General features: G+C 42.8%; 1 protein-coding gene across 2 annotated transcripts; it reads right to left on the bottom strand.

The window, feature by feature from the left end:
* Nucleotides 1-861: 861 nt before the first annotated feature.
* Nucleotides 862-108,981, bottom strand: REL (REL proto-oncogene, NF-kB subunit). Of its 2 annotated transcripts, none has more exons than XM_029593719.1 (11): nucleotides 108,906-108,981; nucleotides 88,558-88,599; nucleotides 88,318-88,460; nucleotides 76,931-77,079; nucleotides 65,358-65,449; nucleotides 30,966-31,106; nucleotides 19,695-19,799; nucleotides 18,308-18,520; nucleotides 6,313-6,381; nucleotides 5,698-5,760; nucleotides 862-4,904 (listed from the first exon to the last, which is right to left on the bottom strand). In XM_029593719.1, exons 3-11 carry the CDS (start codon nucleotides 88,408-88,410, stop codon nucleotides 4,051-4,053), a joined length of 1,779 nt encoding a protein of 592 aa, XP_029449579.1. In that variant the 5' UTR covers nucleotides 88,411-88,460; nucleotides 88,558-88,599; nucleotides 108,906-108,981; the 3' UTR covers nucleotides 862-4,050. The 2 variants fall into 2 exon arrangements, with proteins under 2 accessions (XP_029449579.1, XP_029449578.1); XM_029593718.1 differs by lacking the exon at nucleotides 108,906-108,981 and adding an exon at nucleotides 108,502-108,626.
* Between the last annotated feature and the right edge of the window lie 13,562 nt (nucleotides 108,982-122,543).

Consider the following 122,543-nt stretch of genomic DNA (forward strand, 5'->3'; position numbering starts at 1 on the left):
GTTATTTGGCGCGACGCCGGCAGCGATCGCACCTCTGCGGTGCAATCACTGCTGGCTATCGCAGGACCACCCCCCGTTACCACGGGATTCAGAGAGCCCGGCGGTGTTAGTGAATCCAGGCCTTAGTTTTAAATGCTAATGAAATTAACTGATCTATTCAGCTTTAAAACTATTCCAGAGAACTAGCTCTATCAGGTTCTAGCTGGAGTTTCTCTCAATGGCATGAATAGACCATTTTTTACTTTGCTAAATTCTGGCTATCTACTGCATGTTATTAATCTGTTTGTGTTTCATGCAATAGGAGATGAAGCCAGAAGACAGAAAGTGCATTCCAAATAGCAATTTTGATTGCATACTCAAACATGAAATTGTTCACCTGTTATAAGTAGCCTGTAACCTATCAATTGAAACAGCCACACCTGAAGATTGGAGAGTGGCCAATGTAATGCCAATGTTTAAAAAGGGCTTCAGGAGTGATCCAGGAAACTATAGACAGATGAGCCTGATGTCAGTGCCAGGAAAATGGTAGAAGCTATTCTTAAAAACAAATCACTGGCTAGATAGACAGACATGGCTTAATGGGGAAGAATCCACATGATTTTAGCAAAGGGATGTCTTGCTATACTAATCTTTTTGATTATTTAGAAGGCGTAAAACATGTAGATAAAGGTGAGCCAATTGATATAGTGTATTTGGATTTTCAGGAGGCATCTGACCAAGTACACCATGTGAGCTCCTCAGGAAATTACAAAGTCATGAGGTACGGGGCAGTGTCCTTTTGTGGATTAGTAGCTGGTTAAAAGACAGAAAATAGAGGGTAAGACTACATGGTCAGTTTTTCAAATGGAGAAAGGTCATTAGTAGTGTACCACAGGGATTGGTACTGACACCTGTGCAATTTAAAATATTCATAAATGATGTGGAAAAAGAAACAAGTAAGGTGTTCAAATTTGCAGATGGCACAAAATTATTCAAAATTGTTAAAATAGCAGCGGATTGCAAGGAACTACAAAAAGACCTTGTGATACTAACATACTGGACATCTCAATGGTAGATGAAGTTTAATATGGAAAAATAATCCCAACTACAGGTAGACAATGCCATGTGCGGCAGTGGTCAAAAAAGCAAATAGAATGTTAAGAATGATCCAAAAAGGAATGAAGAATGAAACGGAAAATATCATATTGCCTCTATAGAGCGCCATGATGTAACTGCACCTTGATTACTGGGTGCAGTTCTGATCACTCCATCTCAAAAAAGACATAAGAGAAAAAGAAAAGGCGTAGAGGAAGGTGATAAAAATGAAAAAGGGAATGGAAGGGTTCTCCTATGAGGAGAGGCTACACAGGTTAAGATTCTTCAGCTTGGAAAAGAGATGGCTAAGAAGGAACATGATAGAAGTTTATAAAATTATGAGTGGGTTGGAAAGGGTAAATAAAAGGACAATTATTTAACCTTGCATGTAACTAATAACCAGCAGATTTAAAACAAATCATAGAAAGTACTTTTTCACTCAGTGAGCAATCAAGCAGTGGAAGCTGTTGCTGGAGGATGTGGTCAAGGCGACTAGCACAGCAAGGCTTGGACAAGTTCCTGGAGGAAAAGTTCAAACAGTTATTACCCAGATAGACTAAGGAAAGCTATTGCTATTCCTGAGAGTGAGTAACAAGAAATAGATCTATTTTGAGATCTGCCAGATACTTGTGACCCAGACAGGATGCTGGATTCTACGGCATCTTGGTCTGAACTAGCACAGCATTTCCTATGTTCTAGCTGGTTGAGCTATTCCATAGGACCAGATAATAAGAAATGTAATGACTATAAATAATAGTGGAAGGTAATCGCTGCGAACCAAGCTGCCAAGTGACTCAGTTTCTGCAGGGAGACTTGGGGATTCATAGTTTTTGCACTTTAACAGGCAGACGTTAGGGCCACAAATTTTCAAAGGGAAAAAGTGTGGGTGGTTTCCCTTAGAAGGTTAATTGCAAAGTACGTGGGCTAAATGCACCTGGCATGTGTTACAAACAATACAGGTTACTCAAACATCTTCCCCTGTGAGTGGGGTAAAAAAGCCAGGATTAGATCCTTCCTTTAGTTTTTGGATCACCTGGTTGCTCAGCTCAAGGGAATCAGTGGCTTGGAAGAAGCTGGATAGTCAAAGGAGGAGTTCTACCATTGCCCTATTAAATTTAGTAGCCCCCGTGAGAAAGCATGACTGGTACGGAACTTAAGATCATGACTTTCCTTTGGATGCATTAGTCATTGAAATACAGATATATGTATGTAGAGAACATTTGCAGAAAAGTGACTTGTGTGTCTGGCTTTTAGGATTTTCCAACAATGATAATCTATGTATTTAACATGAAATGGTACCATCAAGCCTTCTAGGATTAAAAACTGATACAGTTGCCAAAATAGATAACAGCTGTAGTAAAAATTATTTTTTGTATTGTTTTGTAATTACATTTCTATTGCGTGCAATGTTTGGAACAGTACAAGTGCCTGAACAATACCATTTTAGCTGAAGACGAATTTTACCCATAAGATTTGTTTCCAGTGCTAATGGATCCTGCAGAGCAGGCACAAAATGATCTGGTTTTCCCATCCTGGATTTGCACTCTGCATTGCATCTTGAATGGGTGAGGGTGAGGGGAGGGCAAAGGGATAAAAAGCCATGGGAACACCTTCTATATGAGTTTCTAAATGTGTGGAAAAGAGGAGGCTAGACATGTGCGGCAAAGCAGAATGGAAGAAGGGAGAATGCGTCCCGCCAAAAGCTGAAGACAGGTAACAAGCTAATCAGGAAGAAGCCAAAACAAAAGAGCAACCTGTGGAAAAGTACAGAGTAAACTGGGTTTTGTCTTATTAAGAATGCTAATAAAAAGAGACTGTTGATGATAATTTGTAGAACGCAGAAACACATTGTTTGGTTACTAAAGGCCCAGTTTACTAGGGTTTTTCTCCCATTCTGTGTCTATAGGAAAATAGTTTATTTATTTATTTATTTATTTATTTTTAATTTTTATATACCGGAATTCCTGTATGCAATACAAATCAATCCGGTTTACAAGTAACGAAAGGTTGCCCTGGTCTGGGAGGTTAGACTGGGGTTTTTTACATAGAACATTGAACAATAACAATCAACCATTGAACATAATTACAAGGAATGAATAGTTAATGAATCAGATCTAAATACATTCCATTTATACAGTTTAGCTAGAAAAATCCAGAAATATGATTACTGCTTTTGCATCATAAACTGTACATAAGGTGAGTTTTTAATAATTTTTAAACATTATTTATTCAATTTGGGGATTGAGTACACAGTCCATTCCAGTGAACCTTTTCTTTTTAAAGCAAATATCAAATAGGCTTTACAATGACATAGTCATTATAGTTTATATGGGTAAATTTGCTAGAAAGCAAATATTAGATAATTCATAGAAAAGTGAATAACAAATACAAAACAAGGCTATCAGCTCATTTTAGAAATAAAATAAACATATAAAAGTAAACTTTATAATTACCTTAAAATAAATGCTCTATAAAAGAAAAACCTAAAACAAACCCCCAGAATATTATGTCAAAACTTGCAGCGGAAACCTACAAACCATTCTTATTAAAATGCAGGATTCTAGACATGTGTTCTTTCTATAGCCTGCTTCTTCCCAGATACTGCCCTTATGTTCCCTTCAAAGATAAGCAATGGGCAGCCCAGACACCATTTAAAGACAAGAAGAATGCATAAACTGCTGTTTAAGGGTTTAGCATTTGCTAGCAGTATTTACTTTATTATTGTTAAATGACACCTAGGTACCCCTGCCCTTGATGCCTTAAGGGAGAAGATAGGGATCCTTGGAAGAAGTGAAGTTTAAATCAGACCATTTTCGTTTCTGTAGGAAATTGCTCATTAAGAAGGAATGCCCAAGTTAACCACGTCACAACCTGATCTTTGTTGAGCTTCATTTCTACATATCTAGGTGAACAAAGACAGCAACCAAAATACAGCCTGCTTGAAAGCTAACAGTTCTAGGATTTCAGCATTTTCCTTTACTGAGTCAAGCCCTGCAGAAAAGATTCTATGTCCATATTAAGGCTGGCTTCCAGGGAGTGGTAATGCTCCTCAATTGGAGTCCCATCCATGCCATAATAATGATTATCCTGCATGCAGGTTTGACCAGTTTGACTCTGGTTGCCTGCTGATCTTACTGCATTAAGGGCATTGCTGTTCTGGAGACCGAAGACTACTGGATCGAACACTCCAGTTTGTGAGTTAAGGGAAGCTGCGTTAGAGTCAGTGGTTGCTGCCAGCATACTAGCAGACGACAGTGCAGATACCGGTTTCTTGTGCTGTCTTGTCTCAGTTTTCAGCACACTGTGAAACGTATTCTCCAGGCTCATGCTTGGGAGCCTCATCTTGTAAGTCTCTGCAGTGCTAGTGCAGGGTGTGGTGACATTCGGGGGATGCTTCTGATGGTTTAGGCTGCCAGTAGTCGCATGAAACATATTTGTTTGTGGAGAAGGAGATGGCCCGGCACCATTTGTGCTCCTGTAATCCATGTACATAGGCTGAGGAGAAAGGGCTAAACGGTGCAGAACCTCTTCAGTGATTGCAGAGAGTGAGCTGGTGCTTTCCAATCTAGAGCTGAGTGCATCTGTCGAAAAGTTGTTTGGCTGCTGGGCATTAATAGAGTTTATTGGTGTGGCTGAACTCAGCAAAGGCCAGCTAGATGGAAGGGTTATTTGCTGGCTCTGTGGCCCTGCTGGTTGTGCATTTGTAGCACTGAATGCGACTCTACTGGGATCAGCCGCAGTATAAAAAGAATTCATTGAAGTGGTGGTTACAGGAGGTGCTCCCATTTGTGATTCCCCACATAATCGCTGAGGAAACAAGAAAGCAGGCTCTAAGGGATGCACAGAAACAAAACAAACAAACAAAAAAAAAAACAACAGAAGAATAAAGATGTTAAAGCAAAACTAAAACACAGTAATTGCCACAAGATCAGAAGCAAACATGAAATATTTTATTACACTCAAAATTACTCAGAATTTAGATTATTTTATCGAACAAGAGACGTCCAAGCCTTACAGTACTTGCCATATTAAGTACTTGCAATGAACACAGAAATTTATGGAAGAAAAAAATACAGTAGACCTTAGCATTACAAAATTCTGCAAGCGTTAACATAAAGGATCCTTTTTAATACCCAGCATCTCCTGTTACATGTGCATGCACATTTATTTATTGCCTGCCCCTCCAAATAGTCCAGGGCGGGGTACAAAAACCCCCCCAAATAATATCATAAAAATAAATAGAAACATGGTATGTTCAGCTGTGTGCAAGAACGACAAACACTGTGCCCGGCCAGAGAAAAGAGGAGTGGGAGGAGGCCCCCAGTCCCAATGGGATGCAAGGAGGAGAAGGTGGCATCACCCACAGGGGTCGGAAGATGGAGGTGTGGGCCTGGACAGATGGCAGGGAGCTAACAGTAACTTTGGCCTGTATGAAAGGAAGGATGTGGGGGTCAGCCTGAAGGCAACAGTTACAGCTTTAGAGATGGGAAAGTTAAGAGACTACTGGCCAGGCTAGTGGGACATGGCTGGGGTGAAAGGGTTGGTGGAGTGGAGGGTAGGTTTAATGGAGCAAATGTGTGTGCGCTTTTGCTAGTATATCTATATTTTTCAGAGGACATATACCTTTCTTAATTGATATTCCTTCCCCATTAAATCTGTGTGGAGTTGCTTTCGCCTGTTCAGGAGCTACAATAATAATTAAAAAATATATATCAGTAAACAACATTGTATAGGGAGATATTTTCAGCTTTGACTGGTGTTCAGAAACAGAAACTAATTGAAAAAAAGGAAGTTAGGCATATAAATCATGTGATCCTGGATGCCAGGCTAATAAAAGTACCAATTAAGGGTCATCCTTGTTGCTTGCTAAACAATTGGGCCGATACAGTAGAGTGCGCTTCGACGGAGCGCACTGTTAACCCGCCATTGGACGCGCGTTTTTGACGAGCTAGCGTTACCCCTTATTCAGTAAGGGGCCGAAAACGCGCATCCAATCCCCCGAACCTAATAGCGCCCGCAACATGCAAATGCATGTTGCGGGCGCTATTAGGTATTCCCTGCTTTTCTTGCTGGAAAGAAGTGGAAATAAAGTGCAGGCATGGAGAAAACTTTTGTTCAGCCCTTGGCTAACAAGGGACTTGAATGGACTATTTTCTGGAAGGAGATGAGAAGAAAAATGACAAAAATCTATCTATGAGCAGAGTAATTATGAAAAAAAAAAGTGTTCCTTAAACTCACCATAGTTCTGTATGAGCTTCTGAAAAGTTTCCGTTGTCCTTTGCCTTTTTGCTTGATTGCCGTAAGGATCTAAAAGGGAAAAATATAAAAAAAGTTATTGATAATATGTATCCCTTATAGGAAAGATGTAAGCATAATTGATCTTCAACACCCAAGAACATAAGAATGAGTCAGACTGAGGGGTCCATCAAACCCAGTATCGCATTTCCAACAGCAGCCAATCCAGATCACAAATACAGTAAATAGATCCCACACCACTATCACACAGTAATAAATAGTGATTATTCCCTAAGTGTATTTAGTTAATAAAAGTTTGACTTCTCCTCCAGGAACTTGTCCAAACCTTTTTTAAACCAGCTACACTGACTGCCTTAACCAAATCCTCCAGCAATGAATTCCAAAGGAGACCATGACGGCGGTCTTCATTGGCTCTGTGGGGATCCTGTATCGGCATATTAAGTCTTTCTGGGCACAAATACAAAAAACAAGCCAGAGGTCAGGGCAGAAAACAAACAAGGTGAGGTCAGTTCCAAAGCAGAAGCTAGGCTCAGATGGCAATCCAGAAGGTTCAAGTTCCAAGCAGGGATCAAATCCAAAAAGGCAAGTCAGGGAGGCCAAGATGAAGACCAGGTCCAGGCAAGACAAAGATTCCGGCAAGGCAGGACAAGATGAACAAGGACTGAATGAGGCAAGGACACAGGAACACTGAAAGACAAGGACAGGAGCAGGAACATGGGAACAGGATCAGAAACACAGGAACACCAGAACAAGGCACAGGCAAGGCAACATGCACTGAAGATGAAAGAATTCCAAAGGGCCTGATGTTGAGGCACCATGGAATTGTTTGGGCCAGCCTTTAAGGTGAAAGCCAGCGACTTCATAAAAGAGTGATGCGGGGGCTTTTACCGCCACAGACACTTTAAGTCTCAGAGCATGTCATATGCTTGTGCCTAAGCAGGCCTGGGCCAGAATGAGGAAGATGGCGATGTTCTGGCGCAGTGTGCTGCACTTCCCAGAGGTCCCACACTGATGGCATTCATGCCACAGGAGGTGGCCTGTCAAGCCCAGGATGAGTGTGGCGGCTCATGGGAATGTTCTGTGGGCCGCCAAACATAACCCCAGCAACATCTCCATTTTGACGAAGTTAGTATTTTTGAAATTGAAAATGCGGGTCTTCATGTGACTTCTCTGTAATTTATTTGTGATATCAAACCATACCATCTGATGATCACTGGTGCTCAGGTGGGCACCTACCCAGACATTTTACCCATTTGCAAGTACTAGATTGAATATCACACCTTCCCTTGTGGGCTCCATTACCATTTGTTTAAGCAGAGCCCCTTGAAAGCCATCCACTATCTATTTCTTGCAGATTCCACAGAAGGGATACTCCAATCCACATCCAGCAGATTAAAATCTCCAATGAGCAGCACATATCTGTTCTCTCTCATCTCTTGGATGTCTTCAACCAGATCGCTGTCCAGTTCTTCTGTCTGAGTTGGAGGTGGGTAGACCATACTGATGTAAATGGAAGTACCATCCTCTTCTTTTAGAACAGTCCATAATGTTTCTTCCCTACCCAACATCCCTTGCATTTCAGTTGCTTGGATATTGTTTTTGATATAAAGAGCTTCTCCTCCACCTTTTCTGTCCTCGCTATCCTTCCTTATCAAGTTACAGCCAGGGGTGACTGTATCCCAATCATGAGACTCACCAACTATGTCCAAGTCCGCTTCCCCCATTAATCTGCAGGTCTGAGATTTTATTGCCCAGACTACGAGCATTTGTGGTCATAGCTTTCCAACTTTTCTCCCTCGGTTTGCTGTTCTTCTTTAGTCATCTTTTCTATTTTGAGCTGATTGATTTTATTGTTTTCTTCTCCCAATTCCTGTATTTCTTGGGGGGTGACATGGCAATTTCATTGGCCACCTCTTGCCACCCCCGCCTTCTAGTTTAAACGCTTGATAATGTATGCTCTGAATTTCTTGCTTAGCATCCCCTTTCTGGCCAAGGATAAATGTAGACCTTCCTTACAGTATAACCTTTTACTGCTCCATACATGGCCGCAACCACCAACGTAATCAAAACCACTTGCTTTACACCATGTTTTGAGCCAGACATTGAAGTTGTCTATATGGCAGAGCCTCTCCTTCCCTTTTCCATGAACAGGTAATACTTCTGAAAAGGCAATGGTCTTTGTCATGTATCTAATCTTCTTCCCTAGATTTTGGAAATCTTTCTGAACTGCAAGGATAACATGTGTAGCAAGGTCATTGATCCCCAGGTGGATCATATTGATACTGTGACCCCCATAAAAATAATTTTCCAAATTGGTTCCTCTGATGACTGAGTCTCCCAGCAGAATCAGCTTCCTTTTATGATCTTTGATAATGTTTAAGGGTTTCTGGGTACACAGGGTGACTACGTCCCTTTCGCACATCACCTCATTTTCCATTCCTGGAGCTTCTTCGTTATCCAGTGAGAAAGGGTATTATAAGGGTAACAGTGGGGAGAGTGAGTGTCTTTTCATCACAGGCCTTATTCTGCCAGAGCCCACTGTAATCCTGGGTTTTCGAATCCTGGATGTCCGACTTCTCTGTGGCAGTGACGGTGGATATTCACGATGCTGCACAGTTGGAGAAATTGAGTGTCATATAGTCATGTCTTGTTCTAGTAGGAAGCAGGTTTTATGAGCACAAAATATGATTTATGTACACAAAAATGCTTTCAGCGCAAAAAACCCCCAAACATTTTTGTGTGCACATAAATCGTATTTATGCTAAGAAAACATGCTTTGTGTACACAAAGCATGTTTTCTGTGCATAAATCCCGACTAGAGGTCCCAGAACTCCAGCTTCCTCCCACAGGTTAACACTAGCATTGGAAGCTTTATTCTGCCTCTGACCAAGAGTAAAATTTCCAGCACTAAAAAAACATGAGTTAAGCCAGTGCACTTCTCTGCGTTGGGGGAAGGGTAATAGCTAATGCCTTCATTAGCATATGATTTCCATGTGAGGACACGAAGCGATATGCAGTGTATACAAAAAGCAAATTTTCTTACCTTAGATGGTGTTCTCTGTAAACAGAAGGATGAATTAGCCATGACATGTGGTCAATATCATCCGATGGCACCAAACGGATCCTTCTGTCTAAGTTTATAGAGCTTTTGCTCTCTTGAGCATTTGCAGGAATTCCCTCATGAGCTCCCTCAGTCGCTTTTAGAGCAAAGCCTAGCTAAGCAGTTGACTCTCCAGAGAAGAAAGTGTGTATTTAGCATTGCTAAGTCATCCTGCTGTCTACAGAGATCACTTTTTACGGTAAGCAAATTTGCTTTCTCCATTGACAAGCATGGCTGAATTAGCTTTGACACGTGAGGAGACCCAAATTGAAAGCATCAGCAGAGCATTTACTGATTAAGTAGTCCAGACCCCATTATGGAAAGCAGACCACTGGATGAATAGGCTACGCAAAACTGCTTGCCCGAATTTACTGTCTCTCTTTGAAAGATTGTCCAGATAGTTGCTGCATGTAAAAATAAGCGCTACCAACCAAGTTGCAGCTTTGCAGATGTCTTCAAGAGGAACAGCCATACACATGGCTCTAACTTGATGAGTCTTGATTGAGTCTGTAATCTGTAGGCCTGCTAGTGTATAACAATGTCTGATCCAGTCTGCTAGCCAACTGGACAATGTTCATTTGGCAACTGCTATGCCCAGTCGGTTAGGGTCATAAGAGATGAATAGTTGCAAGCTCTAACAATGTGGCTGAATTCTTTCCTATAGTAAGCCAAGACTCTTTTACAGTCTAAGAAAAGAAGGGCCTTTTCACCTTTATGTGCGTATGGCCTCAAAAAAGATACCATGATGGCTTGATTAACATGGAAAATTGAGAGTACCTTTGGTAGAAAAACTTTGGATGTGTGTGGAGCACCATTCTGTTATGGACGAACTGCATATAAAGAGAATAATGAACTAAAGCCTGGTGCTCACTGACTCTTTTGGCTGACGTGACTGCAACAAGGAATACTAATTTCCATGTGAGAAATCTGAAAGATGCCATCTCCAGTGGTTCAAAGGGTGGCTTCATAAATTGTGCTAGAACTATGTTCAGGTCCCATGAAATGGGTGGTTTGAGAACAGGAGGTTTGGTATGCCATTAGCCTTTCATGTACATGGATACCAGTGGATAAGTGGAGATTGGTCTATTCTCAGTTTGAATATAGTAGGCCGCTGTGGCACTGAGATGTACTCTCCCTAACAAGGTAATGAGACCTGAGGAAGAAATGAGGTGCAAATAGTTAAAATAGCTCTTTTGGTTTACATATGAATGGGTCCAGTGAACTCTGTCACCATCATGAAGAGAACCATTTCCATTTAAATCCATAAGCTCTCCTAGTTGAGGGTTCCTAGTGGAAACTATTATGTTCCCCACTATTTTGAGTAAGGGAAATGGGGAAATCAGCAAGTGCTCAACATCCAGGCTGTCAAATTGAGGGAAGGAAGATTCAGATGATACAGACATCCCTCTTCTTGAATTAATGAGAACTGCATTCCTGTTGAGCAGGAAAGCATCCTGAGCACATCTGAGTTCACTGGGAAAAATGGTGCAAAATCTTTCCACCTTTCTATTTTCCTCCGATGCAAAGAGGTTGATTAATGGATATCCCCACTGACAAGTCTTTTGGCCATTGACTATTGCAGGGACCATTCATGACAATGAAATACTCTGTTGAGGTAGTCCACTAAAGTGTTAGTGATCCCTGGAAGGTAGATTGCTTGCAGGCCAGTTTGATGTTTGCATGCACATTACCATATTTTTAACTGCTTCTTTGCAGAGAATCCATGAGTCTGCCACCTTGTTTGTTCACTTATAATATGGTTACTTGATTGTCGGTTTGAATGAGAATGCTTGTCCCCTCGAGAAGATGCATCAAGATTGATAAAGCATATATGATCACTCACAGTTCTAAAGATTAATCTGAAATTATCTTTCTCCCAATGACAAAATCCCTTGAGTTCAGAAGGGTCTGTTGCTAATGCCACTTGATAAGGAAGATGATGGAGGTGTGCCCCCCTCTTGAAGGATGAAGGGGTCTAGCCACCAGCAAATCTCCTGTTTCATTTCCTGTGAGACATTCACCATTGTAGTCAAGGGTAGAGTTATCTGGTCCCAATGGGAGTGGAGATCCCACTTAGAAGTTACATATGAAGGCAGGTTAGTGAAACTACATGAATTGTAGCCACCATGTGCCCCAGAACAACAGAACTTGTAAACCGTTGTGATGGTTCCTCCAAATGAAGGTATATAAAATCAATCAATCAATCAACAATAAAGAACTTCCCTGTTTTCAGATTTGTGTTTAGCAGTCGATATACAAAGGATTCTGAGAGTGTCTACTTGATCTGATGGAAGGAAAGCTGTTACTTGTAGAGAGTCTATGCCCCATAGAACTTGATATTCTGAGACAGAATTAGAGTGGATTTTAAAAAATTCACTAGGATTACTAATGTCTGCAGGAACTGAATTGACTTCTGTAGAGAGGTCAGTACACCTTCCTAGGAAGCTGTGATGACCAGCCAGTTGTTCAGATAAGGGAAGAGACAGATACTCTGATGATGGAGAAGGAGGGCTACTACAGCTAGGTATTTGGTAAAGACTCTCAGTGTTGCTGATAAACCAAAGAGGGGTACTTGGTACTGATAGTGAGGAGTTCACCACAAAGAGGAGATAGTTCCAGTGGGAGGGAGGGATAGGTATGTGAGCATAGGAGTCCTTCAGATCCAGAGATATATCCATTCCCCTACCTGAATGAAGGGGGGATGGATATGTGTTCTGGCTTGTTCAGGCTTTTAAAATCCAGAATGGGTCTCAATCCCTCAGTTTTCTAAGGGATAAGGAAATAGCTGGAATAGAACACCTGGTCATGCTGATTGGGCAAAACTGGTTCTATTGTTGCTAACTGAAGAGTGACTCCATTTCTTGATGGGGTTGCTCAGAAATAGACAAATCCAGATTGAAGGCTGAGCAATGAGGAAGCATGGGAAAATGGAAGAAATATAAGCAGTATCCAGATTCCACAATCTTGAGAACCCAGCAGCCTTTGGTAATCTTGTGCCATTCCTCCAGTTACAGACAAATTCTCATGCCTATTGAAGAGGATGAACGGTAGGCTTGAGACTGGGCTGGGCCTGTTTTACTGTTTTGGGTTGGCAACGTAAACGCTGCTAACTTTGAGTTGGAGATTCCTGCTGCTGTGGAAGTAGAGGTGGGATTCAGTACCACTGAAATTGCTGGAATTGATGTCTCTAGATGTACAACCTTTTAAAAGCGTAGTAAGGCCACAGTGAAGTGGACTGATCTGAGCTGGTTGAGAGGGACTAAACAACCCACATGTTGCACCTTGATTTGAGCAACAGTTTCTCTGAGTTTGTCTCTGAAGAGATGATCTCCCAGGTAGTGGTCATCCATTAACTTATCTTGGACATCACTGAGCAAAAAACTACTGGCTCTCAACCAAGCCTTCTGGCGAGCTCCAGTGGAGGCTGATGAGGAGCAGACAATTGTATCAAATGCCTCATAAATTGATCGATAAGATGGCATATGCACTCTTCTGCATCTAGGAATAGAAAAGTGCACATTGTAAAACTGGTGAGCAGAAATATGTGCATTGAGCATGGACTTCTGGAACATTTTTTTTACAAAAATTGTCCAGGAGACTGGGCTCCTTCCCTGGTGGAATATTCTAAAATAGTCTTGTTTTCTTCGCTCTTTTAAGAGCTGACTATACTACAGCTGATTGATGAGGTAGTTATACTACTCCAAAAGCCTGGAGTTTTCTGAACTTCATATGTGATGTTTTTAATTTCCTTGCTACAGAGGCTCAGGAAATCATTCTCTCCCACATTCTCGTTTGTAACTGTTGCAGAATAGCATGGATTAGACTGGCTGATGGTTCTGCCAGGTTATCTAAAGTTTGGAGAAGGATGAAGACCTCTTTCTTTGTCCTTACAAACATGAATTCTAAGCGCTTTAGCCAACTTGTCCAGAAACCTAGAATAAGATAGGTCCTCAGGTGGAGATGAGTGTTCCAGAGTTTCAGAAAGGAGGAAGGAGGATATTCCCTTGGAACCTGCCTCATATCCTAGAGGGGAGGAAACACTAATCTAGGATGCCAATAAAATAGGTGACCAAGGAGAGGTCTTTGGTTGCCTCTGAAGGATGTATTCTTGGTGTACATCCGTTGCAAATGAATGTCAGGGACCAGAACCACCTCGCGGGGGTTCCGATAGAGCACAGGTCCAGTCAGGGGTTACTGGGACTCCCTCTGATATCCTGGCAAGGAGAGGTTGAAGAGTACTCTCCTTGTCTTTAGCCACCAGAGAGATAAATAAAGTCTTCACCAACTCTGCCACTTGGTCCAAGGGCTGATATGCCTTTGGCCAGGCACTTGAAGTGGAACATCTACATCAGCTACCAGGACAGAATCTCCTTGCATGCAAAATTTGCATCAAGATAGATATCTAGGGCACCACAGAACAAGTGGGATTTGACATACAGTATCTAGGCTTAAGCGTTGCTCCAGTAACCTCAATGGTGACATTGCTATAGAAATTGGCAGGATAAGTGAATCATATCTCCTCCTGCCCCTGAAAAACTTCTTACAAATATGAAAGTAACTGGTGACCTAGTGAACAGCTGCACTGGAAGCACTGCAGTCTGGTGCATTGACGATGGAGCAGCTTGTCCAATGCTTGAGGAGTTGAGGGAGGAAGCATTAACGACATTGAGGCTTGATGTGTGGTGTACTCTGGGGCTCGATGCGTCAAATGTTTTGAGGCTTTATGCATCGACGGTGCCAGTGCACCATACAACGACAGCACTGGAGCCATATTTGCAAACAGCACAAGAGTCATATGTGCCAGAGAGTGGCACATTGGCTGTAATAATGGCATCGAAATGCAATGCTTTTTTGGCACTGGTTGCGCCACCTGCTCTAAAGAGTGATGCTTCTTATTAGCATCTGTTTGTGGCTTTTTTTGTTTGCCCGACCTCAAGGATTTGGCTTACTCCACCGAAGGGGGAAGACTTCTTTGAGGAGTTCCAGCTCAACTTGCCTTCTGGGGACCAAGATGAGGCTCCGCTTCAGGAGGACAGACTGTGGCTCTGTTCCTCTATTTTCCAGGCCCTGAACTTCTGGGAACATGGAGACATCCAGTCACAAAAGCAGCAATCAGCCTGGTTATAGTTAGGTTCGAGGCAGCGGTAACAGATGTTATGTCCATCCATAATGGACATTCTCCTATTGCATACAGAGTCTTTCCTGGACTTCTTGTAGCTAGATGTCTTATAAAGAAATTTTTTCTTTAATTTTTTAAAATAGCACTAAGAAGTGCTGTTTGGAAGGAGGGGGGCTGCTGAAGCAGCAGAGCAACTTTCTAATTAAAAAAATTAAAAGAACAAATGTACTGAAAGATATCAATCAAGAAAAAAAAACCAAAGAGAGGGTACATGCCCTTGCTGATACTCAGATGGGAAAAGACTGAAGGAGCTCAGGAAGCAACACCCAGGCAGAAATTCCCACACATGCTCAGTACAGCACAAGTTCTATGAGCTTAGATAGAAGGATCCATTTGGCACCGTTAGATGACATCACCCACATGTCATGGCTAATTCAGCCTTGCTGGTCGACGGAGAACTCCTTGCTGCATTGGGAATACAGTTTGCACACAAAAAATATGTGCATAACTATGTTAAAACTGTGTGCTTTGCTGAGCACATCTTATTACAGTGGGACTCAGGAAAGAGCAACATAAATGCCATGCTGGGTCAAACCAGTGGTCCATCAAGCCCAGCATTCTGTCACTGACAGAGGTCAGTCTGGGTCGCCTGGAAGTATGCAGCAAATCCCAGTTTGAAAGTCTGATTCATGTTTCTCTCCACAAGAACTTAGAGGTGGAGAAACCAAAGTCCATCTGGCTAATAATTTACAGCACCCTGCTGCTGTTATTCAGGTTTTTCCTATTCACCTTACAAAGGCCAAACAGATTTGAGTCGTTTTATGTGCAGAGTGCATGCTGAGATGTATATGCCAAATCCTGCATACATGGTGATTCGGCAATGCACATGGTGATTAGAAAACATCTCTCAGTCTCTGACACTAATTTCCTGGTCGCGATCCCAAAAGGAGCAAAACAGCAAAGAAAAAAGCATTTGCCATTTGTTCTCACTTGTTAACCATAATTATTATTTTTGTTTTTGCATTCAGTCTGATTAGTCATATGCCATCATAAGGAAACAGTACTATGAAAATCAAAGCCAGTTTTAGACTGCTAGGCATTTTAAATCTAATTAGTGCACTACAACTTAAGATACTATTTATAGTCCTAAGGTATTCCACACAACTATTTAGTTTGACATACTTGGAGGCAGTGATAATAATCTAATGTTATGCCATTTGTTAGATTTAAACTTAGCCTGTGTAGTTGCTATCATTTTTCTTCCTCTTTCTTCTCTGAACCATGACCAAAACAGATTTACAAAGATAGCTCTTAGTTCACTATTCAAATTCTCTCTCACTTGTTCTCCTGTGGCCATGCACATCTTGTAAGTTTTGTAAGTTATGCCACCCAGCTCAGGCATCTGATCAGACTCTTGCCATGTGTCTAAAGTAACTTCTATTTGCCTGAATTATCTCATGTATATGGCATGTTTAGATCCTTTACAAATACAACCTGAAAAAGAGATATCAGTTTTTGACCAATCAAGCATGTTAATCTCATATATTCCAAAGTGTAATGATTGTGAGCCCCTGTGCTGTGGCAAGATCGATGCAGCTTAGTAGGTGAACCTACTAAGCCACTGCCAACAACTGGCGAACACACCCTGGTCTGAGACAAGCTGGAACTTTGCCTAAACTGGTCCCGTTCCATGCAGGTTGAGCCCTTAGGTTCCAGGGGCTGGCAGGACTTAGGTTGGTCTCGAGGGTAGTGCAAGAGAGAGTCCAGAGGCAGGCCAAAGGTCAGGGCAGACGGTGGGCATAGTCAGGCTTTCTGGCAAGGTCAGATCCAGGCAGCAGGCAATGGAGTCCTTAGCAGTGGTCAGATCCAGATTAGTGGTCAGAAGGGCTGGAAGGGTATGGAATAAGGACGAGGCAAAGCTGGACAGGCTGAACGAGGCAAGGCTGGACAAGGCAAGGCTGGACAGGGCAAGGACAAGGCAGGCATGGACAAGGCAAGGATGAGGAAGGCTTGAATGCGGCAAGGCTGAGGCAAGCTTGGACGAAGCAAAGACAAGACAGGCTTGGCCGAGGCAAGCTGGCATGAGGCAACATGTACTGCGGAAGACCCGCTGCTGTGGTGTCAGTGAAGGTGCGGTGAAAGTTTAAATATCCCCGCCATGTGACATCATCAGGAGGCGCCAGTCAGGCCTTTCCCACCGCGGGGCCTACTTACAGGGGACCCTGGCATACACACACACCCTAGGAGGAAGAGTGGCCTGACCGTTTAGTGGCAGCATTCCTTTCTCGATGAGGGACTGGCAGTGATTCCTGCCGTCGAAGAACTTGTGCCATGCGGCATTAAGTTTGGCCAGTTGCGGTGCCATCCCGTGACCGGCCATTATTACACAAAGAAGCTAGAGAAGACAGACTTGATTATCCAAATGATACCTTAGTAGATTAGGATTTTATCTAAATTCTTTTCCTATTTAAAGCAATATATTTACATACTGCAATTAAACCTTCTTTCTCTGTTAGTATTACATAAGCAGGTGCCTAAATCTAAACTGAAACTAGTAAATGAAATGCTTAATTCATCATACTTTGCCCATTTTATTTCTAAATTGTGTCAATCATCTTTCTTTTCTCATGGTCTCATTTGTGAATTCTAACTTTTACTATGCCACTGCCAATGGGGCAAAACTGGCCCCCAAGATCTGAATCCATTCAAATTAGGGGTCTTGGATGCTTTCAAATTCAGCCAAAATGGGAACCAGTTTGGTCTAGAAAACCTGAATCCAAAAGAACTAGCCATTTCAGTCTGGCACTTGAGTTCAAGTTTTCCAAAATGGCTGAAATCCCCAACAATTCTTGTGGCATTTCAGCCATTTTGCTTTTTGTTCCCACTTACTTCTGCCTGTGCATAGCAGCAATGTGAAGTTGGGGGAAGTAGAAAGGAGGCAGAAGCTGCTGTTGATTACAGAGCTTCAGGCAGCTGGACACCATGCTGCTGTTGGCTGCTGCTCAGCAGGAATTAGTGGGAAGAGGAGAGCCCAGGGAGGTGGACTAGTCAAGTAGTATAAGAAAAAATGAGAAGTGTGCCAAGGTGGGTAGGAAGAGAGAAGTCAAAAGAGAAAGTGATAAGGGGGAGACCAAGAGATAGACAAGTAAACGGGGAAGGAAAGAGGAAGAAAGAAGCAAAGGGGAGGGGATAGAGAGAGAAGAGCTCCGAATCCTATGAAGTAAAAATGAGTAATAATAGACTTTGGAGCTTTACTGTGATTGGAACTAGAGGGTTGCAGGTTCAGATTCTGAGGTTCCCCAGTCAGAGAAATTGGCTGAGGTGCTACAGAATGGGTACAACTCTCCAACTATTCTTGCAGGATTGAAACTGGGGCATCGGAATGCCAGGAATGATTATGGGGCGGAGGGTGGCATAACTGTATGTTTTCTAGCTTTGATAAAATGACAGATGTTTAATTAATTTTGAATCCTATGCCTTCAAAAAATCCTAAACTAAAGCCTGGCAATTTGACCCATATCTATTACTGATATTGATATTATGCTCTCTGTGACATATTTACATTTCTGCAAATAGGTGGGAAGTGGGTTATAGTTTTTCAAAAAATACAGTCAATATTTTAAAATAAACTGTATAATAAATGCAATATATGTTGAACTTAAACAAAACTACACTTAAGAAATTCAAATTTACTGTGTCGCTGTGCCACGACCTCATCTTGCAGAAAATTTGAATTAGGTGGTTTGTAATAGCTGTACCTTTTTCATCTGGCAGGTATCTGAAGTCCATTGGCTCGCTGACTTCCTGGTCGGAGGGCCTTCGAAGCTGCATTTTTACCGTAACAGCTTCTGTGATGGGTTTGAAATAGGCTGGCGTCCTGAACACAATGGCAACCTGCCGGTGCACGTCTGCTTGCGAGAAAACACCTTTCGCTTCCCAGGTACTGGAGAAAAATCGGACCTCAATATCATCTGGTGAAGAATTAGAAGAAATGGCACTATGACAAAAGCATGTTTAAAACAAACTAAAAATTGAGCTTTTCTGAGGTACACAGACTTTTTGCTCCCTAGTAAAAGGTGTTCTTTATGTAAGTTTGAAATCTTAAATCTTTTAAATTTTTGCAGTCACAATCTTGAAATCATTAAAACAGCATTTAACTGCTGCACCATTGCACTGTACTTTGTGTTTGACTCTTAGGGCTTCAGCTACGGCCTTTGCTGATAAACCAATGTGCAATCACAATAACACAAAAGAGAGGAGGCGTTTACAAAAGTGCGAGGGGGGGGGGAGAGACACCAAAAGATAACTGAGCTCTTTCTAGGCTGTGGTTTAAACAGGTCCAGGCCTGAAAATCTGGTTGGGAGGGAAAAGGTGGGGAAATGGAGGAAAATCAGCATGTTTGGGGCAAGTTTATCAATCATTCATTCCAGTGCAAAAATTGCTCCCAATATAGCAATGGAAATATTCTGGTACTTGCAAAAGAAAAAAGCATGTGAAAAAGGAAGCCTTTTTTTTGACAAATCCAAAGTATGATGAATTAGCACCTCTAAATTATTCACAACTCACTGATACACAACTGTGCACATCAGCTCTGTTCACTGGAAAAAGGTAGCATAGACAAGTCTGAGCAATGCATGATATCCAGCCAATAAACAGATGGACTCGTTGTCAGTCAGTCAATGTAGAAACTGCTTCTGGCGATTGCCATTTTATCCACCTTACTCTCCTACTACTGCTTCCCTGGAATCGGATGCAGCAACTGCTACCAAATCCAGCAGGCAGGCATCCTCCAACTTATTCTTCTGTCATGAAGAATTAAACTGCAATAATTAAGCATTTTTCTGTTTTTCCTCCAGTCTTGTTTGGTTCACCTGCAACTGGACTTTCGAGCACAAGATACATGGAGGCACTGACCAAGCTGACAACTTTTGGGGGCACCACTCTGGGTTTGTTTTTTTTTTAAACATTTCTAACATTTCACTTTCGAAAGGAACATATGAGATGATTGCTCAGTGAATCTTTGCTATCCTCTGTCCTCCTATAGAACCGATGACACAGCGATGGACTTATTCCAATAGATGATGCTGAGGATTCTGATTGCTCACTCAGATATAAAGGTAACACATACAGGCTAACCCCAAGTACCTTTCTGAACTTTGTCACATAGCAGAAATATTTCATCGCCTCCTCTTATGCTTCCACAATTCTTGTTAACACGGCAAATCCTTAATTCTGCTGTATTGGGAGCTCCTAAAAGAAATGGGTTGTTATGAGATAATACACAATCGGTTAATTTATCACATTAAAATAACAATAAGCAATCCACAAACAGAATATGTAAAAAAAAACAAAAAACAAAAAAAAAAGGCGATGCTGCAGAAAAATGCCGCTTGTGTCTCTGGTGCCAGAGTGGATGCTGTGCTTTGCTGTGTGCAGTACCTGGCTTCTGACTGCAGAACTGACCTTTACTGATCTCCAGTGACTGAGATAAGGTAAGCAGATTACATGGGCCAAGATTAGAGGCAAGATGACAAGTTATCTTTCCCATTGACTATCCAAAGCGGGGAACCTTCATGTTGTCACTTAAGTCTGCCTTACTCCAAGAGAATTTTACAAATTTTTTGGTTTTGTTTTGAAGAATGAACTAAATGAACAGGATCACTGAATGGGTATTTCTATTTAAAAGCCCACACTTTTGATAATTCACCTTTAAAAATACTGAGGTCCATATACAAAAGCCATTTAGACGGATAAAGTAAAAGTTATCCATCTAAAATGGCTTACCAGGCTATATTAAGCCCTTATCCAGCTAAATTCCATCTGGGTAACTACTTACCTGACTAGAATTTAGCCGGATAAGAAGGGGGCATTCTGTGGGCAGACAAGTCGTATTGCGAGAAGAAGCAGAGATAGGCGCATAAGTTAAGCGGCTAACTCTGGTCAGGACACAGGGCTGTCCTAAAGTTAGCTGGTTAGACATAACCGGCTAATTTTAAGATAGTCAGGCATATTTAGTGGCATGACTGCACCACTGAATGAACCCTGCTAGTTAGGCGGAAATGTTTATCCAGCTACGAGCTGAGCCTCACAGCAGCTAAAATTGGACCCATTATATATGTGTGTGTATGAATATATATACAAGCATGGTATTCAGAAGCAAAAAATGTGAATGCAGGTGTCCTCACCTCATATAATGAAAAACAATAATAATAATGGTGTAACACCCAATGCTTAAAATAGATGAAAAAGGCAGTTTATAGCCTCATTGCATTGTCAAGCTGCAAGAAAGCTTAATAGACAAGTTAAAAACTTTTAATTATTACTGGAGAAAAATCATCCACTTATTGGGGCGGATTTTCAGAGCCCTGCTCGCGTAAATCCGCCCAAAACCGGGCGGATTTACGCGAGCAGGGCCCTGCGCGCCGGGAAGCCTATTTTACATAGGCCTCCCGGCGCGCGCAGAGCCCCGGGACTCGCGTAAGTCCCGGGGTCCTCGGAGGGGGGCGTGTCGGGGGGGCGGGCCCGGTCGTCGCGGCGTTCCGGGGGCGTGTCGGCAGCGTTTTGGGGGCGGGTACGGGGGCGTGGCTACGGCCCGGGGGCGTGGCCGCGCCCTCCGTACCCGCCCCCAGGTCGCGGCCCGGCGCGCAGCAGGCCCGCTGGCGCGCGGGGATTTACGTCTCCCTCCGGGAGGCGTAAATCCCCCGACAAAGGTAAGGGGGGGGTGTAGACAGGGCCGGGCGGGTGGGTTAGGTAGGGGAAGGGAGGGTAAGGTGAGGGGAGGGCAAAGGAAAGTTCCCTCCGAGGCCGCTCCGATTTCGGAGCGGCCTTGGAGGGAACGGGGGGAGGCAGCGCGGCTCGGCGCGCGCAGGCTATACAAAATCGATAGCCTTGCGCGCGCCGATCCAGGATTTTAGTGGATACGCGCGGCTCCGCGCGTATCTACTAAAATCCAGCGTACTTTTGTTTGCGCCTGGAGCGCAAACAAAAGTAGGCTATTCGCGCTCGTCTGAAAATCTACCCCATTATTTTTAAGTGAAATATAGTGCGGTAATCTTGTGAAAATTTCTTCAAAAACAAATGATGTGTGATCAAAACCATATATTCCATGTTATATAAAAGTAAATATCCCCCACCCTCTGGGCTTCTTCAGGGGGAAAAATATATAGAAATCTCAGGACTTATCTTAAAGTGTCTGTACTATCTTTGACATGGCAGCTTCACTGCCACTATGGCGTTAACTGAATGAGACTGAGCAGAATGCTTACTTCTTTATATTTCAGCATTCTGCTCAGATATTTAAGAGTCTCATTCAGTTAACTCCAATCGAAATCCCGTGGACAAATGACCATATCACATCACTAAACACTTGGAGGTCGATATTCAAAAGTCATTTAGACGATGCCGCCGCACCACTAAATAGCCCAGTTAATAGGTGAATCTGGCTAACTTAACTAGCCCCCTCCTCAGCTGAATACTGGCCCCACCGTTGCAATTGATATCATAGCAGTTAGTTAAAAGATGGAGCAAGAACTAAGAGGGCACAGAAAATGAACCTGAGGATTTCCCGAATGTCTATAACTTCTTGTAAATTATTTCCCTGATGCTATAAGCATGCTCTACAACAGTGGTTCTCAACAGGTGTGTCGGGACACACTAGTGTGTCATGAGGTCCCGGGAGGGGTGTCGCAGAGCCAAAAGGCTGCGCTTTCCTCATCAGTCTGGGCTGCCTGACTTCTCTTTTATTGGGTGTGACAGGAAGCTGCTCTTGCTTCCTTCTCTTCCTGACCAGTGGGAGGTTGTTCCCTCCTCCTTCACCCAGATCAGAGCATGATATCACCAATTCCTGTTCATATAGGCCCGGTGGGCACCCAACTTTATCTTCCTCTGCCTGGCCTGGCAGTGAGGCTGCTGATGCCTTCTTAACCCCATGGGGCCTGGATGTGAAAGCAGGAGCACGAGGGAGCGAGGTGCGTGCTGTATAAATCCACTGCCGACTTCCGCTGCCTCATCTTCGTCCTCTCCTCCATGCTTCTTGCCCTCATCTGCTGCTGGTAAAGAGGGAGGGAGACTGGATTGGACTGAAGGCTTTTCTACTGGCTGGGAGCCAGGAGAAGGGGAAAAATGCTGGGCAGGAAGGTATGGGAAGATAGGGAGAAAGGGATAAGGGAAAGGATGTTGGGGTTCCTGAGGCGGGAGGGAATGGGAGCTGCTGGGCAGGTAGGAGAAATGGAAGTGCAGGCAGAGATGGAGGTATGAGGGCTGCTGGGTTGGGAAGAGGGGAGGTTGGAGGAAGCTGAGCAGGAAGGGGGTAGGAAAGAGAAAGTCAGATGCATGCTGTGCAGGGAAGGGCAGGGAGACAAGCATGGGAGAAAGGGAGCACAGGGAAGAGGATGCAGGGGTGTGGGTGTTGGGAATGTTGAACAGGGGTATGAGCATGTGACGGGATGATTGAGTAGTGGGGAGAAGTGAGGGGGGATGGGGGGATGGGGGCATGGAGGGGAGTGACTGGGAACAAGGGCCGTATTATGTCAGTTTTGAGAATACGCATTTCTTCTCTCTTTGAACTTTGCTTAGTGTAGGAGTAAATATATTTGTTTCTTGTTCTCCAGTTTTGCACTACATGCAGGTGGTCTTCTTGGGTTTCCATTCCAGGTTTTGTTTCCACATTTGTAATTTGTGGTCTTTTATTCTATATTTGGTGAAGGCAGGTCTGTCTGTGTTCTCTGTGTATGTGACTGAGATAAGGCTCTTTATTAGCATATAGGGATTTGTATCAGCCTTATTTGGTGTACTTTCTCAATATTATATTGCACTGGTAGTGAACAGATGCCTTTTCATGGGTAGGGCTATTGCTGTTCCATTTCTTGGAGTTAGTGCTGCTGAGGTGTGGCAGGTTTGATAGACGTGCACAGAGTGGGGTTTGTTTGTATTATTTTACAATGCACCTGGTAGCAGAGGGAGTTTGTGATGCTGTTATTGAGATGAGAGCAGAATCAGAATATCTTTTTTGTATGGCGAGTTTTACAGGGAAATGACTTAAGTTCTGCTCTGCACCCACTGCTAGGAAGTGGGGGATTCCTGTGGATGCAGAGTATATGTTTATATTTAGTCCCATGATGGTCATGTGTTCAGTGTGTCACACATGTGTCATCTCTCAGGTGTGTCCTGACAGAAAAGAGGTTGAGAACCACTGCTCTACAATATTAGCACAGTCACAATGTCCCTTTCTCAAAAAGCTTTCAGCCTACTGCTGGCTCTCTCATGTGTTTTTCCTTTTTTCCCCCCCTAAAGTTAGTCATGTGAATTATCACTAGTGTTTCTCCATGGCTCCTGTGAGGGTGACTCAGACAGAATGATAATGTTACACCCATAGCACAGGATGGTGAAGATCAAGTCAGCAATCCCCCCAGACTCACTGGGAAGGGCTGGGTCAGTTTTGCTTGAGAACTGGGTTTTCCCCTCAAGCAATCAAAATGTGAATTTGGCTATTTTTTTTGACTGTTCAACTTCTCAGATCTACAGCAACATGCAATAAGTGAAACCAGCAGTATCGGTTAATTTTTTCTTTATAGCTATTTCAGATCTAGCTATTGGCTGTCAGAAAACCAAAGGAACTTACCCAATGTACTCATCCTGCATCAAAATAGCAAAGACAAAACGTTTCTTTAGGAACTCTTCTTCTTTCAGGCAATCAAGATGCCCTGCTTCTTGTTGTGAACCAGCCCCCTAACTTCCGCAGCCAGTCGGGCTGCTGACGCCATTCCCCCACGGCAGGGCTGAGTCAGCGCCAGGAGCCCTTCTTCTGCGGCTGAGGCCGCCGCAGCCGTCCCTGCTTCGACTTCGCCGCTGCCGGGGTCCTCGGACGGCAAGGAAGCCGTCCTTGCCGCTGCCGGGGTCTTCAATCGGCTGGGAAGCCGTCCTTGCCGGTGCCTGCTGCTGCCTACGTCCTTCTTAGAGGCATGGAGCCACTCCTGCAGCCTGTCCTTCTCCCATCTCAGGCCCCCCCACGTGGGAGGGACTCCACCACTGTGCCTGCCTTCTGCTCCTACTTCCTCTTGCCTTCCTATGGCACAGGCGCACGCCTCAACCTGACATTTAAAGGGCCAATGGCGGGAAAAGCTCTTCGGGCCCCGAAGATGTCGTCATCGATCAATCCAGCTTCAGCCCTATAAAAGGGGCCCTGTGTCAGTCTCTCGTTGCCTTTGCAAGGAGTTAGATTCTCCTGGTTGTTTCTGTCCTTCGCTCCAGGAGTCTTCTGTGATAAGAACATAAGAAATTGCCATGCTGAATCAGACCAAGGGTCCATCAAGCCCAGCATCCTGTTTCCAACAGAGGCTAAATCAGGTCACAAGAACCTGGCAATTACCCAAAGACCAAGAAGATCCCATGCTACTGATGCAATTAATAGCTGTGGCTATTCCCTAAGTAAACTTGATTGATAGCAGTTAATGGCCTTCTCCTCCAAGAACTTATCCAAACCTTTTTTGAACCCAGCTACACTAACTGCACTAACCACATCCTCTGGCAACAAATTCCAGAGCTTAATTGTGCGTTGAGTGAAAAAGAATTTTCCCTGATTAGTTTTAAATGTGCTACTTGCTAACTTCAGGGAATGCCCCCAGTCCTTCTATTATCCGAAAGAGTCAATAACCGATTCACATCTACTCATTCAAGACCTCTCATGATCTTAAAGACCTGTATCATATCCCCCCCTCTGCCTTCTCTTCTCCAAGCTGAACAGCTCTAACCTCTTCATCCTTTCCTCATAGGGGAGCTGTTCCATCCCCTTTATCATTTTGGTTGCCCTTCTCTGTACCTTCTCCATCGCAACTATATCCTTTTTGAGATGCGGCGACCAGAATTGTACACAGTATTCAAGGTGCGGTCTCACCATAGAGCAATATAGAGGCATTATGACATTTATTAACCATTCTCTTCCTAATAATTCCTAACATTCTGTTTACTTTTTTTGACTGCTGCAGCACACTGAGCCAATGATTTTAAAGTATTATTCACTATGATGCCTAGATCTTTTTCCTGGGTGGTAGTGCCTACGAATGAGCACATCAGAAGTGGGATTTGAACCCATGACTCCATCAGGAGACCAGAATACAGAGTACAGAGAAGAAGAAACACTTAAGTTCAGCACCTTAGACCACTCGACCATTACGACAACTGACGACATCACTTCTTCAAGGTCCTGTTCTCCTTGTTTTTTGTTGGAGCTCCATGTCTTGTCCAGATGTCCGTGATCCAGTCCTGATGTCCGTCTTCCATTCCTGATGTCCATGGTCAGTCTTGATGTCTGTCTTCCAGTTCCTGATGTTCTGTGATGCAGTCCTGATGTTCTGTGATCCAGCCTTGATGTCCTGAACCCTTGGTTCCTCGTTACCACCCTTCCTGGCATGCCATGTCATGATCCGTGACCAGCCCCATGGGCGGGCTGAGTAGGGCACTTCATGGCACAAGGCCTGCCTTCTCACCAGCAGCACAAGCTTCTGGAGGGTCATCCTTGCTTGAAGCTTAATCCCATCTAGGTACGGTCTCTTGAATCTTGTCCCAGCCCTCGGACCTCCTTGTGCCTGCTCTGTCCATGTTTTAGACTCTGCATGAACATGTGCTGCTCCAGCGTGGTCTGCGACCAGCCACAGGCGGCTGTGTAGGGCGCGCCCCGGTGCAGGCCTCTACAGTTTCTGGGACAGGTTCCTCTCACTTGCTCCACTATCTAGTCTAGAGTCTGCCTCGCATCCAGCGTGGTCCGTGACCAGTCCCGTGGGTGGGCTGTGTAGGGCGCACTGCATCACAGTCTCAACCCAGCACTTTGATCCTGACTCCTCGTCTTCAGTGCCTCGATCCTGACTCCTCGTCCAAGTACCCACGTCTTTGCCTGAGTCCTCGTCCAAGTACCCACGTCTTCGCCTGAGTCCTTGTCCAAGTACCCATGTCTTCACCTGAGTCCTCGTCCAAGTACCCACGTCTTCGCCTGAGTCTTCGTCCCAGTCTTCATGTTCCTGCCCACAGCCTCCGTCTGGCCTCACGCACTCATTGTTCCCAAGTGGCAGGTCTGAAAAGGCTGTCGAATGGCCGGAGGGCTACTCTCGTGACCAGCATTGCGTTGCTGGGTCACACTGGAGCGTGCAGGCCCAGCGGAGGCCAGGTCCAGCCTTGTTCCTACTCCGAATTCCGTCGTCTGTCTCCAGTCCAGCCTTGCTCCTGTCCATCCCATGCTCGGGCCTGCCTCGCCTACCTCAGCACCTCTTCTGAGTTCCTCTGGGGTCGAGCCAAGGTCCAAGAACACACAATCCCCTGGAAAGTGGAACCGCTCTCCTAGCGCTTCCTAACACTTCTTGAGTTATTTCAGCTGTCAGTTAAAACAAAGTCTTTAAATCCCTATTTTTTCTTCTGATGGGCTAACACTTTCATTGGGTTACTCTACAGAGAGATTCTGGGGGCATTGACTTTTCAATAAATGTCACAAGGAGCACCAATTTAATAGAGAGGTATTTTCAGCATGCCTTTTCTGATGTCGCAAACTACTATTCCTCTGAGACAGAGCAGTTTATGGTAAAAATACAATTGGGTGGCTTTTGCAGGTGGCGTTCTCTACATTATTTTTCCCACAAGACTTTTTAAAGTACTTTTGTGTTAAGACTATGTTACTGTTGATGTTTCTATACACTTTGCTGCTGCCCAAGTAGGATGCCATGATTAAAGGCCTTTTCCTGCAGTGGCCAGTCTAAAAAATGAACCGCCATACATCTTCATTAAACTGAGATTATTATTTTTTGGTTATACATCATGCTGCTATTTGGTTTTACAACTGGTCTTCCATTTGTTTCCACTTCACAGTAAACATTTTGTACTCTTATTCGATGGATATATTTGTAAAAGGGGCATCACCCACAACTTGTTTTGTAGACCTTGGTTTTCTACATAATCAACAGCTGAAAAAGCTCATTCTTCCAGCTGCTAGTTCCAGAGGTCCAGGGCTGAGCTGTTTAATTGCCATAGGAGCCCGACAGCAATTTATAAATACTCCTTGGCTAAAGGCATGCATTTCTACTTACACCTCAGCATTGCACAGCTGAACCACGGTACAGGAAGACTTCAGGCACCCACATCCAGCACCCACCTGCTCTCCCCTTCCTCACAGCCTCCGCAGCTATGACACTGACTGCAGTTTAAACATGATCAGGCATATTTAGAACTGTCAGCTGAACTATGCCACTTTTAAGCCTGGGGTTTCTTTTGTAAAACATCATGGGAATGTTTAAAGAAGAAGATGAAAAAGAAAAACACTACAAACCTACTGTCATGATGCGCTCTATTACATCAGGGCTGAGTTTCTTGAACGATTTTAGTATAGCACTGATCTACTGTTTCAGGATTACTTTTTGAGAGTAATGATATTACACTGCATACTGGTGATTGTATTTTATTATAGATTGTATGTTTATTGCTGTTCTAATTATTCTGTATTTGCTGCTACTCCTACTTTCATTATTTCTGTTAGTCTGATTATTTACTGTAAATTTTATATTACTTTCATTGTTTATTTATTGTCCCTCATCTTGGGCAGGCACTGGAAAGGCGGACATAAAATCTGCCTAAAAATAAATTCCTGTTTACCAAATTAACAGGCCAATACAGTAAGGATGCGTTAGAAAGAGTGCGGCAGTGCTGGGCGCCCGCTTGTTTGCCGCGCGCACAGTTTGGATCACATACCGCTCGATACAGTATTTAAATTAGATGCAAATGCAAGCCGCGTCCAAAGCGCGTCCATGAAGCGCAATCCATTTTACTGTATAGAGCGCTATACAGCGCCTATACAGTATCCTGGGTGCGCTGGTACCTGTCATTTCAAATGACATTTGAAATGACAGGTACCAGGAAGTATATGGTTCTCCTATGCTCGGGCATCGGGGATTGCCAGTTCTCTCTCCCCCCCTCCCGAAGCAAGGCGCAGGGCGAAAATCGACTCGACATTTTATTAAAGCAAATAGAAATTGTAACAAAAGTAAACTTACTGCATGCTTCCAGCAGCCCCAGTCCTCTCTCCCCTCCTCCCCTCGGGAGGAGGGGAGAGAGGACTGGGGCTCCCCTGGGCTCTCCTGCCTCCCGGGGGCAGCCGGTGGCGAAAGCGGCTTCCAGCAGCCCCGCCGGTGAAGGTGCATGAACGCCCGTCCAATTTGGGTGCTCAAGCAGTGAAGGCGCATGAGCGCATGCCGTGACCTGAGTGCCCGGATGGACGTCCGAGGTCACGGCATGCGCTCATGCGCCTTTGCTACCTTGAGCGCCCGAATTGGACGTGCGTTCATGCACCTTCGCCGGCGGGGGCTGCTGGAAGCCGCTTTCGCCGCCGGACGCCCCCGGGAGGCAGGGGAGCCGCGGTGCGCGCCTCGGGAGAAGGGGAGAGAGGACTGGGGCTGCTGGAAGCATGCAGTAAGTTTACTTTTGTTACAATTTCTATTTGCTTTAATAACATGTCGAGTCGATTTTCGCCCTGCGCCTTGCTTCGGGAGGGGGGGAGAGAGGACTGGCAATCCCTGATGCCCGAGCGTAGGAGAACCAGGCCACACCATGTTACTCGCTTGCTCCAACCCACCCACTTATTTGACCGGAGCCTGCCTATTGCTGTCACATCCCTCTAACGCCAGAGTAAGGGTAGGCGGTAAATTAGCGGGTTAAAGACGCGGCAAAACAGTTGGTTAAAAAGGCGATAATCGGGCTGCACGTTACTGTATGGGAGGGAATAGCTAATCCGATCGTTTACATCTCATAAACATGCCGCGGGCGGAAAGGGATACGCGATTTAAAGAAGCGGTAAAGATTGGTAAAAACGGATAGTTAGACTTATGCGGCCAAATTGTGGGTAGAAAGCGGGTTAGAAACAGGGTAACCGCGGCCGCGCTTTACTGTATTGGCCTGCGACAGGGTTAAAATGCCTGTGATAATGCCATAATGCATGCAATAGTTATTGCAGAGCATGGCAAGAATGCAAATTTGGCAAATTTATTCAAAGCGGGGGGATTGGGGAAGGGTTTGGGTGGGATTAATGAAAATGAGGGGCATTATCACACTGTACGATAGTGTAACGCATACTATCACATGCTTTTAACATTGGAAATAACTACACCTTTTTTCCTGTTGTTAAGCTGTGCGATAAATATTGCAAATTCCATTTTGGGCATGGGGAGAGGGAGTGGAGTAGGGTGGAGAGAGAGAGAGAGCTTATAGGGTGGCACACATAGTAGTCAACTATTTATACTGCTATAAAAGGGACAGCTAGTAACTCGAGGTGAGGTTTTGGTGGTGGTGTAGGGTTTTGGTGCCAGTTTTACATGCAGAGTGAGACGTATGAACAGCACAGTACACCTCAGTGAAGATCTGATGTCACTTGGAGTGAGGAAAGTCACACGAAGATGAGATTTCTACAATGTTCTCTTGCCCTAGCTTGATGGACTCTCTATCATTTTGACAATATTCATAATAAAAGGTTGAATTATAAAATTGTATCGGCTGAAACACGCCTGTCTGTCAAATATGAACTGGTTCCAAAGTAATTAATATGTCCAGATGTTAAACTGTACCTTTACCCCTCTTTCAGTTTAAGTACTGAACTTAACTGGTTTTAGTCTTGTAGTAATAGAATAAAATAAGATTAGGGATACAGTGGTCTACAAATCTACAGTTGTGAAAGGCTTGCATGAGTTATGGGCAGCTGCAGTTACTCAGTACACTATTTTCAAGCACCTCTACTTATATTTTACGTTCAGGAACTTATCCTATTTGGGGATGGGGATAGCAGCAAGAAGCAGAGGACAGCAAGCAGGCAGCCACATGCCAACGTGATTGATATGCATGATTCAACAAAGGAGCACAATTGGAAGAAGCAAAGGTGGATGCGGCATGCTCTGCCAGCAAAGTGTATCATTTAGTTTCTTATTTTTCGGCTGCCATACCAGAAACACCCTGCCCAGAGCCATGTTCAAAAATATCAAACAATATAATTACCAACAATAAGCATAGACAATAATAAATACATTATAAAAATAAAACCAAAAATCCCCATTTCCCACAGCCCCACCATTCTCACCCTCCATAATACTACAATAGGCCATAACTCCCATTTCAACCCTTTAATATCCTAACCACTGCCAACTCAACTCTGCAGTTCAAGGAATCCAACAGACAACAAAAGGAGGAGAGAAAAATGTCATAAGCCAAACCACACGCATTGCAGACTCTTATCCTAGAAATTACAGCTCTAAACCCAAGGCTGGCAATGCATGATACAACAAATAATGTAACAGATAGTTTGCATCAATTGTGAAGAAGCTTTCTAAGTCATTTTAGGCAGCGGGTCAGGGAAGATGGCTGTAGCTACAAAGTGAAATAAGATGCTAATTTACTTACTGTTATCGTAAATTGGGTTGGAGACAATAGGAGAAAGAGCAATGGTGAAATTACCATGCTCATCAGGCAGGAAAACCTGAAAACACAGTCTCACCACATTCAGGTCATAATCTTCAATAGTGAGCAGCTGTTCTTCGGGGACTGCAAAACAAATCAGATTGTGAATAGTTTCTTTTGCTTGATTGCTAGCATATTTCACCTAACCGGCTGGGCAAAGCTCCGAGAACCTACTCGGCCCTCAGACTAGTGGGGATCACTAGTTTTTGTCCCATTTTCTGCCTGTCTGTTTATAAGATGGCTGGGACCACTACAATACTTCTGGGATTATCAATATAATTCCACAGTGAACTGAAAAAAAAAAATCACCTAAAATGCACATAACTATAGCTCTGGTCTGGAATCACCACTGCAGTACATCTGAATTCTACAGTGCCAAGTGAAAGATCACGTCACATAACGCAGCAGTTAGACACTTTGTTTTTCTGCTTCTTCTTTCATGTTATGTCAGCTAATCATGACAAAGATTCCCTATATACTTCTCCTTTTCACCTAGAACAAAGAATGCTCTGGTTTAGCATTTTATTTTTTTTTTCTTTTCATACAATTATTTCCTACACCCTTAGGAAGATTATTACTTTGAACTTTCATCTAAGGCCAGTGTTTGATGTAATAACCAATAAAATGAATGGGGAAGTAAAAGCAACATGTTTGCAAAAGTCATAGCAGGCACATTATTATGGTGCTTAGGTATGCATACATTTATTTCATGTAACTCATATTAGTGGTGCTCAGTCTTTTCTATATTGAGTCCCACCTAACTTCTGACTCACGTTCCATCCATTCTCTCTTACACACACGATTTAAAATTAGCATATCTCCACTTGAGCGCCAGTGTGTGGTGTGGGCATGCGCTTGTTTTAAAATTAGTTCTGTGTTTATCCCATGCTTTCTCAGATTCTGAGATGGCTTTTGCCTCCAACATCTTCACTGGGAAATTCCTCCATGCCTCTACTGCCCTTTCTTTGAAAAAAAAAATTATGTTACTTTTGAGTCTCTCCCTTTCAGTCTCCTACTATGACCTCTCTTTTTCTAGAATGTCCTTTCCATTGAAAATATATCTTTCAATTTCTCTCACCCTTACTTCCCACTCCCACCTTGTATTGTTTCATCTTTCATTCCTACTATCCTTCCCACTGCCTCCATTTCCCCTTCTCTCATTCATGCCCATTGCCCCTACCCAACCTTCAAATTTCAACTTCTTGTGCCATTTTCCCTCTTTTCCCACACCTTCCAAGTACCTGTGACAGATCTTTCTCCTAAAAGGGCTAGGAGATAGTTTGCAGGACTCAACAGCTAGCTAGCAACGAATTCCAGAGCGTAGGTCCTGCAACCCCAAACATGCGCTCACGGGACTTCCAGCCTGATCGGTTTAAACAGTAGGAACATCCAGTAAGTTACAAAGAGAGTGTTATAACTAGTAGAGTTTAGGGAGCAGGGCAGGACTACAAGGGAAGAACTGGATCTGTCTTCTGCCTAGCCAGCCCCCTCCCCCACAGGTTGAGCCCTTGAGTTCTGGGGGCCAGTAGGGCTTGGGTACACCGGCTGAACATCATGGCGAAAGCTGGGTTGGTCTTCTGCCTAGCCAGCCCCCTTCCTCGCAGGTTGAGCCCTTGGGTTCTAGGGGCCAGTAGGACTTAGCTGGATAGGCTGGATAAGGTGGCCAGGACCTGGTAGACACTGGCTGGAGGTAGTGCTTAGATGAGGCAAGGTTGAAGGCAAGGCAGACAGGGTTTGGCAGGCAGGGGGCTTGGCTCACGGCGACAAGGCAAGACTGGTTACTGGGACAGCCAGAGGACTGAGGACAAGATCCTGGGGACTAGACAAGGCAGAAGAGAACAAGACTAGACGAGGACAGAACTTAAGGCAGACTAGGAAAGGACTTAGACAAGAAACAAGGTAAGAACCAACAGGGATCACATATCATAGAACATATAAGCTCGAAGGCAGTAAGGCTAGTAGACCTGAAGGCCACTAAACAAGGGGCTCCTGAGGAAAGGCCTAGTTAGACCATGGACAAGGTAGGTCTGGATAGGCTGTAGAGCAAGGCAAGGGGCAACAAGGCCCTTATGCTACAAGGCAAGGCAGAGATTGAGAAGACCCTTAGGCCACAAGGCAAAGTTGAAAGGAAGAAGGCCAGAAGGCAAGGCAAGAAGGCCCATAGACCACAGAGTGAGGAACAGAGGCCAGGACAAAGAGCCAAGAGTAACTCAATGAACTAGCAAGGAGGCTCTGGCAAGGCAAATCTAAATAGAACTGGGGCTTGGTGTGGTGCAGGCAGGCAGGAAGAAGGAGCCTGGCATGTTACGGGATCCAGATCTGCTGAGGATGCCTATTGAAGCGAAGGCTGCTCCACAGTCTAAGTCACGGAGGTGCTGGCTCCAGTGGCTGAGTGCAGAGTTTGCTGGAGGCCTCTGCTGGTGAGGTGGTATCATAGCAAGAGGCAGCAGAGTAGGATGAGGCTGCGTAGCAGGTGAAATCCTAATAGAGAGGTCCATAAAACATGGCTAGGATATTAGATTTTTAGTACAATAGTAAAATATGAAGGAGCAAGGGCATTAATAGCTTTATAGATCAAGGTTAATACCTTGAACTTAATCCATCATTCGATCGATGGCACATGTAGCCTTTCCAGAACTGGAGTAATGTGTTCTCTTGGTGAGATTCCAGAAATCATATGAGCCGCCACATTCTGAACCAACTGGAGGGCCCTTAGTGATGATCGCAGCAGGCGCAACAGAGCATTGCAGTAAGCTACCGGTGCCAGCATAAAGGCTTGGACAATGATTCTAAGATCATACTCCCCTAGAAAGGGTTTTAGATTTCGTATTTGTCTGATTTTTCAAAAGGAATTTCTTTTTACCATGTTCTTAATATGTGGATGAAAAGTGAGTGCAGAATCGGACAAAATACCCACATTTCTCCACTGATGGGTGATCAGAATCTGTATATTTCAAACTACATTAATGGAGGCACCTCAGAGGCAGAGAAACTTGAAAGCATGATAATTTCAGTTTGTTTTTTTTTATTAAGGGCTAATTTGTTAGAGGCAACCAATTGTTTGTTGCAGTAGGTCAGCAATAAATACTACAGCTTTTGGCACTGCAAAGGAAACAGGAAAGTAAAACTGGATAACCGGCATGTATCTTGTAGCCATCGTCTAAGTCTGACAGCACATGACAAAGTACAGAGATATAAATGTTAAACAGAATGGCAAAGAGCCCTGTGGTATCCCATTTAACACTACTTGGGAGTAGTTCTGGAGGACTAGAGACAGGCAGATATAGTTCCTTGCCACAAAACGGAAGTAAGGAGGAGACTAGGAACTACAGGCCAGTCAGTTTAAATTCTAGTGAGCAGATTAATGGAATCACAGCTAATACACAGGATAGTGCAGTTTCTGGAGTCCAATGAATTACAAGGTCTGAAGCAGAATGGTTTTACCAAAAGTAGGTCTTGTCAGATGAATCAGAACAATTTCTTTGACTGGGTGAGCAGAGACTTGGATCGGGGAAAACACTAGATGTGATGTAGTTGGATTTCCGTAAGGCCTTTGACATGATTCCACACAGGCAATCTATTAATAAACTGAGTGCCCTTAGTATAGGCCCTAAAGTGACTGACTAGGTTAGAAAGGGGTTGAGTGGGAGGTAATAAAGGGTAGTAGTTAATGGAACTCACTCCAAGGAGAGGGGTGTTACTAGTGGTGTGCTGCGGGTATTGGTCTATGGACAAGTTCTTTTCAACATTTTCATAAGTGGTAATGCAGAAGGGCTATAGGAAAAGTTGTCTTTTTGCAGATGATACCAAAATCTGCAACAGGGTAGGCACCCAGAAAAGTGTGGAAAACATGAGGGAGGATCCTAGTGAACCTTAAGGATGGTCCAGAGTCTGGCATCTAAGATTTCATGCTAAAAAATACAGCATCATGCATTTGAACTGCAAAATCCAAGGAAGTGGTACAATGCAGGAGGTGAAATTCTTTTATGTGCAAAGCAGGAGCAGGATCTGGAGATGATCATATCTAATGATCTCAAAGTGGCCAAATAGGCAGATAAGGCAAAAATGAAAAAGAAATGATACTGTCCCTCTACAAGTCCCTGCTGAGACCTCATTGGAATACTGTGTACAGCTTTGGAGACCATACTTTCAAAAGGATATAAACAGGATGTAGTTGATCCACAGAGTAGCTACTAAAATGGTCAGCAGTCTTTGCTGTAAAGCATATGGGGACAGACTTAATAATCTGAACATGTATATCTTAGAGGAAAGGTGGGATAGGGGAGATATGAAAGACATTTAAATACCTCTGAGGTATCAATGCTCAGGAGGTGTGTAGATTCTGGAACAAGGAGTCATGGGATACGGGTAAAAGGGGGTAGCCTCAGGAGTAATCTAATGAAATATTTCTTTACAGAAAGGAAAGTGGATGCATGGAACAATATCCCAGTGGAAGTACTGGAGACAAGGACATTATCTGAATTCAAGAAAGCATGGGACTAGCACAGGATCTCTCTATCTTATTTATTTATTTTGAAATATTTGTTACCCGCCCTTTCTACATTCAGAGTGGGGAAAAAAAACAAAATACTTAATAAAACAAATAAAACAGACATGAAAATAACATAAATTGAATCAAATCAATATTGACTGCAGCATAAGCACTGAAGGACTCGGATATATGACTGTAGCAGAAACGCTGAAGGACTCATAAGGATTATGCCTTTTGAAAAAAGTATGTTCTGAGAGTTTTTCTAAAGAATTTTGGCTGTGAGATCATTCTTATCTCCATGGGAAGGAGTTCCATAAAAAGGGCTCCAGGGGGGCAAGATGGCCGCCACCGAGTAGGTTCGTTAAGGCGCTACTCGAAGAGAGGTATTACCTGATATTGGAATTTCTTCGTTCTCCTATGTCACATATCAAGAGAAAGGGAAGATTAAGGGGGATGGTGTATTCCCCCTCGATTGATACTTCTCAACCTTGAATTAAAGGCTTCTTCTCGGGTGCAACGGCGTCTACTCCGGAATGCTCTGTCGCTGGAGGAGTATCGTGAGAGCAACTGTTCTCCTCCCTGACTCCAGATACCACCTTGAGCCCCGGAAAGCCGGTGAGACCGGCTCCTCCGACTAACAACGACGCTACCTTGTGTGCCCTGGAAAGAGGAGAGTTCCCTTCGATGGTAGTTCAAAGTGGTGAGGAACCAGTGATCCAGGAGCGAATCCCAATAGCGGCACGTACGGAGCTAATTCCAGGGAGAGCAGTGAAGGAATTGCCTTTGGATATAGCCCGGAAAGAACTTATTTATTTATTTATTTATTTATTTATTTAACACTTTTCTATACCGACCTTCATGGTAATGACCATATCAGATCGGTTTACATTGAACAGGGTAGAAAAAAAAAAAACTGAAACAAAAATAAAAAATAAATAGATAAATAGACATATGAACGGAGGCGGCAAAAAGTTACATTCAACAAGGTAGGTGAAACTTGGAGGCTTAATCAGCAAGAAAGAGAGGCCTAGGATGGCAGAAAACTAGTAAAAACTTCAGGGATTGTTGACAACGACACGAAAAGGTATGCTGTCCAAGAGGAGCGGTAACTTGGAGGAGGGAGAGAACCACTTAAGGGCCCTGCTGGCCGGTTCACTTACAGATACGGATAAAAATGAAACCTTATCATTAGTGACCATGGACACAAGGGATCAGACTGTAATAAATAATAACTTAATTTCATACAGTAAAAAAGCAGAAGATTTGGAAAAAAGAGTTACAGCTACTGAGAATACTCAGATAAAGTTAATTTCATCTGAAGGACTTTTGAATAAAAGGCTAGAAAGAGTAGAAAATGCATTAAGAGTCCACAATTTGAGGGTTATAAATTTTCCTGTCATAAGGTTAATTTCTCCTTTAGAGCTTTTTAAAACACATATGCATCAGGTTCTTAAAATACCTGAATCTGCTACTCCTGTAATTGTTAAAGCCTATTATTTGCCACAACAACAGCAAGCCCAAACTGAAGAAAGGGAACAAGAAGGAAATGGTCCTGCTTTAGATTTAACAAATTTCCTGCAGACTTCTTTGGGGACTGAGGTTACCCAAAGAAAATCACTTTTGATTTCCTTCGCATTCCTCTCAGAGCGTAATCAAATATTGCGTTTGTTTCTGAGGAGCAGGCAATTATTGTTTTTTTGGAAGACCCATATGGATTTATCCAGACGTAATAAAGACAAGTCAAGCACGTCGGAAAAAGTTTTTACAGATGCGCTCTGAGGGGCAGATTTTATAAATCTGCGCACACGTGTACTTTTGTTCGCGCACCAGGCGCGAACAAGAGTACGCGGGATTTCAATAGATACGCGCGTATCTATTAAAATCGAAATCGGAGCGGCCTCGGAGGGAACTTTCCTTCGCCCTCCCCCCACCTTCCCCTCCCTTCCCCTACCTAACCCACCCCCCCCGGCCCTATCTAAACCTCCCCCCTACCTCTATCAAGAAAGTTACGCCTGCTCGAAGCAGGGCCGGCTGCCGCGCTCCATGTTCCGGTCCGGGGGCTGGTCCAGGGGCCGCTGTCACGCCCCCGGGCTGGAACCACGCCCCCGAAACGCCGCATCACTCCCGGCACGCCCCCGACACGCCCCGGGACTTATGCGCACCGCCGAGCCTATGCAAAATAGGCTTGGCGCGCGCAGGGGGGGTTTGGGGTAGGTTTTCGGGGGGTACATGCGTATCTTACGCGCGTACCCCTTTGAAAATCTACCCCTGAGGTTCTTCAGTTGGGGGCAAGCTATATATTAAAGTACCCTTGTAAATGCTCTATAAGGTATCTAAATGATCAGTATGTATTCTATGAGCCAGACCAGCTGAGGGCCTTTTTAGAGGCACTCTCCCTAACACCACCAGTTACTAGCCCGGCTCAGTAAAGTCAAAAACTGTTGCACTACTCGATGTATAGGTCCAGTTTTCTTTTTGTTATAATTGGATTTCCTATTAATATGCTCAGATTTCGCCCCTCACTTATTACTTATAATTTTGAATATTGTGTATTGGGAAATTTGATTTCTGTTTGAGGCATTTTTGCTGTTATATATGAATTATATTGAAATAACAATATCCTTTTTTTTCTGTACAAGGTTATATAATTGGATTTGAATTTTGAAAATTGAAAATAAAGAATTATTTAAAAAAAAAAAAAAAAAAAAAAGGGCTCCAGCAGTAGAGAATGTGCACTCTCTGGTTTCCTCCAAGTGGAATAATCTGTTGTCATTCTGCCTGTTGTGCAGCCTCCCAACCACCAGCGGTCCTCAGGGAGCTACTCCTACCCTCTCTCCAACTATAGTTTCTGTGACTTCATGACTCAGCAGGGCCCAGCCTATTTAACCCTGCTTCTATGTTTGCTTGAGGCCTTGTCCGATTCTGCTTGGCTCCACATTTGTAAATGCTCTATGGCCTCCCTAGGCCTTCTGCTTTTGGCTTGCTCAGTTGCCTCCCTAAGCCTTCCTGTTCCAGTACTGCTCTGTGGCTTTCCTAAGCCTTCTGTTCCAGTATTGCTCTGTGTCCTCCCTGAGCCTTCTGTTCCAATATTGCTGTATCTTTCCTTTAGCCTTCTGTTCCAGTATGCTTTGTGGCTTTCCCTAGGCCCTCTGTTTCTGTATTGCTCCATGGCTTTCCTAAGCCTTTTGTTCCAGTACTGCTCTGTGGCTTTCCTAAGCCTTCTGTTCCAGTATTGCTCTGTGGCTTTCCTAAGCCTTCTGTTCCAGTATTTTTCTATGGCTTTCCTAAGCCTTTTGTTCCAGTACTGTTCTGTGGCTTTCCTAAGTTTATTGCTCTAGTCTGGCCACTTGGCTTCAGCCTAGCTCTGTGGCCTTCTTAGACCTTTGCCCAAGTGCCCTTCAGTTCTCCCGTTTATGTCCTCCGGGCCTTCCCTGTTATCTGTCTGGTTTAATCTCTGTCTGGTCTGTCTTGTCCTGTCCCAGTTTTCAGCCATTATTCCTGACCCAGTCTTGTCTCAGTTACAGTCCTGCTCCAATGTCCGAGCCTACTCCAGTGTTCCAGGTCCCAGCCTGTTCAATGTGCCACGTCTCCCTGCATCCGGTTCCAGAATCCCAGCTCCATGCCTGCCTTTGGTTCCAGCCTTGCCTTGGCTCCAGTCCAGTACTAGGCTCAGTCCAAGCTCCTGTCTAAGTCATGCCGGCTGCCAGAACCCAAGGGCTTATCCTGCGGGGAAGGTGGCTAGTATAGGCCAAAGATTCCCTAGCTTAGTTTCTTTTTGCCCTGTAGCCCTGGACTGTCCCTGTGGGGGTTCCCCAGCCTAGCTGGGTCCTCAACCTCTACAGAAGTTAACCGCAACATAATCTTGGCGAGGGAATGTCCAGTAATCCGCAGTTAAAAGATCATAGAGCTCTGGTAGAAATATAAATTTTCAATTTAGCTGCAATCCATTGTGACAGAATGTTATTGAGAAGAGTATGAATGGTAATAGCAAGTTTATATTGAATATGGTATGTACTTGGTAATCAATGAGGTGTTTGTAAAATGATAGTAATATGATCACTTACATAAGTACCTGTCAATACATGGGCTGTGGAATTTTGTTTAATCTGTAATGGATGAATTATGTAGGCAGGGAGACCGGTAAAAAGGGAATTACAGTAGTCAAGACTGGTTGAGATTCTAAGGAACTAAAACAAATATCTGTAACAATAACAGCTGCAATAGATCAGACTGAAAAATAAAAGAGTAACAAATCACCAGGACCAGATGGCATCCACCCTAGAGTTCTAAAACATGAAACTGGTAACCTGTTACAAGTAATCTTTAACCTATCAATTAAAACAGCCAGGATACCTAAAGACTGGAAGGTGGCCAATGTGATTTTTAAAAAGGGCTCCAAGAGTGATGCAGGAAACTATAGGTCTGATATCAGTGCCAAACAAAATGGTAGAAAAATATTCTTAAAAATAAAATCACTGAGAGTGTTGCTTCTTTGCTGAAAAAGTTGGAAGTGTGTCGTCAGCATGGAAGATTACCTTGGTTTAATCAAGAACTTCAAGGGATTAAAAAATGGGTTATGTGTAGAACTGAGCGGAAGTGGCAGAGGCCAGCTTTATCAGAGAATTTAGACACATTTGAAGGCACTCAGTCTGCATACACCAAATTTTATTTCATTTTTTGTTTGTAGATTTCACTGAATCGATCTTATGATTTGTTTGCTACAGCTAAAAGGTTCTTAGGGGATTAAAAATTGTCACACTTCTGTGGGGGCATTGTCCCTCAAACATTTGCAGATTTTTTATGAATAGGGTAAAAAATGATAATATCCTCTACTCAGCATTGGGTTTGACTGCTCCTTCACTATGGTCTCCACCCCTTGTAGTGATTTGGGAAAAATTTGATCATGTACCTAAGGTAGAGACTGAATGTTTGGTTACAGAGCTGAAAGCATCCTTTTATCATTCAGATCCATGCCCCACTTGGGTTTCAGATACTTTGCGGGATACTTTTGCAGGCCTGCTTTTAGAAATGATAAATGTGTCTCTCTCTGAGGGTGTTCCAGATATTTTAAAAAGATCTGTAGTAAGACCTGTTAAAAAAAAAAAAATAAAAAAGTTGCTCTTTGGTCTAAAACTGGAAAGGTGATTCACTAATTTCAAACTTGTCTTTAAGGAAGTTATTAGAAAAAACAGTTTTGGTACAGTTAAATGATTTTTTGCAAGAACATATTGTTCTTAGTGATCATCAATATGGTTTTCAAACCGGATCAAAGTACTGAGGCATTACTTATTTCTGCTAACGATTTTTTATTAAGAAAGCTGGACACGGGGAAGGTAGTAATTGCTATGTTCCTTGATGTATCAGTCGCTTTTGATATCATTGACCACTTAGTTCTTTTCCATACGTTGAGAGAGCTGGGGATTAGTGGCGATGTTATCTGATGGTTTATTCTTATCTGATGCCTCGTAAACAACAAATTAGAACTGAGTTGTGTTCCACCTGATTTGTTCTTAAATCCAGAGTTCCTCAAGGCTCAGTATTGTCCTCAACATGTTTTAATATTTATTTACATCATTTATGTGCTGTTCTTGATTTGTTCAGTGTTATTTTTTTAATTTACACAGATATTATCCAGTTCTTTCCAGTTGCTGACAATGTACAATAGACAGTGGTTCTCAACCTTTATTTGGTAGGGACACACCTGACAGATGGCTCTGACATGCATACACACTGAACATGTGACCGTCACGGGGCGAAATGTAAACAAATACTCTGCATCCACAGGAAGCCCCTTGACCCACAGCAATGGGTGCAGAGCAGATCTAGGGCATTGCCTGTACAACTCACCATACAGAAAAGAATTTCTGGTTCTGGTGACATCCCAGTAAAAGCAAAACAAACTCCCTTTACTAGCAGGTGCAATAGCCCTTCTTATGAAAAGACAGTAATTTACCACCAATGCATGCCCTATTGAGAAAACGCAACAAATAAGATTGATACAAATGCCTACATGCTAGTAAAATACCTCACCTCAGTCACACACACAGAACTGACCTTTCACCAAGTACAGAAAGACCACAAATTATAAATATGGAATGGAAACCCCAAAAAGCAGTGCAAACCTGGAGAAATGGAAAGGGAAATATAGCACCTATCATAGTCCTAGGATCTGCAGTAATGCACAAAAACTAATCCACACAAAGTTACACCTGCATTATGGAACACACTCAAACAGTAACAACCCTATCTATGAAAAGGCAACACTACAAATATTGAACCAGGCCCTAAACACTAATACACCTCCTATTAGGAAAACAGAACAAGTCAAGCTGCTATAGATCCCCACACAGAAACAATTGTAAAACTATATTAATAAATGTTACAAAACAGCCAATGAACAGAATGACAACCAACAATTAAACACTCATAAAAATAATTAAAAATTGTCCAAATACCAATAAAGTATTTCAAAACAGCAGACATCACATAATACCCAATTAAAATGGCAGACAATCAAGAAAAATAAACTTAAAAACCCACCATTACTTACCCTCTCCAGCAACTCTCCTGCTCCTTTCCCTTGCAGGCCAAAAGCAACACCAGAAGCAGCAGTGACTGCTGAAGCTCTGTTCTCATGGTTCTCTTCCTTATAGCCCACAACCAGTCACACACACACACACACACACACACCAATTAAACTCCATGACTAGTCTCTGTCTCACACACCAGTGACCTTCCCAACCAGTCTCTCTCTCTCTCTCATGCCAGTCACATCCCTGACCAGTCTCTTTCTCTCTCACACACAGCAGTTGCCTTCCTGACCAATCTATCTCTCTCCCTCACACACACACCGGTCACCTCCCTCACACACACCGGTCACCTCCCTGACCAGTCCCTCTCTCTCACAGAAACACATCATCTACCTGACCAGTCTATCTTTCAATCACACACATGTTCTCTCTTACTTACACACATGCTCTCAATCACATACCCATGCTCTCTCTCTCTCCCTCTGGCTTGCACTCACTCATGACCCTCCCCTCCTCCCCAGCACAAATGGCAGCTGCAGCAGTCTTCTCCACCAGTCCCTGTGGCCTGAGAACGAAGAATCCCATCAGCTGTGGGGGCTAACTCTGTTCTTTCTCCCATCGCTGATCGCTGGATGCACTTCATTTTGCTCTGGGCCTGCACTGCTGCCGATACTTTATGCAGCATGGTCTTCTCTTCTTCCCGTGCGCCGCCACTATACATAACTTCCTGTTCTGAGCCTTGGGGGTGGGAAGAAGAAAGGGCCATGCCGCTGATGTTACCAGCTTCCACTAACGCTGCTGTCGTTCCTGTCTGGATGGGAGAGCAGCAGTGTTAGTGGAAGAATATCTGCATCTCGCTGCAATGAAGGAGAGGGAGGGAAGCACAACTGGGGAAATAGGACACCGGGAAACTGCAACACACCTGCGATACACTGGTTGAGAATTGCTGCAATAGGCAATTGATTGGATTTCACAATGTTTATCAGATGTGGACAACTGGGTGCAATGTACAATTTAGTATTACAATTTAGTACAATTTAGTATTACATTTTTTTAAACTGAAACCTTATGGATTTTTAGGACTTTGCGACCTGATGATCTACCATCTCTTTCAATTAATGGGAAAACAACAGCATTTGTAGATCATGTCTGGAATTTAGGTTTTCAGTTTGATTCCTTTATTAACTATAAATTGCAAGTTAAGCCTGCTCTATCTTCTGGATATTTCAAACTTAGGCCTAATTTCATCAAAATACTATAAATATAGCAGAAATAGCACCCATGATAAAAAAATGGGCGCAGTTAGGCTAATTTCTTGTCTACCGCATTGTGTAGGCTATTTCCGCGAAGTGCGAAAACTTAGCGAGTCGCACAATGCATCAGCGTGTCACGTGTAATTAGCCACACGGTGCTTCATTAGCTGCGCTGCGCATAGATTTATGCGTGGTGCGCTATTTTGTTTGTTTATATATACTGGCTTCTTGCAGCTGCCTCTTTTAGGGTGTGTCAGGAGTTGGAGACAGAGGAGGTAGGCGTTGGATAGTGGAAAGTTGGAGGTTCTCGTGATTACTGAGTGAGTTGTCCTGTTTGGTGTTTCCCTCTTCATTGGTCTCTTTTGTCTTTTTCTGTGTGTGAAAGTTTTTTGTTAGATAGTCTGTCTCTGTCTTTTTGTGTGGAGGAGTGAGGAGGAGTGGTGGTGGTAGAGGAATGGCGGAGTGGTGGTAGAGGAGTGAGGAGGCATGGAGGAGTGAGGAGGAGTGGTGGTGGTAGTGGAGGAGTGAGGAGGAGTGGTGGTGGTAGTAGAGGAGTGAGGAGGCATGATGGTTGTGGTGAGGAGGAATGAGGAAGGGGTTGGTTGTGGTGAGGAGGAGTGAGGAGGCATGATGGTTGTGGTGAGGAGGAATGAGGAAGGGGTTGGTTGTGGTGAGGAGGAATGAGGAGGATGGAGCGTGAAAAGCGTGCAGAGAGAGAATAGGAGAGGTAGGCAACTGAATTGCAGATAAAATTTTATGTAAAAAAGTGCAAAGTGATTCACATAGGGAAAAAGCCATTCAACTACAGATACACAATGCAATATCACAAAGCCTGTCAGACTGCCAAATGAAGTATTTATTCTAATTCAGTAATGAGGGCTTTGAATTGCCCAATGGAACTGATTTGCACAATTAGAAAATTGACTGTACATTCATCTTGGAACTTAAATCTGCCAGACTATGATATATTGGCAAATTACTTTGAATATAAGGTACAGAATATCCAGAATCAAGTGGCCAGATTGGTGGTAGTGGATAATTATAGGCCAGTAGCTGGTTCAGGCAGAGGCATGGAGTGAATTTAGGCCAGAATCCTTGAAATAAGTTGATAAAATTGTTTCAAGTCCTTTTATTATTGTTAGGAGGATATTGTTTTGAAGGATAGTTCATATGAGATTATTAGATCAATTGTGAATTAGTCAATGTTAGGAAGGTGTATGCCAGCACCACTGAAAAAGGTAACAATGAGGCCGATACAAAAGAAGGCATTAGTGATCTTACCAATTTCTAATGGTCCTCAGAAAACTGAAACCCTTACTAACTCTGAACAATTTCTGCACAGTTCTACAAGCAATGATATTCGCAAGCACAGACTACTGTAACTCCCTGCTATTAGGATTACCTCAAATTACCATTAGTCTGCTCCAAATACTACAAAATTCCGCTGCGAGAATATGGACAGGCAAAAAAAAAAAAAAAAAAAGAGACCACAACACAGAAACACTTGCTGATTTACAATGGCTACCTATCGAACAAAGAATACAATACAAAGCACTGTGTATAATTCATAAACTAATCCACGATGAAAAGGCCGACTGGCTTAACACAGTACTTCGAGTACATGTACCTCACAGAAACCTAAGATCAGCTAATAAAGCACTACTAACTGTCCCATCTATTAAATCAGAGCGCCTTACTCAAGTAAGGGAGAGAGCCCTGTCGCTGGCTGGACCTGTTCTATGGAACTCCATGCCACTTGAACTTAGATTGTAAAGTAACCTGAAGCTATTTAAAACTAATCTAAAAACCTGGCTTTTCAAACAAGATTTTTACAACGACAAAGAGAAGGAGGAAAACAAGTAAAAGCTAAGTAAGCACCAAGTAATCAGTTTCTTCTTCAAACATCACAAAATACATATTAACACTAAACCTGAACTGTTTTAGCAGTTTTAACCAACCAACATTTAAACTTTATCTCATAGCTCTATTATTAAAATGATGTTACCGTTCCATGTTGGCACATGTCTAACCTGTAATCTATACCAATTAACCTTGAATAGCCTTTTGTGCCTTTTTGTAAACCGTTATGATGGTGATTTAACTTAACGGTATAGAAAAGCGTTTAAATAAATAAATAAATACCAATTATCGTTTAGTTTACAATTTGCCCACTTTGGCAAAAATTATTGAGAAGGCAGTATTGATACAATTGGATGATTTTACTGAAGAACATGAATTACTCGATGAAACCAATTTGGATTTCATAGAGGACATAATATGGAGTTATTACTATTGTCTTTGATGGATACTTTATTGTGTTATCTGAGCCAGGATAGAGTAGGTATTTTGATCCAACTTGATGTGTCAAGTGCTTTTGACATATTTAATCACTCTGAACTGTTGTCCAAGTTGGAAGCTTATGGAATGTCAGAGAAAGTTCCTTTTTATATGGCAGAAAACAAGGAATTCATATTGGGGACTCCAGCTCAAAGTGGCATGAGATTGATATGCGGGTACCACAGGGCTCTGTGCTGTCATCCACACTTTTTAATCTTTACCTTGTCCTTCTGGGGAAGTTGTTATTAAGGCTTGGTTTGCAATATTATATTTATGCAGATGACGTGCAGTTTTTTATCCCTTGCAGCGTTGATGGGAGGTTTCCTTTGATCTTTTTCCAGGAATTCATGAGGGAGGTCAAGTCATGGTTAAATCAAAATGGGTTAATTTTAAACCTTATGGAAGCACAACTGTTATGGGTGGGTTCTCCAACATTACTTTTGGCTATGGCCCCCATAACAGTTGAGAATACTATGTTGCCCGTTTTGACTGAGATGAAGAATCTGGGAGTTTCATTGGATTCTGAGCTTACCAAGCATGGTCCAAGTTCTTCGAGTGGTTCAAACCTCTTTTTACAAGTTGAAGTTAATAAAGCCACTCAAATACGTCCTCCCTAAGGAAATGTTTAGAACTACACTTCAGGTATTGCTTCTGGGACAGCTGGACCATTGTAGCTCACTTTATGTGGGATTGCCCAGAAAACTGCTGCGAGTGCTACAACTGATCCAGCACGCAGCAGCTCAGGTTTTATTTGGAATGCGTCGGAGCGATCACCTTCAAGCGGTGTTAAGAGAGTTACTGGTGGGGTTGAGATCAAAATTTAAGCTTAACACTATGACTCAAAAGCTTTTAGGTATTGGGAGGAAGTGTGTGTTGGGGAAGAAGCTTGAGTGGCACAAATCTGGTCGTAACTTGCGATCCAATAATAAAGCCTTATTGAGAATTCTGGCTAATGGGGGGTATCGTTTACAGAGAACTAGGAATAGAGCCTTCTCGTATGATACAGTGGTTATGTGGAACTCTCTTTCTGATCAGCTTAGAGCTCGGACTGATGTAAAGGAATTCAGAAAGCAGTTAAAAGCAATATTATTCAGGGAAGCTTTTAATCAATGATTAGTTTTATTGTGTATAACTGCAAGTGAAAATGTGATTGATGTATTTTTGATTGTTTTAATCCACATCAAACAATCTGTTGACTGGAGGGAGTGGACTATAAGCACTTGAACAAATAAATAAATTAAATAAATAAATGCTGGGATCTGTATTAGGAATCATCACCCAGGAAAAGGACCTTGGGATCCTCATGGACAATACGTTGAAATCCATGGCTCAGTGTATAGCAGTAGTAAAAAAAAAAAAAAGCAAATAGGATGTTAAGAATGATCCAAAAAGGAATGGAGTATAAAACAGAAAATATCATATTGCTGCTGTATCGAGCTATGGTGTGACCACAACCCAAGTACTTGTGCAGTTCTGGTCGCCCCATTGCAAAAGACATAGTGGAACTAGAAAAAAATGCAGAGGAGGGTGTCAAAATGATAAAAAGAGATGGAACTGACAGGCTATGCAGGCTGGGGCTCTTCAGCTTGGAAAAGAGATAGCTGAGAGAGGACAGGAGAGAAGTTATAAAATCAAGAGTAAGGTGGAATGGGTAAATAAGGGAGAATTATTTACCCATTAAAAAAATACTAAAACAAGGAACAGTCTGTGAAACTAGCAACCAGCAGATTTAAAGCAAACAGTAGAAAGGACTCGGTTAGTGCTCAATGAACCCTGGTCTAACCCAGCATGGCATTTATTATGTATCTGATTGGAGATATCAATGCAAACCCTGGTCTTTATAGGCACCTGCACACATAAACCTTCCACCTCTCCAATCCTATCCTTTCCCCTTCCTTTCTTCTGCTCCCTCTGAAATGCCCATTCAGAGGGAAATTAACAAAAACTCTTTCCATAGATAAAATAGTATTATATTTGGGAAAACCAGGGCTTTTGTTATTATTCGACCGGTCCGCAGGTAAAATGTATGTGTGTTATTTAGCAACACGCATACATTTAGCTGCAGAGTGAAAAGGCAGTTCCAAGAATAGAGATTAAAAGTGTGCACATAATTTTGCATAATCAAAACAATGCATGCATGTTCCGACTAAAAAACTACAGAGAAAGCAGACATGTCTATGCATAATTTTCTTGGGGCAATAATCAAACAAATGCCTGTGTGGAGTCTTGATTTGAATAATGGTGCAAATTCCGCAATCCCATGCAGTTTGCATCAATGCGAGCACTTTGGATTATTGGCCCATCAATTTCCAACAAGTCTGCCTATATCCATTACCTCTTTATCTCTCATCCCCTCCATCTTCTTGCTCTGATGCTTTGTTTTCCCCTGAGGACTCTGCTTGAACTGCTGCTCTCAGTCACAGAGATTATCTTTGCTCTCACACACTTTGCTTGGTAGGCTGCTATATGAGGCAACCAATCTCCTCTGCCTGCATGTTTCAAAACCTTCTTTCTCCTTAATCCCACTTCCTTTCTTCCTTTGAAGTTAACTCCAACTGCCTATTCTCTCCCTATCCTCCAGGGTAGCTGTTATCAACCTCCTGATGAGTCCCACTCCTCTTTCCTTACTAATTGACTCTTGGTTTTTCTTCTTTCTTGACCCATCTTTTCAACTCCTTATTCTCTTTTGGACTATAATTTACATGCTGATGAAACCTCTGACTCTGATGCCTCAAAAAGGTCCTTGTCTTAATCTCCTCATTTCAGCTCCAAATATGCTCTTCTCTGCCCCCATTCACTAGCATGCTCATTGCCTCAATCTAGTTGGGTTTTTTTTGTTTTTTTTTACTACTGCTCTCTCTCAGGCTTCTCTACCTCTGTTCTTCTACTTTGTGATCATCTGTTAGGAGTAAAGGTTATACTACCTTTCCCCTCAGTCTCATCCAGTCACCATAAACACTTTTAGGAATCTCTAGACTATTGATCCTTGCATCCTTTTCACTACTGCCTCTTCTCCACAATGTTGTCGAAGTCTTTTGACAATACAGTTTCATGTTGCAAGCTCTCCTGTGCTTTGCACACCCTTGTCCCACAACACCCCCATTCTATATTAGACACCAGTGCTGGCTCTCACCTCCAAAACCTGTTCCCTCCATTCCTGTGTGTTCACTCTGCAGAGCATCGATGGCTAATGTCCCAGTCCCATGCCAACTTTCCACACTTTAAAGTCAACCTTACCTCCCTCTAAGCCACGGTCGCACTTACAAAGCAAGCCTACTAAGTCCATTTTCCAGACAACTTTGCCTCCAACCCTTCATCACACCGCTTCCCTCAGATTGCCTCTTTCTCCTTCCTCTCCTTCACTCTCTGCCCAGAAAATGGATTTAATCAATGACAAGTTTCACAAGATTAATCTTGTGATACCACCAGGTCTTCTCCGCCTCTCCCACGTTATTCCTTTTCCTTTCTTTTAGCCTCTGTTTTGAGCTTTCTTCCTTTTCTGAAATCACAGAGGAGGAAACTGCCCATCTTCCCTTCTCCCCCAAACTCACATTTTCCTCTGAACCCCTTCCCACTCAGCCCCTCAGTTCTAGCTCCCCTGCAGCCGTCCCTTCAATCTGTCATATCCTCAATCTATCACTTTCCACTGCTAGTTCTACTACTTATTTTTATAGTGCTACTGGGCTTATAAATAAGTGATAATCCCTGATCCATAGGGTTTATAATCTATTAAATATAAAAAAAACAGGACAAATAAAGAGTTTAAATGAATATGGAAAATAGTTAAAACCAACAAGGCTATAATCAGAAAAACCAGGGATTAAGATTTAAAAAGCATCCTAAAAAAGTAGGTTTTTAGGCTGGATCTGAGTAAGGCCAGAGAGGTGTCAGGTGTATGGAGCAGCAAGGTGGAAAGCACAGAGTTTGGAGTTGGCAATGAAGAGAAGGGCATAGATAAGATTGACTTCCTCAGTGAATGGAGTACATAGGGATGGGTGAAGGGAGAGATAAGGGAGAACAGGTAATGAGGAACTGCAGAATGAATACATGTATGCAAGTAAGAGAAGCTTGAACTGTTATGTGGAAACAGATAGGAAGCCAACGAAGAAACTTAAGAAGAGTCTTTAAATGGGTGTAGGGATATCATCAGGAGGTAAGTCTCGCAGCTGAATTCTGAATAAATTATAGGGATGTCATGCAGAATCCAGTCCCAAATGTCAACTTGCTTGTCTGACATCGCTGCCTGGATATTCCGCAGTCATCTTAAAATTAACATGGCAAAACAGAACTTCTTATTCCTCCTCCCAAACTCACTTGCCTATCTCCCATTTTCTATCTCTGCTGATAACTGGGTCATCCTAGTCCCCTCAACCTGCAACCTAGGTGTCATCTTCTACTCATCTTGACCCTTCTCTGCACACATCCAAATATTAAAGTATGCTTCTCTCTCTATAGCATCACCAAATTTGTCCCTTTCTTTCTGAACATATAAAATCCTTATACACTCCGAAATCATATTCTTCTTAGACTATTGCAACCACTCCTCAAAGATCTTTCACTGAATCATCTATCACTACTACAGTTGACAGAAAACTTATCTGTGTGACTTGCCTTCCTCCATTGCCAATATGATGACCACATAATACCTCTTTTCAAGTTACTACATTGGCTCTCTATCCGCTTCCACAAACAGGTCAAGGTTCTCCTAATCACCTAAAAAAGTGCCTTCACTCTGCAGCTAATCATTTTCTCCTCATATGCCCCCTCTATCCCTCCTCATAACCTCCATTCATCAAGCAAGTTGCTGTTTTCTGTGCCCTTCTCATCCCCCGCCGACTCCTGATACCACACTTTTCTACCTTTCTGTTCCATACATCTGGAACTGGCTTCTTGAGCTGTTTTCTCATGCCAGCTCTCTGGCCATATTCAAGTCCTGCCTAAAAATCCACCTTTATAAAGATTGTTTTAAATTGTAAACTCTCTCCCTGATCACAGGCTTTTTGATCTTCTTATTTCAACCATATTTATTATAAAAATAAAATATATAAACAAATATTTTTCCCTATTTATAGGCCCCCTTGGAGATTACCCCCTGGGCAGGTGCCCCTTTCATACCTATATACATACACACACACACACACACCCACACCCACACAGACCTTTCATACAGAGAGGGTTTTTTTCTTACAGCCTACTATTTGTTCCTGAAGTTAACACATCCCCCAGCCCTGCCTACAAAGTGTATGGTTACTTTAGCGCTGGTGATATCAAGATTAAAATTTGAAATATACCTCAAATAGAAGCTGTACGGTGCTTACTATGCACAGACAGATAAGGTCAAAACACTAAAATACAAACACTTGCATCAGTCATTTCCTCCACCCTTGCAATGAGTAGGACGTGTCACTTCGCACACATAAGTGATGCTGTTCGCTGTGTGCACACTGAGCTACAGTGGAACATTTCATGCAACAAGTCAAGGAAAAAGGCTTGGGTTTAGTCTGGCTCTAAAATTTGGCTCATCTTGCTTTTTCAAAATTGTCAATTCATAGCTTACTCAGTAATTATTTTCAGTCTAAACTGTTTCAACTAGAATAGGACAGAGATATTTACATAAGTGCCTCATGATCTGTGCACAAAATCAGCCTTACCACGCGCATTAATGCTACACGGCAAACATATCTTATTTTGTCAAAACTGAATGAAGCACTGTGCCATAGAGAGATTGCATTTGAATGCAACCGTGTGCTTCATTTGGAACCTGACATGTTTGGTGAAAATAACTTGGCCTTTTTCACAATGTGTGTCAATGGCACAGGAAACAAGCAAATGCAACTTCCTTGCTCTATTTTTAACTATCATTTCTGTGCTGAACAGGATCTGATATGACAACCATGTTCTTTCGATTTGGAGGGTTGTGATGAATGGATAAAAGTCTAACCAAACGTACAAATGAAAACAAGCAGAAAGCCTTTTAAGATCCTGCAATCCCTCCCTCACAAAAAAAAAAAAAAAAAAAAATTACAACAAAGAAAAAAATGGGGGCTGGGAGGGTGAATAAATACAGATGAGAGACTCCATGCACACTCTTTTGGCATAACAGGTTATCAAAAAGAATGAATTGTTCTTCCCAAAGGCTCCATTTCCTCCTGAAAGCTTTTGTTACAGTTTATAAATGAGTAAACCACACAATCAACAGAAATACTCTACTGTTATACATGTATCCTATTTCCTCTTGCAATTCTAACCAGCAGATAAACCTAAACACATGTATTCAGTTCTCTATAGAAACTCTCAGGGATATGCTTTACAAATATATAGACAGTTATGTAAATAAAAGCAGATTAGAGAGGAGACATTTATTATATTTATTCATGATTTATTTATTTACAATGTCTTTTATTCCGCTTGTATAAAACTTTTCTTCTAAGCATTCAGTTTAGAATAGTTTTTCTGGGTCTGGTCCAGTGATGGCACTATATGCTGCAATGCAGGAAATAAGGGTCTGGCTCTGCTCATCAGGCTGCTGTCACTTGGCTGAAATACTCTGAACAGAAGTAAGTGGCAGGGAAAGGTTCCAGTGTGCCTTGAATTGGGATCCTCCGAGTCACCAGGTGGATCCAGTAAATTCAGGCTCAGGCAAGACAGGATTGCCGTCTGATTTGGGTCAGCCTCAACAGCCTGATCCAATTCTGAACTTTCCCTATGATAGCTAGAGACTTGTAGCCCTAGAGAGTAATCTGGATATCGCCTACAGGGCTTGCAGTCCGACGGGCGCTGTGTGCCCGTAGGACTGCAAGCCTAGTTGAAAATGAGGGCTGGCACGCACAATGTAGGCATAAAGTACCTGCATGATTTGCACTTGCGTTGAAACAGGTGTATATCATGTCCCAGGATTTGAAAATGCAATTGCTGTGTGTGCATTCGATGCATATCCAGCATGGCTCTCTACTTCAACAGCATGGGAGAAGACTGATACTTCACGCATATCCAGCATAGCTCTCTGCTTCAACGGCAGGGGAGAAAAAAAGAAAACTGATACTTCACGCATATCCAGCATAGCTCCCTGCTTCAATGGCAGGGGAGAAGAAAAACAACCAATAAGGGCTGCATAACATAGTCTGGGTAAAACAAATAAGCATGGGTGTAGCTTGCTTATTGGCAGGGGAGAAGCTTGCTTATTGGCAGGGGAGAAGAAAAACAACCAATAAGGGCTGAATAACAGTCTGGGTAAACATATAAGTATGGGTGTAGCTTGCTTATTGCGGCGGCTACTACCCCTAACTAATCAAGCTTGATATTTCACTTGGATGCAGCTCCATCACTGCTCTCTACATTAAAGGTGGGGGTGGAAGGGAAATAGAACCAGAGCTAAGAGAAACAGATAAGTATGAAAGGAAAGATGTGTGAAGCTTGCTGGGCAGACTGGACGGGCCATTTGGTCTTCTTCTGCCGTCATTTCTATGTTTCTATGCATTCCCTCCCCTGACCTTATTCCACCCACTTTTCCCTCATGGGTACAATTATGAACACACAGCACGTGTACTTGTAAGTAAGAGGCAATAATCAAACTGCATTTTTACGCAGGTAAACATTCGTTCACTCACATAAAGACTTTCTGTCTTTAGCCCTGTCGTTAGCCCTGTCAAACATCATAAATTGCTCAATAGCACAAGGATCTTACCCAGATGACCTAAAACTGGCCTCTCTCAAACCACTACTCAAGAAACCTAATCTAGATCCTAATGACCCAAACAACTACCGACCGATCGCCAACCTCCCCTTCATAGCCAAGATTATGGAGAAATTGGTGAACACCCGACTCTCAAACTACATTGAAGAAAATAACCTCCTATCCACATCACAATACGGATTCCGCAAAACACTAAGCACGGAGTCCCTCCTCATTTCCTTAACTGATCACCTCATCCTGGGCCTCGACAAAGGTCAAGCCTTCTTACTGATCCTACTGGACCTTTCTTCAGCCTTTGACACTGTCAATCATTCCCTACTCATTAACCAGTTAGCCTCCATAGGTATCTCAGGCACAGCACCATCTTGGTTCACATCCTCTCTCAGCAACAGAGGATACAAGGTCAAGATACAGAACAAAGAATCCTCTCTACACCCGTCGTCAGTAGGAGTTCCTCAAGGGTCCTCCCTGTCTCCTACTTTATTTAACATTTACCTTATACCGCTATGCCACCTTCTCACCAACCTCAACCTCAAACATTTCCTTTATGCGGACGATATCCAGGTCCTGATACCCATTAAGGATTCCTTTGCAAAAACTCTGGCTTACTGGGATACATGCCTTCAAAAAATTAAACTCCTCCTCACCAGCCTAAACCTGGTATTAAATTCCAGCAAAACTGAAATACTGCTCATCGCCTCAGAGAACAACACCATCACCTCTGCACAGCAAGCCACGCCAACAATCACACAAGTGAGAGACCTAGGAGTCCTAATTGATAATCGCCTGAATTTCAAAGCCACTATTAATAAAACCACCAAAGACTGTTTCTACCAACTACAAGTGCTGAAAAGAATTAGACCTCTTTTCCATGCCCAAGATTTCAGAACCATTCTGCAAGCAATCATTTTTTCAAAATTAGACTATTGTAACGCCATCCTACTTGGACTTCCCGCTTCATACACCAAACCGCTTCAGATGGTGCAAAATGCAGCTGCACGAATTCTGACAAATACCAGGAGAAGGGACCACATAACCCCCATTTTAAAGAGCCTCCATTGGTTACCTATACACTTTAGAATTATATACAAGGCCATTCTTACCACATACAAAAACATCCACCAACTGGCTCCTATTGACCTACAGATCCCCCTCCGACTACACAACTCGTCAAGACCAACAAGAGATGCATACAAGGGTTCACTACAGGTACCACCGCCCAAATCCACCAGACACAGCACACTAAGAGACCGAGCTTTCTCTACAGCCATCCCACCGTTATGGAACTCCATCCCCTCAAATCTCAGAATAGAACCATGCATCTCAACCTTCAAAAAAAGACTAAAGACCTGGATATTCATACAAGCCTTCCCGGACGCTAATTGATCTAACTCTTCCAAGCCACCCCCATTCTCCACCTACACCATGGTTAACCTTATCTTCTATCGTTACTCGTGTGAATAATAACCTGTCCTTTCTCTTCTAAGCCAAGTTCTTAACACCCTGTTATATGTAACTGCCTTTTCAGCACCATTGTTATAGTTATGTTTACTATGCACCCCTGTTCTATGTGAACCAGCATGATGTGACTGCTGTCTCGAATGCCGGTATATAAAAATTTGAAATAAATAAATAAATAAATAAATAAAAACATTTGATCGTTTCTCCCACAGTTTTCTTAGATACATTTTTAAAACAACAAGTACATACATCCCACAGTAAAACCAGAACTAGCTCAGCCTGTTAGGCTTGATCCAAGTCAGGTCATAACTATGAATTTAAACACTTTGGGATTTATTTTCAGCTTTTTCATGGGAAAGGTAAGTGAAAAAGTAACCATTACACAGAAAGTTCTTACTCAAATGAGAGTTTCATTTTCACAAATTCACTTCCTGCTTTTGAGGCCTTATTGCTATCACTTGAATTTATTTACTTAAAATATTTATATACCGCAAATCAAAATTTCTAAGCCGTTTCCACAAAACCAAAAATAAAACATAAAACATCCAATTAAAATGCATAGTAGACTATATAAAATAAAAACATTAAAATAAAAAAATCACAACAATGAGCTCTGCACATTCCTCCTTAAGTTACGTATTTGTCATCTCATAAAACTTTCATAAAACAGTGTCTAAAAGACAAACTGCTGAGTATTACAGATGAATAATAGGAGCAACTGGCCCTTTAAAAAATGTGCCTTGTGCCAATAAAACAAGTTAATCAAAAGCTTGCTGGAAAAAGAAAACCCTTAACCAATTTTCTAGATTTTAAGAAAGAAACCTCTTCCTATAAAGGGTGTGGTAAAGAATCCCAGAGTTCAAGGCCCTGCACATAAAACAGCTATTTGTGGGATTTATTTAGTCTGACTACCATGTGCGATGGAACATCTAGCAAATTTAAAGAAGCAGATCTAAAAGAGCTGGATAGCCGGTAAAATTTCAAAGACACATTAAAACTTGCAGGCAGTAGGCCCTTAAAAACTAACATTAAAATCTTAAATTTAATCTGCCAATTGACAAGTAACAGTGAGATTTAGTTAGAAATGGGATAATGTGTTGACGGATCGATACTTCAGCAACTACTCTGTCAGCTGAATTCTGAACATACTGCAATGTCCTAATGGTGCTGATGAAAGATTGAGGAAGACCAATATACAAGGCACTACAGTAGTCCAGAGAATGTACCACTGTTCTTAAATTATTTTCATTCAAGTAGGGGCGAAGCCTACATAAAATGTGCAACTTATAAAAAGCACCCTGTACAACCTGACTAATCTGAGGTTTCAGAGTAGGCACTGAAAGTCTGTTTTGAAGAAAAAAAAAAGACTGGCTTTTTATGTGCAGGAGGGAAGACACTTGCTTGTTTTTATATTTTATTGAGAGTTGGGTGGTACATCTGGTCAAGGCACATTCCTCCATAGGTCTTGCTACTGGGATAGTAACAATGTAGTGGTGGGAAGAGGAGTTGGGGATAAAGGGTGGGATGTATGGGTTGCTTCATGGTAGTCAAGACAGAAAGGGGAGGAGTTGGCAAAAGCTGGAGTGTGGGGTAGAGGAAAGTAGGGGTATATAAAGTTCGGAAGGGAGGGAGTGGTAGGGGATCATGGTATGGTTTATAGGCGATATTTTCAAATTCATTAATGCTGGTATTCACTGAATGCTATAGAGCTGAATATTCCTGTGAAGCAACAATTCTATTTAAAGAACTGCATCCTCTTATCTATTGTGATGATACAGGTAACTCAACTAAGGAGGGAAGATGAGGGACTAATGTGACATAGAGACTTTATTCAGATTTATTTGGCATCCAATTGCTTGAAAAGTAAATGCGCTGGAGTGGGTATACTATTCATCAAAAATCTGAAGACTGTTGTAGATGTTGTGAAAGTCAGGGAGCAGATATTTATTGTTGAATATTGTTATTGATGACTATAGTCAATCTGTATATTCTTAATCACAACTGGGGGTACTTTTTCAAAGAGATGACTGAACACTTGGTGCATTTTGTTAAGGGATCCTTGGTGGTGAGAAGGGATTTTAACTTGATGATAAGAGCAGATTTAGGCAATTCCAAGCATTTAGTAACTTCTCAAAGAGGGCACACAATAAAGCTTGGGAATTTGTTAAAAACCTTGGGTTTAGTGGTTATATGGAGGGCTTTAAATCTTCATGACATACATATTTCTCTGTCCTCAACTCTTCCTGCTCCCGAATAGATATAATTTTGTAGATGCAGTCTTGATGTGGATTGTGTTGGGAGCAAAGACAGAAAGCATGGTATGGATGGATCATTCTCCAATATGAGTGATGTCTGACTGTATACCTCAAATATTATTTTGGAAAATGAATGATGCCTTATTGAGAGATGAGAAACTATGTGGTAGTGTTACGACCCAAAGGCTTGAGGGCCTTCGGATTCTGTTACGAGCACGGCCTCCGGCAGCTGTTATGAACAGAGGACTTGGAGGCCTTTGGCTACTGTTACGAGCGCAGAGGCGCAGTTGTTTCTAAAGCAGGTGATGTGAGCCCTTGGGCCACGGCATGACTCAGGGAGGAGCCCCAAGACACACCGCAGGAGGTGAGCTGGTACGAGCACGGGTACAAGGAGCAGGACAAGGCTGAAGCAAAGACAGAGGTCTGACCCTCTACCGGACCTGCACGCCCCAGGATGACCAACAACGCAATGTTGATCAATGAACAGTCCTCTGACCATTCCAAGCCCTTTCGGACCTGCCGCTGGGTAACGGCAAGAGGTGGCAGGCCGGACAGAGGACGAGGGCAGACGGAGTCCTTAGAACACAGAACACTTTAGACGAAGACTCAGGCGAGGACACTGTAGATGAAGGCAAGGATCAAGGCACTGAAGACGAAGGAAAGGATCAAAGCACTGGGTCGAGACTGAGACGCAGCATGCCCTACACAATCCACCCACGGGACTGGTTGCGGACCACGCTGGTGCGGAGCAGGTTCGAACAGAGTCTTGACATGGACAGATGCGAATTGCAAGAGGCTCCGAAGACGGGACAAGATTCAAGCACAGGATTCAAGATTCTCAAGGATTAAAAACTTAGGATTGAAGCAGAAGTCTTCCGGAGGGTTGCACTGTGGAGATGAGGATGGCCTACATAGCCCGCCCGTGGGACTGGTCGCGGACCATGACAAAGGCACGCCAGGAAAGTGGACATCAGGGAACCAAGGCATGGAGGCAGAGGCAAAGGCAAAGGCATCGGGAAGGACATCGGACATCAGGAGGTACAAACGAAGAACATCAGGAACATGAAGACATCTGAATACATGGATGAAGGACATCAGGAACCTGAAGATATCTGGAGGCACGGACAAAGGGCATCAGAAACATGAAGACAACTGGAGACCTGGACAAAGGACATCAGGAACATGAAGACGAAGCCGTCAAAGCAGAAGAAGACCACGGAAGACCTGGACCAGAGAGAAGACACAGACGACTGTGGAACCCGATCCGAAGGACAAGAGTGACTGAAGAGGAACCCTGACATATGGCTGAAGCAGGAAGTTGTCATCAGGTGGAGCCCAGGGCATATCCGGCCACGGGCCCTTTAAATGAAGTGAAGAGGCGCGCGCCGGCACCTAAGAGGAAGCAGGAAGAGGAAACAGCACCAGGGACAGTGGCGTCTGCCTGCACGCAGACGCGAAGGAGCAGGCAGGCTTCGGGGCAGCAGATTCACAACAGGTACCATTACACAAGATACGAGATTTTCTGGACATAAACAATAAAGGGGAAGTGGGATCACATTTCATTTGGGACTGTTTAGAAAGTGGTGCTGTGGCGGAGATTGTTGGCCTGGGCATTGTGGAAGAAGTGGGAGGGAGCAAAGGAGGCGAATTTGTTGAGGGCCCTGATTAAACAACTTGAAGAGCAGCATAAAAGGACTGGTTCTTAGGTCACTTTTCATAAGCTAGAACAAGTATGGTGTAAATTGAAGTGTTTAGGGGGAACAGAGGAGCGTGCACAAGCTGTGAGTGCACACGATTCTAGATACCTGAGTCTCCTGTTAAAATTACCTGCTGTACCATCGCTGGCCTGAACGAGGGCGAGGAGGAATCCTGGCCCAACAGAGCAGGCGCGCCTTTGACGTCATCTAGGAGGGTCCAGAAAAGCCTTAAAACTGGCCCCTCCTGCGGCGCGCAGCTGCCGCCGGCAAGCGACACCGAAGCCGCGCGCGGCTTTCTTTGACTTACTAGCCTGCACTTACTAACTTCCTCTCTGTGCGAAAGAAATGCCTGGAATGATCCATCTGGACGTCTAGTAAGTAAAATAATTTCTTAAACTCCTCTGACTACCCCCAACTCCAGGAGAAATCAGACTAATTTATTTGGACAGAGATATATACACGAAGAAGGAGTGATCTGTTTACTTATTACCAGTTCCCATTAATACTATGCCACACACTAAGAGAAAGGCTCGGGTAAGGGAGGCAATATCATCGTCTCCCCTGCCTTTGTCAACCCAGCCTCAGATATCCTCTTTCTTTATGGCTTCAGCCGACAAGACACCGGAGGACAAGGCCACTTTGGGTGAAGTTTCAGAGCGAGAAACTACACCACAGGCTGATGTTATCTCATTGAGCCCCGGAGCTCCTAACACGCCTTCCCCACCATTTATTTTTTCCAATAAACTTAAGGACCCTCTATCGATTGAAGAGGGTTCTGGAGAGTTAAATTCATCTTTTGGACATGGGCAGGGGGGAGGAGGCCAAGCTGCGGGGGGAGTGGGGGTGGAAAGGCCTGAATTAGAGATAATTGTAACAAATAAGTGAGCAGAGATAACCATGGATACCTTATCGTGTGCTATTAAATCTTTAGAAAGGGCAATTCTAGATTTGACTAAAACCAACTTAAACTCCCAACAAAGAGTACTTGATTTGGAAAATTTTGTGACTTAGAGTAATAATAAATGGGGTATCAATGATGAAAGAATGGAGAAAATTGAGAATGTCCAGAAAAATCTTGTTAAGACCGAATTATCTAATTTAAAGAAACTGGAATACATAGAGAATACCTTAAAATATTCCAATTTAAGGATTTTGAACTTTCCCTTTCTTAAATTAATATCAGCTAGGGAAATGTTTAAAGAATATTTACAGTCTATTTTGAAAATTCCAGAGCAGTCCATTCCTGCTATTGGGAAAGTGTATTATTTTCCTCAAAAAACATCTTTAAGAAGTCAAGAGGGGAGAGCACAACCAGAGGTATCCATGAATGTTTCTGAAACTTTGGAAACTACGATTAATACTGAAATTTCTGAAAGATCGTCATTATTTGTTTCATTTTTATTTCCATCTGAACGAGATACTGTTTTACGTCTATTTTTGAGACATCGATTAGAGAAGTTTCATGGGCAATTGATATGGATATATCCAGATTTGGCAAGGGCAACACAGATTAGAAGGAATGAATTTCTAAGATTAAAACCAGTGGCCCTTGCTAAAGGTGCTAGATTCATGTTGAGATTCCCATGTAGATGTGAATTATGGTATATGGAACATAAATATGTGTTTCACGAAATATCTTCTCTACAGGCTTTCCTAGAATCCCATCCCCCAAACGCAGAATTGGGTTAAGAGAAAAATAAAGTGTGCTGATATCTTTGATTGCTATAGAGGGTGGGGTGGTGTAATCTATCTCCCCTATTAATGGTTAGTTTACTTTGTTATATCGCTCATGTTTAATCTGTATCTCCTAGAATTACCTTAAAGAAAAAAACGGGGGAGTCCGAGGTGGAGAGACTGAGAGTGGGACTCCAAATCGGGGGGGTGCCCGTTGAGACTGACCTTGCCGAGGGAGGTGAGAGACCCCGCAACATCGATTCCACTAGCTGGGAGCTCGGCAGGGGGAGGTGCCCCAGTGACATCATTGCTGCGCGTCTCCAGATAAATTTGGACGGCAGACGCGGGAATTTGGAGTCCGAGGTGGAGAGACTGAGAGTGGGACTCCAAATCGGGGGGTGCCCGTTGAGACTGACCTTGCCGAGGGAGGTGAGAAACCCCGCAACATCGATTCCGCTAGCTGGGAGCTCGGCAGGGGGAGGTGCCCCAGTGACATCATTGCTGCGCGTCTCCAGATAAATTTGGATGGTAATCGGTGCTCAGCCGCCGTTGGCGCGCGGCCGGCGAAGGCTAGAAGGCTCCTAGACTCTTCGAGATATTCCCCTATTTTTGACTCTCTTTCACTCTCTCCTTCTTAAATACTTATACGTTGGTTAACTAGGGTAAGTGTAAACCGTCATAGCTTGTTTAGGCACTGAGTTGCTATGCCACATACCAAACGCAAAGGTAGGGTAAGGCAGGAAGCCTCAACTCCTGTATACCCATCCTTGGTTCAAACAACAATGACTGGTTTCTTCTCAGCAGAAAGAGAACCCCTGGAGAGTCCCATTGGAGGTGGGGAAGGAGAGCAATCTATCCCCCTCCCGGGAGAAGTCAGCCTAAGTCCCAGGGTCCCAATGACACCTATTCCCCCTGGTGGCACTGCAATCAATCCGGATCTAGGTTTCACTTCCTTACGGAATGCGTTAGGACAGGAAACCCTGATTGAGGAAGTATCAGGATTGAATATTGCAGAGCAAAGAAGGGAGGGAGAATCTGAACTCCCCCCGTCTAGGGTGGGAACTAATGGAGAAGGAGTCTCCATTAGGAGGAGTGACTCAGACTCATCCTCAGGGGATAGCAGTAGACAAGACCTTAATGGGCAGCAAATGACATCTTCGAGTCCACAAATATTGTTAGGACAGGTTACTAATGTGACTATGGATACGATTTGGCAAGCCATTTTGACCTTGCAAAAGAATATCCAAAGTTTAAATGGTAATATTAGGGACATGCAAATGTCCTTAATAAATTTGAATCCAACTGTTACTGGTCAGACAGAATCAATAAAAAAGGTAGAAGAAGAAATTAAACAAATTAAAACAACTCAATTTTCTATAATTCAGGGAGAAACGATTTTACAAAAAAAAGTTGAAAACATAGAGAATTCAATTAGATATAATAACTTGAGAATAGTTAACTTTCCAAAGTGTAAAATGATGTCTGTGAAAGAACAATTGAAGAATTATTTCTCAGAAGTATTCTTATTACCATCGGATCAGTTTCCTATAATAATGAATGCATATTTTGTTAGTTGGAATAGTAATGTGGTACCAGAACAAGGAGGAATTGATACCTCCTTAAATGTAACTGATTTAATAGAATCATCCCTTAGCACCCAGGTGGAAAAAAGGGGTACGTTATTGGTCAAATTTACTGATGTTATGGAGAGGGAAAAAATTTTAAAATTGTACTTGGCCAAACGAAACTCTTCCTACTTGGGACAGCGGGTATGGATCTACCCTGATCTTTCTAAAGAAACACAGATAAGGAGAAAAAGGTTTTTCTTATTGATAAGTCAGGCCAGAACTTTTGGTTTTCAAGCATTAATGAGATTTCCATGTAAATGTATACTATATGCTGAAGGAGTAAGATACGTGTACTTCGAACCTGCTCACCTAGAGAGGTTCTTGGAAGCTCGCCGTATACCTGAGGTAGTAGCTGATATCACTCAATAAGTTGGGAAAGAATATTATTTCTGCTAAACCCTAGATCTTAATTATTATACAATATTATTGTTATATTATTTGCTCAAGTATAGGACCCCCCAAGTTCTTGTATGGTTAAATGAGAGGAATATGTGAATATTTTTTGTTATTGAAGAAATGTATGATCTAAATTATTTGATTTCTTTCCTCTCTATGTTGTTAGATTTAAAATGGAATGTATAATTCTTTGAAAAAGAGAAATAAACAATTAAAAAAAAACAAAAAACAGATATACTTGTTATATGATATGATTTTATCATATTGCGAATTAACAATATTTCTTATCTTGTATACAATTATAAAATTCTGTTTTGTTATAATTTGTATAATGCAAAAATAAAAAAATATAATTAATTAATTAATTGAAGTCTTTATCTATAACCCATATACAACATGTCAAACAGGCATACTCTGAGCACAGAAATAAGGCATCTAAATTGTTAGCACTTAACCTTAGGTGGGGGATGGCTCAGGTGCAAGTAACTCAGATAAGTGATAAAACTGGTAAAATGCTGCATAAAGCTGTACAAATAGAGAATTGATAAAAAAAAAGTTCATCAGAATTTATATAAAGCAGATACAACAACAGAGGGTGTAGCTATTGATGAATATTCTTTTTCACTCAATGCATAATTAAGCTCTGGAATTCATTGCCAGAGGATGTGGTTACAGCAGATAATGTAATTGGGTTTAAAAAAGGTTTGGATAATATTCCTAGAGAAGAAGAAGTCCATAAACTGCTATTAATCAATAAGGAAGAGTAGCTTGGGACCTATTTAATGTTTGGGTACTTGCCAGGTACTTGTAGCCTGGATTGGCCACTGTTGGAAATAGGATGCTGGGCTTGATGGACCTTTGGTCTGACCCAGTTTGGCAAGTCTTATGTTCTTATTTGGAGAAAGTGATATATTGTCGCTAATGCGTGAGCAACAAGAGACAATTAGATATGCTGATTTCTGAATATGAAATAGCTTTTACAAATAAATTGTTGCATTAAGGTATGGATCAGCCACACTCACATCCCCCGAGATCTAAAATGCAAGTGCAGTACAACATCAATTAATCCTCTGTGATAATGTTAATGATTTACTGAGTGCCACAGAAAAGCTAATGGGACAGTCTAGAGCAAAACAGGAAATGGATTAAGTTAGGGCTCCAATTTAGTTTAATAATTATGCACTATTGATTGATTTCAAGGGGTTTATCTCATTTTGTTGCTGGAAAGACAAATTAAACCTCCTCCCCACCCCCAACAAAAACTAGATCCTTGTGTGTTTATGGAAAAGATGTGACGTGTACCTGGCTGATTTATTCCTCTATGGTCTCCCAGTGCATGTCATAGAAATGGGACGGCAGAAAAAGACCATGTGGCCCATCCATCCAATTTATCTAGCCCTTACAATTGCCATTGCGCCCTCAGAGATCCCCTGTTTCTATCCCAAGCTTTCTTGAATTCAGATACCGTTTTTTGCCTCTATCACCAACACTGAGAGGTTGTTCCACACATCCAGCACCTTCTCTGTAAAGAAATATTTCCTAAGATTACTCCTGAGTCTACCCCCTTTCACCCTCATCCTTAGATCCCTTGTTCTGGAACCTCCTTTCCGTTGAGAGAAGCTCACCTCCTGGGCATGGACACTTTTGATATATTTAAATGTCTCTATCATAGCTCCCTTGTCTTGTCTTTTCTCTAGGGTATACATATTTAAATCTTTAAATCTACCCCCATATGCTTTAGAACAAAGATCATTGACCGACTCCATCCTGTTTATATCCTTTTGAAGGTATTGTACACAGTGTTCCAAATGAGATCTTACCAGGGACCTAGACAAGGGCAATATCACTTCCCTTTTTCTGCTCACCATTCCTCTCCCTATGAAGCCAAGCATCTTTCTGGTTTTTGCTGTTGCTTTATCCACCTGTTTGGCCACCTTAAGATCATCAGATACAATCACTCCCAGATCCTGCTCTTTTGTGCTTAGAAGAATTTTGCCTCCAATACTGTACCTCTCCCTTGGGATTTTGCAGCCAGAGACGCTAACATGACGCCTAGCTTGATTGTGTTCACCTAACATGATTGTGTCACTATAAATATTTTAAAATAAATAAATAACTTTTAAACTAGCATGCGGGTGCATATGTGCACACGTTTGCCAGCTGGTGCTCAGGGACACAGCTATTTTATAACGTACACATGTATTTGCGCACATGTTATAAAATAGTCTGACCGTGCACACATGTGCACTCAATTTTAAGTGGGTGCACGCCTATGAGCGCAAATGCCGCTTCTACCGCGTATGTGGAGGATTTTAATAGACGCACCCTGACGTCACTGCCCATTTTCCAAGTTTGTTCCCAGTTTGCCCAATTAAGGGACAGAACTTCCAAACCCTCCTAGTTTAATAGCCCTTCTCCCCCCCCCCCCCCCATTAGCCCCGACCTTTAAAACCCTGCCGATCTGTTTAGTTTTTTTTATGTTTCATGAATTACACGCTATCCTTAGCAGAAGTAGAGTTACGCGGCAGGGGACCCTGTTGTAAACTTGTGCGCGTATTTACGCATTCATTTCAATATGAAATCCAGGAATGCCCATGACCCATCTGACAAGATTTACCTCTAGTAAAACCATGCTGTCTCGATTCATGCGATCCACTGGATTCCATAAACTACACTATCCTCTGTTTTAGTAGCAATTCCATTAATTTGGTCACCACAGAGGTCAAACTAACCAGCTTGTACTTCCCCCGCCTCCTCCTTACTTCTCACTTTTATGAGCAGGCATCACATCTCCAGCCCTTCAGAACTGGAGAGGGGGCAGGAGATTATCCCCTACTATCCAATACTCATTGTTTTTTATACAGAACGTCGGCTGGGTGAGGCCTAGAACCTGGCTGCACATGCAGAGTATTGACTCACCTCCATAAGCATTGATTTTTCTTGCCATGCGAAAGTGGATGGCATCCTTTACCTCCTTCCTCCGCACACACTGAATGCCCAGGTTCTGAAAGCTGCAACACAGAGCACATACAATGGAACTGTGCAGATGTTTCACGCATCTAGTACTAATCGATCAAGATGACAAGGCGGCCATTTTCAGTATTGTTAAGTGAGCTGCTGATGGAAAAATATACATGAACTCTGAAACTTTACTTATAGGGCTTTACACCAAAGTTAGCAGATAAATATTATATATATAGCTGACTTACTGCCTATGGGACTCTATTAAACATTGTTTTTAATGACTGAAAAAGAAATGGGGGATAGTAAAAGCACTTTACATCTCATGCTCAGCAGCATTATGGCACTAATATTTTAGCCTGCACTGTGAAAATAATAAAACAGTAACAGCATTGATTAAGGAGAAACAAAAAGCAAGCCACCTGATCAAAAGTATCTGAATTTATGATAGTGTTGCGTGGAATGATTCAGAAAAATAAAAAGATACGCTATTTAAAGTTAGAAGATCTGGACTTCTGGGTGAGAGGAAACGTTTTTGTAAAATGTAAACTGAAATTATAATGTACAATTTGCTATAAAATTGTGTGGTACAATAATCTTAGTAAAATACATCAATTTATGAAAGGATATCATTTCAGAAAACATGAATGGGGTCCTACATATTGGAAAGTAAACTAGACTTTAACCCCTTCCTTTAAAACTGCTGTTTTTAGCTGGCTCAGTAGCACAACGGGACCAGGGCTGAATTTTTGGCTCAGGCTTCCGGCTCCCTGGGTGGGATGGGGCGGCTACAGGGGCAGCATTGGCAGTCCTTGGAGGAAGGTGAGGTGGGAAATCATAGTCATCACATAATGGCGAGTGGCTAGATTCAGGACGCACGACAGCAAGCTTTCAGAAGGAGCCTCCCCCCTGGCTGAAGACCGTCACTGTAATGACTGGATAGACTAACGTAAGATGGGAAGGAATATGAAATAAGGGAAAAATCCCCAGGAGGCTGTGAATGAAAGCTCATGGTGCCAGATCCCAACCCTGGATCAGATTGAGCTGGAGATCCAAAGGAATAAGAGGACACTGACAGGTAAAAAAAAACAACCCTGCTGTTTCTCGTTTGTATACTGTTATAAAACTCATTCTTTTCTATCCTCATTTCAAGAGGGGCTGGTTTCTGGCTTTTTCCAGTTGCAATTCCTTTTATTTTTATTTCTGACTAGCGCTTCCCTCTTTTCCATAGACTCCGAGCAGTCGCTTAGGGGGCAAAAAGGTGCAAATTTGGGGTGACTACCCCAGGTCCCTTGCTTTGTGGCAGCTTTGCACATTGGACTGGCCAGTGTGCTACTCGATGGTCTGCCCAAGGCAAAGGCCTTCCTCACTGTCCCACAAGCCCTTGGAAGAGTAGCCTTTTCCCTCCACTATCCCCCCTGACTCTCTCCCCTTCTCCTTCCCTCTCAGCGGCAGGAAAGAAGCACTTTCTTACTTGTATCTGACTCCTCCCTTTGCTGGCTTGACTCTGCAGTCCAAATGCTCAGTGGCCATACTCTCATGGGACCTGCCAACACTGTATGTTTAGACTTCAGAGTGAAGATAAAAAAGGAAAAGGTAAGATTCAGTAAAGAAGCATTGTGCTCCTCCTGCTGTTGGGAAGGTGGAGGAAAGGATCACACTGTGGGGGGAGGGAAGAAAGGCAGGAATGGTTGGTAGGGTAGGAAAAGCCCTCAGGCATATTTATTTGTCTTGGGCCCTGTACTCTACTAGGGTTGGCTCTGCACAGACCCACCTACTCACTGCTCTTCTTAATCAGACTTCTCCATGAAGAGGGGCAGGATCTTTCTGTAACCTTACTCATTAAGGCAAAGAAGTCCCTTTGCTCAGATCTAGTACCTATGAAACATTATCTCCTAGCAATTACAAAGGGCAATTAAGAGCTAGATTTGTCTTATTGTAGTGGAATGATGGAAGTGATGCAGTGCAATAACTGTGGGTTAGCATTCTTCAGAGAGACCTCCTGGAGGCTGCAGTGTTGCCCTATATTCAATTCTCTAGAATGAGGATGGAGATTGCTCAACTCAAGGCAAGACTGGTCAGAGTTATAAGGGTCTCCTCCATATCTAGAATGCACCATCAGATCTCACTACCTTAGAGGATCCCAAATTGAGAAGCAGATTAATTATGGTGACGTTAAATAGGGTAAAGGCTGTGAATCAGAGACACATCCTCCAAATGACACCACTACAGAATTCCTTCATAGAGCTGGAAGTGGAGAAAAGTCCCACAGACAGTGATGAAGGTTAGGGGCCCACTGAAAAGGAGAATTGAAGAACAGTAGCAAAGTGGGGGACTCAGTATCAAAGTAATGGGTTTGAGGGCAAGACTGGTGAGAGACAAAGTCACATGCTTACCAGGAACCACAGTTAGCAGAGATTGAAAGCAAATTCTCAGGATTTCTACAATAGAAAGAAGGGTGGAAGAGACTGATTTCACAGTTCATTTGGGGACAAATGGCCTGGCTGGAAACCAGGTCAGTGCAATACAAGAGTATTTCAGGAAATTAGGAGAGGGTCTAAGGCAGCTGTCAAGGTATTATTGTGTATATGACATGAGGGAAGACAACCTATAGTATGCCCAACAAGCAATGCCAGTGCATTGCTAAAGAAGGGGTGTAAATAAGGGTACCTGGGCCCTCATCTGGAAGGCAGAGAATACTTTTCAGCACAATTATGCATAGCAGTGAGCCACAATCGTGTAGTAAATGTTAAATGAGGGGGAATAAAACTTTCTCCAGCTTCATCTCTGCTCTGTCTGCTCTTCATTTATCTATTTTTGGTTTTTTGTTGTCGTTATGCTAATTCCTGTCATCGCTTTTTTCTTCTTCTCTCCAGCAATCCTCCCTTTTTCTACTCTTTATGCTCAGGTCTCGCTCCTCCTTTTCTCTGGTTTTCACTCCTCCCAACATTCTCGTTCCCTCTCAGCAGTCAGGGTCCCACTCCTTTCACAATCTTCTCTTCCAACCACCCTTCATTTTGTAGCCTTCCCCCTGCCACTCCTTCCTTTCCAATATTCTTTCCTTTTCTAAGCATTCTTTAGGTTTTTTTTCTGGTACCCTCAGCCCCAGCACTGATCTACCAGCAGTTCTGCAGCCACTTAAGTACCATCTCCCCCCCCCCCCCCCCCCCCCCCACTGAATGTCCTATTATTGCTTGTGCTGGTGACTCCATTGCACCGCTTCCAGCAGGTACCCTGCAGATTGCCAGCTAAACTCCCGCCGGTCATCACACAGACGGCTAGCACCTCTTATTTATCTTGTCGATGCGTCTTGGCTAGACTGTAAGCTCCACAGAGCAGAAATGGTCTCATATATGTGTCTGTACAGCGCTGTATACATTTAGTAGAACTCAGAAGTCATAAGCAATAGCTTTCACTGGTACCTCTCCTCCTCCTCCAGGGGACGCACTGCCACGGCTCCTGCATGTGGCCTCTGGAGGAGGAAACCGCTGTGGAAAACCCTCCCTCTCTTTCATACAGCAGAGAGCACTGGCAAGTGAGGACCTTTGCATTGCTGTTCGCATGATGCCAGAAACTGCAGTGGATCTCAACCATTCATGACTACCGTACCCCTTTTCAAGAGTTTGAGACATCTCGTGTAGCCGGAGGTTTGCAAACATTCAAAATTTTCAGCAAATACTATACTTATATTTGTTTTTTCTCTACCTTGCTTGTTCCCCCCGTTCTCTATCCCCTTCTGGCTCACTTAGCCATTTACCAGGGCTCCTCCCAAATCCCTACACTTAGTGGTCTTAAATCCAACAGCCACTAGGGTATTGCCAACTGCATAATGACTGGTTCCCTCCCCTCAAAAGCTGACAGCATTGACTCTGCAGCATCCCCAGCTCCAGCCAGCTCAAGGAGCGGGAAAACTGACCCAGGAAATGAATCCTGGTAGTGCACACAGTACTGCTGCTGATCTACCAGGCCAGTCCATTTAAGGTTTTATCCTCTTGGTTTCTTCTCTGCTTTCATCATGTTTTCTAACTTAGGACCTAATTTACTAAGGCTGTTCTCATATTCTGTGTCTATTTCTCCCTTCCATTTTATCTTTTCTTCTATGTTTGTTTTCAGCCATTTCACCCTTTGTCTCGGATTTCTTTCTTTAATCCCATTTCTTTCCATCTTTTTTCTCGAACTACTTCTCTCTTTCCATTACCAGTGCACCTTTTTCTCTTCTCTGTCTCAACTCTCTTTTTCCCACCCCTCTGCTTCCCTATCTCTCAATCTGTTGACCCCTTTGATCTCTCCATCTCTTCACTGGCTCTCAGCCCACTCTCTCTCTCTCTCTCCCTACCTCCATCGCGTGCTCTCCATTCTCCCGGACTCTTTACCCCCCACACCTTCCAGCATATCATCTCCCTTCCAGTTCCCTCTTGGAATCTCCATCCCCAAACCAGCCTTCCACCTTGTTCTCTCTCCTCTCACCTGATCATTCAACCCCCTAACAGTCCTATTTGCTCGCCAACTCTCAGCCCCCACCTCCACTCTTTGCTCACCCCCATCTCTCAGCCCACCATCTTTCTAACCTTTCTCTCTTTCATGGCAAGGGGAGAGTGGCAGCAGAGTAACCACAAGCAGCGCAGGAGTAGCATGACTCAGGAGAGGCAGCCTGAACCACAAGGGAGCGTGCAAGTGCTGCACTTCCTGTCCTGCCACAACCCACCCCCCTACCCCCCCCCCACGGATGCCTTCTTTTCCTCCTTTCCCTTTGCAAGCTTCATTTCTAATCAGGAAACCCATGTGATAGGGAGGCAGCTGCAGAGAGAGGAAACGCAGCGCTTTTCATGTCTCCTGAAATGCCTACTGTGTTAGTTCCATGGCTAGCTTCCTCTCACGATAACGAAGCTGCAAGTATCCATTTTATTTCTCTAGATTACAACATGGCAGCTGGCAACCAGTGCTCTACCGCTTCAGGTTGCAGCTTTATATGCTGGGGGAAGGTAAGTTGCTTTCTGCAATTCCAGCTCCTCTCTCCGTACCTCCCCGAGAGGCTGCCATGCGCCTCCCTAGCTGAGAACCACCGTGATACTGCACTGTATAACATGAGCACTGCTTCTCTTTTTGCGAAGTGATAGTGAGAGGACTGCTCGTCTGCTGAAAAGATAAAAACAAACGCTTTATAACAGCAGTGGCTTGCATCTGTCCAAGAGAGGAACCATGGTCCTGAGTGAATAGCTCAGATCACACATTGCAAGAGAGTAGAGGCAATCTACAGAAGAGAGGATGGATAGGGGGATATAATTGTAACTGCAACTATTTCTCTCAGCACCTGTTAATGTTCTTATTTATATCTCCTTTTGCACCCCTAGTTAATTGTAAACTGGCATGATGCGATTCCAATCTCGAATGCCGGTATAGAAAAACTCAAAATAAATAAAATAAATAGAGATATTCAAATAATGCACCATAAGCATTTTCAGTGGAAAGGAAGCTCTGTAAGAACAGATTATGATATGAACAGGAAGTGAAAAATAAGCTTGCCTACTCGCTTCAGGTGAGATGATATTCACTGCTGGTGAGAACCTTGCAAACACCCTCTGATGCTGCTGAGAGGAAGTGGCAGAGCAGGACCACAGGGCACACCACCCCCTCTCCTCCCTCCACCCCTTCACACCCCACTACCAAAAAGCAGCAGAGCTGGGTCACAGGGAACACCCACGCTGCTGAAGAGAAGCACAAGATAGCACCAGGATCCTCTCCCCCCCCCACCACCTCCAGAGGAGAGGAACATCAGGAACAGAAGGACAGAGAGAGAGAGAGAGAGAGAGAGAGGGGAAAGATGAGTGAAACAGGAGAACTGGAGAAGAAAAAGAACGCTGCACCTAAGTGGAGAGGGGAAAGGTAGAGAGAGAGAGAGAGAGGACTGTGTCTGGAGTTGTGAGGTGTGTGGGGAAGGAATGAACCTGGGTTGGGAGAAGGGAAGAGGAGAAAAGGACTGCACCTGGTAGGGGTGTAGGAGGTAGTGGGACCGTATATATTCCCCAGGGGATAAATGCATTCACTCTGTACTCCCCCACCCTAAAAGTAAAATTACTGGGAGGGAGGGAGTGCATTTCACTTCTGGTGAGTAAGCCATGGAGAGATTTGTCAAACCCATAACACAAGTAAATATTTCTTCACTCAAAGGGTGGCAGATACATGAAAAACCTCCCCGTGAAGGTGGTGAAGGCAAAGGAAAATATGGGATAAGCCCAGAAGATCCTTGGATGGGAGGGTAAAGCCTGAGATCAGATAGGCCCTGTGGGGAAGGAATGGGAAAAACTAGCCAGACCTTGAGGTCCTTTGCTGTAATTTTCTAAGCTTCATGATAATTGATCTGAAATTCAATTGACAACAGACATTTCAAAATGTCATATTCAGTAGTAATGGAAACATTTTGAAGAACTACAGTTAAGGATTATTTGCATATGACTATGTCAGGGGAATTCCCCACCCCTCTAATCCATCCCACATGGAAATACCATGACATCATCAAAGTGTGGTGGATCTGAACCAGGAAGCAAACATATTAGCAATAATATTACTACAAATTCTGGGCATGGACGACTAAGTACTGTGCTGTTGACTAAGCTAGTACTGTATTTTTTTTTAACTGATAAAATTGCAGTTACACTATTAAAGAAGAATACCTAATGTTTGTACTGTGGCATACAGGATACCCAATACATGTGTTAGAAAAATGCAATAATCACCAATTATACAAACAGTGCATACTTCTTTTTACTGCACAAAAATACAGAAATCCTTCAAAATTATTCCCTGATTTCTTGGATTGTTATTATCGCAAACCGACTGCAAATGAATATGCCCCATTTACAGATAAATATCCTGATTATGGGCAATATTTGTGATTGATACTTTTAAGCCCATCTCTTGTAATATTTTTTTTTAATTATTATTATTTTAAAAGACTGTCAGATGGGTAAGTCCCCCACTCATGTGGCTGCACAGTGTTGATATTATAGAAAGGAGTGTGGGTGGAGAGGAGGGTGTCAGACAAACAAGATCTTTGACTGGCTTGATGCCCTATGGTCTGTGATGAGGATAAAAGCGGTGCCAGCTATACAGCGTGTGACATATTTTGAAAATTTTGAGCTGGAAAAGAAGCACTCACTGGGCATGGGAAAGGAAATGAGATGAGATGGTGGAAGTGAATCCCAGAGCCATGGGGTTCGAACTGCTTGGCACCACAATTCAGTGTTTTGCAATGTTTCTGGACAGCTTTCGGGGACAAAGCAAAATAAAACCCCTGCACTTTTCACTGTGACACCCTTCATGGGTCTTGCTTGCAGAAACCTCCTAAGATGTACTTTTCCGTCCCCAATCTGTCCTTATGTTTAGTTAGGGCCAGATATACTAAGGCAATGGTTCTCAATCTTTTACCTGACAGATGGTTCTCACATGCGTGACACACTGAACATGTGACCGTCACGGGGTGAAATGTAAACATGCACTCTGCATCTACAGGAACCCCATCGAGCCCCAACAATAGGTGCAGAGCAGAACTAGGGCATTACCCTGTACAACTCGCCATTCAAAAAAGATATTCTGGTTCTGATGACATCTCAGTAAAAGCAAAACAAACTCCCTTTACTACCAGGCGCAATAGCTCTCCGTATGAAAAGACAGTAATTTACCACCAATCCATGCCCTTTTGAGAAAACACAACAAATAAGATTGATACAAATGCCTACATGCTAGTAAAATACCTCACCTCGGTCACACACACAGAACTGATCTTCACCAAGTACAGAAAACCCCCAAATTATAAACATGGAGACAGAAACTGGAATGGAAACCCAAAAAAGCCACTCTGTATGCAGTGCGAACCTGGAGAAATGGAAAGAGAGATCTAGCACCTAACATAGTCCCAGGATTTGCAATAATGCACACAAACTAACCCGCACAAAGTTACACCTGTATTATGGAATACACTCAACAGTAACAACCCTATCTAAGAAATACAACTATTAAACCAGGTCCTAAACACCAATACACCTCCTATTAGGAAAATAGAATAAGGCAAGCTGCTATAGATCCCCACCAGAAATTATTGTAAAGCTATACTAATAAATATTATAAACCAGCTGATGAACAGAATAACATCCAACAATTAAAAACTCATAAAAATTAAAAAAAACTGTCCAAATATCAATATTTCAAAACAGCAGACACATCACATAATACCCAATAAGTAAAATGGCAGTCAGTCAAGAAAAATAAACTTAAAAAGCCACCTTTACTTACCCTCTCCAGCAACTCTCCTACTCCTTTTCCTTGCAGACCAAAAGCACCCACCAGAAGCAGCAGCTGCTGAAGCTCTGTCCTCACAGTCCTCTTCCTTAGCGCCCACAACCAGTCACACACACACACACACTCCAATTAAACCCTACAACCAGTCTCTGTCTCACACACAGACACCAGTCACCTCCCTGCCCAGGCTATCCCTCTCCATCTCTCACACACACCCCCAGTCACCTCCCTGCCCAGGCTATCCCTCTCCATCTCTCACACACACCCCCCAGTCACCTCCCTGCCCAGGCTATCTCTCTCTGTCTCTCACACACACTTTGCTTAGAGCCCCAATGCTGTGTTCCCCTTTAATTTCGCAGTGGCAGATTTCCCAGTGCTGCTGCTGCCTTTTGAGCCACACTTAAGTGGCGTACATTTATTAAAAAAAAAAAAAAGCCGCAGCACTCAGGCCTTTCTTCTGGCTGTCGGGATATCCCTTGGCTCCCGCGACCCCCCATCTGCCTGCTTTTACGGCTGCCGGGAGCGCCAAGTGCCCCATCTGTAACCAGCACTTCTGATTGCCACTTTTACTTTAATTGCACCTCCGCCACGCTCACTGTTGAATCGAAGGGGGGAGGGGGTGAATCCCCAGAGCCTCTTCGTGCTTGCGACTCACTGCCGCTTTGGGGAATCCCTACTCTATCGCGATTCCCTGCTGCTTTGGAAGCGGGAAATCCTCGCTCGGCTGGCCTCTTTTCTTTGCGGCTCACACCCGTGTTTAATTTCAGTGCGGCCGGCCCGTGGCGGCCTTGTTTCAGCGGGGCCGGGCTCCTTTGCCACCACTGGCTTGGACACCGCCACTCCTCCCAGCCCCCCTCAAAGCACCCCCGGGCTATGGGATGCCCCTTCTTCCTGCCCCCACCGGCCAATCAGAGGCTTCCTCCCTTCTTCCTGCTCCCACTGGCAGGAAGAAGGGAGGAGGCTTACGATTGGCCCGTGGGGGCAGGAAGAAGAGAGGAGGCTTCCCATTGGCCAGCGGGGGCAGGGAGGCTTCCCATTAGCCCGTGGGGGCAGGAAAAAGATGAAGGGAAGCATAACTGGGGCAGTGGGACACCAGATGCCACGACACACTGGCTGGTGCTTGGCGACACACTGGTGTATCACGACACACCCATTGAGATGGGTTTTTTCCCATCTTTTTAACTTTAAAAAGCTCCTTTATTAAATAAAATTTGCAAATTACAATTTACAGAAATCAAGGAAGTAACACCCCCCATAAAATATAAAATAGGAAATCACAAATCCTTACAGAGTAATATTAAAATTATTGTATCGTATATTCGCACAAACCATACTAAAAAAAAATCACCTTTTCTCATTTAATATCAGTTACTCTGCCCAAGCGGTAGAAGAATACGAGATTTTAAGACTGATCCGTGCCCTCTTTCCTCACATACACACACTTTAGGAATGGTTTCCACATTTTCATTACATCCTGATATTTGTCTCTAACATATAGGACGCACCTTTGTGCACACAAGTTTACTCCGCCTTAACAAGGAGGCCCAAATTCAGCAGCACGGTAAACTTTAGCTGTACAAACCATTTCAATACTGCCCTGAAGAAGTTTAGCATACAAAATGTGACTAAAAATGTACACACAGCTTAGTGCTCCTCCATGCAAATCCCATGTTAATCGAGGCATTGGCTATTACTCCCCAGTGCAGAGAGGTGTATAGGCTTAACTCATGTTTTCTTAATCTGATCTCATGGTTTCTGAATGCTGGAAATGTAACTGCTGCTCAGAGGTGGAGTAAAGTGTCTGGGGCTACTGTTAGCCTACGGGGATGAAGTTGGAGTTTGTGGTGTGTGTGTGTGTGTATGGGGGATCCTGTACTCGGGATCTATGCGCGGGGAACTTGCTTTCAGCATATAAAAAGTCATTTTCAGTACACAGAACAAGATTTATGCACACTTTTTTGGGTTGGTGTGCTTTATTTTTTTTTTTTGAATTCCGTATGCCTTGGCTTACCATTAGCTTACTGCATGGGGAGCCAACTCTTTTTTTTTTTTTTTAGCATGCAAGTAAAGAACGTGTGTGCTGAATTTCAGTGCAAATATTTTCTTCATGTCTTATTGCATCGGGCTCACAGGGAGGGCAATTTTCAGCAGTCCACAGAGGGCTAAGGTTTGCACGTACAAAGTTACAAAGTACACACAGGCTTTTGAATTCCACTTTTAAAAATTAGCCGGTATGTACAAAACCCAGTGCCCATATGTGCGAGCACTTATCCCTGCTCGTTAGCAGCTGTAAATGCGTGCAAGTGGATTTACATGCAAAGTTTTGAAAATCGAAAGTATGCCTGTAAATGATATCCCCGCTCCCAACTACACCCCCCCCCCCCCCCACCTAGTGAATGTAGAAATATGCACAGAATCGCTTCTGTACCTTCTTTTACATGCAAAAAACACCTGGGGCAATTTTCAAAAGCCCATTTACACTGCAGAAAAACTCGGACATTTACATATCCAAATATTACCTTCCTTCCACCCCTCTGCAGTCCACCCAGCATTCAGCAGAAGATTTTAATTCAATTCTCTGCAGTCTAACTGGGTTAAATACCTATGGGGAAAATGCTCACTAGATATGGCCTGTACTTTCAGATGCCATTTTCAATCTGCTCTACATAAGAACCATGCACTGGGTGGGGGGATGCAATTTTCAAATAGTTCGTGCAGCTCCAAACTGCACGAGCAGCTTTAATGCAAGCCTTTAAGGAATATTTTCTAAGAGAAGCTACCCCATTTCTTTCTCATGAAAATGGCCAGGTACAAAGTCCATACTATTTGTGAGGGTGCTGGTGTAGGCGGCGACAGTGCAGGTACATGTGAAAATTGGATGTGCATGCACAGCTTTCCTCCACTGATCTAAATATGCCCAGAGGAATGCCTTTTGGCATGTGGCTAAAAGTTGCACATGCTCTAGCAGTCGTGCATATTTTTTTGCCACATTTAAGAAGGGCACTTTTCTGTCAGGCCATTTTACCTGGGTAAACGCCTTTGAATGCTGCTCTCTCTAGGAAAAAGAAGCATGTCTCACTTGAGGATAGAGCTCTAGGTGAACGCTCTCTGTACAAGCTGGAGCAGGTCTCAGGACAGACAAATCCCAAACATGAGCTGAGGTCTGACAGGGAAGACAGCATGCCCCTTTTATAGGATGACAGTAATTGAAATCCTGTTCCAAAAGCAGTACTTACGACACAATTCTTCGCTCTGGCCCAAATTCTGACTCGTAGTAGCCATCCCTGCAGTCTTTTCCGACTAGGTCATGGGGATGTGGCTTGAATGGCTCACTTTTGGTTACTAGGGTAACCCGCACCTTGCCTTTCCCAGAGTAATTTATAATCTGCAAAAGAGGCACAATTATAAAAAGTTCAATGAGCTACTCTCAACACACATCCTGGCATACCAGTACCTCCTAGTCTAAGAAATGACCTTATAAACTAGAATGCTTTTACCAGTCAGTGTATGCTAGTCTGACAATGAAACGGCTATAAACCATTTAAGGCAGTACACATGCTTCATAATTGGCTTTATGACAAAATTGCCTTTAGATTCTTTTTCTGTGTAATCTCCTTCAATCTGTGTGAACTAAATCCCACAATGGGCAATTATTTGGCATTAAGGCTTTCTACCACAATCTACTTCTTACCCACGACAGGGTAAACTATTGCTTTTCCATAGCTTGCAGACTTCAATACACGTATCATTAATTTCTATCTATTGTCAACCATCCAGTCTAGATGAATTAAAAAATGAATATATTTGATAACAATGCCTGCAGAGCTTATTCCTCATGTCAAGTGTAATAATTCAGTTTTTAAATCAGTGCTTCCAATATAAACCATATAAACCAGTAGTAGTCTCATGTAAGTCCCTTTATCTGCCCTAAACTGAAAGAATACAAGTTTTGTGTCATTCAGTCACTCCAGTGTGGATACGTTTAGCGCTGAGACTAACAGTGAGAGATCAGAGATCACTCCAGATCAGACACTCCTTTGACCAACATGTTCCTGCAAGTTCCTCCTTTCCCCAGCCTGCTTTTGGCCTTGCTAGACCTTTTCTCAGCACTCCTCTGCTTAGTAGTTCTCTTTTGAATCACTGAGAAGAAGATGGCAATCTCCAACTCTCTTCTGTACTATTACAAAAGGTAATAAGACAGTCCCCAAATCTCCTTGTCGCATTTCTTTTATTCCTGCTACCTTCCAAACTGACTTTGCTACTGTGCCATGTCGACTGGCTCCCTATCCCAATGGGTCATGGACTCCGATCCAGCATGGACAGAAGGATACAGGACCACATCTGTGAAACTGCAAGGACGCTGTCCGTCCCACATCTAGGTGCTTGTAAGTTATTAATACCTTGGCACATCCTGGTGGAAGGAGTATTTTCACCCTCTACAAAGGAGTTGTATAACCTCCTCCTTAGAAGTTTTCTGTGGATTTAATTTTGGACAAGGCAAAGACTGAAACGTTTCTGAGTCACTCAACGTGTAGCAGTCTCAGAAGTCCTTTGGCTTGAACAGAAGACTGGGAGGCAGGCCAATGTAATGTAATGTAATGACAATTTTTAAAAAGGGCTCCAAGGATGATTCACGAAACTATAGACCAGTAAGCCCAATGTCTATGCTGAGCAAAATGGTAGATTCTAAAGTTAAGGCCTAGCCTAATGGGAAAAAGCCAACATGGTTTTAGCAAAGGGAAGTCATGCCTTATCAATCTATTACAATTCTTTGGAGGTGTAAATAAACATGTGGATAAAAATAAGCTGGTTGATATAGTGCACCTGGATTTTGGAATGGCATTTGATAAAGTCTCACATGAGAGACTCCTCAGGAAATTATAGGAATGTCCACTGTGGATTCATAACCAGTTAAAATTTAGGAAACAGACAGGAAGTTTAAATAGTCGGTTTTCCAAAAAGAGAGCTCCAAGACTGTGTATTGGGACCACTGCTATTTAACATATTTATAAATGATGTAGAAAAAAAGGAGAAATGATTTAAGGTGATCAGATTTGCAGATGACACAAAATTATTCATAGTAGTTAAACACGAGCAGACTGTAAAAGGAATTGAGGGAGGACATTGTGGGACTGGGAAACTGGGCATCTATGGTAATTGGTCGATGAAATTTAAATGTGGACAAGTGCAAAGTGATGCACATAGGAAAGCATAACTATGCATACACAATGCTGGGTTCCACAGTAGGAGTTACCCAGGAAAAGGACCTCGGGATCATTGTGGACAACATGTTGAAATCTTTAGTGGGCAGCAGCAGCAGCCAAAAAAGTGAACACAAAGCTAGGAATTATTTGGAAGGGAACGGAAAATAAAGCAGAGAATATAAAAATGCCTCTCTCTTGTTCAATGGTGCAGCCACACCTTGAGAACTGTCTTCAGTTCTGGTCGCGGCACCTCAAACAAGATCTAGTAGAACCAGAAAATGTAGAGAGAACAGCAACAAAAATGATTGTAGGGCTGGATCAGTTCCCTTATGAAGAAAGCCTAACCTGGATTCAGCTTGGAGGAGAGATGACAGAGAGATACGATAGAGGTTTGTAAAATCGTGTGTGGTATGGAACAGGTAAATAAGAAACGGATATTTACATTATCAAATAGTACTCAAACTAGGGGACATTCCCTGAAACTAACAGGTAGCAAAATTTTAAACAAATTTAAGAAAAGTTTTGGGGGGGTTTTGTCAGCTCATGATTAAGCTGTGGAACTTGTTGCTAGAAAGCAAGGCTAGTAACGTAACCGAGTTTAAAAAAGGTTTGGAAAATTTCTGCAGGGCAGATCCATAAATAATTATTAGCCAGACAGACTTTGATTACTCCGCCTCTAAATTCTTGGGAAGAGTGACATGAAACAGTTTTTCATATTGAGATTTGGCGGACAGTTACATGTGACCTGGACTGGCTGCTGTAGGAGACAGGATACTGGGCTCAATGGACCACTGGTCTGACCCAGCATGGCAACTCTTGCATTCTGATTTTCTTAGCTGAATCAATGGGGCAATCAGAACTAAAACTCCCTGCACGCAATAGGGTAGAACTGGAACTGGAGTAGCCTGTTCCTTATGACATGGAACCAGATGTCAATCCTACACCAAAACAGACAGGGAAAATAGCTAATAAGCTGGTGCTGAAAGGTGCCTTTCAAAGTAGCTTTCTCCACACTTCTCAGTTCACATACACTCCACTACTCATCTACCATAACCACACCTCCTATTACTAAGATGCAGCATTACCCCCTAAAAGCACACATAATCCCCACCCACACAAACCCTTACTCACCATCCACAGACCTGGCACTTACAAATGAGGAAAATATTTCTGATGTCATCCTAGAAAGTTACCTGGGATCCTAGTGATCACCAGATGAGGTGGTTCGGTATTATGGGCACAGGCAGTGATGATTTACACAAAAGATGAGGGACCAAGATATCAGGAAAACAATGTTTGATAAGTTGGGGGAAGTATCTTGAGGAATCATTAACCGGATGGAAACAGCTAAGGGAAGTAGAAGAGCAGGGGCAAAATTAAAAGGCCATTGTAAGGACAACAAACCTTAATTTGTTAGAAAAAGAAAGTAAATAAAAGTAAGAGAAGAAAAGGTTTTCTAAAGAAGTGGCTGAAAAAAAAGTAAGAACAAAAAGGTTTGCATTCAAAAACTACAAGAAATCACAAAAAGAGAAAGGCAGGCAACAATATCCAGAAAAACTGAGAGGAGCTGGGAAATTAGTCAGGAGAGCAAAGATACAAATAGAGGAAAATATAAAATATAGCAAATAGAGTAAAGTGAAGGGGGACAAGACAGGAGGTGGTTCAAAAGAACTGTAAGACTAAGAGATGAAGGGGAGGATTATGTAGAAGCTGAGAGACAGTGGAATTGCTAAACAAATATTTCTGTTCAGTGTTCACTGAACAAGGGCCTAGAGTAGACCACAAATAGCTGCCAGAAATAGGAATGGTAGGCCTAAAAAAAAAAAATAAAAAAATTCAGAAGACTGAGTTCACAAGGCGTTAAATGAAAAGTAGGTAAGGTAGTGGAGCCAGATGGGATATATCCAAAGGTATTAAGGAAGCAAGGGAAGTTCTGGCAGCTCCACTGTTGAACACTTCACTAGAGTCAGGAGTGGTCTCAAAGGACTGGAGACAGGAAGCTCAAAACAGAGTATAGCAGTAATATATAAAATATAGCTGCAATTGAATAATAAAATGGTGTAATAAAACATAGGGAAAGAACAAAGTATACAAAATATACTATAAATCAAATACTAACCAAAAATAAAATATTTTATAAATACAAATGGCCGCTGTGCCGGGGGCCTCTAGCCCCGCCCCTTTCCCGGGACATACACGCGTGGCTGGGCCTTTGAAAATAGGCCCAGCATGCATAAGGGCCTTGGTGAGCACTAAACACTGGGATTAATTTAGTTAAACCTCAAGTGATTACTTTGGACGCTATCTGGGTAAGCCCTTGTTTCTTTGGAAAAGCCTATTTTTTCATTAGTATCTGCAATTTCTGATATTTATCAGCGTATTCAGGTTACCTAGACTGCAATTACCTCACAAAAAGAGAAACTCAAAGACTTGGGCCAGCGGATTAACCAAATACAGAATATTTAGTCTAATTTAGTTCAAGGTAGTTTGGTACATGCAAAGAAAATAGAAAATGTGGCGAATTCTGTTAGGTATTTAAATCTCGCTAAACAGGCAGTGTAAACAGCACACACATATATTAAATATACAACAGAGGAATGATGTGTGGCAAATCTGACAGTGCTGAATTTTCCTAAGAGGACTATGTCTCACCGTTGGATCAGTTTAAAAAGTATATGTTGGAAATATAAAAAATTCCCTCTGAAGCAATTCCACCTATAGCCAAAATTTACTTTCTGCCTATTGAGAAGAGAGATTTATCTTTGGAGAGTGCTCAAAGGACAGTAGTTGGCTCTGATCTAACTGCTTTATTGAAGAATTCTGAAGACCTTCAAGTGACTAATAGTGGCACTCTGCTTGTTTCCTCAAGACCGAGACTTAATACTGAGGCTTTTTCTTCATAACAGGAATATTTTGTATCATGGACAGAAAGTATGGATTTATCCTGATATTACTAGATCTACTCAAGATCAAAGGAAAACATTTCTAGCTATGCTCCAAGAAGCCCTGGACCTCGGTGCATGGGTTATTGTTCATTGTCCATGCAAATGTATTTTGAAACTCCAAAATGTTAGATATGCTCCCTTTGAACCATCTCACTTATCAGAAATCAAAAAAAATACTTTGGAGGACACCCAGCCAGACAGGGAGTGACTGAAAGGGTAAAATTCCTCCCACCGCTTCAGGAATTCCAGACTGGTGTGCCAAAGTAGGACCAAAATCTAAACATGGCAAAAATCTCCTTCTTCCTCTAACTTCAGCATCAACCCTGCACGGCCCACTTTTACAATGCTGCAAGCTGCTTTATAATCCCTGGGGCTGGCCATTCCGGCAGTCTCGAGGGAGGTGCTGTTCAGAATGGTGCCTCCACTTTCCCTACTGCTGTCTCTCCTGTCCTAGCTCAAAAAGGGTAAGAACCAGGGCCAAATGTTGACCATCTCAAAAGGTTGTCACACTTATAGCACTCCTGAATCTTTCACCTTCATCTTATGATCCCTTGTTCTAGAGCGTCCTTTCCGTTGAAAGAGGCATGCCCCCCCTGTGCATTTATTCCTTACAAGTATTTGTATGCCTCGATCATATCTCCCCTTTCCCTCCTTTCCTCCAAGGTGTACATGTTTAGATCTTTAAATCTGTCCTCGTATGTTTTACGGTGTAGACTGTTGACCATTTAAGTAACTGCCTTTTGGATCGCCTCCATCTGATTTTACATCCTTTTCAAGATGTGGTCTCCAGAATTTTTCACAGTATTCTAAACGAGGTCTCACCAGAAATTTACGGAGAGGCATTATCACCCCCTTTTTTCCTACTGGTTACTCCGCTCCCTATGCACCCCAGCATTCTTCTGGCTGTTGCCACAATTTTATCAACCTGTTTGGCCACATTATCAGAAACTATCACCCTACAGATCCCTCTTGTTTTGTGTACATTAGAACTTCGCTGTCCTCTAACAGCCAGAGGGAGAGAGTTCCACAGCATAGGGCTGATCATCGAAAAGGCTTAACTGCGAGTTACTGACAATCAATAATTCTTAAAAGAAGGGAAGAATAATGATTTATCAGTGCAATGCAGTCTCTAAGCTATCTTCAACTTTTAAGCTCCCCTGGAGAAAAAATGGTAAATGTCACTACATTAGCTGGAGCTGGTAAGTTCACGTCACCTGTAAATGGCAAGGCTGCTACAGTTGTCCACATCATTTGTCATAAGATGCTCACATCGATTGAGATGCAAAAATGTGCATCTTATGCCAAACGGAAAACATGTGTACTTCTTGGCATTGGTACTTATGTTGTCTTCTTTGTTTTCACAGCTCTCACCCAGGACATTGCCGGTCCCAGCTGTCAAACCCCAGGGACCAGCAGAGGAGCAGCACTTTTCCTAGGCTTAGCCAGCGGACTTGCTATGCTAAAGCAAATCCTGGTGTTCAGCATTTGTGCCATCAGGAAGGGAGATGATCTGACAATAGGTGAATCCCTTTGACCTAATGTAATTCACTACATGCACTACTATGCGAACAACATGCTCCATGTCCAGGACATTGTTGCATAGTGCCTCCTGATGTATAATTCAGCGAAGAAATATTAGCTGTTGTGTTGGGTACTCTTCTTTTACTTTGTCCTCTATTCCTTTGAGAAGTCCAACATTTTTAACAGTTAAATGTGCTGATCCATCTGTGGTGATATTTATCATTTCTCTCCAGGGAAGCTTCAAATGTTGAAGACAGCTAGAGACTGCACTGTACAAATCAACTCCTCTTGTACCTTTCATCGATTCAAATGATGGAAATTCTTCAGTCATTCCAAATTTGCAGTTAATTCCTCTGACTGTGTATGCAACACCACCATGAACTGAATGTGCCCATCTACAGTGCTAGATATACAAAGAGAGAGAGTCCTATTCTCCCTATTACAGTGCTCTCTCTCTCTCTCTTTGTGGAAATTGCCTATGCGATGAGGAAGATAAGAAATTAGCCTAACCACGCCCATTTTTATAGCACAGGCACTATTTCTGCTATATTTATAGCATTTTGATGAATCTATGCCAAACTTTGTTAATAAGGAAAAGTACCTCAAGGAGGCATTAACTGGATAAGATAAACTAGAGGGCGTAGAAGAGCAATGGGCAAAACTAAAAGGATATTTTGTAAGGGCAACAAGCCTTTTTGTTAGAAAAGTGAATAAAGATACGAGGAAAAAGAGGCCTCTTTGGTTTTCTAAAGTAGGGAATGAAAAGGTAGGGAAAAAGGTTAGCATTCATATATTACAACAGTGCTGAAAGAGGAAGAAAGGCAATTATATCTGGAAAACCTAAGAGAAGCTGGGAAAGTTGACAAGACAAGAAAAAAATAGCTAATACAGAAAAACAGGAGAACAAGACATTTTTTTAGATATATTAGTAACAGGAGGAAGTGAAAAAATAGGATTGTAAGACTCAGTGGTGAAAGAATATGTTGAGTCTGACAAGGAGCAAGCAGAATTGCTAAACAAATATTTCTATTCAGTGTTGACTGAGGAAGAGCTTGGAGTAGGATCACAGAAAACAGCCTCAAACAGGAGTGGAAGTGAGTTAGGTAGGCTTCAAACAATTTCCAGAAGACTGCGTTCATGAGGAGCTAGCAAAACTAAAAGTAGATAAAGCAATGGGGCTGGATTGGATACGTCCAAGGGTATTGAGAACATAGGAAAGTTCTGCAGCTCTGCTGTCTAACACGTTCAATACTTCTTTAGTGAGAAGTGGTTCCAAAGGCCTGGAGACAGGCAGAGGTGGCTCCTCTTCATAAAAAAGTGGATGTAAGCAGAAGTCTGAGAACTACTGGCCAGCAAGTGTAACCTCAGAGTGGAGTAAATTAATGGAATTGCTGCTGAAACAAAGGACAGAGCAGGTTCGGGAATCTGAAGCATCACCATTTTACCAGACAAATGTAATCAATTTCTTTGACTTGGTGACCAAAGGGATAAATCAGAGGAAAAAGTTAGACGCAGTGTTCTTGGATTTCAGCAAGGCTCTAACACTGTTCTGCATAAGCAACATAAATAAACTGAGCGCCCTAGGTATAGGCCCTATAGAGACTGCCTGGGTAGTGACAAAGGGTAATGTAAATAGGAGTGCGCAGCCAAAAAATGTTTATTTTTCTTTTCTTCTGTTTCTTATTTGTTTTGTTTCATATTAGTACTCACTAAATATTCTAGTGAAAATTAATTCCCATTAAGTGTGCATGAAAAAAATTTAAGTGCACTAAAACAAATTATTGCACACTAACTGAAATGAAATAAATGCACAACTCTAGAGGCAAATGGAGTTAACTCCAAGAAAGGAAGGTTACCAATGGTGTGCTGCAAGGACTGTCCGCCCCCCCCCTCTAGTTCTGTTTAACATTTTTGTATTGCAATAAGGGCTATAGAGAAAAGTTTGTTTTCATGCAGATACCAAAATCTTCAACAAGCCAGAAGGTGTGGAAACATGAGGAGCAATCTAGTAAAGGTTGGGGAATGGTCTAAGTGTCTGACAGAGTTATAAAAACTCAAGGGTACAGAATTGTATAGGGGGGTGTGCACAAAACCAAGACATGGATCTGGGCATGATGAGATATGTAGGGCCCCATTAGAATCCCTATTATTTATTTATTTAACATTTTTACATACCGACCTTCATGAAAAAAATTCATATCAGATCGGTTTACATGTAACAAGGGGTAAAAACTTAATCAACCATATAACAAGAGGCGAAAGATACATATAACAAGGAGGTATTAACTTGGAGGGCTAGGATAGCCGGAGATATAGGACAGCATAACTGAATAAATTAGATAATGCAATAATATAAAGAAGGGAGGCATAAATATAATGCCTAAACTTGGAGGGGCGTTTAGTTAGGAGTCAGTGTCCGGTCTGGTTGAGAAAATTGTTGGATATGCCAGTTAGGGGAAGGCTTGGAGGAAGAGCCATGTCTTGAGTTTTTTTCGGAAGGTTAGAGGGCATGGTTCTAGTCTGAGGGCATGTTGTTCCAGATGGCTGGGCCAGCTGTAGAAAAAGCTCGTTCTATTACACGAATAAGGCCTAGTGGTTAGGTCTGAGCAGTGCAAAGCAGAAATACCGCCTGTGTCATAACACCCACTAGAGGCTAAGGTATTGGTTTGTTCCTGCTTGCATAAAAGCACGTGTCCCCTACTGTTTGTATGGATTTTTAGTTTGATTTTAGAGAGAGATGGGTTTCCTTTCAGTTCTCCTACTTTTCAGAGTAAAGATGCAAAGTTTTGGATACGTTTTGGATGGGCAAGGAAATCACTTAATCTAAGTGATCTCCTTGCCCATCCAGCAATCAGAGAACAAGGAGCAGAATGGATGCCCATCCAGAATCCAAACAGAGAGAAAGTGGACAGAGGGGAGTGGAGAAAAAGTAGCAACCATTCAGTGCTTAATCACTATAGATACACATCCATTACAGAGATGCAATTGCTCTCAATGGAGAAAGGTAAATAAAGGAGTGCCACACGATCCGTACTGGGACTGGTGCTTTTTAATATATTTATAAATGATCTGGAAAAGGGAGATGATCAAATTTGCACATCACGTAAAATTATCCAAAGTAGTTAAATCACAAGCCAACTGTGAGACTGGGGACTGGACATCTAAATGGCAGATGAAATTTAATGTGGGCAATGGGGAAGTGATGCACAGAGGAAAGAAAAATGCAGACAAAGTAGACAATGCTGGGTTCTGTACAAGGCATCACCACCCAGGCAAAGGATTTTAGAGTCACTGTGGATAATACTTTGAAATCCTCGGCTCAGTGTACAGTGGTGACTAAAAAAGCAAATAGATTATTAGGAAAGGAATGGAAAATAAAATGGAAGATATCATAATGTCTATCTATCCATGGTGCAACCACATCTTGAGTATTGTGTACAATTCTGATTGCCCCCATCTAAAAAAAAATAAAAAAAAAAAAAATAAAAAAAAATAAAAAAAAATAAAAAAAAATAAAAAAAAATAAAAAAAAATAAAATAAAAAAAAATAAAAAAAAATAAAAAAAAATAAAAAAAAATAAAATAAAAAAAAATAAAAAAAAATAAAAAAAAATAAAAAAAAATAAAATAAAATAAAATAAAATAAATAAATAAATAAATAAATAAATAAATAAATATATATATATATATATATATATATATATATATATATATACTGAAAAAGGGACCCAAACTGATAAAAGGGTATGCAAGCTCCCCTATGAGGAAACACTAAACTGGTTAGGACTCTTCAGTCTGCAGAAGAGATGGATGAGAGAAGTTATCATAAAGGTCTATAACATTATGAGTGGGGTAGAATGGGAAAATAGGGAACTGTTATTTATCCTTTCCAATAGTACTAGTACTAGGAGAAACCTCATGAAGCTAAAAGGTAGCACATTTAAAATATATTGGAGAAAGTATTTTTTTTCACTCAGCACAAATTGTGGTATTTAATGCCAGAGTTGGTTGTGAAAGCATTTATTGTAACTGGATTTAAAAAGTGTTTAGACAAACTACTATTAGCCATGTAAAATTCTGTTCCATGCAAGTTATTGTTTTCCTTTAGTTATTCTTCCTGTCCTTTCACCCCTGTACTTTGCTCTCTACCTTTCCCTTTCCCTGTTTTTTGTATTTTCTCTCAGTTACATGTAAACCGATATGATGTGCCCACGAATACCGGTATAAAAAAGTTGTTAAATAAAATAAATAAATAAATGTAGACCTGGGAAAGCCACACTGCTTATCCCTGGTTATGAGCAAGATGGATTGGACCTATTTTTTGGGATCCTACCAGGTACTTGTGATTTCGATTGGCCACTATTGGAAACAGGATGCTGGGCTTGATGGACATTTGGTCTGACTCAGTATGGCATTTTTAATGTCTTATGGTAGAACACAGAAGTAGAAAGGAGAGGGAAAAGTTGGAGAATTCAAAATCAAACATTTGTAATCCAGGTATTTGAATGGAGAATTAAAATTGGACGAGGTCTCCGCATTTCACAGTAACCCGAGGCAGCTTCACATTATAGCCAACTATAAGGAAGGGACACAGAGTTGAATCAAGGGATCACAGAACCACAGATTTAATATTTTGACTTGTTTATGGAGACTGACTGAAAGACTTCTATCATGGGCCATGTTACATGTCTGAACTGCTTCATCAATAAAGTTGTGTTGGAACACTAGCTTGGTGTGCAGTTGGGATTTTGGCACTCACTAAAGAAGCTGATAATTAACATCCAGGGTCCAACAGATTATCCTCCCTCTCTATGTAGAATCATTATAACCTGAAGTCTTGAAGAGACTGAGTTATCTTAGATGGACACTTAATCCCAATATTGAGTGTGCTCCCTAGTCTCCATAAAAATGATCCCAGTCTGGAGATTACATATATGATGTTTTGTGGCTTACCTGTATCGATGGGTAAGACTTGTTATTTACTGTGCTGCGTTCTCCCAGAATGCTGCCTGCAGAACGACCTTCACACTTGTACCTGAACCTCATGCCTCGCTGCTTGGGTTGTTCAAATATTTCCACATATGGTTCTAGACCACCTATAAAAACAAGTTTATGTTGTTTTGGTTAATGCACTAAAGTAACACGTACAACTCTTCTTTCAAAAGAGATTAGGGTCTAGCCAGTTTGTCTTACCTAACAATGAGTGCCTCTGCAGCAAACTTTGAGGATTTGGCACTGTGGTGGGAGAAAGAGAAAAGAAGAAATATGTTATATAAATCCTCCAAGATAACACCAAACAGCTGCATAATCAATAAGTGCTTCAAGGTATTACAACTAAACTAAACATCTGTGATAAAATAATTTATGTTGTCATAATAGTGCTGAAACCAAAACCCACTTGTTAGCCATCAAATCTGCTGGTTGAGATTTGAAGCCCAGGTTCTGAATTCTGCTCAAGATGGTTGAGGGATTTACTCATATATCATTTTGGAACACCATCCCCCAAGGTTCCTGGATGTGCAACAGCAATGGAATTACTTGGCCTAAGTCTAACAAGCTTGGTTTAGGATGTATTCAGAAGGCAGGCTTCAGCGTTCTCACGCCGACCCCCACATCACATGACTAAGACAACTGTGAGAACAGGAGGAGTATGTAATAGATATGGAGTGTGTGAGCTCCTAGTGCTGTGGCATAGTTATCGCAATCCCCAGGGTGAGTCCCCGAGGCCTACGCTGGCAGGTGGCAAACATGCCTTGTAAACAGGACAGTCTGGAGCTTCACCTTTACCAGTTGTCTCCTCCGCAGGTTGAGCCCTTGTGGAAAACTGTAAAGTGTTACTTTGTGGTCGTAAAGAATTTTGTAATGCGTGAGTTGTGATACTGGAACAAAGTAAAACATGCTGTTTTGATATATGTGCCTATTGTATATAATAGCATTTATATGGCAGTTTTGCTGTCCTTATGGGTGATTGCTTCATGACCTTTTTACGGTACTTGTTGCATTTTGCGTGATAAGTACATGCATCTACCATATATGGGCTTATTATTACACATGAAGCGTAAGGAACCCATTGTCTGACCACTGGGTTGAGTCAGGCTATTGCTTATCACAAGGGAGGCAGTATTAAGTGATTTGAAGTAAGCCAAAGAGAGAACTATAAATGAAAAGTTATAGATAGCTCTGGTTAGATCGAAAGAAGAGTGCCTTAGCCATCCTACTGAACCACTGATCAAAAGAAGAGCATTATTAAGCCGTCCTATCAAACCAATGTTCGATCTCCAGTACTGTGTTTCTGGATATATCATGATACCCTACTCACACTGGGAAACTGTGAGGGAAAATCATTGTAAGTATCTTTTGCTACTACTTTTTATATGTACATAATCTTTGGTATCAAACTAAATATAAGAATTATAATATAACCAGTGTTTTATTTGTGAAACATTGTCATAAGTATCTGTTTTGTGCATATATTATACAAAGAATATAGCTTTTCATACTTTTACATAAGCTGTAGTAAGGTAATTATTTTCTGAGTGTGTCTGTGTGATCCAGACCACAAGGCAAAAACTGCTATCTTTCAACCCACTATAGCACTTGGATTCTGGTGGCCAGCAGGACTTAGGTGGGTCCCTAAGGGAGAGGTGATACTTACAGTCCAGTGACACACCAAAGACAAAGTAGACAGCAGGCTTGCGGAAGTGAGAGGAGAGCCAAGGTCAGGGCAGGCAGCAAGCAAGAGTAGTCCAGGCTAGAGCTCAAATACAAAGAGGCAATCTGAGGGAAATGTGGACACTCAGGACTGATGATGAGAATGATGAAGGCAGGCTGGGCTGGAAGATGAGTCAAGGCAAGGCTGTATGAAGCTGGGCTAGAAGGCAAGGCAAGGCAAGGCATGAAAAAGTAAGGCTGGACTGGAGACAAGATGAGGCACAGGAATGCTAGAAACACACACTGGAAGGCATGTAGGAGACCCTCCTCTGCTGAGGTGATGAGAGGAAGTCCAGAGAGTCTTTATATAGGGCTGCTGACATCATCCATGGGTGCCACAGTCTTTTTCCCTCCGTGGACCCTTTAAAGAAGATGCTGTCAGGCACACACGGCCAGAGGCAGTGGTCCTGGCAGCATCCTTCTGTGTGCACGAGGCTCAGTGGTGTCCCGTCACGGAAGGAGGCCTAGATGCTGCGGCATCAGGGGGTAAGTTCAGAGGCCTATGGGGATGTCCCACAAGCTGCCAAATGTAACAAAGTATACAGGAGCCATGGTGAGAGAGTAGCAAGAGAAAACCAATATTGTTTTGGGATATTGTACATCTCTCTCAAAACATGATTTCAGATGTGCAGACAAAGAGAGTATTATATTAACAGAAGAAGGGAAAAGAGATGGCAGAAGGACAGAGAGAGAGAGAGAGAGAATGAATCCCGAAGCTACAGCTGCTCTCATAAAAATCTTAAGAAAATAATTTGTACTATATTATTGCAACTATTATCTTTATCTATCTTTTACTGCATTGCTTTCTAGAAGGTAACTTAGAATTAATAATAAAACACTAACTATTACTGGGATCTGAACATGTGCAGACTCAAAGCTGTGTGTAAGTGTGCAGAGGTTTCTAGAAAATTGTTATAAATTCCCACTAAGTATAAACATCAGCGAGGAAAGATGAAGTGAACTCCACAGGGATAAAATGTGATAGTCAAGTGGAGTAGGCCTTAGGTACACGGCCTGGTCACTCTGCAAGCATACCTCTATAAACCTGCAGTGAGGCTCCCCTGTGAGGGATGGCTGCGGGTAATAGTAATAAGTCTGCCTGAAACAGCAATCTATAATTGAATATAGCAGCTTCTAACTTACGTATGCTGTTAGCATTTAACTAAATTGGTTCTGGACCGGAACTGACCAGAGAAGTGGCATGATCAGTTTTGTTTTGTTGATTAAATTTATTTCACTTCGACATTTGCATGAGACTGGCCTAGAGATTTTAAGAAAGAAGCTGCTTACTTTATTAGACCGTATTTATACTTTTCTATAACTTTTTCTATTCCTTTTATTTTGTGATCTGAGTGGCTGGCCAGTGGCGTCTGGATGGGAGGAAACAACCGTGCATGTGAGTTGTGACCTCCATACTCTATTTAGTCATGCATTATGTGAGTTACATTTTTTTTTTTTATCTGTTTTGTGTTTTGTTTGTTGGCTTTGGGTGGTGGGAGGGAAGAGTAAGATGGGGCAGGGAAGTAAAAGGGGAAATGGTAGAATAGGAAGCAATATGTGCTCTACATCTCGTATTTGCGCAGTTATGCTATCATGGTTTATGAGAAGGCTGTTGCTCGGTTTCGGAAACTGCAAACCTTCAACATTTAGCTTGATATTCTGTCAATTTTGGCACGATATAAAAATGTACAAGATCTTGGAATATAGCAGAACTTGGTAGTCCTAATAAGAGAGAGAAAGATTAGACATCTACAAAAACTGGATTGCAGAATTGCCTTTCTACAGGAGATGCATCCGATAAAGAACATGCAAAGCTAAAATGAAAGTCGGGGTCCCAGATCTTTTAAGCATCTGGAACATCTAAAAACTGTGGAGTTGCTGTGTTAATATATAAAAATGTTGCTTTTAAAATGGAAAAGGCTATAGGGGAACCTAGAAGCTGGATTTTAAAAGGCCCGAGCATAAACACCGGGGTTTTACGTGCACAAGTGCCGGGCCTCTCTGAAGGGGTGGGGGTCCTGGGCAGGGAGGTCCAGGACAGCGCCATTCTACACTGTCCCAGGGAAGTACGCCCCGACACCCAGCCGACGCATGCTGATTACTTCTGCTCCAGAGGAGCAGTAAGTAATAAAGCAAACAAAAAAATAATTTGTAGATAAGAAGGGTTTAGGGGGTGGGGAGGAGAGGGGAGGGGAAGAGGGAGGGAGTTTAGGTAGGGGGAGGGTAGGGAAGTCCCCTCCCAGTTTGTTCCTTAATTGGAGCAGACTGGGGGGGGGGGGGGAACTGGGGGTCTCAATTGCGTTGCCGCGCGTATTAATCTAAAATTTACCCCCTGAGCGTGCCACCCGCACATGTACGCGCGGACATCAGATTTTAAGACATGTATATGCCGGCGCGCACATTATAAAATTAGCGCGTCCATATGCGCGCACCAGGAACCGCATGCACATGGACGACCGTGCGCTCCTTTTAAAATCGACCCTTAAGTGTAGATCTATAATATTGCTTAGTACTCTGGTAAATCTATCATACTGGTTTCTGCGCCAAACCAGTGCAATCATGGTTTCTTCACAACTTTAACATCCCAAATTATGAGCCTAGGGGACAACCCTATTATATTAGGTGGAGATTTAAATTGTATAGCTGATCCTGAGCTAGACAGACATATCAACATATCACACAGTCCCCAAATATGTATAAAGGAGTCAATTTTCTATGTGATAGTTTGGTACTAAATTGATGCTTGGAGACTATTAAACCCAACACAGAAAGATTTTACAAATTTAGCGAGAACACTTGTTAATTTCAGAATCCCTTTTTAGTAGACTCAATATGACTAAGATTGGGGTGCTTGTTATGTTTGACCATCATCCATTATCAGGGATACTGCAAATTGGTGAAGGAATGATTAGGCAAACTGGAAAATGCCTTTGTGGCTTGGCCAAGAAAGATTTTCAGAAATTTCTATCTGAAAAATGGGACCACTAAGCGCACCCAAATGGTCAGCACTAAGAAAATCCCATTCTCTTTTCAGAAACAGCCAAGGTTATGTGTGTGCTACACATATGAAATTGAATGCAGATATATTAGAATTAGGAAAACAAATTATAAATCCTCAGAGGGCATTGATTGAGGGAGGAGCAATACAGAGCAATTAATGACATCCACCATTTTATTCACCATTCCCTTCCTAATAATTCCTATCATTCTGTTTGCTTTTTTGACCTCCACAGCACACTGAGCTGACAATGTCAATGTATTATCCACTATGATGCCTAGATCTCTTTCTTGGGTGGTAACTCCTAAGATAGAACCTAACATTGTGTAACTATAGCAAGGGTTATTTTTCCCTATATGCATCACCTTGCATTTGTCCACATTAAATTTCATCTGCCTTTTGGAAGACCAATCTTCCAGTCTCACAAGGTCCTCCTGCAATTTATCACAATCCGCTTGAGATTTAACTACTCTGCATTATTTTATGTCATCCGCAAATATGATCACCTCATTCGTCACACCCCTTTCCAGATCATTTATAAATACATTAAAAAACACCGGTCCGAATTCAGATCCCTTAGGCACTCTACTCGTTACCTTTTTCCACTGTAAAAACAGACCATTTAATCCTACTCGCTGTTTCCTGTATTTTAACCAGCTTGCAATCACAAAAGGACATCTCCTCCTATCCCATGACTTTTTAGTTTGGTTTTCTCAGAAGCCTCTCATTTGGGACTTTGTCGAATGCCTTCTGAAAATCCAAATGCACCACATCTACCGGTTCACTTTTGTCCACAAGTTTATTCACCCCTTCAAAAAAAAAAAAAAATGTAGGAGATTTGTGAGGCAAGACTTCCCTTGGGTAAATCCATGCTGGCGTGTCCCGTTAAACCATATCTATCTGTATGTTCTGTGATTGTATTCTTTATGAGAGTTTCCACGATATAGACTGAAGATTTTACCTCAGATTTAAGATTATCAATTTAAATTATTATAAAAATCTCAGAGCCACTTATAAAAGACTAAATATAATGCAAGATAAGGTTAGAACCAGCAGCTGTGAGATATCATTGCATCAGACGGAGAACACAAAGCAGATTTGGGATTGAGAAAGATTGGGTATCTTCAAATATGCACATCATCACAGCCAGAGGGTAATTTTTTAAAGTATTTCTAGTGCTTTGCCTGTAGAAATGGCCGGTTACAAAACTGCCTGCCCAATATGCGAGCAGACTTATCTGACCATAGCCAGAAACATGCAAGTATACCCAGGCTGAGCAGAGGTGTTGTGAGGGAGGTCTTGCGGTTTCAAAAGTGCGCACATAAATTCTGCCTACCAACCTGTGCAGAAATTGGCAAGCGTAGTAATTGTATGCAGGTAGTTCAGGAGGGATCATATGCTGAAGGAAAGTAGGTACCTGCTTTCCCTTTGAAAATTGATATAAATTCTGAGCTGATCTGATTTAAATTTACGCAGGCTATTACAAAATTACCCCCCCCCCCCCCCCTCGAAAGCCATGCAGCACAGCTGTAAAGCAAACTGCACAGGTGACCAACCAAAGCAATACGGTAAAAGAAACCAGAAAAGAGAATGCAAATAACCATAGAGGGCTGAGGGCAAAGCTTATTACTCTCTGAACATCTTTATAGCAATGCGAGGAAAAAATGCTACAGGCCAACTATCACCAGGAACTTGTCCATTCGTGCAGCTCAGAGGCTTAAGAAACAATCAAAGGAAACAATATTAAAAGGGAAAGGAAAGGTGACAAAGCTGAGTATATAAATGGTTCCAAAAATACACACTGAATGAGGAACAGCAGAAGCACTAAACACCTAACTGTGCGGTGTCTTCACAGAGGAGAAAGTGATGCAAGGGGCAAAAGTCACGACAACAGATTCAGCAAAGGGCAGTCAGAGGATGCTGTCACGGTAATTTTGCAGAGCACTTTGAGTCATCCACGGGAAGGAGGACAACACTAACACCAGCTATAACAGGGCGATGTCTGAGAAGTCCATGAACTAAGTGCAACCAAACGTGGAAGCCTGAAAGCACAGCCTCCTCAATTTTAAAGAAAAATTACAGAAATCATTCCCCTTCTGATTTTGGAGATATTTTCAATTTTCTGATCTAAACACACTTCTAAATAAAGGTTACCCAAAGCCTTGATTACCAGTGAAACAACTAGCACTTAAAGCAGATGCAAGAGTTACACAAATTGATTAAATTAGTATGGGCTGCAAAATTCCAGTAGAAATTGATGCCCATCACATGAGATCATGTGAAATCAATAGGTTAAATCATGGACACAGTCTGACCCTTTCATTTATTAATTTTTGAAAAAGGGTTTTATACTTCGCCTAATATATTTAGGGGGTCATTTTCAAAGGAGTTACGCATGTAAATGTGACATATTATCGTAGCAATTTTCAAAAGCTATTTACTCGAGTAAAGTGCACTTACTTGAGTAAATCCTATGGACAATTCAATGGCATATATTGTAGCAATTTTGAAAAGCCCACTTACTTGAGTAAAGTGTATTTACTCGAGCAAAAACCAGTTTTGCTCGAGTAAATGCTTTTGAAAATCTGGCCCTTACTTTATAACATCCAGCCTGGACAATGTGTGAGCTCTTTCTTATTTTCCAACTCTTGATGGAAATGAAGCTGACGGTCCCCCACCACAGACCGTGTTTCAAAAAAACTGCGTTGGGAGGGACCAGATCTTGACTGTGTGCTTTGTTTGCATCGAGAGTTGTATTCCTTTGTGAAGTAAAATAAATATACTTCTCTGAACAGCAAGACTGTTGGACTACCGAAGTCCTATTCCATTGCTTTTGTTGCCTGTTAACTCATTGCTTCTGAATTTCCACCCTTATCCTTTTGCCTACACAATAGGAAAGCCATGGCATTATTTGAACGTGTTTATATACAACAGAGCAAAGACCAGCGGTTCATGCACCCCCAGGGAAGTACAGAACAGTACATGAGGGGGAAACCTAAACTCGCCCCGCCACATGAAGCGGTAACCTCAAGCAGAAGACCTCCGGGACTGCCATTGGCTGCCCTGTTTTGACCTGGAGCAGAAAAAATGGAGATGCGCGATATCACTGCCACCGCACGGAGGCTGCTGCCCCAAGCAGAGGAGACGTAGGAGATGCAGAGACAGCGAGCACTGTGGGAGGCAGTGACAGCACCATGCTTAATTTGCCCCCTCCACCTCCTGTTTCTCTATTGTCCAGGCTCCCCACTTAGAAATGAAGCCTGTACGGGGCAAGAGGATGAGGAAGCAGCCACAGGGAAAGGACGTGCAGCATTTGCACCATCCCCCACAGGCCCTGCGGCCTCCCCCGAGTCCCACTACCCCCCCCCCCCCCCATATGCCTATGTCTGCTGCTCCTCTTCAGATTCCAAGGGAAAGAAACCACGATTCGGGAGATGGAGGGCTGAGAGGTGGGCAAGCATGGGAACGCCGAGCTGGAGAAAGCAAACAAGAATGGTCAGGAGCCGAGAGTTGAGGAGATAAAGCGAAGTGACATGGAAGACTGGTTGGTAGAGGGACATAAATAATAGATTTTTATTTTATTTAGCTCACGCCTTTTCATTGGTAGCTGATGGAGAGTTACATTCAGCTACAGTAGTCCTTTTCCTGTCCCCAGAGGGCTTAGAGTCCAAGGGTCTGATTTACTAAGGCTGTGTATAAGGGAAAAATGCTTGGTAAATGAGGCCCTAAGTTTGTACGTGAGGCAGTGGAGAGTGAAGAGGGTTTGCCCAGGGTCACAAGGAGTGGCAGTAGGATTTGAGCCCTGGCTTCCCTGGTTCTCAGCCTGTACCCTAACCACTAGGGAGAAAGGGAGATGCAGGGCCAAGAGGCATTGCGGAAGGGGCGCGGAGAAAGGGAGATTGAAGGCTGGAATACATGGGAGGGAAGAGGTAGGAGAGGGATGGAGGGCAGGATGCATGGGGGAGATGAGGAGAAAAGGACATGAGGCAAGAGAGAGAAAGAAGGCTCAAGAAGGCTGGTGGAACGGGGAAAAGTGAAAGGTAAAAGCTATGATAACAAAGAAGAAAGATGGTGAAAACTGAGAATAAAGAGAGGACAGGAAGAGATGGATGAAGAGGACAATTTACAAAGCCATTGCCATGAGTAAAAATGGGTTTTACCCCTAGAAATGGAGTTTACTGAAGAGGATGTTGGAGAGGTACCAGTACTGGAGAAGGTTTTCATGGGTAATGATTCAGATGGACTGAACCAAATCACGGTGAACCTAGAAGATGTGGTAGACCTGATTGACAAACTGAAGAGTAGTAAATCACCTGGACCAGATGGTATACACCCCAGAGTTCTAAAGGAACTAAAAAATGAAATTTCAGACCTATTAGTAAAAATTTGTAACCTATCATTAAAATCATCCATTGTACCTGAAGACTGGAGGATAGCAAATGTAACCCCAATATTTAAAAAGGGCTCCGGGGCGATCCGGGAAACTACAGACCGGTTAGCCTGACTTCAGTGCCAGGAAAAATAGTGGAAAGTGTTCTAAACATCAAAATCACAGAACATATAGAAAGACATGGTTTAATGGAACAAAGTCAGCATGGCTTTACCCAGGGCAAGTCTTGCCTCACAAATCTGCTTCACTTTTTTGAAGGAGTTAATAAACATGTGGATAAAGGTGAACCGGTAGATGTAGTATACTTGGATTTTCAGAAGTCATTTGACAAAGTTCCTCATGAGAAGCTTCTAGGAAAAGTAAAAAGTCATGGGATAGGTGGCGATGTCCTTTCATGGATTACAAACTGGCTAAAAGACAGGAAACAGAGTAGGATTAAATGGACAATTTTCTCAGTGGAAGGGAGTGGGCAGTGGAGTGCCTCAGGGATCTGTATTGGGACCCTTACTTTTCAATAGGCCCTAACAGTAGGCCCTAAGAGGAGTTGATGCTTTCAGCAGGAGGACTGGATCAGGGGGATTCCCACATCCCAACAGCTTATGAAGCAGCAAGAGGAGATAGGGAATGGGGGTTAGTGGGATTGAGAGAGGAAGGGAAGCAGGTGAGGATGGCCAGCTTAACCATTCGGCAAACTAGGTGATTGCCTAGGATGGCAGCTTCTGGGGGGGCAAAAGAGCAGCTACATTCACTTCAAAACAATAATGCTGTTTTGATATGACAGGTTTTCTATATAGACTCAGTGTCTTTTTGCAGGGTTTTGTGTTAATTCACATAAGGGTAGATTTTTAAAAATATGTGGGCACGCTACCCGGCGTGTGCACAGACATGCGGTTTTATAACATGCACGTGCAGATCCCCTGTACCGGCGGCCTCCAGCTCCACCCTGCCCCCTGGACCGCCCCTTGATAGATGTCCGGCTCTTGAGCGCGTAACGCACGCAAGGCCCAGCCACAAACGTAACCCCCGTTTTCCCCACGCGCAGGGGATTTAAAATTTAGCTGAAAGAGTCTGACAGGAGAGGAAGTACGCATCTCTGTTACTCAGGGGAGACCAGAATTATTATTATTATTTTTTTTTAATAAGATGAGTAGTAAGGGGAAACATCCTAGTTCAGTTTAGCCAACCATTTCAGAGATTATTTTTAGCCAATGTGGTATGGATTTCTTTTAATTTATAAAAATTCATGTTTGTCTTCATTTTATTTGCATCTACCCCCTCCCCCCAATTACAAATAATACATTCATCAGACACTGTGACATGATTTCTGAAACAAATAATATATATATTGTATATACAAAACAAAATTTAATATTAAAAAAATCTGATGACCAATTATATGTTTTTACAAGATCATTCTGGGAGGAGTAGTAAGAACATAAGAAGTTGCCATACTGGGCCAGACAGAGGCTCCATGAAGCCCAGCATCCTGCTTCCAATTCAGGATACAAGTACCTGGCAAGTACCCAAACAAAGGATCATATTCTACTAATGCCAGTTATAAGCAGTGGCTATTCCCTAAACCAATTTGACTAATAGTATTTATGGACTTCTCCTCCAGGAACTTGTTGAAACCTTTTTTAAACCCAACTAAGCTAACTGTCTTAACTACATCCTCTGGCAATGAATTCCAGAGCTTAATTGTGCATTGAGTGAAAAATGTTTTTTTTCCAATTTGTTTTGAATGTGCTACTTGCTAACTTCATGGAGCGCCCCCTAGTCCTTCTATTATCTGAAAGAGTAAACAACTGATTCACATTTACTTAAGTTTAATTATCAGAGTATTGGGAGGAAGTGTCCTGAAAGTTAATTGGGTTTGTGTGTGTTTCCCTAAGTTATATTTGCACCAGCCCTTCAGAGAAGCACAGGTAACTGCTGGAGGTAAAGAACACCATTAGATATTTTGTGTAGCCTTTCCAATCTTGTTTTCCCATGGACAAATAATGGGAGAGATAACTTAGCAAATCAGGCCCTAAGTCTGAAAGACCTATTTTTTTAATCCAGTGACAAATAGTATGTTTGCTCTATGCTGTATCATCAATGAACAGGTCAATTATCTCTAAACAGGTAGAATGAATCATTTATGATAATGGATGAGTTGTAAAATCAAAATTCTACATTTACTAGACCGTAAAATCCACTTTACAAGTGGATAAATAATCACTGTATACGGAGATAATAAATAATGGTTCAATCTGTCTCACCAATGAGCAAGGAGAGACGTTTCTTTCCGTAACTTTTAACAAGGTCATAAGTGAAATTATTCAAAAGAAGGTGCAGCTAAATACTCGGGATGTCTAGCTGTAAAGAAGCGAAGCCAGAGTTCAGCTAGGGTCTATGGTCCTTATCTGCTGTCATTCTATATTGGCATGGAAACATCAGCACTGGGTGAAGAAGGAATAAGTCCTGCATTAAACAACATACGAATGGCACTTTATTTCAAGAAACATGAATTTAATTCCTGATGTACATGTTCCAGGCTGCTCTGATTTGGTAGTAACTGTTGGTGTCTTTGTCATGCCTTTAACCACAGTGGCAACGGTTAACTCTGACACCAGTGGCAGCCAATTGGTTAGAGATGGGCTGCTGTGCCATTCCACTTCAGTGCCAGGGCACTTTCTAATGTTCTGAAAACAAATAAAGGAATGTGGCTTTTATTCTGGAGACAACCATGCAGACTCAGCAGCTGAATACTCAGCAAAAAGGAGGAAGTGTGAAGTCTAGACGGAACAGAATCCAGCGCAAGATAAGAGGGTTCCTAGTGTCAGACCAACCAGGGAGAAAGATGCATGTGAAGAACACCCAGCATCTTTCTCTTAGTACTCTGAATATTTGAAGACTGCCTTGATTTACTTTTGATTGCCCATGATGGCAGACTTTATCTGGACATTTTAAATTAAAAAAGGCTTTTATATCCATTTTTTGACACAACGATCTATCCGTTCAGCAACCTTTTCCATGTAAGGCTACCAACCCAGGGGTATGACTGGATGCACAGAGCCTTAGATGGACTCTTATGAGGTAATTTTCAAAGGAGTTATGTATGTAAAATTTGCATATACCCATGTTAAGTAGCCTGTACTCATGCATGTGCTATTTTATAAATATGGAAAGTACACAAATATTTCATGCACACGTATATCTGCGCAGAAAAGGTGCAGTCTACGAGTGTTCTTAGGCAGCGCCAAGAGGTACATAGCAAATTACTATTTTATACGAGATTTATGCAAATACATTAGGAAACTCATTCTTGCAATTTCACATCTAATAATTAACTAGCGCAACTGATATCAGACTCATCTTGTCTGCTGTTTTTGAGTGAGAGGTCTGGAGGTAGTTCAAGGTGAAGTACTATGAGGGTCTCAGTGAATTGGAGACTGACTGGGTGAACTGGCGGAGGTATCAGCAAATTGGTGAATTCAGTACGGACACCTGAATGTGTCTGGTCTGTGCAGATTATAAAATATGCGTATATCTGGTCCCCAACATACATGCGTATGTTTCAGCACAAGCGAATATTTGTGATGCATTGAAAGCACATATTTTTTCTTTTGTATTTATTCATTTTACAAACTTTATCAAGTATTAACTTGAAAGGAAATACATGCATTTTGCAACATTGTCAAGATATGAAAAGGAAAAATTACACTTCCAGATAGAAACTTATATACGGTAGGTAAATATCCCTACCCATCAAAAAAGCTTATACTCAAAATTACAAAGTTATAAATCATGCAGCAAGCCCACAATAGAGATTTACCCAACCCAACGAATTGATACATTACTAAGGTAAATTGGCTACAAATGGGATACAGCATAATATAATAAAGGTCTTTAGTTACAGCTTATGGAGTTTCTAAGCTAGCAGTTAACGAAGAGCTAAACAGAGTTTTCTTTTTATCAGAAAGAAATGATATTAACTGAGTAGGCTGATAAAACAAGTATGAAACCCCCTGATGTTTAATCAAACACTTGCACGGAAATTTTAGTAGAAATATCACTTATGTTTTCTACCTATTTTCTAACCATATGTGCGAATATTTTATGCACAACAAAAATAAAATTTGTTCACATAAAACCCTGATATATACGCAGAAGTACATTTTTAAATATTAGCTTGTAGTTTACAATCAAAGCTAAATATCTTAATCAAAAAATGCTCCACGATTCAGCTGTGAATCTGAGTGAACCATAAACTCCATCGGACAGAATAAGACAAATCCAGCTTGTAAAACCATCAGGGGAATAAATTTGGCCAAATGACTAAAGAGAAGGGAACTGCCATTCCTAAACACTGTGTTCTTCCCCATGAACTTGCTCATCAGCATTCCCAAACTCAGACACCTCGACCAGAGCGAAAAGCCAAAAATCCAATTTATGTAACCACTTCACCATGTCCTGCTAATCTCTCTAATCGTTAGAGAGAAATAAGGTGGTTACTTACGAAAAAGTACCTCAAAAACATTACCATATATAAGGTGAGAAACATGTGAGGAACGGGTGTTGCAAGTAAGCTATTCCAGACCTAAGGTTGTTCAGAGTTCCCATGGCAGTGAGCTGAGATGAATAATTACTATTGCTTCATTGCCTTGCTTTGGTAGCATCTTTGTAGGCTGTGACACCTTTTAAAGGACCAGCAATAAAAATGTTGTAAGTACATGAGCTTTTGAGACCACCCAGGCCCCTTCTTCGGATGAGTGGATGGATGGTTTGGTGGCATGCTCTTTATCTATGATCCTGTACGCAAAACACTTGTTCTTTGTCAGCTTGGAGCAAAATTAACTGCAACAGTGGCAATTAGGGATGTGAATCATTTTTTGACGATTTAAAAAAATCGTCAGATATTTTTTAAATCATCAAAAATCGTTAGAGTCGCGATACAATAGAAATTCCCCCGATTTATCGTGAAAAATCGTAAATCGGGGGAGGGGGGAAAACCGGCACACCAAAACAACCCCTAAACCCACCCCGACCCTCTAAAACAAATTCCCCACCCTCCCGAACCCCCCCCCAAAATGTTTTAAATTACCTGGGAGGGTCCTGGCACGATCTCCCGCTCTCGGGCCATCGGCGCCATTTTGGCTGCCACTAATATAAATGGCGCCGATGGCCCGATAAAAAAAAAAAACCCACCCGACCCTTTAAAATGACCCCCTTAGCCTCCCCCACCCTCCTGACCCCCCCAAAACCTTTTAAAATTACCTGGTGGTCCAGCGGTGGCACGGGGAGTGATCTCCCGCTCTCGGGCCATCGGCTGCCACTAATAAAAATGGCGCCGATGGCCCTTTGCCCTTACCATGTGACAGGGTATCCGTGCCATTGGCCAGCCCCTGTCACATGGTAGGAGCACTGGATGGCTGGCGCTGGACCCCCAGGGACTTTTGGCCAGCTTGGGGGGGCCTCCTGACCCCCACAAGACTTGCCAAAAGTCCAGCGGGGGTCCGGGAGCGACCTCCTGCACTCGGGCCGTATTGCCAGTATTCAAAATGGAGCCCACGCTACCTTTGCCCTCACTATGTCACAGGGGCTGACGGCCAGCCCTTGTGACATAGTGAGGGCAAAGGCTAGCGGCTGCCAGTACTGAAAATGGCGCCGGTGCTAGCCTTTGCCCTCACTATGTCACAGGGGCCTACCGTCGGCCCCTATGACATAGTGAGGGCAAAGGTAGCGCCGGCGCCATTTTGAATACTGGCAATATGGCCCGAGTGCAGGAGGTCGCTCCAGGACCCCCGCTGGACTTTTGGCAAGTCTTGTGGGGGTCAGGAGGCCCCCCCAAGCTGGCCACAAGTCCCTGGGGGTCCAGCGGGGGTCTGGGAGCGATCTCCTGTACTCAGGCCATATTGCCAGTATTCAAAATGGCGCCAGCGCTACCTTTGCCCTGTCACATGGTAAGGGCAAAAGGCCATCGGCGCCATTTTTATTAACACAGCCGATGGCCTGAGAGCGGGAGATCACTCCCCACGCGCCCGCTGGACCACCAGGTAATTTTAAAACCTTTTTTGGGGGTTCGGGAGGGTGGGGGAGGGTTTTTTGATTATCGGATCGGGCGCAGCCGATAATCAAAACTCAAATCGGGCTGGGCGATAAAAATTTTAAGATTTGGATCGGAAGCAGAACCGATCAGATTCCAGTTCCGATTCACATCTCTAGTGGCAATGTCAGTCCAAGTCACAGCGGACAACTTAAGGTGTGTGGAGAAAGTATTTAAAAACTTGTGCTTATTACGCTGATTATTGTATTCTTGAAGAAGGTATGGACTGAAACATTGATATACAGGGAAGTAAGGTGAATTCTTGAATGGCAACCTTGCTGTGCTGAAGATTTTTTACTCACCCCTTATAATTTGGTATTTCAGGGACTGTAAATACTTTGTATACAAAGAACAGTAGACCTGGCATTATTTTTTTTTAATCCTGAGATACACAAGGCAGAGACATGCAGCAGTAAGCAGCATATATGCCATGTGCGGTCATATTACCATTGTTATGGCTTTTATAACTCCATTGTAACAGATTCCTTATACAGCTGTAATGGGAGAATACAGCAAGGAAGCTTAGTTTAAGACTTTTTTTTCCATTTAAATAACCTACTCTAGACTGTCCCCTGTAGCACAGGAGACTTGTGTTAAGCGTCTTGTCCACGGAGGTTGGCTAGAATGGGATAAGCTGCAGAGGTACCAGGGAGATATGCAGGCTAGAGGAGTTTGTACTGAGGGGTGGTCTCGAAGGCAGCTTCCCTGCAGCTCTCCTGGCTGACTAGGGACCTGATGTGTCACCCCGGCATGCCATCTGTGGTGGGAGTGGGATTTAAAGAAAGAAAAATGGGGTCAAGCAATTTAGAAACTACCAAATCTATTCTGCTCAGAGAATGTTCACTGCAATGGGGGAGTTATTTAGTGTAACTCAGGCCAATAGTTGAGACGGGGACAGAGAGCCAAAAAGAGAGAGGAAAAAGCTGACAGACAAAAGGTGAAATCACGAGGACAGGGAGTGACAGCCAAGGGAAGAGTTATGGCATGAGACATGAGACACAGAGCAGAGAGGGGAGGAAGAAAAAAGTAAGAGTTAAAAAAATAAGAGGCAAAATAGATCACAGAAGCGGTGAGATAAAAGAGATGAGATATGAGACGCTAAGTAAGATAAAACGATGGACAAGACAGGGAACAATAAGCGAAAGGCAAAACTATAGGCACTGGAATCAGTAGGGCAGAAAAAGATTTGCAGCACTAAAGCCAGGGAGCCAGTAGCATAAAGCAGTACAGAAGGAAGGGTGCAGAGAATCCCCATCTCTCATAGCTGTCCAATTCCAACAGTGCTTCCACTGTCTCCCCTGCTGCACAACACCACCCGAATTCACTCAAAGCAAACAGCAGAATACCCCCTAACACTTTCTGGGGGTCATCCAACATCAGGGATGGATTAAGGGTCCCCATCTCCTCCCCTCCCCCCTCCCCACCAATCCCATTACCCTTTTTTTCCCACACTCTATGAGCCCTCCTCCAGGTGTGTGCCCTGGGTGACTGCCCCATCCAAGCTCTCAACATCTATCACTGCCCAGGACAGGCACTGCTGAATACGCTCCTCCAGGGGCAAAATTTTGAGCAGAGACTTTCTGTCAGAAGGGGATGAGGCAGCCATGGGATGATTCTTCCATACACTGAAACATTCTGCCATGTAATTTACTGGCATCGTCAGCTCATTAGCTGCTCCACACAAACCAACGCTCGCCTGTGCTCCTGGCCAGACAAGGAGGCACGGATACGAGAGGAGAAATGTGAGGAGTGGGGGGAACAGAAGCAAGGGGGAAAAAAAAAAAAAAGGAAAGGAGTGAGGTAGAAAAAAAAGCTAAAATGTCAGAGGGTTAGCAAGAAACAGCAGGAAGGAGGGAATGGGGCAAGACAGGAGAGATCGAAAGGAAAGAGCAGCACTAGGCACACATGAGGCAGAGCCACCAAGATCACCCTCTAAACACAACCCATAGCATCAGGCTCCTAGAGTCATTTGGCTTCAGGAAGGGCAGATTTATCATAAACCTCTCATTATTACTTTGCTTTTGATGCCCTTGGGAATGAGAGAGAAAATATGACAAGTGGCAAGGCAGGGAGCAAACCAGGAGAGGAGAAAGATTCCCTTTTGCTAGCAAAAACGAGCACAACTGCTCATTTCAAGTACTAATGCCTGCAACTAAATATTAGATCATTCAGTTTGGCAGTTAAAATCCATTAACTTCTTTTTGATCTGCATTTTTATTTAATTTCTAAGGTGGAATTATTGGTTAAGGTTTAAGCTCCTCCTAGTTAGCCATGCCCTCCAATATGAATCTAAGAAAATTGGTGCCTTGATGTGCTGATCCTTAGTGGAACTCTAGGCACAAATACATACATTACCATAATTAAAATTAAACACCTTTTATTCCAGAAAAAGAGGGTGAAAACATAAGAAATGAGATATATCTGAAGAAAAAGATAGGAGACTTAGGAACCAAAGCCGAAGCAATATAGAGAACCAAACAAGCCAATATTTTCATGGCAATAACCAGGTCAAGTGCAGCAAGTCTCTTGCACAAGTAACAGTGACCTGTCTGCATCTCGTGCACCTCTGACACCACCACCAAACTCCCTGGATCTAGCAACAATTAAATTGTTTCAATAACATTTACATTAATGAGGGTGAAGACCTTTCGAGCAGATCGTTCCAACACTGCTCTTCCTAGCCTGCTGAAGGTGTGCCAGCAACCCTCTAGTGTGCAGCTTCCTCCTCTCTGCATCAGTCCACTGCTTGCTAAAAAATGATCACTTATAAAAATATTCCAACCAGGACAGCTGGGAGTGATTTACTGAAGAGCGAGGTTGTTTATCTGACATCCAGGAGGTCATAGTAGAAAATGTGACCCTGTTGTCTGTGATATAAATTATGACATTTGCAGAATGTTAACTAACCCAGTTAGCCACCTTTGTACACTTCCTGTTTTTTTAAATCATATGACATTACAAGCTGTCACTATGTCAGTACTTGGAAGATAACTTCCCCTGTTCAAAAGCACTTGGCTAACAACATTCTAAAAGAATTACGGTATAATATAGATACTGGTAATCCAACTCAACCACGTTACTTCTCCATCCAGTGCAAGAGATTCTCGTTAAGGCAGAGAGGTATACAGGTTCTGATTAGGGAATAGCATGTACCGGTCTGAGTAAAAAACCAGACTCAAAATAAACAAACGCTATTTATCTAACTCTACCCATTACATTAAGAAACAAACTAGAATAGAAAAATAGCTTTGGAAAACTTTACACTCGTTCTTCAATTACACAAATTTGTCCGACTGAATACACCCCGCACTGCCAAGACTACACCTCACTGTTTCACCAGCTTTGATACTCGTGGTTTATTTCTACAATCATAAATGAGCATCATAGCAGACTCTGCACAAAGAGGAAGTACCAGCCCTAATGATTAACACGGATGGATAGCACTGCACGTCCGATTAGTTCTTACAAACCTTTTAAGTAACACTTACACATTTTGACTGGGTTATAAAAGAATCAAAGATTTTATCCAAACACAGCTTTTCTTGTTACTGTCTTCTACAATTACAATTGCTACCCTAAAACTGGAGCATTTTGCAGTGCTTTATGGCCCTGTTGGTTAGTATTCTGTGTTACAGAGCAGGACTCGGGGGTTCGATGGGCACTTACTGCCTCCTGGGAGGCAAGAGTGAGGCAAACACTCATGGGGCCCTGAATGAGCAGCATGGCAAAGTACCCTGGAGGATGCTGCATCTTGCTTTTGTGAGCAAAGGAGACAGCTATAATGCCTGAGAAAAAAAAGATTCTGGGGGTCATACACCTCAACCCCAATGGGGGATAAATGGGGTGAAGTGCATTCTGAGGCCTTATAAGATTGGAAAACAGAAACCTCCTGGTTCCCCCCCCCCCATCTTTGTTAAATCTGTAAAAGATGGGGAGGGGAGTGGTAATTTTATAACTGTGTGGGTTGGGGTAAAGTCTGCATTTACCTTTCATGTGCAGGCTTTATCCCCAATTTGCAAAGCAAATTTATGTGCATAAATTCACTTTGAAAATCTGTCAGCTGGTATCATTGTATGGCACAAACTCACCCACAGAAAGCTGTGCCTGCTTTGTGCGAGTGAACTTACCGGCATATTGTTTAAAAATCAAAAAGCGGGTGTGTAATTCTAATTCCACCTGCCAGGTTGCCTCTCTGCAGTTTGTGAAAAAGTATGCAAATTATATGCATATTTATCTACACTGAGTATAGGTCAATTTTAAAACAGTAATTTACAGAAAAACAAGTTTTATGCATGCACACGCCGGAAATCAGCACTAAATGCAGTCAGGTACACCATACAAAAAACTGGGCTACCTCTGTGCCTTTTATTACCACAATCAAACAGAGCTCGGATAAAATCCACATTCGGCTAGAGATTTAACAGTTCATCTTGTGCCCAGCAGCACAGCTAAGAAAAATACAGAAGTTCAAAGGATGCACTTTAAATATGTTAAAAACAAAATGCATCGTCCATCTGCCTTACACCAAACTGCCCAACTTCCTGATCAATACGAGATAAAAAAAAAACCAAAACAAAACCCAAAGCAAAGCTTTTTGCACATTATGGTGCACAAAGCAAAAGCAGTGGGTTTCAGTGGCAAGCCTTCTCGTTTCCCTCTGGTATCGCCAGAGTTTGAAACCCAGAAACTCTGCTTCTCATACGGACTGCGCCCGCCTGGCAAGGGAAGGCGGCAAGTTCCCCGTTGGCAGAAGATTCAGGATACTCTACTGACACGGGCTGCCAAAGCAAAACATAAGGCGGCGACGAGAAGAGGGAGGCTAGGGTGCCAACTTCTAGAGCTCGTTCCGAGGCCACTCACGAAACCGCTCATCCCGGGCAACGAAGGCGCGGGGCCCGGATGCTTCCCTACACACAGATCCCCAGCTCCCCGTGGCGGAGTCTCTCTTACCTGCCATGTCTGCGGGACGTTATTCGGACAGCCGGAGCTCGCAGCGCCGCTTATAGCCTGCCCGGCACTGTGGGGAGAACGTCAGGTTGGCCGCGCGCGCTCGCGAGCCCTCTCCCTGCCGGGAATTTCCCCCTCTCACCGCCCTGCAGCGTGACGTCAGGGCAGAGGCGCGGCCGCCCGAGCTCGGCAGCGCGCGGTGTCGGGAGCACGGGAGGTCGTGGGCGCTGTGAGGAGGCGGCTCTGACGACACCGAGTAGCCACAGTCCCCTTGGCCGTCCTATCTTTCACATCTTAGCTTTGACTTTTCTGGTTTGGCAGGGGGGGGGGGGGGTGAGGAAGGGGCAACTAAGCGACACCTGCCCTTCTCGCTCCCCCGCACTTGCCCCGGCCTTTCACGCACTTACCTTCTCGTTGACGTAGGCAAGGGTAGTTTCGCGCTCTATGGAGCTGGCTTTTCTTTTTTTTTTTTCTCACAGCTTAAGCACCAAAGAGGGGCAGAAAACGTTTGTAAGTCGGCGCCGTCCCGAGAAGAAAAGCTGACAGTCATGCAACGAAGTTTAGGAGTATTTGCCCCCCCCCCCAAAAAAAAATATTGACACTTCTTGTCTTTTTTGGGGGGGGGGGAGGGCCGTGTCCCACTATAATAAGGAATACCTTTCAGGACCAGCTGAGTCCTGTACAGTTGCATGTCCCACGTGGCCAAAACCAGTAGCAACCTGTTCTACTTTTTCGGCCATAAATCCTATCGTGTCATGAGGCCGAGGATTCGCAATAGTTTATTGCAGGTATTGTAATTTTTCTCTGCTGTTGTGCACGGCTTTGGAGTGTCTAGTTAGGTCAGAAAGGAAATGTATTTATTTTTTATTTCTTTAGGCGTTTTATATACCGGCGTCCCAAAAGAAGATCACAACCGTTTACAGAACCTGCGTTCATGTTCATGGTCAACATTTCCCTACTGCGACTGCGTTCATATTGTGGGTCAACCCAATAGCAATACATATCCTAGTTCATATTCGTACATTGTCTAGGTCAGCACAAAGTAAATAAGCTAAGAATAAGAACTTTAACATAAATGAATACATTGCATACATGAAACCATAGCATATAATAAAGTTTTCACAAATTTAGGTGTATTTGTTGGAACTTTTGTTTTTTCCTTTTAATTTGTAGACTGGCAAATTGGTTCATGTGGCAGATTTTGGTTCGATTCCTGGACTTGGCTACAGCTCCCCTGCTTGCTGGGGTTGGAGATGCTGCAGCAGCGGTGTTTAAATCGCCTGGGGAGAAACAACAATGCCATGGCTCCAGAGATAGGGGCCTATGATTGCAGAGTTTTAGCAGCAGCCCTGGCCGAGGGGCCCCAGCCAAGTACTATCACTGCAAGTTCTGGGCTAACAGAAAGGAAAGGGATGTAAAAGAGAAGGCCCCAGGTAATTGCAAATTAAGGCTTATAGTGCTTTAGCCCAACAGAATCTAGTTCCCATTGAGTTGAAAACCCCAGGCTGCAGAAGGAAAATGTTGCCCCTACTCCAAAAAAAAAAGTGGAATGTGCTACTTTTTAAAGTAGAGTGCTTTACTTTAAAATCAAGCTATATGTCTCAAAAAGAGGCATTTGAAGAATAGGACACATAATGGATATAGTAAAATTCCCTGTTAGACACCCCACCTACCCTACATCACTCATCCATCAAAAGAAAAATAAAATCTTGCTTGCCAGCACCTTTAACCCTTCGACTGCCAAGGTGTTCATCACAGGTGTGGCCAAATACATTTTTTTGTAATAAAATTTTCAAACCACAATCGCCTATTCATTCTTCATATTTACAAATGCAAATCATTTCTATTGTACATAATTGTTTTTTTGCATTGGGGGGAATAGGACTAATGGGGCACTGATGCTCAGGCTGAATGGTGCTTGGGAGAAAGGGCTGCGTAACAAGGCCATCTTAAGGTATGGGCCTTCACAGCCCAGGTTTAGGGTCACTTATCTGTTGGGGACTCAGGTCCTGACCCTACTAAAGTGAATCAATTTCCTTGAGGTGCAGCATGCATATCTCCCCTCAGCTGCACATAAGACAAAGGATCTGGGAGGAGGAGCACCAACAACCCCTCTCTTCACTCTCAAGTGCTCTCCATAAAGATGCATAACATTATGGCAAGAAAAGACCATTATGGACTATTAAGCCTGTCCATCCCCACCACTTCCTTCAGATATTCCCTGCACTTGTCCCATGCTTTCTTGAATTGAGATACTGTCCTTGTTTTTACTACCTCCACGGTGTGTTTTGATCCCCTTTCCAAGTTTCAACCTACAACAATTGTTATTGAAAACACCACTTTCCCACTGAACTCACATATATATATTTTATTTTATTTAAAAGCATTTATATACCGTTTAAAAATTTTTTTTTTTGTCAAAAACGGTTCACAAAGATAAAAATAAAACAAAATAATCAAAATAAAATGGAATTTGTTTTTTAATTTTACATAAAATAGTCAATAGCTAGTCAGAGTGCTAGCATTAAGGCTTTTATAAATAAAAAGGGTTTTTTGGTGCCGTGGGGCTTATTATTTTGGGGGAATGGATAGGTAGAGAGTGTGAAATATAGAGGTTGTATGATATTATAAGGGGAAGGAAGGATGTATTGATTAAAGAAAGTATGAGGTGAGAGTTATGGAGCGAATGAGTATGTTTTGTAATTATAGATTGTATAAGGTGAGAGTATATGGAACCTTGGGGTCCTAATTGACCCTTTGCTTTCTTTTCGTCCTCACGTAAGAAGCATCCTAAAGTCTGGCTTTTACAAGTTACGCATTGTATGTGGACTTAAAACACCTTTTAGACAAGCCAGATTTTTGGACTGTCATACAGGCTTCAGTCCTGCCATTAGTCGATTACTGCAATTCCATCCTCATCGGCTTACCTGCCGTGACCTTAAAACCTCTCCAACTTATATTAAATGCCACTGCGCGTCTCATCTCAGGTTGTAAAAGAAGTGATCATATTACACCCGTGCTGACTGATCTCCACTGGCTATCTATTACTGAATGCATCCAGTACAGAATTGCAGTCCTCGTATTTGATTTCTTCTTCTGTCACACCATTCGCCATTTGTGTTCCGCACTAGAGACTGTGCTTTCTCTGCTGTGGCTCCCATTCTTTGGAACTCTTTTCCAGAAGCTTTGCGCCTGGCTGATGAAATCAAATCTTTTAAAACCTCGCTGAAAACCTGGTTATTCAAACAGGCACATTACTAGCTTTTGATTGTGAACCAAGCATTTCCGCTGACGTTTCTGATTGCTATGGGTCTTTCTGATATTGTTTTTATGACTGTTTGTAATTTATATTTTATGCTTGTTTTGCTTGTACATCGCCTAGAACACCGCTTTAGGCGATTTATAAATTCAAATAAAGATAAAGATGCATTCGCCAACCTTTCTGTAAAGAAAAGTGGAAAAGTTTGACGTGCCCTCCAAGGAATTTACCTCCACCCAAAGTTTGGCAAAGCCACCTGCATCCATTGCAAAGGGGCTGGGGGAGGAGAAACAACTCTGCCCTCTTCTCGTGCCACCCAATCATTCACCAGTTTGAGAAGTGGAAATGTCAGATGCCCTCCCCCCAAAGACCAAATAGGGTCATTTATCAAAATGCTGTAAGGCGTTTTCGCATGCGTTAAGGGCTTATCGCATGCGAAAAGCGTGCATGCGATAGCACCATAACGTATGGTGCGATACAAATCTGAAAAAGAGAAGGCATTAGGGGCGGGAGTAGGCTGGGTAACAGCAAGCTAGGTTGGGAGAACATTGCACAAATCTCATCTTTGAGTGAGTTTCCTCACTCTGAAGGTAATCAAATCTTCACAAGAGAGCACTGTTCTGTTCATACGTCTCACTTTGAAAGTCAAAGTGGCCCCTAACCCCTACACTAATTCCTAAACCTCACCTCGAGTTACTAGGTGGGCCTCCTATAGAGGTATAAATACCTATCTAGTGTTAAGGCATTATGGCTAGGCACTCTCTCTCTCCCTCTCTCCTCAGTGGCCCTGATATGGTTTCCCCAGTATTGTGATGAACTGCCTATTACCATAAAATATGCCCCTTTTTCTATCACATGCGATATTTAGTGCATTTTGATAAATCCAGGCCAAAGTTTGGTGCAGCTAGGTCTAGTCATTCTAAAATGATTATGGGGGCAAGGGGGGGCAGGACACACACCTAAGCCTCTCTGTTCTATTCAACCAAGGTTAATGCTGCTCTAGTTGAAGAGTATTTTGGGTATCATCACTTCCTGCGAGAAATTAGCATACCACATATTTTTAGTAGATTATTTAGTCTCACTTCAAAAAATATAACTTCTGTCCGAATGTAATTTTTATTAAACAGTTTATTTATAACAGGATCATGGAACATAAGAAACAACAAACAATTATTTTATTCAGATATTGGTTTTTCTAGAGAAAAGAGGACGACAGCCACAATTCGCCTTGAAAAAAATGCTGAGGGCCAAGCTCTGTCTTCCCTATGAAAACAGTGACTGAACAATAAAATATCAAGACTACAAGTAATATTTGCTTAAACTAGACAATTGTAGATGTACAAAGATATGATTCAGCTAACCTCCTGGAGTATTATCATGGAATGCAGTAAAATGCACATACATTTGCCCCAATACAGGGGGATTATGGGTAACAGAACTTGTGCAGAAAGTTGCATTGCCTATTTCTGAAAACATAATTTTCTCCACTTTCAAATAATATAATATGGAGCCAGGTGCCTTGCAGTTTGAGTATGTGAAAGGCGAAGAGGAAGGGACAGCAACAAGCAGTCTTCCTGTCTAACCTGGCCTCCTTCTCTCTCCAATTTTACACATGCCAAATAGTGTTAAAATAATGAAGCATCCAGTTCCATGTTATTATTTCTGCCAGTGTCTGCTGATAATCCATCCTTTCCATAGACTATTTCCCATGGTTTTTTTTTAATCTACATTATCAATAAAATTAGGCTCACCAACAATATTGTGAATGTTTTCTTATTTTTAAGGTTCTTCTCTCTAGCTGGACCTGTCTCTGGTCATTTTTTTTTTTCTTTTCCCTTTCCTGTAACACTTTCTGCTCCCCCCATGCTGTGCTGTTTTTACTACGTTTTGTTTCTGTTCTTCACTCTTTTTTTTACCTTGTAGCTTTTTCTCCTTTTTCTACATCTCCCTCCTCATCAGCTCTCAGACCACCCTCTCCTCCTCCATATTCTTCTCTGGACCTTCCCTGAGCCCCATGATCCTTGCTATCCTCTTTTAAGCTTTTTTTTCACACCCCCTTCCTCATAAATAGTAATAAAAAAGAAAATCCTGCCTATCCCTTTTTTTTTCTTTTGTTGTCTTTTCTTGCCACTATCCACCCCTGGCTCCTTAAGAAGATTGTATAAGAAGAAAATTGAACTGGAAAGGTATGTTACCCTCTAATCCTTGCAAAAAATCTCCACCCAAGTAGTGTAAAACTCAATCAACTCAAAAAAATCTGCACCACTTAAACCATTAATTATTTTTTATATATTTATAATGATTAACTGATCAAAAAATTATACGAGGGTAAGTCAGTAAGTAAGTCACAAATCTCTCTACTAAGGTAATAAAACATATGTTTGTAATGTTGTCATATTCCATAGATGGCAGCACCTTAGAAGTGCTTATGTACATAAATAGTTATTTAAACTGTGCATGCGCAGGGGCTGTGTACACAAGGAAAATGGCTGCTGTGTTGACAGATTGTATGGTCGAAGAACAACGTGCTGTTTTCCGATTTTTATGGGCTAAGGGCTTAGTGGTAAAAGACATTCATAAAGAAATGTATCCAGTATATGGAGAGAAATGTCTCTCACGTAAAGCAATTTATAACTGGACCGATAAATTTGCACAAGAACGTGCCAACGTGAACGATGAAAACAGACCTGGTCGACCTGTAGAGTTTGCGACAGAGGCAACTGTGAAGCAGGTTGAAGAGATGGTTCGCGCTAACCGGAGGGTAACAATTGATGAAGTTGCCAAAGAAATTGGGTGTTCTCACAGATTAGCATATTCCTTAGTGCCCGATGCATTGAACTTTCGCAAAGTCTGTGCAAGATGGGCTCCCAAACAGCTGGCCGAAGACAATAAGAACAACCGGATGGGTGTCTGTTTGGAAAATCTCTGCCGTTATGCAAACGAAGGTGAATCAATGATGGCACGTATTGTTACTGGTGACGAGTCGTGGGTGCACCACTATCAACCAGAAGCGAAACGCGAATCCATGCAATGGAAGAATCCACTATCACCGACACCGAGAAAGTTCAAGCTTGTGCCTTCTGCAGGAAAGGTGATGTTGACTGTGTTTTGGGACCGAGATGGGATACTCTTAACCAGTTTTCAGAAGCGTGGTGAATCTGTTAATTCGGCTTCCTTCTGTGCTACTCTATTAAAGCTTAAAGGAGCTAGGGATGTGAATCGTTTTTTGACGATTTAAAATATCGTCCGATATATTTTAAATCGTCAAAAATCGTTAGGGCCACGATACAATACCAATTCCCCCGATTTATCGTCAAAAAATCGTAAATCGGGGGAAGGGGGAGGGCAGGAAAACCGGCACACTAAAACCCCCTAAAACCCACCCCGACCCTTTAAATTAAATCCCCCACCCTCCCGAACCCCCCCCCCAAATGCCTTAAATTACCCTGGGATCCAGCAGCGGTCCATAGCTAAATCGGGGGAAGGGGGAGGGCAGGAAAACCGGCACCCTAAATCCCCCTAAAACCCACCCCCGACCCTTTAAATTAAATCCCCCCCCCCAAATGCCTTAAAGTACCCTGGGGTCCAGCGGCGGTCCGAAACGGGCCAAAAACCGGCACACTAAATCCCCCTAAAACCCACCCCCGACCCTTTAAATTAAATCCCCCCCCTCCCGAACCCCCCCAAATGCCTTAAAGTACCCTGGGGTCCAGCGGCGGTCCAAAACGGGCTCCTGCTGTTGAAGCGTGTTGTCTTCAGCCGGCGCCATTTTGCAAAATGGCCGCCGCAAAATGGCGGCGGCCATAGACCAACACGATTCGACCGCAGGAGGTCGCTTCCGGACCCCCGCTGGACTTTTGGCAAGTCCCCAGGGTACTTTAAGGCATTTGGGGGGGTTCGGGAGGGGGGGATTTAATTTAAAGGGTCAAGGGTGGGTTTTAGGGGGATTTAGGGTGCCGGTTTTCCTGCCCTCCCCCTTCCCCCGATTTAGCTATGGACCGCCGCTGGATCCCAGGGTAATTTAAGGCATTTGGGGGTGGGGGATTTAATTTAAAGGGTCGGGGGTGGGTTTTAGGGGGTTTTAGTGTGCCGGTTCACGATTTTAACGATTTTCACGATATTCTAAACACCCAAACGGCAACGATACGATTCCCTCCCCCTCCCAGCCGAAATCGATCGTTAAGACGATCGAGGACACGATTCACATCTCTAAAAAGAGCTATTCGTAGAAAACGCCCAGATCTGGAAAAAAGAGGAGTGCTGATTCTTCACGATAATGCCAGACCACACACTTCGAATGAGACTCGTCAGACAATTGCGAACCTGCACTGGGAAGTTTTTGAACATCCACCATACAGTCCGGATTTGGCACCCAGCGATTTTCACTTGTTTGACAAACTGAAAAGCCATCTCGGTGGTAAACATTTCACCAGCGATGAAGAAGTGGAACAAGAGGTAAAGCGCTGGTTTCGATGCCAGCCAAAAGACTTTTACGCAGAAGGTTTTGATGGACTTTTCAAACGCTGGGACAAATGTATAAATGTTCGCGGCAATTACGTTGAAAAGTAGTTGGTTTTTCCAGAAAAACTGTTTGTGACTATATTCTGTATATTTCACAGTAAATAATTCATCTTTTGCATTTAAATAAATTTCATGAATATTAATCCCATGTATGTTTATGACTTACTTACTGACTTACCCTCAAATTTAAATGGAAGGCAGGTGTTTCATACACAGCAAATTAAAGTACCATCCAGGATACCATGGCATACTACTTAATCATTAAGCACCTGCAAACCTCCATATTTCAAACAGTTAATACATCTATATATTTTTTTAAGAAAATGTTTTATGTTGAATTGCATTTTAAAAGCTTAAAGATGCCAATATAATTTCCCATTATTCAGCTGAAAAATAATTTTCTTTATCTATAAAATGGCAATACTTAAGGTCATGAAATGTGAGAGAGAGAGGCTCTCGTATAAGTATACTATTTATATCACTGTTGGAGGGTCAGCTAGTAACTGAAGGTGAGGTTTTGGTCATGGTCTAGGGTTTGGGGGGCAGTTTTACATGCACAATCATAGGTTCAATCAGTACAGTACATATCATTGAAGATTTGATGCAATTTGGATTGAGGAAAGGTACACAAAAATGAGATTTATTCATTGTACTCTCGACCTAGTTTGATGCACTCTCTACCTAGCTGCTATCAAGCTAGGTCGAGAGTACATTGCACAAATCTCATCTTTGTGTACCTTTCCTCACTCCAAATCACATCAATTCTTCACTGATGTCTACTGTGCTGATCGTACCTATGATTGTGCATGTAAAACTGCCCCCAAAACCCTAGACCACCACCAAAACCTCACCTTGAGTTACTAGCTGACCCTCCAACAGTGATATAAAAAGTTGACTAATATATGTGCCACATCTGAGGCTCTCTCTCTCTTCTCTACCCCACTCCTCTTCCCCTCCCCCCTCCTATCCAAAACAGAATTTACAAAAAATCTTATTTCAGATATAATACACAGCTATCACAGGTCATAACACTTGGAAAAAAGATGAACTTATTTCCAGCTTTATTGCCCACCATAGCATGATTAACACATGCATAGTGCTATTCCACACAGCATTCCTACATCTCATTTTCATTTTCTCCACCCAAACTCCTCTCAAATTCCGCCCACCTGAATACATTTTGCAAATTTGCATACACAGCACACATTGTGATAAATAACACATGAGTTATTGCGAGCATTGGGGTCCTAACTCATTTTGCTGAATGAACTTGTAAGTTTGTTCTTTATCTATTTTGTTAAGAGTGAGGGGCTAAAAAAGGAGGGAGTTAGCTTGTTTTGATTTTTTTTGGTTTAAGGCAATAATAGTCTTCTCAGGGCCCATGGAATACATCCAGCCTTGACATTGATTTAATGCAGGTCTCCAAACAATATGAAAAAAATATTAATTAAGGGGTAGATTTTCAAAAAACGCGAATAGGCGTACTTTTGCTGGCGCATCAGGCGCAAGCAAAAGTACGCTGGATTTTAGTAGATACGCGCGGAGCCGCGCGTATCCACTAAAATCCTGGATCGGCGCGCGCAAGGCTATGAATTCTGTATAGCCGGCGCGCGCCGAGCCGCGCAGCCTACCCCCGTTCCCTCCAAGGCCGCTCCGAAATCGGAGCGGCCTTGGAGGGAATCCTCTAACGCCCTCCCCTCACCGTCCCCTCCCTTCCTCTACCTAACCCACCCCCCCGGCCCTGTCTAAACCCCCCCCTTACCTTTGTCGGGGGATTTACGCCTCCCGGAGGGAGACGTAAATCCCCGCGCGCCAGCAGGCCTGTTGCGTGCCGGGACGCGACCTGGGGGCGGGTACGGAGGGCGCGGCCACGCCCCCGGACCGCCCCGGGCCGTAGCCACGCCCCCGTAGCCGCCCCCAAAACGCTGCCGACACGCCCCCTAAACGCCGCGACGACCGGGCACGCCCCCGACACGCCCCCCTCGGTGAACCCCGGGACTTACGTGAGTCCCGGGGCTCTGCGCGCGCCGGTAGGCCTATGTAAAATAGGCTCACCGGCGCGCAGGGCCCTGCTCGCCTAAATCCGCCCGGTTTTGGGCGGATTTAGGCGAGCAGGGCTCTGAAAATCCGCCCCTTAATTGTTAAGCAGCAATGGGATTCTTGGAAAGCACACAACTTCACATTTTCAGGTGCAGTCTTAAACTTCTTCTCCCCTGCCTAAGCATGCTAATTAGTATATTTTATATTGTACTGCATCTTATATGCATATCATATTTAAAACATATCAATGTGCATTTGCATGCAATATATTATCTACAGGAGGAACATAAGAAATGCCATACTGGCGGGCCGATTCAGTAAAGTCCGCGGGAGAGCGGGCAAACGTCCGCTCTCCTGGCACGCGCACAGGCCACTGGTACAACTTCTACCAGTCTGTCTCTTATCAGTTCCTCACTACCTCTCTTCATCAGGCCTTACACCACCATTGTGGGATGGGTCTCCCTCGCCAAAGATTACAGATTGCGACCAGCTAACCTGTTCTCTACTGCCACCTCTGGTGGTCATCCTAGCTGTATAATAAAAGAAACTCTCTCTGTGTTTCTGCTATTGAGTCTAGCCTGGTGCATCAGTCTCCCTACAGGGCTCCTCCCCATAGGAGATAACATCACTGTTGCCCCTGAGAATCCACCAAACACCTCGATATCATAACATTATCATTTTGTACTTCTCCACATTAAATTTCATCTGCCATGTGGATGCCCAATCTTCTAGTCGTGCAAGGTTTGCCTGCAATTTATCACAATCCATTTGTGATTTAACAACTCTAAATAATTTTGTGTCATCTGCAAATTTGATCACCTCACTCATCATTCCCCTTTCCAGATCATTGATAAATATATTGGACTTCCAATTTTGGCTGCCTGTAATCGAATGTAGGGAGAAGGAGCTCCTGTCAGGTTCCCCACAGATTCATGAATGCTGACTGAGCGCTGCTGTTAGGCACCAGTTAAAGAACATTTAGACGGCCCTCTTTAAACACAATTGTAAAATTATTAGCTAAAACCTGGCTGTCTTGCGATCGCCGGGTCAAGTTATGAGTGTTAGGGTACCACGTGGTACTCAAGAGAAAGTGAATACTGAAGAGACACAACCGGTTGCTGGAGAGAGTGGTCAGATCTTGGCAGTAATATCTGAGGAAATGTTGCAGCAAATTTCAAAGGCATTCTCTGTCGCCTTTGAACACCTTATAAAACTCCAGTCAGCGATGGACGAGATAAAGGGAGTGATGCCATGGTTCTTCAATCATGGTTCAATATAAACCGGTGTGATAAGAATCTTCGTCTTGAACGTCGGTATAGTAAAAAGATGTAAATAAATAAATGGTCAAAATAAGCTCTAGCCTGCTGTCTATAACCGAGGCATTGTTTTGACAGTCATCAGCAGGGGGAGCCACAAAACCTGGCCCCTTTCCATACACACATACTCTCTGAATCTGATACCATACCATTTCTTACAAGCCTTTCTGCCAAAGCGTTCAAGGTGTGCTACAGCAAAATAAAAAATAGCAAAATAAAAGAGTTCTATAACAAATAAAAATACTCAAAGTATGTTACAGCAAAGTAGCAGGATAAAAGTCATATTACAATATAATTAAACCCCCCTTAATACACACAAAAGAGCTACTTTATATAAAACCATAATAATCACAATAATTAAAAAAAAAAACAAAAAACTATTTCAAAACTAAAACTCCAATTACTAGATAAGTCTCCTCAAGAAAGAAGTAAAATTGATAACTAATCACCCAAATGAGTAGGAGGTCAGCCACGTTCAGATGTGAACACTTGAAGTATAATAAACCTACAGCTAACTCCCAAAGCCTGGCAAAAAGGCCAGCTCTTTATACTATAATCCATAAATCCAGAGGTAAACCTAATCATACCCATAGGCGTCACTGTTGTGTGATGATTGGGATTCCTTCTTTCTGGGGGCTATAAATGCTGCCTCCACAGCATCCCCCAGCCAGCCCAGGAAATTCAAGATTTGACTTGGGGATCAAACCCAGCTCTTCTGCATGACAATGCAAGGCACCAATGCTAAGCTACTTGGCCAGCCCACATCAATCATATCTTAAGAATGAATGGAAAACACTTTTAGAAGAAAGCTGCATGTAATAGATATGATTGAAATTTGTAAAATCAAGGGTGGGGTGTAACATAAATAGTGAACTGTTATTTACCCTTTCAAACACTAGGGCTAGGGGACACTCCATGAAACTAGAATTGGCAGATTTATGTTAAACAATTTTTATTATCATTAAAGCACATAACAACATAACAGCATAACTGCAACTTGAATTGGCAGATTTAAAACAAATCGTAGGAAGACTTTTTTCACTTAGCGCTCAATCAATCTATGAAATCTGTTGCCAAAGGATGTAATCAAGGCAACTAATATTGTTGCGAAAGTCAGCCGAATGGGACCGCAGCCAAACCTCACCACCTACTGGCTCGTCCGACTCCACTTCCTCGGACCTGAGAACCTCACTTCAGCTGGTGGTCGCAGTCGGCGAGCCGCGCCGCAGCCCTCCTTCCAGATCGCCATGCCGACGCCTCGTACAGGACAGCATGCTGGCGGCTCCTGCTCTGGCCTTCCTCCTGACCCTTGGCTTCCCAGGTGTGCGTGCCACCTGATCCCTTCTCAGGGGGTCACCGTGGGAGGGATCCGGACTTCTCCTCCCAAACCTGAAGGTATTTAAGGCAGGGCCTGCTTCTCAGGCCTTGCCTTGGCTACTCCTGGCTTCAGTTCCTGTTTGGTTCCACTGTCGTCTGTTACTTGTTTCCTGCCTTTTGCTTCTCCGTGCCAAGGCCCTTGCTTGCCTGACTACGAGATACGCTGCCTGCCAAGACCCTTGCCTGCCTGACTACGAGATTCACTGCCTGCCAAGACCCTTGCCTGCCTGACTACGAGATACGCTGCCTGCCAATGCCTTTGCCTGCCTAACTACGAAATTTGCTGCCTGCCAAGACCCCGGCCAGCTTCGCTACAAGGTACTCCCTCTGCCTGCATCCTTGCCTACAGACTCTAGTTCACCTCTGGCCTGAGACCCCACGTAAATCCAGCCGGCCCCAGTACCCAAGAGCTCAACCTATGGGGAACAAGGGCTGGTAGTGGTGAAGGTCCGGAGGGGTCTCCTATAGCCTCGCTTGCCATCGGAAGGGCCCTCTGGTGCTCCTCCCCATTGGTTCCCTACTCCACCGGTCTAAGGATCCACTCTCGTAATAAATATAGTGGGATTCAAAAGAGGATTGGACAAATTTCTGAAGTTAAAGTCGATAAACAATTATTAGCCAGGTAGACTTGGGAAAGTCAGAGCAGATCAACTACTGGGGATCTGATGGGTGCTTGTGACCCGTACAGGCCATTGTCTGAACAGAATTCTAGGCTTGAAGGATCTTGGACTGACCCAGCATTGCACTTCTTATGTTATGTAGTTCCATCTGTGTTTAAACTCCTTCAGGCCAATACCTTTGAATGTATAAGGGATGAATAAAAATACCCCTCAGCACACCTAAATAAAAGGAGCACATACCCAATTTACAGTGTGATGCAAATAATTCTTACAAGCTGAACAGGAATAAAATATTTATTTATCTCAGATATACCAATGAAATATGTTTGTTGAACCTGAATTTCTAGAAGCAGTAAAAGGTATATCCTTCTAAAGGAAAGCCTTGATACCTGCTCTTTCGTTTTGGTACATTTTTGTCATAACTGTCCCCTCTTTCTGACGTTTTTTGATTTGTTTGAAATCCTTCATTACCTGGCTGCCTACATAGTAACATAATAAATGACAGCAGTTAAAGATCCAAACAGTCCATCCAGTCTGCCCAGCAAGTGGTTTAGGGTTGTAGCTGCTGCTTTGTTGTGATTACTCCCCATGCCTTCTATCACAGATCATACAAATAGACATGATTTAATGGGACACAAACTTCTGTTTATTGCCTGCCTTACTGACCACCTATTTAAAACAAAACAATACACTCCAATAGCTTACTTCTCCCCAATACTTAAAATTTTCCCCAAGCAGTACTTACTGATTCTTTTCAGCCACCAGCAAGGTGATCCTCTCCTCTCAGTGCTCCCACTGGATCAGAAACAGAGAGTTAGGATTAAATGGTTATTTTTCTCAGAGGAGAAAAGTAAACAGTGTAGTGCCTCAGGGATCTGTACTTGGACCAGTGCTTTTTAATATAGTTATAAA

This window comes from Rhinatrema bivittatum, chromosome 3 (assembly GCF_901001135.1).
Source record: "Rhinatrema bivittatum chromosome 3, aRhiBiv1.1, whole genome shotgun sequence".
NCBI classification, from domain to species: Eukaryota; Metazoa; Chordata; class Amphibia; order Gymnophiona; family Rhinatrematidae; genus Rhinatrema; species Rhinatrema bivittatum.

What these genes read in the sequence shown, in the direction of transcription:
- REL (XM_029593718.1), bottom strand. An exon ending in CCAGAGCGAAGAATTGTGTC is followed by an intron (nt 65,450 to 76,930) that starts GTAAGTACTGCT and finishes TCTGTGTTGCAG; the next exon opens with CTTTCAGAACCTGGGCATTC. An exon ending in ATACCTGCCAGATGAAAAAG is followed by an intron (nt 6,382 to 18,307) that starts GTACAGCTATTA and finishes TTTCCCTTTTAG; the next exon opens with ATCCTTACGGCAATCAAGCA.